Source organism: Nannobrachium achirus (assembly GCF_963921795.1).
Source record: "Nannobrachium achirus genome assembly, chromosome: 12".
Taxonomy (NCBI): domain Eukaryota; kingdom Metazoa; phylum Chordata; class Actinopteri; order Myctophiformes; family Myctophidae; genus Nannobrachium; species Nannobrachium achirus.
Window position 1 is genome coordinate 36,438,400 of NC_137832.1, and position 144,179 is coordinate 36,582,578.

Sequence of the window (144,179 nt, forward strand, 5' to 3'; positions counted from 1 at the left end):
CTGTCTACAACTCTTTGCGTTTGAAGGCAGTGCAGTTCCACATAGGTGGTGATGTATCCAATCAGGATGTTCTTGTGTTGCCTGTAGAAGGCCCATAGGATCTTGGGCTAGATCAGTGGTTCTCAAACTGTGGGTTGGGACCCCCAAGGGCGTCTGCAAATTATTTTGGGGGTCCCCAGATGATCAACTTAATGTGTAACATTGTTTTCTCACTCAACAGTATACACAAACCAACATAACGTTTAAGTGTATGGAGCGTATGCACATTACTAAAGTGACAATATAAGGAATTTGTAATACTTCTAAAATTACAAATTAAACCTTGGCCAAATGATCAAATATTAGAGGCAGACATTGTGAAAATAGACAATCTATATGCATGTAGATCTGCTATTTTCACAATAGAACCATGTTATACAAAATGTAATGCCTCAACTCTTAGTGCTCGTCAGGGTTGGGGGTCCCCAGTTAAAATATGATTATTTTGGGGGTCGCTGCCTGAAAAGGTTGAGAACCACTGTCTGGGCTAGATGATGAACTTCTTCAGTTACATGAGGTGAAAAGGTGTTTCTGTGCCTTTTTCACCACATGATGTTCATGTTGTGCTCATCCCAGCTCGTTGGTGAAGTGAAGTGAACAGTGAACACTATAAGGACCTTGAAGCTGTGGACTCTCTTTACAGCACACTCTCTCTTCCTGTAACCCACAATCAGCTCCTCGGTCTTGTCAATGTTGAGATAGATTTCCTGTTTTGCATATAAATTGCATGTTACCACAGTTCTCTTTCTCTCTTTAATTGTATGGTAGTGTATCTGTCCAATGTTGTTCAAGTCAACTATTTGAATGCATATTTACTGAATTGATAGTGTTATTAGTATATTACTAATACATTATTTTCATAAACAATAAAACCCTCCATGTTACAGTAATATCCGTTTGTACACTCTCCGAGTTAAAATGAGGCTTTGACAGAGTAGCCTATTATTGTGAGTGATTGGTAAGATCTAACTAGGCCATTTATCAGAATGGAATCTGCTTTTTATCTTTCTTCATAAAGAATCTCACCAAGAAAGATGATGCATCTGATCTGTCAAACGGATTCTATCCTGTCATATTTTTATATCAATTCAATACAATTTAAATTTTAATTTAAATTAAAAGGAGCTTTATTGGCGAGAGAAAATATATGTTTACATTGCCAAAGCAAGTGTCAAAACATAATAAAAATCACACCCGTGTGAACTGAGCGGTGGTCCCCCCCCCCCCCCCCCCCCTTCCCCCCCCTTCCCCCCTGTGTGTGTGTGTGTGTGTGTGTGTGTGTGTGTGTGTGTGTGTGTGTGTGTGTGTGTGTGTGTGTGCGTGTGTGTGTGTGGGTGTGCCTGGTCTGGCCTGGCCTGAACAACAGCGCCCCTCCCTTAACATGTGTGGTCAGAAAAGGTTACTGCAGGCTACAGACAGACAGACAGACACGCAGACAGACAGACAGACAGACAGACCCACACACACGGCCACGTATAGGAGCGTTGTGACCACCGCTCAAAAACTGGGGAACATATAGTTGGAGGGGGTACAACATTGTGTAAACAGAGTAGAGCTATGTCACATTTCATTTCATGAAGTATAAGTATTGTCCTGTTTAATGGGGACTATAACATTTAAGATACCTCCACGCCATCTACTGGTGATACAGGAAAACTGCATGTTAATCTAAAATCAGGTAAATTGGGGGGTTTAACTCATTTCTATTCAATTGTGGTAAATCACTCATTTACAATAAACATTAACATTACAGACACTCATTAAACTTCAAAATCTGAAACATTTTGAAACATTTATGTGAATCGAACAAAATGATTTTGTGGCAAATAACAGTAAATAAGGTTTATTAACATTATTTATGAGGAGATCAGGCGTTCAAGTTCAGTGTTACCTTTTAAATCACTTTCCAAAACAAACTTTTATAGAATTGCTTTTATACTTGATTATAGTCTTGCGTAACAAGTATAGCCTTTTGTACTCTTTTATGTTTGTCCTGCAACTTTTACGCTGTCATTACATTTGCAGTGCTCTTGCAGGATGTATTCATTCTGCTTTTTAATGTTATTTTCACATTTGTGTCCTTTCATGCTCTTTAATTATTTTTCCAAAAATATATATATGTTTTTGTTGTAGGCCTATTTAATGTGTGAGTGAAGTGCTGAAGTGATGAAGTTGTGATTATTAGGAATCCTAATATTAATATGGGTATTGTTATGATCATGATGATTTAGCAGTTCTATGTCAGCAGACAGGTGAAAATAAATGTATCATTAAATGAAGTTTTGAATGAAGGAATGGGGGTGTAGTATAGTGAGTGAGAGTAGTAGCTAATTACTTTCATGTAAAAAGTTAATGAAAATTATATTGTTTTTAAAGGAGTATTATTACATTTCCCAATTTAATTTAGCATATAGTTCATGCATGTAGACACAGAAGGCAGACAGTTCTTGTTATTCTCTTCCCTTCATGTTCATCCTCACTTCATTCTAATTCGCTACAAGCTACCTCACACACACCCTCATTTCCCAGTGCAACTTAGGCAGTCTTTTTAAGCAGCCTCACCTCACTGCTCTTTCTACATGCTCAGCTGTCAAAGCATGGTTGTGTGCTGTCAGTGTAAAAATCCTCTAGGTCTCCTCCCTGTGGCATTTAGCTTCAGTTGTAATAGCATGTAATAGGAGGAAATGTAATAGGAAATGTGGATTGTTGATGTAATTGGAAGTTCATGTTTGTTTATCTGTAACTTCTCTGCTCTAGGGGGTTTGTGATATCAGATTCTGTGTTAGGATATGGTTACACAGTACACATCTGCAGGTTACATCACAGGTTTACTGGTGTAAAGCAGTTGGTATCCTTATCTGTGGATATCCCTGCATAGCTGAAACGGAGAAGTGTTCCTCAGTGACAGAAATGGCCAACTTCATGGTTACCTGCAGCACCAGGATGGGTTTGGAGAATTGACTGAATGATGTAGGTAGCACAGACAATGGTTAAGCAAAAAGTATAACACAAAACGCCCCAGAGGGCTTGCTTCCATTGTGGTCCATTGTAATCAATTAATCAGTAACAGCAATACAATACAATACAATACAATACAATACAATACAATACAATACAATACAATACAATACAATACAAGAAGGTTAATGCACAGAATATATAGGTACACAATTAAAGTATAGAGTGATGAAATTAGAGCTTCTAAAACACATGATGTGAGAATAAAATAAACTTAAGGGGCATTCATAACTTTCTCTTTCTCACTGTGTGTGTGTGTGTGTGTGTGTGTGTGTGTGTGTGTGTGTGTGTGTGTGTGTGTGTGTGTGTGTGTGTGTGTGTGTGTGTGTGTGTACGTGCACATGCGTGTGTGCGCGCGTGCATGGTCATTTTCATGCTTGAGAATGGCATTGTTCTAATTTTATCATCACACTCTTCCAGACCATTTCATACCATGAGGATCTATAGATCTCTCATGAAGAAAGAAAATGGGCACTTTTAGGGACTTTGTCTGTACCATATAAAGGGGCACCCCCCCATACATGTACTTCTAATCAGTGTTTCCTGATTGGACAAATTGCTGAAAATGATAAGATATGTTAAAATGAAGTCAAATCTATTTTATTGCAAATTAGTAGCCTACCACGATTATCAAATAAATCAAATAAGGTGTCTAGACCTATGTTTTGGGGGTCAAGGATCGTAAAGTGATTGCATGTACCTGTGACAAGTTGGTGTGCAAATCCAGGGGCATCACAAGGGGGGGGGGGAGGGACTGAGTTACTAGGGCCCAAGGTGGAGGGGCCTCAATTATTTTATACTTTAGCTATTGAAAAATAGCAGATATACAAGCTCGCAGCACGGGCTTGTAGATCTGCTATTTTTGAAAAGTTGTGAAAAATGTGTGAAAATCTTTGAATATAGACCTATGTATTTTTTAAGCGAACATTTGTAACTCATTTTGCTTCTGGGGGGTCCCTGGAATGAAATGGGGTCCGTAGCTAAATACATATTATTTTGGGGGTCCTTCACATGAAAAGGTTTGAGCACCACTGACATAGAAACATAGGTTTTTCAAAAAAAACTTGGAAGGACCGTAGCAAATTTTCACGATTCTTCAAAAATATAGCAGAAGCTTGCAGAGCGGCACTCTGTGCCACGCTGTGAGCTTGTAAATCTGTTATTTTTCAATAGTTAAAGCACAAAATAATGCGTAATAATGCGTTCCCAGTTCCACCTATGAAGAATATTCATGGGGGGCCCACAGTGAATCCTTGTACCCAGGGCCCAGAATTTGGTGTGACACCCATGCATATCAGTGCTGCTCTACTGATAATCCGTTTCCACACCACACCAGTGATGAAGCTACTGCAGGTATCCCTGCATAGTACCATCGGATTGCATCAGGGGGTAAAAAGTCTCAGGGGACTCTTTTTCCCCCTCTTTCTCTTTAGACAGCATCCAGGCTGAGGTCAGGATTATCCAGCCTCTTCCTGTGAGCTAGGCTATATAGAGATTTTGTACATCCAGATGAGTAAACTTCCTACCTTGAAGACACAAACCAAAGTTGCATGCAGGGCTTAGCTGTGAGATACCGGTAGTCATTGCAGTTCATCTTTGGTGCTGGTTGAGAGGAGCTGAAACTTTCCACAAAGGTGTGCTGTTTTACCAGTCCTCTCCTGGTTAATTGGGCAGTTCCTCTAGTGTGCTCTTGTCTGTGCAAAGCAGGTCACTCACCAGGCACTCACTATGAAGAGGGCACATGGGTGGAAGGTGAACTGGTCAATGGCCTCTTTCAGATTTATTTCTGACCCTGATCAAGGCAACAATTAGCCTAGTATTTGAGCAAACGCAGGGACCTGGCATCATTCAATTCTACCACCTGATCAGCCAGCTGAAAAACATTTCCTGCATGCACTCTCCACATCTTCTGTGGCAGAGGCCGGGTCGAGGGAGGTTGACATGGAGCCAGTCACAACATGCATGGGATCTCATCAACTAGGGCTGCAAAAAGAGTAGGCCTATTGCATGTCACACTGTTCTTGTTGGACTCAGAAAAATAGCCTATGAGTGGACAATATTATATGACCAGGGAGTCATTGTTAGTGTGGTTGCCCGACAGGGCAACACACTGTAGTCCTGGGGAAACTTTATTTATTCTAGATAAAACCTTATTCTAGATAAACTTTATTTGTGAATGACAAACTATTGAGTTAAATGGGGGAGTGGTGTTCAATTGGAAATTGGTGGAAAACTAGCTTGAGCTTCTCATGACAGTTAACTAGCTTGCTGCAGAATATAGTCACTTGCAATTTCCAATTTCATCTTTCTAGTTTCTAACTATAGTTAGAATAGCTTAGCTTCAGCACCCCCACAAACCCCTATAGCTCATATTGGCCAATCTTCTCATTTGCATAACAAATATGAAATATGGGATATTTTGACAACTTTTTCTTTTTTTCTTTTTTCAATCAGAAACAACACCATAGGTCTAGGACACCACCCTATTTCCGAGGGGTGCATGATATTGATATATTCCTATTATACCCCTCTTCCCAAGACTAGACTAATGCGGCATGTTGACTACAACACCCAGAATTCAAATTTGAGCGACAAGAAACACGTGTGCAGTTACGCAATTGTTTCAAAGGTTGTGGTTGTGTCAGTGCCTACACTACACGCTTCGGGAACAGAATGTTATTGTGCGCGTATTGACAGGCTGACAGACTTTTTTTTGAAGCGAAAAGACTCGAGAACGCCGGGTAAGTAAAAGTAGGACTATATACACCAGATCGCAGCGATCTGTTTTTTAGAATGGTATTCATCATTGTATTAATCTGAGCGCGTATATCGTCTGGGGTTTGGGGGGTATAGAGTGTTGTCTTCTCCTGTTTTTAAAAGCTGCACTACAGTTGAACTGACTGGCTATTACGGATGATTATTTATAGGCTATCTATTATTAAAACGCATTGTGTCATCATTATGTGGTCGATTCAATCAATAGTCGTCTCGTCACCCCCACACTATCGTCACAATATTTGAATGGTCAACAACACTCAGACTGTTTTGATATCAGCAGCAGCTGTTATGCATAATAAGCCCTAGCTGGATGCATCCTATCAGCTGCATGTTCTGTTCTGTTCTGTTCTCTTCTGTCTCCCTTTCTACTACCTAGTAGTTCCTCACAATGGAAAAGAAGATAATGGAACAGACCACTTTCCAATCCCTCATCAAACTCCCCTGTCATGTTGCTCACTATTAAGCCTATAAACCTGTTTCTGTGTTTGAGCAAAGAAGCAGTCAGGCAAGTTCTTCTCAGCTTGGAAGCCTACATTTCTCATCTCATTTTCAAAAGAGTACTTCAATTTCAACTTCATAGTCACATCACAGGTTAATACGTGTACAAGCTTCCATCATTTGTAGTTTTCAAGAAAGTAGGCTACATGAATACAGGGACAAAGAAAAACGAAAAACAGGTCAGATATTGAAATACTACTGATTCGAGTAGAGTGATATGTAATGTATACATGCAAGCAGGGTCCGATATTCCAAAAATGTCAATGGTATCGGGCAGTTAAAAGAGCTGCATATAGGCTGCTATGGTATGTTAAACCATAGCTTAAAATAGCAACATGTGCAACAAGTTTTGTCATTGTTTACAAACAAGATAGTCAAAATATAGATAGTCATGTTGTCAATATACAGTAACAATATAACACTGAGGTTTTGATTGCAATGATTGAAAACACCCAAGGATTCACTTTTACTGTATATCAATTTCAATTTCGTAAGTATACAAAGTTACACATTACTGTGTGTGGGACTGGGAGACTGAAATTGCAAGAGATTGGATAGGACAGGAATTCATATTTGATATTACTGTTTCTAATGTAATTTGTTGACAGACCATGTCATTACGCTACAGAAAAGAAAAAGACAAGAATTAGCACAAATTAGAAAAACACAAGAAAATTGGAAATGTAAACTATAAACATAGAAAACACTTTCTACACTTCCTGATGTTCCTGTCTGTTGGGCCACATTCTCATCCACATCACAATGAATATCTATACTTGCAATGCAGCACGACATCTTATTGAAATATATGGACATAATGCTGCAGATTATGGCTATTTCTTTTACTTTTTTAGTTCAACCATTCTATTACAAGTTATTCGTAGATTATAGTATATTACAAAGAGAACAGCAGCACTGCACATCATCATTTGCTTGAATGAGCCAAAGCATTTGCAATTTGTTTGAGTTCAAAATAATAAAATTGTGGGTATATAATGTGACTGGATAATGTGGAGGGGGCAAAAGTAGCTCACTTAAGATCTGAAAGAAAGTAGTTCACTTAAGTTCTAATCAGAGAAATGCACCAAAGCAACTGAGAAAACCTGTTTGGTACCATAGAGTTATAGGTTGGTAAAAATTATGCTCACCCTGCCGGCATATTCTTAAATTCATCTTAAATGTCTAGTTATGCTCTTGAACACTGGTTATTTTAGCATGATAAAGTCTTCCTCATATTATCCACAAGTTTCCCAAGGAGCTTACTGGGGAAAGGGGTACAAGCTATTTTCGTTGTGCGGCCTACAACGTGGATTTCTAGACGGAGGACACATTCTTTCAACATAAAATGTTGCATTCAAGTTCAGGAGAGTTCAGAAATGACAATTGCCTCCTGAATGCTGTAGGACATAGAAAGGGGGGAATTTGCATTTCTTTCTCCATAGTAAAAGCATGCATTCCTTTGATATCTATGTGTGCACATACCTGGCAATCAGTCAGAATGAAACAGCCAAGAGGAACAAGAAGTGAGGCCCAACCTTTACGCAAAGGAATCAAGGGACTCTGGAAACTTGTGGATAGTTTGCTCTATTGCTGTGTGTCTTTCTTCTTCCGTCTGTGCCAGTCTGCTGTGATGAGTGTGTGACAGCGTACATGCAGTTGCTCCTGTCATCAGTATGAGTGGTGCTGCGCTGGCCGTGGTGATAGTGGTCGTGTTCTTCTTGGCTCTGCACCTCCTCCATCGCTATGGAGACTTCCACAAGCAGCAGCGCATGGTCCTGTTTGGCACCCTGCTGAGCTGGTACCTGTGCTTCCTCATAGTCTTCATCCTGCCGCTGGATGTCAGCACGGTACGAAGCTGTTCAACCTGATTAACTACTTCACTGTGTATTATACTTCGTTGTACAATGGTGGCACTGGCATATACAAATGGCATGCGAAAATAGATGATCTACAAGCTCAGCTTGGCAATTGTTCACGATTGCATCCAATAATTGTTTTTAAAGCATGCGGCACCTTCAAGCTTGTAGATCTGCTATGTACACTTGTTCATTAATCGTAATCGGTTTGAAATTATCATTCTTTTTTGGAAAAGAGACTCATGTCTCAATGGGATTTTCTGTTAAATAAAGGTTATAATAACTGCAAGTTTTACTACTTTATCTTGAGTCACAACTTGACCACTGTGTGTGTGTGTGTGTGTGTGTGTGTGTGTGTGTGTGTGTGTGTGTGTGTGTGTGTGTGTGTGTGTGTGTGTGTGTGTGTGTGTGTGTGTGTGTGTGTGTGTGTGTGTGTGTGTGTGTGTGTGTGTGTGTGTGTGTGCGTGCGTGTGTGTGCTCCTTTTGTAGACCATCTACAACCAATGTAAGTTTGACAATGCAGTGAAGCCCACTAATCAGACAAACTCCACCTCATCGACTTATCCGGCCCTCAGGTAAAAGCAACAGCTCTATGCATTCTAATAATTTATGCTTCGGTTTCAAGGTCTACAAAGAAATTGTGACTTATGCTCTAAGTTTAACATTGTCATGTTCTAGTCAAATGATACATGCTAGTGTCTACAGTTTTGAGCGGCAACATCTGGCTTTGTCTGTTTCCCCAAAAATGTCCGGCCCCCAAAAAATTTCTGGGCTCTGAAGTGTGACCTACATCTGGCCTAGATTTGGCCTACATCTAGGCACAAACAGCTCAAAGTGTCTTACGCCCAGGGTCCCATTGGCCAAGCTTCGCCGGACACGTTGTGAGCGCTGTGAGTCCCAGCGGGACGCTTAATGAAAGTAACTCATAAATGGCACCGCTCACTTCACACTAGGTGTGATTTTTGGAGCTGTGTGGGTCTGTGTGTCTGTGTGTGTGTGTGTGTGTGTGTGTATGTAGCCTGACTTCGGCGCGTAACTAGTGCCGCACCATTTACGCCACTCGCGCAATATATACATCAAAATGTGCGGCTCGGCCGGGAATGGTGTTCTATTACCTTTCGTTCCGATCCGCCTTACCATGCCGACGTAATCGGCAAAAAACGACGCTTAATTGTCCCCATTGACTTATAATGGGACAATGCAAGAAATCACTTTCAAGTATTTTTCTCTCGTAAACCATAGGAGCTACAGTTTCAAACCTCGGAGAGGAGATTCATAATGATTTTAAGAATGAATCGAAAAATAATTACATCACTCGGCCTCATGGTGGCGCTATAACGGCCCACTTTACGTTTTGCCCCGTAACTCTTGAACCGTGGATCGGAAAATTAAAATTCTTTTTTCCCTGGATTCCTTGGGTCAAGACGCATCTATATAGGCCACGCCCATTTGCGCCAGGATAGATTTTCCGCCATCTTGAATTTTCTCCAAAACACACTTTTTGCTCCTTTTCCTACATATTTTCTTCAAATGTCACAAAAATCGGTACACATGATCTACACACACACACACACACACACACACACACACACACAGCTCCACTTCACACGGGTGTGATTTTTATTCAACAGAGGGCTGATGGATCTGCAGGTGGTTGTTACATTTTTCATGTCAAGGACCCTCGTCCCCCAAATGAAAATATATTTGGCCACAGAACCCCCATTTGAAAATATTTTGTGAAAGATTTCTTTGAAAATAGCAGCTCTACAAGCTCACACCTCTACATTCACAGTATTATAGTTTTTCTTGATAATAGTGTTAAAGGTTTCAAAGTGTTGGAATGTGGAAATGAAACTGGCTACTTTTAGGAAATTGTGTTGAGAGAATTGAATCTTCCAGCTTCTTACAAACTAACCAGCCGTACTTCAATACTTCAACTTACTTCAGTATGTTGTCAAATCTGTCATTATTAACAGTAATAATAAACAGGTGAGCTGTATGATGTATATTATAATATATAATTAATTCCTTCAGTCTATGATAATGTATTTTGTGCCTGTGTAGACTACGCAAAGTGCGTCATTGGTTATTGTGTCCCTTGCAACAGTCAATAAAATTATGTCATCGACCATATGGTGTACGCTTTTAACCCTGTCTTGTTACAGATAATGATAGGCCTGTACAATGCACATATGAGCTGCTGGCTCATATGTGTTATATAAATAATTCGATTTCCATCTCTCCTTTATAACTTTTAAACCATTTATGACATTCATCATTGTGTGTGTGTGTGTGCGCATGCGTCTGTGCATGTGTGACTGTTTTATGTGTATGCTTTTCAGTGCACCGAAGGTATGCGAAGAGCCATGGTTATACATCCCAGATGGCATCCTACCTGTGTTCTGGAGAGTTGTCTACTGGACTTCCCAGTGTCTCACCTGGTGAGGTTACAATAAAGGTTATCACAGAATAGGTTGTAGTTTGAAGTGCAAGGGTTGCGCAAGTGCAAGGGTTAGAGCAAACGTTGGATGTATGGTATCTCTTTGTAAGAGGCATATACTGTAGTCCAGGGGTTCTCAAACCCTTTAGGCCGTGACCCCCAAAATAAATATATTTGAACTGGGGACCCCCACCCTGACAAGCACTTGGAATTGTAGGTATTACACTTAATGTGACTCGGTTCCACAGATAAATATCTATATCTATTGTGAAAATAGCAGATCGGCTATTTTCACAATGTTTGCCTCTTGCTTACTTAATATTTGACAGTTTGGCCAGTTTGGTATTAAAACAAACTTTATTTTTGATGCTCCAATGCGTTTTCAGTTGAAATATACGCCATGTTGGCGGAGTTTGATGCTTGGGTAGTGCATGGATAAAGTTCCCGGCCACCGTCATGGGGTTCGAAGCTTCCAACTTGGCCGAGCGTCCAAACAAGTACGACTGGCTGTGATTGTTGGTGGAAAGCCGGACAATCTGATGTTAGGAGTAGGGTGTGGGTGCTACATCCTCAGAGCAGGGGCTCCTCAATGGCGCATTAGTGACAAGATTATGGGAATTTTTTACTAAAATTTGAGAAAAAAGTGGGAAGGTTATTGTCTACTCTAAATTAAGAGAAACAAATGTTTTTTGTTGTCATTCAATGGCAACACAGTCATTCAATGAAGTGTAAATGTACCTTAATTAACTCTCTTTTAATCTCCCTCTTTGGTATTTGTGTGGTATTGGTGCATGAAAGGCTCCTGCTGCCCTTCATGCAATCCTATGCATGCTCAGGGGCCTTTTCTATCCTTGGAAAGATCAAAACAGCTCTGATAGAGAATGCCATCTACTACGGCACCTACCTCCTCATCTTCATCTCTCTCCTCATCTATGTGGCCAGTCACCCACAGTGGCAACTCACCTGGTAAGTGTACCATACAGCAATATTCCGACTCATGTAGATAGTTCTCTCATGTAGAGAAAATAGATACAGTGCAATAGAAAGCACTATGATCATATAACAGGTGGGACTTTTATGATGGCATAATCTAGTGTTACTGAAGATAAGCCATAGGCATTGGGTGGGGCGCTTCCTTGGTTTGGATATCTCAAATTGCCATCTATAAACGATTTCAAATGTCACCTGCCTGGCTGCCTATCTTACCGTATCTGGCTTGAGCTTTCTTGCTGCTTGTTTCGTGTTCCGGTTATATTTTGTATGTTGAGATGATATGTATTCCACTTTTAACCTATTTTGGGCATGTTATTATAGTCAAAGATGACAAAAATGGCCAACCTTTTTAAAAAATAGCTAAAATAGCAGATGTATAATCTCACAATATGTCATATTGTGACACCGATGTAAGACAAGGTTTTTAGTGCTTCCTAAGCTTCCTAGTTTATCAGGTCTAGTTTATTGTAGGTCAAATAATACATATTATACACTATGGTTCTGTGCCAGTTCGCTTTAACGCTTTTGCTTCAACAAAGAGATTAGAGAGATAAATTGCAACACAGAGGACTACACATGAATGAAACTTGCCGCTCAAAGGTTGATGTTTTTAATTTGTCTAGGACAGAGCTTCAGACCATTGGCATCACGGCCGCCAACACCTGGGGCCTCTTCCTGCTTGTGTTGTTGCTAGGCTATGGCCTGGTGGAGATCCCGCGTTCCTATTGGCTCTCGTCTAGCCATGCTTATCTGATAGCCAAGACGTACTTCAAGGCAGCCAAGATGGCCACTGAGAAGGCAGATGCTGAGGAGAACTTGGCAGATGTTATGGAGGTGAGAGAGAGGACGGCAAGTCTGTAGGACTGTCATGCCATTAACTACGAGATTTGCTTGAAATTGAAGTTTATATCAGTATTTCTTTTTTCCCCACTTTTCACAATGTATTACTAACCTGTGAAGCCAGACCATAGAACTCAAATTAATTCACATACAACATGCAACAAAGTATGTTTTAGCCGTGACAAAAATGTAAAAATGTGGTTTTCTCAGGAAGTGGCAACTGTCCATGAAACCGTTAAATACAACCATCCTCTCAGGAAGTGTGTTGACAGCATTTTGAAAAAGGTGAGGAAATAAAACCTTTAAACACCACTTTGCAAGCTTGCACTATATCCCTATATCACCAGCATACACAGTAAAAGCCAGAATGTTCATTTACGTCAGTTGAATTGTTTATCTTGACACTTGTTTTCAGTGTCCCACTGAGTACCAGGAGCAGATGGGGAGGGACGTAGAGAGCTGTGAAGGCAGCAGTGATGGGGAAAACCAGCGCAACGTTCTTCCATCCAAGTGGAGCCTAGTGAAGCTTCATAAACAAGTATCTATAATTTACATCAAACATATCAGTGTCATTTTAGAAATACAAAACCGATTTTTTTAAAATTATATTTAATTCATGGTAATTATGCAGCCACTGGAATGACAACATTGGCCCTTGTTCTTACTTTAACTCTGAGAGTGGACCCAAGTGGACGTACATTACAAGTCCATTTGCTTACATGATTTATAAATGGATCAATTAAAATGATTTTACTGTGTACAGGTGATCAAGGCAGTGCAAAGGCATGGTCAGACCCAGGTCCAGTGGTCTATCCTGTTGGGCCAGGCCTTCCACCTGGAAGATGTGGCTAAGAGCCAGAGCAGCCCAGCCCACCAGTTCATCCACAGCTTCAGATCACAACAGCACCACAGCTGGCTCCACAGATTCACCTGCACTTCTACTTTAGGTGGGTTCAGTATATCGGTCATAACATCTACAGTATAATCGGTGGTTGGGATCAGCAATGGACCCAATCGTCTCTTACAAAATAATCTGTTCCATCATCCAGCCACAGCAACAAGTAGAACAAGACTGTACAGTACAGTGCATACGAACCTCCGCCTATCAGATGAAAATTTCGAGGTGTGCTATTTCCATCTGATATGACAGATTATGTCATATTGACATCACTTGATTGTGACCTTGACCTTTGACCATTTTGACCCAAAGGTTAATTATGGCTTCTTAGCAAGCTATTCTGAACATGAAAATCCATTTTGACCTTTTTCGGTCAAAACATCAAGTTCCATGAAAAAAAGTAAAATAATAGCAGTCATCCATTCTCAAGTTATTTTGCTAATGGTCACTTGGTCAGACAGGCAGAGACAAACGGATGGAATGGGTTGATAACATAATCCCATTCTCGTGTGTGTGTGTGTGTGTGTGTGTGTGTGTGTGTGTGTGTGTGTGTGTGTGTGTGTGTGTGTGTGTGTGTGTGTGTGTGTGTGTGTGTGTGTGTGTGTGTGTGTGTGTGTGTGTGTGTGTGTGTGTGTGTGTGTGTGTGTGTGTGTGTGTGTGTCCTGCTCAGAGTGGTACTGGGAGTGTGTGCTGAGACAGTGGTTCTACAGGCTTCTGGCATTGTTTCTGTGTCTCCTCTCCGTGGTGGTGGTGTGGTCAGAGTGTACCTTCTTCAGCACACATCCTGTCCTCTCTCTCTTCGCTGTGTTCATCCAAATGGCCGAGAAGCACTACAACTATATTTGTATTGAGGTAAACTCATACACATGGACACAAATACAGGCACCGGACACACACACACACACACACACACACACACACACACACACACACACACACACACACACACACACACACACACACACACACACACACACACACACACTGGGATCCACGACGTGGATGTGTCCATGACGTCAGTCATCTACCGTATGATGTATGACTCCAAAATTGGGAGATTATCTCTGTACACACAGACTGACCTTCTTCTATACATTTTCCTCCTTTAGAGCCATTCTGTACAAATACCGGTATGTACTTTTGCTAAGGGCGATGACAAAACTGACATAGAGATCCTAGTGACGTAACCGTTAATATATAGCTGAAGTCTGAATGGATATCACAGTTGCTCCCTGACATAAAAATGAAACAAGAAGCGACAGCTAATTCATTATGTGACAGGAGCTGAACACAGTGCACAGAATAAACAGATTTCAATGGCTATTGAAGTATGTCAGCAAGACCTGACCTCAGGGCCGATCCCAGCAATTGTGGTTCCTCCTTTGAAGCAAAAAGTCAGTTTCCTGAGGAGGTTGAAGAGATGGCTCTTTGGCAAATCAAAGAGTGGTAATGATGTTATAAACATCATCACTCCGCCTCCTCAAGCCCAGAAATATACTGGGACCCTCACCTCAGAGGATGCTATACAACAATCCATTATATTTTATAAAGAGGAAGACACATTTGACGTGTTGCTGATTTCAGGAGATCACAAACAAGCTGTTGGAGGTAACGGGCAGAACCAGAAAGGTCTGTTCTTGGGTGCTGTCCAAAAGCTGAAATGCATACCTAACTTCATAATGAAACCATTTTCAGCCCTGCGCAGGTTCTACTCTAGTTATACAGATCTTGTTATACTTTCTGTAACAGAGCCAATCTGTTCTGTTGTTTTTGTAGCTCTGGATCCAACCAAACTACTTTCCCCTCATGATCCCATATGGAATAATGAGAAATGGAGGACTACAACAGGCAGGTGTCGTTAGGCCTGGGTGTCTGGCTGCAGACCTGAATGTGCTATGAATAGCCTCAGATCTACAAACTATTTTTGTTTTTAGATATGTTTTTTTTTCTTCTTCCAAAACAAGAATAACTAAGAATCTGCAGGAAAAAAAACATATCTCCGGCAGGCTGGATGAAGCTCCATATTTGGGCAAGGCTAACAAAATAATTTAAAGCACCAGGATGCAAGGGTACAAGGGTGCGCAAGATTTTATTGGTCCAGCATTTCGAGCAATACAAGGCAGGAGCAGGGGTGAAAACAATCTCCCACCTTGCCTTCAGCCTGGTGAATTGCTATGAGAATTAACAATTTCACAATATTATGGGAGGGCCTTTTAATGCTTTACAAACTAGTGATTCAAAAGAATGCACTGATTTATCAGCTCATCAGGCAGGTCGTTCCAGAGCCAAGGAGTCCTGACAGCAAAGGCAGGGCCACTCTTTATATTTCTCTTAATAAAAAGCTAAAGCTAGATTCAAAGCCACCCTTTATCCTTGTCTTAATAACGGGCCATTGCCCATTGCTATATTCAAAGCCATACTCTGCTTTGTTCCATGTGTGCGCATGTTCAACCCTGGCAGCGCACTGCGTCAAGCACCCAGAACTAGAGGCAAGCATACTGACTCTATGGGAGCCAACCCAGGGCAAAGTCAGGAAAGGCAGAGGGCAGCAATCCAGGAGTCCCGAGTTGGTGTTGACTAACTTGTAACCTCTTTGTGGCTGTTGTGTTGTTTCCTCCCCACCAGATGGCGTGCTTCGTCAGCATCTTCTTTCTTTGTGTGTGCGTGTACTCTACTGTCTTCAGAATCAGAGTATTCAACTACTATTACCTGGTGCCACACCATCAGACTGATGCTTACAGCTTGCAGTTCAGTGGGATGTGAGTCCAAGTCATTTTTTAATTTTAACTTTAGGTTGTAGTAGGGCATTATAATTCAGAAATTAGTTCAGAAATGAATTGTTTTTAAGTTTGCCAGTGATACCACAGCAAGCAGTTGGAAACTATTACTGAGACAGTGTTGAGGAGTTAAATTAGTTGGTTCATGTCATAATAGGCGTTAGGCGATGATCTGGGCCACCGCTTTTCCTGGCAGTTAAGGCGCATGCAACATATAGGCTCTAATTCGAACCCGGGTTCGAATCCCTAGCACTACCCTTGCGGCGTGTCACTCTCCGTCTTTCCCTCCCTGTTTCATGCCACTGTCTCTACTGTATACTGTCAATAAAGGCAGAAAGGCCCCAAAAATATCTAAATAATAAGAACAGTCGAACAACCAGTGACAATGGCAGATCTCGAGCTGAGATCCAATTAGTTTTTAAGCAACTACTGCAGAAATCCCACCAATATGTATCATGGCAAGGTGACTAGGCAACTCAAACTTCTTCCAATGTTTAATTGCTTTAAACCTGTTTTCTTTCTTCTACCTCAGGTTGTTTTGCCGTCTGACCCCTCCTTTGTGTCTTAACTTCCTGGGTCTGATCCACATGGACTCGGCTATTTCACACCAAGAAAGAATCCAGACCTCCTATACCTCAGTGGGTGACATACATGCTTGCATGGATAATAACATGCATGCATGCACATGGACACGCACACATACTGTACATACAAGAATATCCCATATTCACAATATTATGCAACAGTAAATCCTTAATGTTGATTAATGTATTTCCATGTTTCCATATTTATTAATTTATTTGAGTTACATGGACACTCAGGATTTGACCAGGAAAATTATTTTCTCTCTCTGTCAGATCATGGGCTCCATGCATCTGCTGTCCTTAATATCTGATGGTTTCTACATCTACTACCCCATGCTCATATTGCTGCTCTGTTTGGCCACATACTACAGGTCAGTCAGTCACATTTTCGAGTCCTTTTTACACGTGTCTGAATACACTTTACAGAAGATGAAGATCATAGTACAGTCCTGTACTGTGATATTGACCTGTCTAGAGCCCATAGTTTAGCTGTTAGATACAGACAATATGTCTTATGTCTTGTGAATAGAGCTTGCCTCTCTGGTCGAGCAAGGTGGTACTGTATGTCTGGAATTCCCACTTCGCAAGGGGAGATATTGGGCTTATTAGCTTTAGGCAGTTGTAACCGACACCGACACCAAAGTTGTCCTTTAAATGTCTCAGTGGAAGAGTAAGGGAAACCACCTTCAACCACTGCAGATATACTATTTATATTGTATAATTTAACATACTTAAACCATACAGATTGGTTAAAATAAAATGTATTCATTACAATAAGCTCCGGATTGCAGCTTTAACACAAGGTGTAACATTGTTTTTTGTGTCTTTGTTGGTAGCCTTGGCTCACGCTGTTTGAACCTCCTGGGCTTCCATCAGTATATCACAGATGATGACTTGACTTCTGATCTAGTTGAGGAGGGCAGGGAACTCATAAGAAGAGGTTTTTCATTCATTGCTTTATTCTGGCTACTTGATTTATTTGCTATACATTTCAGAGGCAATCATTAACATCTAATGATAATTTAATGTGTGCTTTTCTGTGTAGAGAGAAGAAAACAACAGAGGACAGAGGATGGTGAAAATCGTCAATGGGTTAGAACAATCAGTTATCATTTTTACTCCATAAGCAACATTTACCAAAAATCACCTTTCAACTTTGAGATATACCAGCCAATAATGAAGTCTCACTGTACAGTACAATTAGCAATTACATTATTATTTTAACTCAGAAGAGTGTACAAATGATTTCATTTGGTTGCCTTATGGGACGGGGTTTTCAAAACGTGAGTCCGCTCCATTTTGTGATAGGGGGGCCATAGCCAGAGGATATGCTAATTTGGTGGTCCTTCAAAGTTTGTGGACCCCTGCCTTTTGGGTACATTTGGTTCAATGCATACACTCTTTGGAGTTAAATTAACATGATGGATTTTACTGTGTAGATTTACTGGGATATTCAATGCTCTGTGTGTGTGTGTGTGTGTGTGTGTGTTTCAGTGCTGGAGGGAGCGATATGGGCACCAGGGGATTGTAGGCCGTACCAAGAATGGTTACTCCCAGTTAAAGGACGACGACTCTAAGATCAATAAAAATGGTAACGTGTGTGTGTGTGTGTGTGTGTGTGTGTGTGTGTGTGTGTGTGTGTGTGTGTGTGTGTGTGTGTGTGTGTGTGTGTGTGTGTGTGTGTGTGTGTGTGTGTGTGTGTGTGTGTGTGTGTGTGTGTGTGTGTGTGTGTGTGTGTGTGTGTGTGTGTGTGTGCGCGCGCGCGCGCATGCGCGCGCTCTTATCTGGAATAACTGCTGGACCAATCATCACGAAATGTCTTGTACACAAAGAAATAGTTCCACTTTTCTTCATACCTCCATTATTTAGTGTAGCTTCAGTCTCCGTTGCCCATACTCAATTAGCCTCCAGGTGTCCAGCCCCATACAGCTACGTCAATGGGGAGGTAGGCCCTTCTGCCCAGGGGATGCTAAGTCTTACAATATCTCAGATTGGGTTACTTTGTCTCATTCACTGCCTTTTGAATCCATCACCTCAGCTTACAAACTCCTCTTCCATTGCACCAGTCCAGCATAGCAGGTTGAATGCAACCCCAGGTCTCCCACACGGGTAATATACCACTTCACACTTGGAAAAAAAGAGCTCTGTTCTGGCCAGGAGATATTTAGCCTTACAAGGTTTCATCCAGGGCCTCTCTCTACTACAGTAGAAAACAAATGTATTCATAGCAACTGTGTCTTTTATGTACAGCGCAGTGTGCAATCATTGAGGATAATTATGGTGTTTTCTTCCAAGATGTCTGTGCGTGTGTGTGTGTGTGTGTGTGTGTGTGTGTGCGTGCGTGTGTGTTGGATCTGTATTTTTTCGTCAAAGTAACGTTTGAGAGTAAGGCAAAACTCATGTTGCTTGGCACAGAAAGTAAAAGTGTAATATAAGTCTGCTGCAACTATCCATAAATGTCTTAGCGATTATTCTATTGATTACTTTTTTGATGATTCGAAATAATGGAGAAGCTGTGTGCCTGTGTTCAGCAGCCCAGTGTTCTTGGAGGGAGCGAGAAGAGAGGGAGCAGAGTGCAAGTCTGCTGCAGAACACCCAGCCTGTGAACTACAGTGGTGAAGAAAACCTCAGTGGTTCCCCAGCCAAACGGTATGCTCACTCATATACCACTGTCTCCCTAAATTAGATTTTAAAACGGGTGTGAGTGTGAAGCAGGGCGTTCCTGAAAAAGTGAATGTAAGAATTTGTTACTTGGGGGAGATAAGAGTCGGATTTACAGACCCCCCCCCCAAAAAAAATCTAATTGGAAGGGAAAAAAAGCATTACACTGAATGAGCATTGTAATTCTTTTTTTTTTTCTTCTTTTTTTTCTTAATACAAAATGTGGTAATTCTTAAAAATTACCTCTGTATGCATCTCTCTCTCTCAGGTACACAGCAGGACGTTTCCTATCTCTTTCTGCGCCCCAGACTGGCATCTTTGATGATGTTTGAAAGACAAAGAGGAGAAGACATATTCTTGTTTCAAAATGAAAAAGGAAAAAAAGGAAATGGTTGTCAGTGGTGGAAGTCGAGAAGAAGAATGGACGATGTCTCAAAAAACAATAAAAGGGCGGCCATAGCTGGATATGTGCAGAGAGGCCACCTGAGAAACAGAAGGTTCCCGGGTCACCCACCAGCCCTGTGTGTCGAAGTGTCCATGAGCAAGACGCTCAACAACTGCCCGCCCCCCGGGTGCTGCTGCATTACTAGCACTTGCACACTTCTCCTAATAGGATGGGTTAGAAGCAGAGTATGTGCAAATGCAAAATGTACTGTGACAAAGAATACCCCAAAGGAGTGGGGACCATACTGTATTATTATGAGATAATGTAGACAAATGCCAAATGGAAGAGGATATGAAAGACCAAGTGACGATTGATTGAAGCGAACATTTTGACTGTTGAATTTTACCTCTTTTTGTTACATCAATGTTTTTATTCGACCATATAGATGGGTGGGTAGTCTTTTATAGCCACACGGATCGAGATCTCCACCTACCAATACATCTGGTGCTGTCTATATTCAATCTAGGGGCAAGAACAGCTCAGAAAACCGGTAACAAATCTACGCCTGCTGCTTTGAAACCCATTCTTGATTCTGTCCCAATATGAAGGACTGTCTCTAAAGTCATTGGATTGTCATTGGTAGTGCTCTTAAAGGACAACTTTGTTTTTTGACAACAAGGGTTCATATTTTAGATTGTAATTAGAGAAAAGAAAAAGTGAGTGTAAAAATGTTTTCATTTGCTTCATTATATTGTTTTATTGCGTTTACCGTGCTAAAATGTGGGGAATGCATACACATGGGGGCATGCGTACGCATGGGGGCATGCGTACAAGTGGCTAAATATGTCTTTTTAGACACATTAAGCCAGCAGTTTCTTTATTGCTATTTACAGTAACACTTCTAGCCCCCATAAGTCACATCCAACCATGAAAGGTTGCGTTGTATTTTGGGAATGGGCTTATTCTGTGTAAAATGACATATTTAGCCACTTGTACGCATGCCCCCAACCACTGAAATAAGAATCTCTAAAACAATAGAAAGAAGTAAATGAAATCAATTTAACACTGATCTTTTATATTCTTTAATTACAATCTAAAATATGAACCCTTGTTGTAAAAAACTAAAGTTGTCCTTTAACTTTCCAAATAGTTTCCACCCAGTTCCAAGCCCCTACACCGAATTTAGATGTTGGCGTAGATCTCCGATATGCATGGCTACGCGAAACTAGGAGGACAACATTTTGTTTTCATATTTAATGTAGCTGTACTGTATGTATGCTACAGCTGTTTGATCATATTTGATAATCTTGTGGGTGAAGAGAAATGATAATGCACATCCTTCTCTAAAAGAGGATAAGCAAACAATCTTTTGTTATATTAACAAAACAATATGTTGAAGTAATTAATAAAATCCCCATTGTTGATACCAACAATTTTGATAAACTATTAATGATTGTGCCTTCATTTACTGTATGAAGTAGGCTAGTTCTATTAAAAGCGCTCGGGTAGGTTTTAATGGTTGTGACTTAGATTGACCTGTTTAGTCTAATGATGTTTTATGTTATATATCCCAGGGCCACTTTCCTTGTAGCCCCCCTTCTTATATCTGACAAGAGCTGACACCCCCATCTAATTCGCATTTTACACACACACACACACACACACACACACACACACACACACACACACACACACACACACACACACACACACACACACACAGGTTTGTGCAGGTTTCAGTGCTAAGTAATATATAACTCACTCAGCAATCATGTAAGCACATAACATAATAATTAATTTGTCTTGATTGTCATACAAATTTGACTGGGATAATTCAATGTGAAGGTTGCAGATCCGGTCTAGAGCGGATACGGAAACTGTCTATGTGACAGTGCGAGGGAATTGCCGGATCTGAGCACTGAGCAGTAATTAGAAACCAGGCTTTCCACACAATCCACAGTAAGCTAGGGCAGCGCTCTGCTTGGTTCCTGGACATAGATAGATGTACAGGTCCGTGAACTGAGCAAATATTCGCCTTCAAAATAAAATGCTTGTAATTAATTCCATTGAAAAACGTTGAATTTGCAAATTATATGCTAATTAAAAATATAAATTAGGCATTTGAACAAAGCCATATAACAAAAAATATGTTTATGTGTAAAAAAAAAAGTTTTAATAACAAAAAATATATCTAAATAGATAAATGCTGTTCACTGGAGTGCATAGCCTTTACAAATTGGACACTGGACAGTAGACGGCTCGCTGCGTCGGCACTTTGAACACACGCACGCGTTCGGGGAGACCTCCTCTACCACACCACACTCTCCACTAAGCGGGAGAGGTGTAAAATAAAAATTTGATGGCCTTCCAGTGTGGCTAGACATAGAAAAAGTACCATTTTTCAGACATTTTCAAACTCTAGTTGGCGCTGGAGAGCAGACGGCTCGCTGCGTCGGCACTTTGAACACACGCACGCGTTCGGGGAGACCTCCTCTACCACACCACACTCTCCGCTAAGCGGGAGAGGTGTAAAATAAAAATTTGATGGCCTTCCAGTGTGGCTAGACATAGAAAAAGTACCATTTTTCAGACATTTTCAAACTCTAGTTGGCGCTGGAGAGCAGACGGCTCGCTGCGTCGGCACTTTGAACACACGCACGCGTTCGGGGAGACCTCCTCTACCACACCACACTCTCCGCTAAGCGGGAGAGGTGTAAAATAAAAAATTGATGGCCTTCCAGTGTGGCTAGACATAGAAAAGTACCATTTTCAGACTCTAGACAAGTCCCATCTATTTCACTGCAGATTAGATTATCATCCCTAACCCTTAAATTCAACCAATTCTTGGACTAAAATTGAGTTTTACTTGATGGCCTTCCTGCCCTGGCATTTGGCCTTAGTGCCCTCAAACAATGGACAACACCAAAGGCCAAGTGTCCTTGCCCCTAAAATGACGACATTCCAGGCCTGACCCCCACCCACCCATTATCTAATGAGCAATCTAATCATTATCTAATGAGTGGGTGATTCACACATCATGGACACTTTATGCTAACCAGAGTAATGGTAACAGTAATGGGCCAAATGGATGAACGAGCGGGCACATTGGGTGACTATGTCATTAGCTTGGCTGTAAACGCAGTAGACGGCCCTCCACGCTTATTTTTACACCTCTCCAGCTTAGCAGAGAATAAAAGAATACAGACAAGGTTTTGAAAGTTAAAAAGAAATACCCTTTAATTACTCATTGCAAATAAAACTGTACATTTTCACTGGAAAGGAAAACATTACCATTTGTCTTAATGTCTTAATGTGGACTCAAAGGCTACTTTGGTAGTTTAGTAATCACAGTATTGATTGTGAGTGTATGTGCGCTAATAACAACAAATGTTATTCCAAGGTATATCATGCAAAACTGTTCTGGGAAGTGCAATTAAAATCTGCAACATGCAATGCACCAAACATCACTAAAATTTAAAAAGGTACAACATGCTTTGTACCATTTAAAGTGCAAATGTCAAGCAAAAGTAGCACACACAAAACATTATTCAAACATAATCATGCAAAACTGATCTAGGAAGTGCAATTAAAAGGTGCAACATGCAATGCACCAAACATCACTCAAATTTAAAAAGGTACAACATGCTTTGTACCAATTAAAGTGCAAATGTCAAGCAAAAGTAGCACACACAAAACATTATTCAAACATAATCATGCAAAACTGATCTAGGAAGTGCAATTAAAAGGTGCAACATGCAATGCACCAAACATCACTCAAATTTAAAAAGGTACAACATGCTTTGTACCAATTAAAGTGCAAATGTCAAGCAAAAGTAGCACACACAAAACATCCCAGGAAACATAAATATACCTGGCCCCACTGGACGGCCATCAAATTTTGCAATGCCGCCTCTCCCGCTTAGCGGAGAGTGTGGTGTGGTAGAGGAGGTCTCTGTGAACGCGTGCGTGTGTCAAAAGTGCCGACACGAAGAGCCGTCTCCTCTCCAGCGCCAACTAGAGTCGGAAATCGGCGCCATTTGAGGACTTTTTTTGGCACCTGGCCCCACTGGACGGCCATCAAATTTTGCAATGCCGCCTCTCCCGCTTAGCGGAGAGTGTGGTGTGGTAGAGGAGGTCTCTGTGAACGCGTGCGTGTGTCAAAAGTGCCGACACGAAAAGCCGTCTCCTCTCCAGCGCCAACTAGAGTCGGAAATCGGCGCCATTTGAGGACTTTTTTTGGCACCTGGCCCCACTGGACGGCCATCAAATTTTGCAATGCCGCCTCTCCCGCTTAGCGGAGAGTGTGGTGTGGTAGAGGAGGTCTCTGTGAACGCGTGCGTGTGTCAAAAGTGCCGACACGAAAAGCCGTCTCCTCTCCAGCGCCAACTAGAGTCGGAAATCGGCGCCATTTGAGGACTTTTTTTGGCACCTGGCCCCACTGGACGGCCATCAAATTTTGCAATGCCGCCTCTCCCGCTTAGCGGAGAGTGTGGTGTGGTAGAGGAGGTCTCTGTGAACGCGTGCGTGTGTCAAAAGTGCCGACACGAAGAGCCGTCTCCTCTCCAGTGTCCAATTTGTAAAGGCTATGCACTCCATTGAAGAGCAATTATCTAGTTGTATATTATATTTTTTGTCATTAAACGTTATTTTTGCACAGAAACATTATTTTTGTTGTATAGCTTTAATTAAATGGTAAATCTATATTTTTAATGTGTATATCATATACAAATTATTCGTTTTTCAATTACGTTAGGGGTACTCTTATTCTGAAGAGATCGCCACCGGAAGTCTTATATTTGCTGACACTAAATTTGTTCACGGAACATAGCCTAGATGTACCCCTCCCACACACACACGCACGCACGCACGCGCGCGCACACACACACACACACACACACACACACACACACACACACACACGCAGTGCCGTCCCGTCCACCCAACAACGGAGAACGGACTAGCAGCAGATTGCCTGGCTGGCACGGATTCATCAACATGGGTACGAGATAAATGCACATCGTCCCGTCGCTGTTGGAGAGCTTGCAGACAGACTGGCGGCTTTTAACGTCCCATCCTCTGGAGACGACATCAGATCAGGGACAGTTTAGAAGAGCATCGGGTAAGTGACGTTTGCTAGCCTGTGACTGTTAGCATCCAGTAATGTTAACGTTAGCCCAGTGCTAGCTCATTTAACCCAGTAAGCCCCAACACAACAGCATCATCGGTACTATTGAACATTTTCTCACAGACAGCTAATACTTATTCGTCAGATGATTTATTTGTATTCATATATATGTCTGTTTAATGTTATGCCAATGTATCTTGTCAACCCCGGGTAATGCAGCTTCCTGTTAATGTTTGTACACATTGTTAGAATTCACTAGACATTAGACAACCTGGCACTGTCCTCATAGAGTTCTCCTTCTTGAGCTATTAGAGTGTAATAGCTAGACCAACCCCCAAAATGACTTTTTTCTATTGATTGTTCACGCCATGGAGACTCGAGCTCATGGATATTATTTTGTTTTTGTCGAATTCCTAATTTGATTACAATAAATGTACCTCCATTGATTCCGGATGGGGACCCGAATGCATTCACGTCCCCATCCGGAATCAATGGGGGTAAATTTACTATAATCACATTTTTGTCTTAGGAATTCGACAAATACAAAAAGGTATTGTTGAACTCAAGTGAGCAATCAATAGAAAATAAGTAATTTGGGGGTGAACTACTTCTTTAAGCTATTACACTCTAATAGCTGTATAATACATTGGTTCTCAAAGTGGGGTCCGGGGACCCCCATGGCTTTGTAACTCAGAGAGCTTATATAAATAATATAAATAGGGTCTCTGAGATAGAAATGCCATTAAATGGCGGTCCGTAGCCTAATGCATATCTTTTCCAGTGGGGGCCCGCCGGCTAATAAGTGTCAATTTGGGGGTCCTTGACATGACCAAGTTAGAGAACCACTGGTCTAATAATTAGACAACCCAACATTAATTCCAGTCAACAGCCAGCAGGAAGCCTTGGACGCTTTGATACTAGCTTTGCCTCTCTGCAATGGACTGTGATTTGATTCCCTGAATTATAGCTTTGATGGACTTGTCAGTTGACCCACACATGGCAGGTGTGTGTGTGTGTGTGTGTGTGTGTGTGTGTGTGTGTGTGTGTGTGTGTGTGTGTGTGTGTGTGTGTGTGTGTGTGTGTGTGTGCGTGCGTGCTGTGCATCATGCACTAAACAAACACGCACCATAATATGCAACCAAACTACAGCAGATGACTTGCAGAATTGTTTCCCCCTAGACGGAAGAGTTGATTTATGTTGTAAGTAGGAAGTAAGTACACAGTCAAATCCCCATGTGATCCGTAAATGTAATCTCCTTCTCCTCCCACTGCTCCTCCTTGTACTGCTCTTCCTAGAATGATTCCCTGCTTCACTTGGGAAGATATTGTATTGCATATGAGCATCAGGCAGTACTACTATGTCAACCAGACACCGGAGTAGGGAGACCAACTCCAAACACTATCTTTGTGCTTGTTATATTGTAACACACTCTTAATAGATTGGTTAAAATAAATGACTGAATTTAAAATTCATTCCAGATTGCAGCAATGGGCCCTAGATATGGTTTGATTCACACAGAGAGTTTTACTGTGTAGACTAGAGCTTGTAGATTGGAACACAAGCGGTGTGACTGCAGGTTGTGCATCACACCACAGTGCAACCTGACACCATTGTTAAAGTACAGTTAAACCAGGTGCACAACAACAATAGAGACACATATCGTCACTGTCGGGGAGAAACCTCGTATCTCCAAGTTTCAAATTTGTATTTATTTTTTCGAAAAGTAAAGGACTGCTTCATCATATGGCCATCGAACAAGAGTAGTGAAAACAGCTGATCTACAAGCACACAACGCCTCGCGGTGCGAGGCGTTGTGTGCTTGTAGATCGGCTGTTTTCACTAGTTTAAATCATTTTAAAAATACAAAATACAAAACTTGTAATACAAAAATATTTCTAGAATCATTCTACTAAACTCGAGTATAGTTCTACTGTATATATGTGTATGGGTCAATGACACAAAAAACATTTATGTCCCCTGACTCCCCTCTCAGCAACATGCAGTCATTGCAGTTGATTCAGCATTGCTGTCAAGTGGAAGTTTGACAAGTGCTGATTATGATACTGATACATACTGTACACATGTTCACTGCACTCTGATCTGCATAAGCACATACTGATACACTTGATGCCATGACAATCAACTACTTTCTGTTTTTGTCCTTGTCACATGTCTTCTGTCATCCTCGCAACATGCCCTAATAGAAGTTAGGCCAACACATGGTGGAGTGTTTACTCTCCCACTGTTGAACATGGGTTCTCCCTTCTCACAGAGCCACTGATGTGCTGGCTCATTTTGAAAGATAGATAAGCCAGCAGACTTGCAGAAAAATAAACGTTATTGAAAAAGACAACAGTTGTGTGCTCTGTTCTCCGTAGGTACTGCAGGCAGCCATGGGTGGGCTGGGGAATGGCCGTCGCGGTGGCAGGTCTCCTCCCCTGATGATTGGTGCCTTGATCGCCTGTATACTGGTACTGGGCTTTAATTACTGGGTGTCCAGCTCCCGCAACCTGGAACTACAGGTACTGGAACGGAACTCTGTGTGTGTGTGTGTGTGCGTGTGTGTGTGTGTGTGTGTGTGTGCGCGTGTGTGTGTGTGCGCACTGTGTGTGCGCACTGTGTGTGTGTGTGCTTGCGTGTGCGCTCGCGTAATTGAGTGATTGTTTATTTTATTTCCTTTTACAGTGGTCAGTTGTGTGTACCCTTTCCTTCGAAGTGTTATTTTGGTTTGGCATACCACTTGTTTAGATCTAAAGGTAGTCATGTAATGCTTGGGTTTTAAAGTAATCTTTTTTTCTATGCATGTGTGTTCTATGTGCATGGAGGAAGAGGAACTGAGAAAGGGTTTTTCAGACATATACAGTAGAGTAGGTGAAGATAAGGCTAGATTATACACACACACATACACGCACGCGCGCGCGCGCACACACACACACACACACACACACACACACACACACACACAGACACACTTCTTATTCTGTTATTGTAGATTTCTTCGCTTCGCATGCATTGTCAGTAGGTGAATTTCATTTGCAATTAAGATTCAAGGTTTCCGTTTGTTACATCCCATACAGGTATACAAACACGTAATAACGTTGGGTTAGGAGTACAGTGGATATTTTATGTACCTACCGGTATGTATTTATTGCAGTACTTCAGTGTACATGTGTGTGTACGTGCACACGGCAGTGCTCGCTGCTCACATATATGCAACGCGCAATGTGTCCATCCAGACCAAGTTGTACGCGCTGGAGGGCCTGGTGCGGCGCAATGCAGCGGAGCGAGGAGCAGTGGAGATGAAGAAGAATGAGTTCCAGGAGGAGATCCAGAGGCAGAAGGAGCAAATCGTCCGCATAGAGAGCCTCTACAAGAGGCAGCTGGAGGGGGTCCAGAACACCTGCAGCCAAGACAAGGTAGTCGCATGCACTGCGTCATGTGTGTGAGTGGACTGTGTGTGTAGGGTTACGTAGTCTCTATATTTCCAGAACGTACAGTACTGCTTTATGTTTACCCTGTTCTCTAGGGTAGTGGTTCTCAAAGTGGATTCCAGGGACTCTGTGGGTTCCTTTAGGGGGTTCTAAATTGACTCATACCAGTCTGTAACTCTGACAGTCTACAGATACATTTGTACACTGTCAGAGTTAAGGGGATACCTTGAAATTTGAAAGTTTGAGAAACACTGCTCTTGGGTTTCCACTGACTGACGTAATGGTGAACTTGTTATTCATTATAGTTATTGATTATTATTTGTAAAAAAGCTGTATCCCTGATTCACCTCAACCAGCCGAAAAAGCTGTGTCCCTGATTCACCTCAACCAGCCGAACGTGTGTGTGTGTGTGTGTGTGTGTGTGTGTGTGTGTGTGTGTGTGTGTGTGTGTGTGTGTGTGTGTGTGTGTGTGTGTGTGTGTGTGTGTGTGTGTGTGTGTGTGTGTGTGTGTGTGTGTGTGTGTGTGTGTGTGTGTGTGTGTGTGTGTGTGTGTGAGTGAGTGAGTTTGAGTGTGTGTGTGAGAAATCACCAGGCGAGCGATACCATATCGGCATGCATGACAAAGACCATCTGTTAGAGGGCTGTTGTGTCCCACTGCCAGATAGCATAAGCACATTAACAGAAGATTGACAAATAACTGTGGTTTGCTTTCAGGGCAGCTTGCAGCAGAACATTTCCTCCAGTACCAAAACAACACAGGAACTAAAAGGTACGCGTTTGCTCTTATTTTGTAGTTTCATTTATTTATTATTATTTTTTTAAGATTTGTTTTGGGGCTTTTATGCGGGAGAGATGGGGAGTCAAAGGTCGTCCGGATCGGGAATCGAACCGGCGACACCGCCAGGCATCCATGCCTATGTAGCAATGCCTAAGTGGTATGCGCCTGGACCAGTAGGCCAGCGGGCGCCCCATTTATTTTATTTTAAATAAATACAACAAAATGTTGAATTATACACAGTGGTCTCATAACAAAAAAAAGTGCTGATCCACAAAATAATTGCACATTGTATGGTTTTATAGTGTAGTGATGTTTTTGTATGTGTGTGTCTGTGTGTGCAGGTCAGTTGAACCAGCTGAACAATGATGTGGGGAAGCTTCAGAGGGAGCAACAGAGTTGCCAAGCCAACCTCAACACCCTAAACAAGAAATTGACTTATGACATGTAAGAAACACCTTTTTTACTCACAAAAATGTTTTTTATTGACACAGGATTCATGTTAAAATTATATTTAAAACGAATATATACATTTAAAAGAATATTTTGTGGTTGAAAGGTATGACATTGCCATGCTCCTCTTTAAATACTCTACCCCTCTCAAACAAATAGATATATCTGTTCACTGTTTGTACATTACATGAGTATATATATATCGTAACTGTCGGGCAGAAACCTTGTATCTCCAGTTTCAAATTTGTACGTTTTTTCGTAAAGCCCTGTTTCATCATACAAGACTGTCACACAAAACCGGTGAAAATAGCAGATCTAGAAGCACACAACACCTCGTGATTGTGTGCTTGTAGATCAGCTATTTTCAGAGTGAAAGTCATTTTTAAAGTGATAAATACAAAACGAACGGTTTTGGACATACAAGGTTTCCACCCGACAACAACGATACACTTGTCTGTATAGGACACAGTGCAACACCCAGATCCTGTCTCAGAAGGAGCTGTGTGATGAGAAGCTTGCAGCTATTCAGAAGAAGATGGAGAAGGTTATCCTTCCTGCTCCTGCTGTGTCCTCTCAGGTCAGACAACCTTTTCCTGTCACACTGATAGGGCTGTCAGCCTATCACGATATGACATTTTACATGACGATTGTCACTCAAATAATTGCGATTTAATTGTGTCTTTGTCGTTGACAATTACATTTCAGTTTGGCTTGTAGGCTTTGGAGTTGCACAGATATGACACATAACCTAAATATACAAAGAAATTACTGACATATTTGACAACATCATACTTTAAAAATCACACCCGTGTGAAGTGGAGCTGTGTGTGTGTGTGTGTGCGTGTGTGTGTGTGTGTGTGTGTGTGTGTGGATCATGTGTACCGATTTTTGTGACATTTGAAGAAAATATGTAGGAAAAGGAGCAAAAAGTGTGTTTTGGAGAAAATTCAAGATGGCGGAAAATCTATCATGGCGCAAATGGGCGTGGCCTATATGGGGAGATGCGTCATGACCCAAGGAATCCAGGGAAAAAATATTTTTAATTTTCCGACCTACGGTTCAAGAGTTACAGGCCAAAACGTAAAGTGGGGTGTTATGGCGCCACCATGCGGCCAAATGACACAATTATTTTTTATTTAATCCTTGAAATCATTATGAACCTCCTCTCCAAGTCTTGAAACTCTAGCCCCTATGGTTTGCGAGAGACAAATAATTGAATGTGAGTTTTTGCGATTCCCATTATAAGTCAATGGGGAAAATTAATTCACTAATAAATTAATATCAATTAAACTATAGAACCTTTCTCTTAGAAAAGTAATAGCCCACGATTCCCGAGTAAGCCGTTCGATTTGACATATGGCGCGAGTGTGTGGTGGCAAAACTGTGGGACTAGTGGCGTGCCGAAGTTTAGGAAGTTCAGGCTACATACAGACACACAGACAGACAGACACACAGACAGACAGACAGACCCACACGGCCACGTATAGGGAGCCTGTGCTTCACACAGCTCCAAAAAGAACATTCATAGTGGAAATATCCGATCTACAAGCTCACAATGCGTCGCATTGCAACGTGTTGTGAGCTTGTAGATCTGCTATTTCCACTATTTTTGAAAATGTTTCAACGTGTAAATAATTGTGGTGATTGTTACAAAAATAATTGTGATTATGTAAAATAATATTGATTATGTAAAATAATTGCGATTAGACGATTACCTGTATGTAATAATTGTGACAGGCCTACACACTGACCCATTGTAGTCATCATGTCCGATTATAGTGAATGCCTATCAGAACAAATGAACCTAATGTTATGTCGGGGAGGTTAACTGACAAAGTCTCTGAACTGAAATATTTTATTTCTTCAAATAAATGTTGTAACTGTAGACATTTAGAGTTAGACTGTGTGCGGCAGTTGATTTGCTTTGTGAACTTCCAGGTAGAGATGTCCGATAATAGCCCCCCCCCCCCCCCCCCAGATATGAACATATCAGAAAAAAGAAAATATCTGTATTGTTTTTTATTTATTAGTTCAACTGCTGTGTTCACATTTGGAAAGCCTTGTTTTCCAGTGCATCCAGTGGGGTATCACAATAAAATGGCATAAAAAGGCATAATAACGTGTTAGTTCCACGACAGGAGATATATGATGTTGTTACGTGACATTAGTTTTGGATCAAGCCAGCATTGGTTGATATCGGAATCGGTCGAAAAATGGAGAGTTGGACAATATTTGGAAAGTTGTATATCGGCAAAAAAGACAATGTCGGACAACCTTATTTCCAGGCCCTTTTCTTTTCATAAGGTGCAAATCTGTAAGTCAGTAAATCATCATGTTTGTCGTTATTTGGTGCAAGTAGTAGTATCACTGTCTGTCATGATGTCCATTTGCTGATGTAAAGAGATCCTTGAACCAACTGATGTTGTCTCCACAGCAGGTTATCACAGCTCCCACGTTAAAGGAGGAAGGTGAAAACAAAGATGAGGGCCCTGGGAAGGCGGGACTTGACGAAACCAAGACGACCCCTGTTTTGGGCCACATTCCTGAACTATCCCAGCCTAAAGTCAATGACCTACCAGAGCTCCTGACCAATGAGATCACAATGGATAAAGGTAAATGACATGGAGAGGCCTTAAAGCAGGGGTCTTCATCGTTTTCAGGCCAAGGACCCCTTAGTTGAGAGAGAGATGAAGCAGGCACCCCCACAACCTGTTCATAGATTCCATATAGTTTCATTGTTTGACAGCACAATCATCAGTGTATTTTGGATTCATGTCAATTTGTGTTTTCAGATATTTAACCACTTGAGCCATCAATGCATAATAAACTTGACCTTTCACTCTGTACTTAGCCTGCTCTTTTTCCCCTCTACACCAAAGCTTCCCCTCTACACCAAAATAGCAGATCTACAAGCTCACAAGCTTGTAGATCGTCTATTTTTGGCAAAAGTTCTCAGAATATGGACGCTAGGGTTCAAGTGGTTAATATAAAAAAGGAAGGAAAAAAGGACCCCCTGTAGTAACTCTGGGGACCCCCTAGGGGTCCCGGACCCCCTGTTGAAGACCCATGCCTTAAAGGAGTAGTTCACCCCCAAAATGACTTTTTTTCTATTGATCACTCACGCCATGGATTCCGGATGGAATCAATGGGGGTACATTTATTGTAATACATTTTTTGTCTTAGGAATGCAACAAAAAACTAAAACTATTATTGAACTCAAGTCTCCATGGCGTGAGTAATCAATAGAAAAAAAGTCATTTTCATGGTGAACTACTCCTTTAATGTCTCAACCTGTTGACCTGCAGTATATTATACACTTAAAGGGATACAACAACCCTGAGCAAATCATTCTCTACAGGCCCTGGACTGGAGTTGCAAGTGAACTTGTTTGCAATATTCAAATTGTCTGGGGAAAATAACGACACTGGATTTGTGTTTGACTTTTCTATTTCTACTTCTGCTTTCATTGATCACCCATACAATGAAAACCACCATGGCTTTCACGTCATATTATTAAAGGCAGTTAATTAGAATAATACAAGCTTAGAATAAGCCAGTAGTTTAATAATGAAAGCTAAACAAATAATGAGTCAATAATTTAACATGAATAATAAACGTAAGAACATTTCTGAGAGAAACATTCCATGCGCCTCAAACAAATGTAGATATCCATGTTTCTTGGGGCAGTGCTGGTGCTAGCATATGTTGGACTGCTTTTATATATATTTTTGTGTGCTTTGCTTTGCTGTGTGATTAGGACTGGACACCCCAGTCCTGCCCTCCTTAAAGGGTCTGTCCAAGCCAGAGTCTGTTCCCTCGGCCACAGTAGTGAAGGATGACACCCTGCAGCCTCTAGAGGGCACTGTGGGGACAGAGGGCGATGGCACAGCTGACAGCCAAGTTCACAAGAACCTGACAGAGGATAAAGACGTGGAGGTGATGGATACACGTGGAGCTAAGACACAGATAGAAGGTATGGCTTCAACTCTCTAAAGACTAATAGGAGGTCATGTAGTCAGCCATATTAAACCTATTAGTACTTTTTATGCACTTTATCCTAGGCATCCCAGACAGTTTTTATTGTAGGGTGATTAAAAAAGAAGAAGAAGAATTCAGAAAATGCAGCATGTTGTGAGCTTGTAGATCTGCAACTTTCAATACAATATACGTATCCACAACTTTCCAACATCCCATCGTGCATTGCGCAGAATGTGCAGGCAGCCTCCGGCACCGCTGCCGAGAGTGATCTACAAGCTCACAACGGTTGCATCTACGACGCAACGTGAGCTTGTATGTCTGCTGTTAACCGGAAGTGTCCCGCAAGTAATGCTACAGTAAATTCTTGCGGAAACAGGTGGATAGGAGATGCCTTAATGGTCCATGTCTTACTGATAAAAAAACAGTATGCGCACGCAGGTCGGCACCAAATGAACCCCACTGCCCATGATAAGTGGTCTCTGCACTCACGTTTAAAAATGCATTCCATCAAACTTACAGATGCGTTTTTTCTCCTAGTGTGGAGGAAGAATGTTTAGGATTTTTATTGTGATTTCTCACCTTGTTTTCTGTTAATTATAAACAATAATAGCGATTCAAAACCGTTGCCCTTCAAACCCCACCTCCATTCCCCGTCATCAGAACTGAGGGGGCGCTCCTCCTAATCACGGCACCAGAGCTGCCTGCTACTGCTCGCCCAGCTGCAGTCCATGAAGCCTAATTTTTGCTCCGTCCTGCGACGGTGTCACGCGCAGACCTCCAAGCTCAAAACGGTTGCATATTTGGTGACGCGATGTGAGCTGGGTCCTTGAAATGGAAAAGGTTTTGAGAACCACTGATAGGGGATGACAGGGGCACCAGCACTAGGACCACCACTAGAGGGGGCTGTGAGGTTCTATATATTGTTTGCTTACCACTTTTGGACAAACTGCTGTCAGTAAAGGGCCTACCACTTATAAGGGTATGCCCTGCATCACTGGTTCCCAAGCACTGGTTCGGGACCCATTTGCGGGTCGCAAACATTTCTATGGGTCCCTTAATTTTAGATTTCCAATGTATTGTTTTTAATTATTCTTATTTCAAAACATTTTGTTATTTTATGAAGAAATCAAAGAACATCAAAGAAATTCGATTAGAACACAAATGTTTGCGACGCGTTGTGAGCTTGTAGATCTGCTATTTTCACTGTTTGGGTCCCGGGCAAACATCTAATTTCTCTTTTAGGTCTCAAGCTAAAAAAATTGGGAACCACTGCCCTATGTGATATAATAGTTTCACGACCCATCTCAAACAGTGACTTAATGCAAACCATGGTCATTTCTAAACGTACATATTGTACAACATAATTGGTATCTAGTTTTTTCTACTTTATATTCCGTATAGTCCGTATTTATATTTTTATATTTGTATTTGCATAATGTAGGAAGATTGCACACATTTGTTATGAATAGCTGGCAACATTTAGTTACAAACCAGTTATTGATTCTGGCAGTTGTTTGTTAAGGCTGCAACTATCAATTATCTTAGTGATAATTATTTTTATTAATCAGTTGAGAATCTGCGCACACGCGAAAAAATATCGTTTTTTCTCGGATTTTACTCATTTTTCTACGGTTAAAAATGGTTAAAAACTGTTAAAAACGGTTCTGCACGGCGGCGGAACCATTTAGGCTTAATATAATCGGGTTAATTTATAGAATGATGTCTTTCTTACCTATTTGGGAGAAGGTTATGTCACTCTCACAGTGAGACACAGGCTGCCGTGCGTCGCACAGGCTGACGCAGCTTATCCATGTATGTCCAGCGAAAATGAACCGACAGCTGTAATGTACTGTTATTTTATTCATATTAAGCATAAAGCAAGACCTGTCAAAAACCTGTCTGTTTACTGTTACAAGCTGATTATATTCTCGCGCTTGAGAGGTGTCTCCATCTGACACCAGTGGTTGGTCATGTTTAGACGCCCACATCTCCCACAGCGAATTACAATCATGCATTTGCCAGATTGACAGTTCGACGACGAATTAGAACACATCGCGGGTCACAGATCCGGCTTTTTCGACCGGATCCAGCCGGATATGGCAACATTTGCGGGAGCGGCCGGGATTTCCGTGAGGTTTAGTGCCACTCGCGGGTGTCCGGGAGGAGACGCTGATTTCCGGGAGACTCCCGCAACATCCCGGAGACTTGGGATGTCTGAGTTCTCCGTCCTCATCATTTCTTTTGCTTTAAGCCCTGCGATCTACAAGCTCACAAGTTGATGCGACGTGTTATGAACTTCTAGATAGGCTATTTTCCTTACTTTGCAATTTCTCTCCTATTATGACATTCACAAGAAAAGGGTAGAAATTGATTAGTTCTGTTACTGTTGTTGTCCGTAGAGATGGACCCTGGCATGGAGGACATGCTGTTTAGCCGGGGGAAGGCAGATGAGACCCCAGGCGACACCAAGGACGAGGAGCCAGAAGACTATGACGGAGATGAGAGAATAGTGGATGGAGGAGACTCGGAGAAACCACAAAATCAGGAGAATATTGGTGCGTTTGAGGAAGTCTGTGTGTGTGTGTTTGTGTGTTAGGGCTCGATTCAAAACAATTCTCTATTCAATTAATAGGATATCAGGATCTACTCCAGTCTGCTGGCATGAAAGCAGCGTACATTTACGTGGCTTTTATAATTGTAAAGGTTTTATCAACTTATTGCAATAATGTACACACAAAGGTAAATCCAAGACAACATGTCTGATTTATTCATGCTTGCACACATTCTTTTAACTTGTACAAACAAAACATAATATCTTTTTTTTTTTTTTTTATCATAAAAACAAAATCATAAAAGAATTCGATTTTTGGAAAATGAGAATCGATTCTGAATCTTTCCATGTTAGAAACCCAATTCGAATTCAAATCGTTTTTTTCCTGCACCCCTAGTGTGTGTGTGTGTGTGTGTGTGTGTGTGCGTGTGTGCGTGTGTGCGTGTGTGCGTGCGTGCGTGCGTGTTTGATGTTATTGACAGTGTATTTGTATTCATTTATTGATATTAAGGGTGAGTGTGTGTCTGGCTATTTGATAGACAAGGACATGGAGGAGGCGCTTGCTGACTATAATGGAGATGATGAGAATGAAGGAGAATTCGAAGCAGACAAACAAGCAGCGCTTGCTCAGATTTAAGGTACACACACACGCACACACACACACACACACACACACACACACACACACACACACACACACACACACACACATTTAATCATTTATTTATGTTCACATTTTACAAGAAAACATCTTGAACACAAATACTGGTAGATGCACTCATCAAGTTCAGAATCTCTTTGATACTGTATGACTAATCATAGTCTATGGATACAAGAAGCACCGTCTCCTCCATATATGGCGGCTGCCTATTATCACAGATATTGAGCAGAATTTTGCCAATGCTTTGGCTTTTGGCTTGGGAATTCCTGCCGTCTGCAGATTAGTCAATATGTGGACATGGCCAAGGCTTCCAAATATAAACACAAGAAGTTTACAGTTGTACCCGAGTTGTTCAATCTCATTTTTGAGAAGTTGGTACTTTAGAACCTTAGCAAGGAATGCCTCTTCCAGACTACACACACACACTATCTCTCTTGCTTTGCGTGCGTGCGTGTGTGTGTGTGTGTGTGTGTGTGTGTGTGTGTGTGTGTGTGTGTGTGTGTGTGTGTGTGTGTGTGTGTGTGTGTGTGTGTGTGTGTGTGTGTGTGTGTGTGTGAGTGTGTTTTAAGATTATTATTATTTTCTTTTTGCCTTTTCTGCCTTTATTGATAGACAGGAAACAGGGAGACAGAAAGCAAAGGTTTGTCAGGATTGGGAGTCGAACCTGCGACACGCTGTCATGCTGCATCAGGGGTCTAGGTACCTGGACCGCTACATCAGCAGTCCAGGCCAGAACATTTATTTCTGATGGCTTCATGATCAATTCTCTTGAGATAAAAATAAATAAATCGTAGAAATGACTTAGGCTGCAATGCCAGCCATGTCGCAGGTTTGAATCCCGATCCCGACGGCCTTTGCTGCATGTCACTCCCCATGTCCTGTCAATAAAAGGCATAAAAGCCCCAAAAAACTAAAATCTTTAAAAAAAATTACTCATTATTGTCTGAAATTTGTTTTCAGGGCTGTTGAAGACTTGGGGGAAGAAGTCTCGCAATGCACACTATTCATAGACACACTCTGAACCAGGAGGTATTCAGGACTTCTGCACAACCGCATGAGATTGCGATTGAATACAGCCATATGTAATGAACACAAAACACACAAAAACAGAAACAATCTGACCACAAGTAGGGAGAATTTAAAAGTCCAGTTATTTTTCTTCTTTTTCTTTTTTTTACTATTTTTTACACTTGGTGAAAACTTTTTCATACAAACTACAGATTTATCTCATGTTGTTATCAAATACTCTGGACAATTAAAACCATCACATCAGTTTCTCTCTCTCTCTTTCTCTCTCTCTCACACACATGCGCACGCACGCGCGCGCACGCACGCGCACACACACACACACACACACACACACACACAATGTACATGCTTACATGAGTCTATCTACTGTACAGTGACGGGTGTCATAAGCTGGGTTCAAACCTGGGGCTGTTTCTTCTATTCTAGTCGCTTCTATCGCTTCACTTTGGTCGCGCAGGTCCGCGTTGGTGAAAAAAATCATATCCCCTTGGAATCAAGGCGAAACACCCGGAAAAAATAGAGTCCCAACTCCAAACACCAAAAACATATCCGTGTCTCCGCACATCAACGCTGATTGGCTGTCAGGACGCGATGGGTGGAGTGGGGGTGAAGCGAAGGTCGCTTCAGTTGGATTTTTCCAAGTGGGGGCGAAGATATCGAAGCGACCGTTCGCGCCGCCCCTCTCGGATCGTTCGCGCTGCGCCCGTTCTCGCTGCGCTCGGTCGCGCGTCATCTCGTCTTTGCATTCACTTTGTATGTAATCGCGCCGCTTGAACCATTCAGGTTTGGACGCAGCTTGGTCTTCTAGAGGTACAGCAACATCTCACATTTTGCCTTATGTTACTCCTGGGCCTTGTATTCACAAAGTGTGTCATAGGAGGAATTCTGATTGGTGGCTAAGTCTCATTTACATAATGGCTGAATCATGCTTGGCATAGCTGAGCTTGTATATCTGCTATAATAGTTAAAGCATAACATAATGGTTACAGTGGTGATGATTTAACGTAACAAAGAATGCTAATCTGGTTTTAATGGATTAACTTGTGAATACTGGCCCTGGTCTGCTGTAGTGAATGTGCTGGGTTGTTGATGGTGAGATAGGCTGAGAACTGCTGTAACTGACCAGGAAAAGTGATACGGGCTTCTGGGCTTCTGCATAGCAGAACATATGAGCCTAGTCTGTCCACATAAAATACAGACTATTAAATTAAACGTGGGTACGCCCAACCATTAAATATGTCAGACAATAGATCTGTATCCTAACTTTTATGATGAAAAACTAAATAATTTAATTTATTGCTTTGTATTTTGTATTTTTGGGAATTTCTTTTGGTTTCAAGGGCAACACATTTTTACTTGCCAGACTGAATAACTCCAATTTTTTCACTACGCTATGTCATCATCAGATCCAATAACCCATCTTTTTAGCCATGGCATAACATTTTTTGTTTTTGGTAGCTTATCAATACATTTTAATACTGAGACAAATAATCTGTTAACAATTGTTGTATAAAAACATTTCTGATGGTGTCACATTTTTGTTATCTTAACAGACTTGCAAACACAATCTGAAATGGTAAAGAATAAAAATGGATTGAATGGTGATGTTTAGAATCGCTTTATGGAGTTGTCAGCCATGTGCTGTCAAAGTTAGAAGGTCAAGATTAAAACCAGGAGTTTTAACTTATTTAATCAGTAGGTGTTTTGTTTTGTTTTCTGTTTTGTTTTTATCAGGGCCTTTTTGATCAAGTATAAAATCATGTTGGGTTGTGAATGTGCTCAAGTCACAGGATGATCATGAATTGGTATTTACTTCTTTTAGTTTGGATGGTGATTTCTGCAAAAGTACAATACCAATAGTAGGACAGCTGGCCAAGTAGAATGAAATTAGAAGAGAGATAAATTGTAATTTAACCAGGCTGAGATCAATGCTCCATTATGTTGAAAACTGACTTATGTGTCAGCTTTTGTTTATTTAATTTCCTTTCGATGATGAAACCTACACTGTACAATCATGAGTGTTCATTTAACTTTGGTCAGTGTGGGAGTGTACAGAAGGACCAATTTGGTTACATCTGTACACTCTCAGAGTTACAAACATAACATATGAAGGTCCATTGGGTTACATTTTATGTGTAGTTACAAATGTACAAGGGTCCATTTTGTTATTTGTACACTCAGAGTTAAATTAACACTCAGGACTTTACTGTTTCTAGGTCCAGCTGCGCTACTCAAGTTGCTTTTTGAAGTTTAATGTTTTTTTTTGTTTTGTTGTAGATGCAGCAAGTCAGCACTGTGGGTTTGTGTCCATGAAGCAAAGCTTGAATGATTGATTGAATACTTTATATTAGCAGTTTGCAAAAATAAGCACATGCTGTTAAGAGGATTTTAAACCCAAGAAAGCCTATGGCTTGTTTCCATTGGGATCCTTTGTACTCAATTCATAGAACAGAAAGGAGGCTTGCATACTGTATACCCACTGCTCATCATGGAATCAACTTTGTCTATTTTGTGCTTCTGCTGAAAAATCAAAAAAGTTTATGAACGTTTCTTTTTTTGTACGTGAGGTTCTCTTTATTGCTGTTGAACTGATATTTTTTGTGTCTTAGTGAAGAAATTTGTGAAATGTTCAAGTGATCACAGGCAGTTTTCTTTTCACTCTGCCACTCACTTTGGAAGTGAGTGACAGGGTTGATGAATAAAAAGGGTTTTATTACCAATATACTGTATTGTGATATACATTTGTTTTGTGTACATACTGCACATACTGTAAGCCAGGGTTCCCCAATTAGTTTTCCTCAAGGGCCGAATTATGTCTAGGGTACCAAGCCGAGGGCCACAACATTGCAGGGGGCGACGGTGGTGTTCCCACTACTCCAGCAACAGTTTTCGTCGTTGTCAGGTGAAAATCTTGTATGTCCAAAACCGTTCGTTTTGAATTTATCATATTAAAAATGATTTAAACCAGTGAAAACAGCCGATGCGAGGCGTTGTGTGCTTGTAGATCTGCTGTTTTCACTACTTTTGTGCGACGGCCTTGTATGATTTGCAAAAGAACGTACAAATTTGGAGATACGAGATTTCCACCCGACAACGACGATATACTAGTGTTGTTGCTGCTCTTATACCACCATTATTACTGGGGTCCAGACAGTAGCCCTCCGCGGGCCGCAAATGGCCCGCAGGCCGCCTATTGGGGAACCCTGCTGTAAGTGCATGTGAGAGCATTTCTGCTTATACAGCCATGAGTGAAGAGTTATCTTCAAGTCAAGATCAGTGATTCTCAACCTGATCCAAAAAAGGTTGAGAACCACTGTTCAATGTGCCTCAAAATTTTAAGCATCATGTACCACCTGTGATACTCTACAAGTCCTGCTGAAGTACCCCCAGCACCACAGGGGAAGCACATAAATAATAAATGTAGCATACATTAACATACATTGTTACTACATACATACATCTAATCATCTGGGGCAAATATAACGAAAATAGCAAGTAGCTAATTCAAGGTTACAATTATGCTTTTTGCATGGCAGCATTCTCACCAGTGGTGGAAAAAGTACTTCGATTTCTTAAGTAAAAGTATCGATACTGCAATAGAAATACTCTGTTACAAGGAAAAGTACATCCATCAATCCATCTTCAACTGCTTATCCGGAATCGTGTCGCGGGGGTAACAGTTCCAACAGATTTCCAGTGTTCCCTCTCCTGAGCAACATTATCCACTTCCTCCGGGGGAATCCCGAGGCGCTCCTCTGGTCTTTGGTCTGCCACAGGGTCTCCTCCCAGTGGGGCATGCATAGAGGACCTTCCTAGGGAGACCCTCGGGAGTCATCCGTACTGGATGCCACCCAAGCTGACTCCTTTCCAAGCGCAGGAGCAGCGGCTCTACTCCAAGTCTCTCGGGTGAGTGAACTACTCACCCTATTTCTAAGGGAGAAGCCAGCCACCCATTTGAGATAACTCATTTTGGCCGCTCGGTTTTCCGCACCTTATATTTACGGTCATTATACCTACACTTCATGACCATACCGGTAGGTGAGAACAGGATGGAAGATTTCTTGGTAGACAGAGAGCTTTGCCTACTGGCTCAACTCTTTTCGTCACAACAGTGTGATTCAGCGACTGCAATACTCCTCCTGCTGATCTCCTTCTCTGTCTTCCCCTTTCTCTCATTCGTGAACAACACCCCGAGATACAAGTCTCATTCCCTACTTGGAACGCACAATCCATCAGTTTCCTACTGAGAACCATGGCCTCAACTTCGGAATTCAAAGTGTACCTGAGAAAAAGTGCAAAAGTATTGGCATCGAAATGTACTTAAAGTACCAAAAGTAAAAGTACTCATTATGAAGAATGTCCCATTTCACAAGTTTTCAAGAAAATATTTTGAAAATAGCAGATCTACAAGCTCACAACGCATCACATTGTGACACATTGTGAGCTTGTAGATCGACTATTTTCAAATGGCCAAAATGTATATAGGGCTGAAGAGGTTAATGTAGGCTATGTTTTGTGATAATCAAAATATACAAAGAAACTAGTAACTAAAGTTTTCGAATAATTGTAGTAGAGTAACGGTAAGACTCCCTAATCGGGAGATAAGCAACCGCCAGGTCGCATAATGGGGCATGTGATGTGAGAAATCAGGGGCAGAGGTTGTGTCCCATCGACTTCACTATACAGGAAAATAATACAAAAAATAAATCTGCTTTAAGTAGCATCTGAGGGGTCAAACTAGGGTTTCTTCATGATTCTGAGGGCAAAATATCGGCCCCCAAAACTGTGAAAAGTGAAGATTTTTTGATGACTCATCACTTTTTACAATTTGGGGGGCCAAAATTTAGCCCAAGGAATGACTTTCATGCAAAACAAATGCTTGCAATGGATTCAGAAGCATGAAGAACCCCTAGCTTGCCCCCTCACATGCTACTTAAAGCACATTTACTTTCTTTTTTAAATATTTTTCTTTTCCTGTATAGTGAAGTCGATGGGACAGTGAATATACGAATGGCCATAACTTTTTTTCGCGATGTTTCCGGCAGAGCAGGCCTTTCATTCTGTTGACCTTAATGACCAAACTACTAGATAAAATAGAAATAAAAAGTACGGCAAGACATCACAGGTATCACCCCTATTCCTTCAGCTTTTGGGCTTGTGGGTCCTTGACTATAGGGGCAAAAGTGTGAGGTGACGTGACACGACGGACGCAGGGACTGACTGACAGAGGGACTGACAGACAGCCAGTGGAGGTTTTCATAGTAACTTGCGACCTGACGGTCGCAAAAAATTAGAAAGGGTAAATACTCAAGTACAAAAATACCTCTTAAGTAAATGTACTTAGTTACTTTACACCACTGATTCTCACTCAAGATGCCTTCCCATGCGTCTTCAGTCAGTCACCAAATAATTAACATGAAACATGAACTTAAAGCAGTGCTGATCACATTGTCCAGTTAGTATAGATAATATACTATATTATCAACCTTCTCTTAATTCTTGCTAAATGTCATATTCATTGTAGCCTACCAAATCTGCCAAACAATGTCCAAATATTGTTTTTAAAGCCCTACTATTATACTTGGATACCTTAAAACATTGTACTAACATTAAAGCTATGAAAACCAGAATAATCTGTGAGTATATTGCCTAAATAACCTCAAGCTTTAAACATTTTAATTTTAATTTACTTTATCTATTTTTTCTGTAATGTGACTGCTTTTTTATGTACTGTGATATTTTGTCAATAAAAAAAGGGAAAGAAAAAAAAAAGCACATCATAAGTCACCACGCTATTACAACAGCCTATTAGGCCTATATATAGTGAACAAAGCATACAAGTAGCCTACTTGCAGCAAAACAAAACCAAAAAATGTATTTTTTTTCTTAGTGAGGAAGGTGCTACTCCTTACAGCATTACGGGATATGAAGTGGTTGGCTATGACATCCATGTCAAGCTTCAGTGCCTCCTCCGTATGACAGTTCAGCAGAGTAAGATGGTTTAGTCTTGCTTGTCCCATTGTGGATCGCAGATAGGTTTTCAGTCTCCGCAGCCCTGAAAATGACCTCTCTGAGCTGCATGATGTTACAGGGATAGTCAGGACTTGTTTCAGCAGCCGTGTGAGCTCTCCTAAAATTGCCTTTCTCTCCCTTTTCACCTTTCAGAAAGTCAACAACATCATGAAAAGTAGACAGAGGATGTCCAGCTCTCTTTGTTCAGTGTCAGTCTTTGCTGTACATTGCAAAAAGTGAAAGCCATAGCTACTGTCTGCTGGCTTTTATTCTCTACCTGCCAGGTTAAAACAAAAGAACTATAGGCACGTTTGCATACATGCAAATAGGCTATGGGAGCGCTCCGCCTCCCAACGTTAGTTTCAATCTCTCTGACAGCCCCCCCCCCCCCCCACAGGAATGTACCTGCCCGGTTAAAACAAAAGAACTATAGGCAACGTTAGCATACATGCAAATAGGCCACCAGCCCCCCCACAGGAATGTGGGGGGCTGGTGTTTTCCCCTCAAACAAAGCCGTGTTAATTTCGGCTTGATCTCGCGGGGTGCCAGACTTGGCGCCTATGGTCTGTAGACCCAGGAGGGTTTTAAAAAAATATATATTATTACTGAATTTGGGTCACAGGGTCAGGTATGTTGTGTCAGTTTTTTTGAGTTTCAGTGAAATTGAGAACAGGAGCGCTCGTCGTGCGGCGTGGGGCGGAACAAGCGGACACTTTGATCCACAACAACGACGAAGACAACGTAGCGTCGGCAGGAATGATAGCGCCTCACCCCAAAGAGGTTAGGGTTAGGCATAGTTTTACAGAGGTTAGGGTTAGAGTTAGGCATAGTAAGCTTCTTTTTTTTTCTCGAGCTTTCCATAGAACCGCTTTCCTTAGTGCTGCTTGGCATATTATGGTATCAGAATTGAAATTATTTCTGTTTCCCTCAACAGCTACCAACATGAAACCAGGAGCCAAAGGAAGTAGCTTCGTATCCAGTTTCCTTGAACCTAATGGAGCTCACACCACTCAGAACTTATCGCTATATCAAACTGCGACAGGTAATCAAACTGCGACAGGTAATAGACTTGCTAAGAATTATAGGTAGGGTATAAATGGATTTCCACAATGAACATATTCCAACTACTCTGTCATGCAGGAAAACACATGATAATCATCTTTGGAGAAAATTGGTGGCCTTTGGTGGACAGGTCCTACGAGTCGAGAACCAAATTAAATTCGAAGACCTGGGCATGCAAATCATCCACATACGCAGACCCATTAGTGCCCTCAGGAACGCAAGGCAGATGGTGGCACGCAAGTATGGACAATATTTTGTATTGCTCTTGATACATGCAGTCATATAGACAAGGCGCTGGATACAGCGAGTGACTGTACCAGTCATACACAATGGGCACTTGGCTAAAATACGCCAAAGACACAGACGTACAAGTCGTGCATGCCTTGCCTACACAGCTGAAGATTATCCCTACCAAATTGAAGACATGCCGGAGTACATGAAGAGGGTCAAAGAGAATCACAAGTATGGAATTTCAAACTTTTCCAGGTCTTGAAAAGTATGGAAAAATATTTAGGTTCCGAGACTATTACTATCATCCTTGTTTTTTATATTGTGGCATGTTTAATTGATCATATCTTGTAATGGTGTCTCTACCAGGCGAACATGTTTTTGTAGCACAGAGGTAGTAGAGTAGACGGAGAAAGAAATAACAGAATAACAGATCTCCGATCTCAGTGCCTGTGTAATAAGATTAAATCCATGCTTCTGTCCTTTATTAACTACATACAAGTAGCTATTTGCCACTATTAAAAAATAAAGTCCTTTTTGATGTTTTCACCTTTGATACATGATGCATGTGTCGTCGCGGGACCCATAAAATAATTCTGAGCAATTGTTTATTATAGGCGCCTAGGAACTAACATGCCTCTCTGCCTGGACCTGAGAAGATGTCCAGCAATCTTGGTAGGCTTGAATTTATATTGTTTCTTTGCATATATCATTTTTGTTTAACGTTGTTCTCTGCATTTATAATGTATTGCTTTGAAATATGATTGACCACTTCTGCTTAGGAATTAAACCTGTACATTTGTCCCCGCTAGTGGCACTGTGTGGATTTTGGCCAATGGCATGGCTCGACTCGAGGGCAAGGTTGGAGTTTTATTGTAATTTTGCACTTGTACTTTTCTTTGTTGGTATTCTATCACAACCGATTTCACAACAGATCTGAAATGACTCAAGTGTATGCTGTTACATCTGTAATCTTAGTTCTTTGTTGTGGTGCCACGTTCTACGCACCTACTTCCTACTGCGGAAGCAACTTGCACTTGTATGCCTAATGTGTCTTAATTCATTTTCTTGTATATTAAAACAGAATTAAGGTGTTCAGCTTGTGTACCATTGTTCTCTCTTAAGGGCAACACAGCGTTTGTAGGCAGGACAGCCTGGCAGGTCGGGAACAGCCACCTCTACTCAACCACTCAACGGAGCACACTCATGGCCATTCATCCAGTGCACGTAGACCCTTTATTGGTAAACTTGAACTTGGTCCTCTCTTTTTCTCCCCTGTCTATACCAAATCTCTAGATTTGTTCAGCTGCGGGTACCAGCTGGACTAAAGGGTCTCCTTTCTGCAAAAGGGTTTAAATATTGTGGCTAGGTAAAAGGCCCAGAGTGCCCATGAAATGTCAGCTGTGTTGAAATTACCTTTCAGTCTACGCAGCTCCTTGAGGTACTGAGAGGAATCCAAGTAGAAAAACATAACCGAGCCTGCAGGGAGATCAGGACTTAAAGGGATATTCCACTTTCAACAGGGAAACATATTATGGGCTTTTCTCCCCACACACACCCATTGTAACTTCAAACTTCATTTTAACCATGATAGATTCATTAAAAACACCCATTATTTTTTCTGGTGACTCATACTACCCTTCTAATACGTGAGCAGGCCGTGTTTTTTTCGATAACTTTTTTCATTTATTTTAAACAAACTGAAATGTATTTGTATAGCCCTTCATTGATTGATTGAAGAGTTTATTAGCAGTTTGCAACAGAAAAAGTACAGTTTCATGACTACAAATCACTTGTACACGGTCAACTAAAAGGAGATTCTAGTAAGCTTTATGGCTTATTTACATAGGAACCACTTTATGTATCTCATATAACACTGGAAGACAGACTGATAGAACATAGTACTTTACATATACTTTACATGTACATGTACTTTACATATACCTCCAAAACCTGATCAACCCCTACACCCCCACCCGTTCACTTAGGTCAGCCAACACAGGGATGCTTACAGAACCCTCGCTAAAAACCCCAGGGCAAAAATCCACTCGTCCGAGACAGTTTGCCCTCCTGGCCCCAAAGTTGTGGAATAAACTCCCTGTCGCACTTAGAACAACGGACTCACTCGCTAGCTTTCGCTGTGGACTGAAGACTCACCTGTTCAGACTCCACCTAAACCCATAGCACTACTGAAACACTCAATGACCATACATGAAGCTAGTTAGCATTTGTTTTTAGGTTTTTTAGAACTTTTATTTCCTTGACTGATTATATTGTTTCCTAGATAGATATTCATTTGCATTTGTTATATTGCTGTTGATGTACTGACATATTATCTTGTTTATTATTGTGATGTTTTATCTGCTTGTTGTAAATCGCTTTGGATTAAAAGCGTCTGCTAAATACCTAAACTGTAAACTGTAAACATAGGATAACATCAATTACAAAAGCAGAAAAAAGGGGGGCGGGTGGAAAGAAACATGGGAGTTCTATTTACATCAGTTGTAGCAATGGTGTCAGGGCCAAAGCATGATATTGGACAAACAAGTGGATTGTCCTTCACTGAGCTCTAATCTCAATCCCACTGAGAATCTGCAGCACTGTCTACACTGGTCTGCAAAGTGCCCTTCAAGATTGTACTTTATTTGCATACTTCATAAGCAAGATTTAAACTCTTGAATAACCCATCAGATTGACATACAGACAGGCCTACTCTGACTGGGGCAGACTGAAACAGGTGGAGGGCTGGTCCACTATGTTAATGTTAATTTGTTCCTACAAGGATGCCCCTTAACCTGAAGGGGCTGGATGTTATTGATAACAAAATGTTAATTTGTTCCTACAAGGATGCCCCTTAACCTGAAGGGGCTGGATGTTATTGATAACAAAATAATTCAGAAGAGTATAAGCTCACCATCCAGACATTTTACCACTGACCTTTAGAGTGACTTGGGGTTGCCCAAATTCTCACCTCAATTACCACAATGTGTCTTCAATTCATTCAATTTACCACATGAACCCTATTACGTTCCTATTCTGGGATGAGTCATTCAGTGAAATTATATCTACAAGCTCAAGCTTGTAGATCCGATAATTTCAACTAAGAGATTTGGTGTAAAGGTGTCCCCACATCAGACTATAAAGCGGGAGATCAGTAGGTTGAGAGGTGTGAAAAAAGCTTGGATGCACCTCTCTCCGCACCACCAATGAACACGTGCATGCTTAAATCATTTGAGAAATTATAAAGATAACTACTGCACAGTTGGGTGCTTAGTGCATGGGCATCTATTTAGAGCATTTTGGTGTATCATAATCTTTAACATGAAATTAAAACACTACTTGCCTGCAGCAATAGGCAGCTCAATGCGCTCACAGCCATATCATTTTGCTTCAACTAATGATCAATACAATGATTAAAAACAATGCAAGCCAGTAATTTTTTTGGTGCCCTGCACATCCACAAAGTAATCCAATGTTTCATCTTCATTTTCAATACATAAAATGGCCAATACCTCCGCCCCGTATTCATTGCACTTCTGAACTAGAAATAAAAGGAAACTGAAGTGAAGTAATTTTGTCTACTTGTGTGACATTAACTTACAAAAAAAAAAGTTGATGGGGATAGGCTTGTTTCTGCCTGACAGCAACGATATGGTCATACATTATCATCGAACAGGACTACACTTATGCAGAGTCTATTGTCTCCCAACATAATACTATTCTATATGTCTCCCCCCCCCCCCCCTCATATTTTAATGTATATTTGAGCTTTATTCAAGGAATGACAGGTACAGCACTAGGCAACAAATAAAATTGCTAATAGTGGTACATGTTGAGAGGAAGGCTGATGATGCCAAAGTCTTTCCTTTGTTAAGGGCGACAAGGCAATAACAAAACATGTTGACACCACAACAGAGACAAGTTGATTTATTCTGTAAAAGAGGGGCTGTTTTTCAGTCCTTTAATACCAACATCCATAAACTTGGCAACAGAAATGGCCCTTGGTGCATGCACATAATAACTGAGACGGTTGAAAAAGAAATACACTTCTTCTGTACACCATGACAATGTCTTTGTGGACAGAGCTTTCAACAACCCTCTGGTGTACACACCACCCCACCACCACCACCACCACCACCACCACCCAGGCATGTGTTCAGATGCATGTTGATACTGTCCAGTCAGGTTAGTCTGATTCTTGGCTGTGGTTTCATGTGTGTCATTCTCTTCTTCAGTCAAAAAAAAAAAAAAAGCAATCGGCAACTTCAAGTGTTTCTTGTCGGGTAGACACGTCTGTTCAGACAAGGATAGGGTTCAGGAACATCACACATGGGTGATGGTAGGGTTCATCAGGAATGCTGGTTTGCCAGTCAGAGCACTTCTGATTCATATGATCTTGACCACAGGGAAATATTTGTGAGCGGAGAAGTCGAACTCTGGGAGCACCTGATGATGGAAGTAAGATTTTCTAGGTTTGAGCTGTACACAAACGCAACATTATGTCAAGTTAACATTGGCATTTCCATTAACTTGGTTCTACTGAGCAGAAGTGCAGTAGTCCAAAATTGTATCCATCTGGCAAAAGTATATAATGACTAGCTTTTAAGTTATAAGATAGAAGGTGAAAAACAATTACCGGTATCTTTTCTTGGCAACTTTAATTTTATCAAGTTTTTCCAAAGGCAGCCAAATTCAGAATTTAAAGCCATTTGCATTTGTATTGTTCACATTACTCGAAACAGTGTTCTGAGTTCATTGTATAGTGACTACTACCAACTCTGGTAGAACTTTAATTAAAGCTGTGTAAGGTGCATTACCTTGGTCTCTTTTTTGTGTCCTCCAGCCAATAGCTTCATCACAACAATGTTGGGCTTGGCCACCTTTAGTATGCGGTTGACCTGTAAACAACCATCAAGGTTAATATCGTCTTTCCTAGTGTAGTCAGTAGCATTAAAGGGATATTTCACTGAAAAAAAACCCTGGACAGTTTTTAAGTGGCTCAATTCAGTATTTAGATATTTGATATCCTATAGATATTCCTATACAAACCCAACTTCAAACTCCATTTTAACCATGTCGAAACATTGTTGGTTCTGGTGATTGATATCATCTTTCTCATAAGTGAGGAGGCTGTGTTTTTTCAATTACCCTTTTCATATATTTTTTATATATCTTTTGGGCAAAAACTAAAATAAATAAATAATAATAGTACAATAAAAACTTCCTCAATGGCATTTAATGGGGAAACTTTGCATTTTCCCCATATACATTTACATTTTCTATGTTGTCAATTATTGTTTGAAGACATTTGTCAGCCTATTTATGTTCCGTTACCTAATAGTGTACTTCTTATACTTGAAGTTTGGGCAACATATTCTAAAATAATTGTTTTGTAGGAAACAATGGTGTTGCATCTTTTCACAGATTATAGCAGAACAGTAATGTTAACTTGGACACACAAAGAAGCGATGATCCTTAAATTCTAACTTGGATGATGGGTTTCTAATGATGCCTGTAAGCAATCATTTCTCAACTGTACACACTGGTGTGAAATCACACTAATGACATAGTAGAAAAGATCCAGCAGGTGGCAGTATTAACAGGCCTGAACTTCTGACTTGCGCTTAAAAAGGGCATTAATATGGCACAATGAACTATTGTATCGGCTACACGTTATAGAGAGTCTTTTTTGTGAATGCTGTCCCAAAAGAATCAGATAATTTATATTTCCTGGCTTTAGAATATGGGCTCGGAGGCTTTTGGAATTGAGATTGATAATGTACTTTGGTTAACCTGGAAACAAGACGAATCTGCCATTGAAAAAAAAACAACAAAAGAAAAACAACATATTTCCTGACCTCTGGGTCTGGACAGGGCACATTTTCTAGGATGAGCTTGGCCTGCTGAAAATGCTTGCTGGCTGCAAGGTATAGGTCAGCCGAACCTGGCGGAGGATTGTATTTCTTCAGATCGGACATTTCCTGCAAAGAGGACAGAAAAAGAAAAGACAAGATAAACATTTATTAATCACCAGAGGTAAATTCAGGTCTTAGTTCAGAATTCAGGGTAAGAATGAAACACAGCTAGAAGTTGAGGCATTATACACATCCACACAAGCAAAGGTCCCTACCTTGAACTGGACATAATGTACAGGTGGGGGAGTAACCACACTGTTGAAGGGGGCGAAGCGATGCTCATAGCGAACCTGCTCACTGTCCAGCTCAAACTGCGGCTTACGCACCTTCCCATCCATGTCCAACGCTACCATGGTCTGCAGAGAGAGGGACACAGATGGTGTGAAAAGGGACACTAACCTGATGCATTGTGTGCGTGCGTGTGTATCTGTGTGATTCTGGTATACCTTGTACATGCCAGCGCACATGTTCTGGTAAGCTTGGCTCATGGTGATCTCCTTGCTGAGAGGGCGTGCTGTCCATAAAACACAAACATAAGATTAATACTGACAAATACAGTACATGTATAAGAACTAGGAAGCCACTAAAGAGTGGATACTCTCTGAAGAGTTTATGATTTTTCCATTTATGCAGAAAATAAGATCTGTTATTTGTTTAACAAATGTGAACAGCAACCAAACCTTTGTTTGCATAAGAGGTTATTTTCTTAATGTGTCCAAATTAAAAAACATCCAGTGTAATGTGCAGTGGCTGTTTGTTACCTTTCTTCTTCTTCTTGGTCTTCTTGCTGCTGCGTCCTTTCTGCTGCTCCTCCAGTATCCTCTCCTCTGCCATCTGAGAGGAGTCCGCTCTGCTCAGCGTGGACATGAGCCAGGCATAGAGGAACTCTGACAGGTACCTACAGTACAGACACACACAATTAGGGCGACTTATTTATTGGCCTCTAGTCCAGTGGTTCTCAACCTTTTGAGGCCACGACCCCCAAAATAATCATATTTGAACTGGGGACCCCCCCACCCTGAAGAGCACTAAGAGTTGAGGCATTACATTTAGTATAACACGCTTCTATTGTAAAAATAGCAGATCTACATGCTCCGGCCACACAGCGTTGTACTAATGAAACATACTGTAACTCCGGCCACGCACCATTGTACTAAAGAAATATACACTTGGTCAAAGTTCATCCTAACAGGGACAGACAGACAAAGCAAAACATTGGGAGGCGGCTCCACCGCTCCAAAAAAGAAGTTCAGTGTGTACTTGTGTGTGTGTGTGTGCATAGGAGACTGCTCCTCCTTTCTCACCACTGGAGGGAGCACTGCTCGTTGTGCTAGTTCAGTGCAATAGAGATTATCTCATAATTGTGTGCTTGTCTGTGTGTTTATAAAGTGTGAGTGCTCTTACTTACCAGTAGATGTAGTAGTACTCGTGCATGTTGTCTTTCACTGTGCAGTGCGGGTGCTCTTACCAGTAGATGTAGTAGTACTCGTGCATGCTGTACAGCTCCAGTTCAAAGCCGCTCAGCAGGTACTGGATCATGATCCTCAGGTTGTGGTAGAGGATCCAGGTGCCCAGACAAGCTAGGTGTTGTCTCTGAGGCTCCAGCTTCATCAGCAGGCTATGCAGCGCCGCGTCCACCTTCTCTGCCTGTAGGGACACAGACGACAACCTAAGGCAGTGGTTCTCAACCTGTGGGGGGGGTCCCAGATTATTTTGGGGGGTCCCCAGATGATAAATAAACCAAGTGTATGGAGAGTATTTGCACATTTCTACAGTGACAATTTAAGGACTTTTTAATACCTCTAAAATGACAAATTAAACATAGGCCAAATTGTCAAATATTAGAGGCAGAAATTGTGAAAACTGTTCTATTGTGAAAATAGCAGATCTACATGCTCGTTGTGAGGATGTAGATCGTTTATTTTCACAATAGAACCGTGTTATATGTAATGCCTCAACTCTTAATGCTCATCAGGTTGGGGCGGTCCCCAGTTCAAATACGATTAATTTGGGGGTCGCGGCCTGAAAAGGTTGAGAAAAGGAACAATGGAAAGAAGGCAAAAAGGCCTCAGTTTCATGAAAATGTGTTCACTGGTCCACATACACACAGACACTGCACCCTGCATTGCACTGCTGCAGGCAGGAACAAAAGAATGAACGAACAAAGCAGACAAGAGATAATGACAGAGGAAAGTGAGAGGGCGAACCTCATCCTGCAGTGTAGCAAACTCTTCCAGGATGTGTCCTAGTTTGTCTCTCTGCCTGGCTCGGTTGTGACCATGGATCTGTATCAGACTACAGAACGGCTGTAAGGAGAAATGACACACATCCACACACACAATTTAACCATTAACTTTCATGTCCTACTTGAGACTCGAACCCAGGTCCCTCATTTTACCACTGAGCTAATAGATCAAATCTGCTTGTAGCCTGGCTCAGCCCCTGAATCGCTAGCCACTACCATTTAAAACATTTGTTTAGGCGATTCAGGGGTCTAGTGACTCCTGAGTTGAAAATCTGTACGGCAAATCAGCGTCTTTTCGACTCGACGTCGAGGCTTCTGAGCAGCGTGGGTGGGGTTTTCCAAGAACTCCTGTCCAAATAACTCAGCGACGGCAGTTGCCTGCCGTGGTAACATGCGATCGTATCAATCTCACTATGAAACATCAGTAGCAGACATATTTTACTGTGTTTATGATTACTAGATAGTAGTGCTCCTATTCTGCCAGTTTCTTTGATTAGCAAGTAGCAACAGGTTAGCCAGCCACATAAAAACACAAATAAGGGTCGCTTAACAACTACATCGGGTCTGTGGGTCTGTATGTAGCCTGTATGTAGTAACCCTGGGTGACCAGAGAGGTGCTGTTGAGTCACACACACACACACACACACACACACACACACACACACACACACACACACACACACACACACACACACACACACACACACACACACACACACACACACACACACACACACACACACACACACACACACACACACAGCTCCACTTCGAACAGAGGTTCGATTTTAACATTTAGTGTAGCTTCAAGTAAAGTGATGATAGCTTTACCTTTGCTTCAATGGCAAACCCAACATGGTTAAAACTAAAATTAGTCAGGGAAGGACATACCCTGGAGCAGTGTGTGACAAATGAGTCTATGTAGTCCTTGGCTTGGTGGTTGTTGAAAAGACAGCACCTGGATGAGAACACACACACACACACACACACACACACACACACACACACACACACACACACACACACACACACACACACACACACACACACACACACACACACACACACACACACACACACACACACACACACACACACACACACAATCAAGCGCTAGCATGCAGATTCAACCTGTGTCATGCAAGCATAAAACGTCACAAACAAATGTATTTTATAAAACGTAAATGACTGAATTAACTAAACTTACTTTGAGGAGAGGACAGGTGGGCTGACAAAGTATCTGAGAGCATCTTTGATCATATCCTGCATCAGGTGGGTCCCGAACACTTTCTTATTATCTATCAGGAACGTAGTCTGTGGCCACAGAAAAAAGAAAGAAAAGAAAAACATTTTTGACTGTACACACACTCTAATGTTTTTTAATGTCTTATTGTGCTACATCATCACAGAGGTATTCTTTTTCACAATGTTATAAAGTAGTATATGAGAAAGTCCACTGACCCAAATGTTGATTGCTGTTAGCTTACCTGTAGTAGAGATCGGGAGAGGACACAGGGAGACTGCTCACTGAATTCACAGAAGAAGTCCTAGAAATACCCCAAACACAATGTTCACACCAATTAAGTTTTTGAGAAAGGATAAGCGGTGAGGGTTTGTATGTGAAGAATTATATTCTCTTTCCAACTTACTGATGGGTCGCATTTAGTAAGAAAACCTGCAGATCATGTCATATGGCCAAAAGAAATCTCCATATATGGAGCTGGCCAATACCTCTACAGATATGACCTCACGGACTCCAGATATGGATATACTGTAGCTGACCTGTTCTGACATCACAAAGATGACTCGACCGGCCATATTAATAGTTCAAATCTTAACTGTGCCGTATTAAGAAGCTCTGATGTTTCAGCGAGGTCGCTGGTCGCTTCTCGCCCTTAGGGCGTCTTACTGGTGATACTTTTTCTGTGATGTCCCATCATGCTGTGTATACTACTAGAAATTCACAGCCGCTGTGCGGCCGCTCAATTCTAGACTTCACCTTATTGTATAGACTGATTGATTGATTGAAGAGTTTAGCACTGTTTGCAATAGAAGACACAGTTACAATACACAACATTGCCACACACACACACAGTCCCATTCCGCGACCCACCCGTTAACCTTGCCCACCAGGCTTACCCACCCGTGGGTCGAGACCCAGTGCTTGGGAAACAATGCTTAAAACATCATACACACACAGTAGCGGGCGGTCCATGCTGTACTTGGGCTTATGGTCGTCATTGTCACTGGAGAAGAAAAATACGTGTTGATGCTCTTCTTGTTGTAGCCGGGACTGTGTTGTAACGTTCCGTCTGTGCAGTGGAAGTGTAACGTAGCTCACCATGCACTGATCCCATAGCCTTGCACTGATCCCATAGCCTGGGAGTGCGGAAGGTTTATTCTATAGGCTGGCACCATGGCGACGGCTAGCGAATTAGCGGACGGCATAGGGTTCTACCGACATCTGCTCTCCCTACCTATGACTTGAAGTGGATGTGAAGTGGGCGTGAATGGGCTTGGAAGTGGGATGCGGCTCTAAGAGGAATGTAAATATTAGATACAGTACTTCTTCCTTACTCTGTAATCTGTATTTTGTTTATTTATTTTTTAACTGCTCGTCTTCGGCAACTGTATTTCCCTCTCTGGATCAATAAAGGCCTCATCTTATCTTATCTTATATCGGCTATTTTCGGTGAAGACTTTGGTGTAGCGGGGAAAAGGGGGGGGGGGGGGGGGGGGGGGGGTTTAGGTGGTTAATCCCTCACCAGTATGCCATGAAGGTTGGTGGTATTGATAACGTCACAGACCGTCTTGATACGTTCTATGAGCTTGCTGAAGTAGGCCACCATGTCCTCTCTCTTGATGATCTTGGCGTAGCGGGGGAAGGTGGGGGGCAGCAGTCTCTGATTGACCAGAGGTTCAAAGCCCATCATGATAGGGTGATCTGGGAGGAAAAAAAAGAAAAACAATGCGTCACATTGCGATGCGTTGTGACTGTGAGCTTGTATATTTCACCAAATGTCACTTTTGGGTCTTGAGCTAAAACGTTGGGAACGTGTAAGTAGTATCATATTATATACGTATATACAGTATGTTCATATTTTATAAAGCAACATTGTACATATATGTCATTATATATTATATTATCATATCATATAATGGTTACATTTGTACACTCTCAGCGGCAAATAACACTCATTTTACAGTGTATGTGTGTGTGTTACTGTTTACCTCCTTTAGTGGTATCATTCTGTGATTGGATACCATATTGGACACTGGAGTGGATGGATGGCAGGAGATCAGCTGCTTGAGCCATCAGCTTCTGGGCCTCGCCCACTGAGCTGGTCTGATAAGGAGGGTTTGATTGATTGATGTTTTCATTGACCAAAATGCATATGTACATGAACAACAATTGTATTTCAAAGGGATAAAACACAACACAAAAAAGCTTGAGAGCTTATTTCCATTTTGGCCCTTTAATATAATTACACTTTACCTATGTATAAATGTGTGTCTGAACACAAACACACACACAAACTCTGACAGCAGTGATTACATTTGTTTTACTGTTGTCTGCAGCATAGCGCTGTAGCCATGTCAATGCTGTATGATCCTTTATTGTTAACGCATGGGGCTGTGCATTACCTCTTTCTTTGTAAAGGCGATCAGTGCAGTCAATAAAAGGCGTGTGAACTTGATTCTGTTGAAAAGTGCCAAACATTGCTGGTGCTGTGAGAAAAGAAAAACATCTTTATTGAAGGCTGAAGGGTTAAACAAGTTTTAAGTGCTTACATTCAAGTGAAAAATTGGGATGTTGTTTGCTAGTCTTTGTGGTACCATGAGGAACAAAACACAATGGTCTATTTTGTTTACACCATCCAGACACAGATTATTCTGTGTCGAAAATGGCAGGGCATTCCATAATGGAATTTCTCTCTAAAATACCAGGCCATGTCACTGCATAGGATTGGAGTATTTTTAGTATGTTTTGATAAATCTATGTTAGTTACTTTAGTAAACAGGACTTCTGACTGCTTCACTAAAGCATATTATGGGGGTGATCACACAGGTGCAGATGCTACAAAAATGCCTTGGTAAAATAGCGCTTCAGGAAGAATAGTGTGGTGCCCCTGTGGAGCGGGTCAGCATGCATAACTGGGTCATCAATTCATTAATCATGTGGAGAAATCATTAATCATGTGGAGAAAAAAACGAATTCAAGACGGTGGCGAGTCTTGAGTCTAATATTAAACTTGAGTCTGGCAAATGTTCTAATGTCCATTTGCCATTGTCCCGCCATTCTACTTCCTACCACATCTATCAGAATCAAAACAGGAAGGTGCAACTCTGCTCCTTGTGCTGAAAAGTTGAGAATATTTAAACTTTCATGAGAGTCTAAAAACCTAGAAAAAGGTAACATCAGCGTATCGCACATCAGTTATCGCACATCAGGTAAATAAAGTATCCCTATTCTGGTGGGAACATTTGCTGAAATAGCCGATCTAAAATGTCACAACGTTGTCGTGTTGCAACAGGTTCTGAGCTTGTAGATCAGAAAGAACAGTGCCAACAGTAAAACACTGCAGAGGCAGAGTCAGACTTACCTCCAGCTCCACATCCGGGTCTCGCTGCTCACCCTGTCGACTGCGTGTGCTCTGAGGGGGGGTCAAATGTAAAAGTCACTATCAGGGTCCAAGCCGAACTAGTTTCAGCAGGATGTGAGCAAAATGGCAAACGCAGAAAGATGTACAAAGAACCATTTACCTTAACCCGCCTCTGTAACTCATCCTCCACATCTTTCAGCATACCTTATAGGATAGACAGACACACACACAACCACACAATTAGTTTCTATAACTAATTAAGTAATAATGGATATAGTGTATATTCAGTATAATACTGGAACCTCTTCACATTTGGAGCTTACTTGGAACTAATTAAATGTGAAAATGGATAACCAGATTATGATGATTCTTTACCTGTAACCCGCAGGTCTGTAACATTATTTGCCATCTTGAAGCCATAGGTCATGGCCTGGAAATCTTCCTGTAGAAGTGCATACAGTAATTCATCAGGTTGGCCAATGTAAATACTGAAATATTTATGGTCTGTGATGGCTTATGCTTCATTTATACTTCATTGTACATCTGTGTTGCATGCTGAAAATAGCTGATTTACAAGCGTGCAACCATCTAAATCACGCTTTAGATGGACAGTAGTCCTGACTGCGCATTTGCAGACTATATTATTTTGACAACAAAAATGCTCAACAAACCATAATAACATTTTCAGACCCAGGAAAAAGTTATCACACTGAATGTAAGATTTGTACAATCAGCTTACCTCTTCAAACACAGCAGCCTTGTTGACCTTCTCACGAGCTATGTCACAAACTTTGAGGATTCCCAGGGCAAAGGCTTTAAGAGCTGGGTCCTCTATTAAGTCTGGATTGTGGATGTACAGACAGGTGAAGACAGTCTGGGCTAGAGAGTGGCCCTCCAACCACGTGATCTACACATAGCATATACACAGATGCAAAGACACAGACACAACATCACACATATTTTAACTAAGTTAGGTTAGGATTTTGTTTTATTTTCACAGACCATATTTTTGTACATATACAGTATGCACATAACTAATAACTATGAGTTAAGCAAGTGAATCATACCAAGCAGCAGAAACAGGTGTCTATGATCCCTATCAGATCAGGTAAACTCAGGTCCCTCACCCTGATGGCACCATCCTAAACCAGTGACAGAAATGTGTAATTATATGATTAGATATTTATAAGGTTAAAGTGGCCCATTCCCACTGGGCCAGATACAAAAATATCTGTCTCCATTCAAACTGTCTCCAGTGGAAATGGGCCTTAACCCTTAAGACATATGTTATGCATGCATACATCAACATACCAACTTGTATCAACATACAAATGATAACCCAAGGAAAGTAATAAGACTCTGGCGGAGTGTACCGCAATAATATTGCATTTACTGTATGTGTATGAGCATAATACACAACTATTTTGACAACATAGAGTAGACTATCCAAGAGAAGTTCAAAGTATAATTTCCCAAGTCCATAACGCCAGCCACAAACTATAGGCTACAGAATGTACCAAATGCAATTCAATTTCAATGTTTACAATAGCTACAGTAAAATTTGTAACATCTATCTTGTGTTTCCTTATGTTAATTTCCATGGCTTTTGTTTTAGAGAGGAGAAAGGAAAAGTGAGGGCAGAGAGCAGGGATTACTGTACATGCAACACAGATTATGAGGCAGGAATGGAATCAAGGACATTGCCCTTACATGGCTGCATGCTATGTTTTCAGTTACACTCGCATGAACACCTTTCCAAACGGAAAATACCCCATTACTGTAAAATGACACTTGTCAAAAGGGTATTACATTTGACAAAGTATATCGTGTGGTTGAGCCACCAGAGCACTCCAAGTTGACCTTATTTCATGTCAAGTATGTTTTATGACGCTGCAGTCCATGTAATTAAAGAATAGCTTTAAGAATGCATGGCTGTCAATCATGAGATTAAACAGTTTTTATTGATTTACTTACAGTACTTTATAGAAGTGGTTAACATTTTAAATTGAAGGACCCCCAGTTTGATGCAATTTTATTTCTACGACCCAAATCTAGACTGTGAACTACTCAGTGAACGTTAACCCATTTACTGTACATGGCAACAACAAACCCAAAAGGGGCTCCCGGTTTGAAAGGTAAAATCCCCCAAATGGGTCCCGGCCTAAATTGGTTTACACTCTCTGAGATACAGACTAGAGGATGACATTTGACAGGAATTCACGTGGGTCCCGTGGGATTCCCGCAGGACAGGAGTCAAATTTGTATTAATGCCAGGATCGGGACGGGACAGGAATGAAAATCAACAGGAGTGGGCAGGAGCGGGAATCATCCCAGACCAGTTCATCAAATCGCAGAAATAAATGGCACAGGAAAGTGAGGTATTTGAACTGCAAACATTATAAAATTATACATTATATAATAATAAACATGATATCAAATATAATATGGATCAAAATAGAAAAACATCTGCACAATTTACTTTTTTAATTTTTTTTCAGGAGCGGGATGTGAACAGGAGTGATTTTGACCAGGAGCGGGATGGGACCAGGAGTCATTGTACAGGAGTGGGACAGGACGGGATTAATTTTTTTACTCTGGCCCAGGATTGGGATGGGACAGGATTTTTTCTGCGGGAGTGGGACGAGACAGGAGTGAAAATCCACTCCTGTGTCATCCTCTAATACAGACCTGTATTAGAGATCCTCCTCAAGGATCACTGAGGGGTCCCCAGACACCACTTTGAGAACAACTGCATTATATGACATAATAGTAGATAGGTTATAGTGGTATCATACCTTGACAGCCTGTTCAAAGTTCAGAACCTTCCTGTTGACCTGATTGCCGATCATTCCAGCATCCATCTTAGGATCCATCATCTCGATGGCCGACATGGCCTCAAACAGGCCAAACCTACATGTAGCACACCAGAATGGAGACTCAGATGATACGTATATCGTCACTGTTGGGCAGAAACCTTGCATTTTCATATTTGAACATTTTATGTTTTGTTTTTTCTAACTTGTATTGTACCATGCTGTTTGGGTAACATTGCAAGGGAAGCTGACAAAATAATGCTATCTCTGCATCCGCCAATACGTCCCATCAAAGTTTCCCGTAAAATGTGTTATATCATTATACAGTATATATATTGATATACTCACAGTTTGTCATGAAGCAACTCGCCAAGGCTCAGTTCTGCATTCAATTAAAAAAAGAACAGGTCAAACTTGCTTTTCAAAATTTCAATGTTTCTAGACGGTCACCAGCCCTTTCGCCTATGACCAATTCGCCAAATTGCATTTGGTCCTTTCGCATGGCACTTTCGCTGTGGAGGAGGGTCTTTTCACCTACTCTGTATGGCCGATTCACCGCCGTTCATTTAAATATTGACTGTGACAGTCGTGTCAAACAGTGCGGCTATCCTATATGCACTCCATAGAAATAACATCAATACAGTTTAGAGCTATTGGAATCAGGTGCGTCCACATAATGAATTGATACGTGCACTGCGCAAATACTATAAACACCATGGACATGGCAAAAAAAGATTTTACTTATTTTAAAGACATGACATTAATTTTAACATTTGTCAAATAAACTGTTAGATTCATTTGTCTTGACCCCTTGTGTTGTGTTTGGCAATCATATGCATTTCATAATTCATTATGGAAGAAGCCAATAGGAAGAAAGATATGCTATTATTACATTATTAAAGCAAACAAGCACTAGACTACAGGGAGGGAGAGGGACTATTATTCCAATAGCTCTAATCTGTATTAATGTGATTTCTATGGAGTGCATAGGATAGCCGTGTGTAATGGTCACCGTTTGACAGGTGAGGTAACACCACTGTCATGCAAACATGGACAGTCTGAGGGTAGGCGAAATGGCTCTTCAACTGCAGTGAATGAGCCAGACAGGGTAGGTGAAAAGACTCTCCTCCACGGCGAAAGTGCCATGCGAAAGGACCAAACACCAAATGGATTTTGGCGAATCTGTCATAGGCGAATATGTCTGACACCGTCAAGACAATGTGAGAAAGAGTGAGTGAGTGAGTGAGTGAGTGAGTGAGTGAGTGAGTGAGTGAGTAAGAACGAGAACAAGTGACAGCATGCAGAGGAAAAGGACAGAGGGAGAGACTACCTTTACAAGCCCCCTTGAAATCACGTGTGACATCAACCCAGTTGGCATTATTCTTCATCTTCTCAGGGATGCCCAGTCCCCAGCCAGCATCATCATCTTCAACCGATGACTTCATCACCATAGTTACAGCTTAAGAAAATGGCAAACAGGTAGAACTTTTTCAAAATATCAATACATACAATGTCATACATACATACATACATACATACATACTGTAGATCAAGAGAGTGCTTTGATCTTTTACTTCACTAATTAATAGATCTGACTGTAGCTGAGATCTTATTGCCAAAAAGGATCTTCTCTATGATCATTCTGCAGTGGAATAGATGTGGGAGCAGCACTTTGTCCCTAAATAATGAAGAAGAAGAAAACTAGAAGCAGTGCCCTTCCGAGCACAGGTGTCCACCAGGTCAGGTATGTTTCTGTGGCCTCCTGGTGGCGCTATAATAATAGGCCAATGTGAGAAGGGTGCCATGTCCTCTTCGGCCTTTAACGGCAATGTGACACTGCATGCATGATTTGAGACATTTTGTTCCAAAAATTTGTTTGGCAAAAGTCAACCTGCCCTATACAATCTCCACATCCCCAAAAAGTAGACACTTCTCGAAAGGTCTTGGTACAGCAGTGTATACCCAAACATACATGCACAGTTGGGCTTAACCCGTGTATAATGGGGGAAATTTGCCATCTACAAGCTCACAACACGTTGTGAGCTTGTAGATCTGCTATTGTCAGATGGAGACACCGGCATACAACTAAGTATAAATCAGCTGTAAAGTCAACCAGCAAGGGATTACCACTGTGTTCTGTATAACTAATTAGGACTCTTAAATTATAACCTAAAAAGGCGCTAATCACGAACCAGAGTGCACTGGACCCAGACACACTGATAAAGAAGAAAAACCTGTCCTCCAACCACCGTTTGCTTGAGACCATGTCTTGAGTCCAGACACAATTCTGTTTGCATGTACAATAGATCAGATGACAGGTATAAACTAACAATTTGATTGATTAATTGATTGATTGGGCTTGTTTAAATTGGGGTCCCTTTGTACAGTAGACCTAAATGACAGACAAATAAAACACAGTATGCTAAAAACGTCATAAGATAAGACAGTCGGAAAACAAAATGGAAAATAGAGGAAAGTAAGCAGCTTCTTAGCCAATTTGTTTAAGATATAGGCAATTATGAATTGGTATGGAATGAATATATATTTTTAAAATAAGTCAACTCAACACTGATCAAAATGCTATTTATTTTACTGAGGAACAGTTCTTCCTTCCCCAAACTAACAGGTCTAATATCAGGCAATTATTTTTGTACAAAATAAACTTTAAAATAGACTGGAATTTCATGACTAGTACAAAAGATGCTTTCGAGATGAATGAAGACTCATACTCATTATTTGTCAAACACTTTGGCCATTAGTGTAATAACTAATAATCAAAAATATCGTATGCTAACAAGCTAATATTAAGCACATTGGACATTACATGCAAACAAAACCTAAATAACAGCAATCTGACCAATTGTTCAATTCTAGAAATCAACGCTTAATCCAAAACAAAGGTGTGAGTAATAAAATGTTGCATTGTCAATACGAAACAATGGACATACCTTGCTAAATATTTTAAACATTCAGCTAATAAAGACCTCTTGCTTCGAAGGCTAAAGAGTCGGAAGCGCACAAATGTAACGTCATTGTGCGAAATAATCCTGGGACATGTAGTTCTTCAAAAACCTGGCAGTAAACTACATAACAGTCCAGCAGCCCTACTGCTGCCAAATCATTCTATTAGATTATTAGTGTGGATGCCGTGCACGCTGACAGTGAGTACTTTATACAATTATGCTAAAAAATTATAACACCAAAAGCCCTTAATTGTACTTGGCAGGACAGTCTAGCCATGGATAATTCATATGTAGCTATCATATAGATATTAGGGGTGCAACGATACACAAAATTCACGGTTCGATTTGGTTCGATATTTTGTTGTCACGGTTCGATATTTTTTTGATACAAAAAATAAACATGTCCTTGATTTATAAATGTATTTTTATAAATACGTATTTCTTTGTTTTAACTTTGAACAATACGGTACCCAACCTCTAGAGTAGTGGTTCTCTAAGTGGGCTCTGTGGACCCCTAGGGGTCCTTGAGGGGGTTCCAGGGGAATGTGGATGTGGAGTGGTATTGTATTGTATTGTTCGGTACAGGGTCATGCGGTTCGGTACACCCTCATATTGAACAGTTCGATATCGATACAAGTATTGTTGCACCCCTAATAGATATGTATTAATTGATTTTCTTTTCGATTAATCTCTGTCTTTATCTGTCATGAGATATTACTATTGATTAATTCCGAATGAAATTAATAATTTATGATTTGATTCATTCACTTTTTTAACATAAATACATTCGTAAATGATAATAGTCGATCGTTTACATACTACCATGTTTTGTACTGAAATAAAAGTATCAATACCAATGTAGAAATACTCTATTAGCCTACAAGTACAAGTCTGGAATTAAAAATATATTTGAGTTAAATTACGAAAGTATAGACATCAAAATAAATATACTTTAAAGCACCAAAAGTACAAAATGTTTGAAGATCTAGCTCACAACGCATAGCAATGCGACACAATTGCTATCTTGTAGATCTGCTATATTTTCAAATATCTTATGTATAAAGGGCTAAAGTGGTTCATGTATGTTTTATAGTATTATCATGTATTTTATGTAAAGTAACTCGCCTATAACTAAAGTTTACAAATAATTGTAGTGGAGTAAAAGTACAATATTTGCCTCATATAGTGGAGTAGAAGTAAAAGTATTGGAAATTGGAAATAGTACAAAATCTACAAATACCCCAAATTGTACTTAAGTACAGTACTTAAGTAAATGTACTTAATTACTTTACACCACCGGCATTATGACAAGGCGGATCTGTCGGATCTGTCAGTGTTTGTCGGTGGCTGTGTTGTTGTTGTCAGTCACTGAATGAGTCTCTTCGGCTTCTATGCTCGTTGTAGTAAGCTCTCGTCGCCAGGCGAAAAGCCTGGTTTCTATTCACTGCTCTCTGCTCAGATCCGGTCTGAAGCCCGCCTACTTTAGGCTAACTTCCACAAATACTTTCACGTATTGCACCCATTCAAACTGTTTCCGTATCCGCTAAATACCGGATGTGCAACCTGCGAAGTGAATCGACACCAGTCTAGATATATCGTATCATAACATCGGGGCGTTCCAGACAACGTCCCTGTCTGGCCGTTTAGTAGAGAACTGGACTGGTCTTGGTCCGCCTGAAATGGGACTGCAATTCACTGCAATACAGGTTCGTAAATACATCATTGTCTAAGTATCTTACTGACATATTGTCTTAGCCAACATAACCTGACTGTTCTGTAATTTCTTTTTGCATGAACGTTACCGTTAGCGCACAGTGTAGCTAGCTAGCGCAGGCTAACATAAGCAGACAGACTGGCTGAGCAGGTGCAGCTGCAGCAGAGGCTATCACTACATGGTATGTCTTAAATGTCATACATGCATGCTAATGCATATCCTCACTGAAGTAACATTAGACCACTGGGGTCTGACCCAGTGGTCCCTGGTAGTCTGTCGTCTGATACTGTACTGAGATAATAGACAGATAAGGCCCCTTCTCTGCAGACTAGAATCATTCATTCACATTCACAAGATAACTTGGGTGGCAAAGGCTGATCATTTAACTCTGAGAGTGTATTCTCAGAGTTGCAACTTGATTAAATAAGACTGGCGATTTGACTGTGCAATGTGCATAATGGTTCAGACAGAGCTGTACAGTACAGTGTTGGTTCTATAGCTACAAGCTAGCAAGTGTTACAGTCTTTATGACTCATCTGATCTCTGTGTGTGTCCCTGTCTAACCTAAAATGAATGTGACACACACACTGTGCGGTTGGAACCATTTTCCCCACGATAAAATGTCAAGTAATAGCAGTTCCCGTGTCACCCCATTAAATGTTTGATGATGGCATTGTAATAAACACTAATAACTCATTTATGACTCAGGTAGAATTACTCCTTTTAGAAACCACACACACACACACACACACACACACACACACACACACACACACACACACACACACACACACACACACACACACACACACACACACACACAGTACAGAACAAATGTTTGGTAGTAGTTATTTATTTACTTGGGTGCTTAGAAAGCTCTGTCATGCTCTTCCTTGCCTTGACTATGGTATCTTCTTAATTACCTTTCTCGTAGTTCTTGTTTCTAGATTGTGTTCACGACCCATGCAATGTCACGACAGCTGCATGTTTGTCTTTTTACATAATTTATTCAATGGTGATAGACTTACATTTATATTTATGGATAGAATGCGTTAACTTGTCGGAGCCATTGCAGATGTCTAGGGTCAGACTATGTCCATTTATTAAATGTATTGAATTATTATTATTATTACATGTCATGTACTGTACCTATTCTGTGTTTCACCCTAACTGTCTGCTGTGACGCTGCTGCTATGACTCCTGAATTCCCCACGGGGATCAATAAGATCAATAAAGATGTATCATAACCTATCTTATCTTATCTTAAACACACAAAACGGTTACATGTCTATCTTGTAACAATCGATATACGATACGGTATGAGGTATGAATCAATGTATCTTTGTTTTTGTTTTGTTTTTCCCAGGGCGGTTGTGTTTACTTACTAGGAAAGGGGTCGGTTCTGGCATCTTGTAACTTTTCTCTTCTCCTCTTGCAGAGGATATGAAAAGTAGATGTGGTCAAAATGAATAAGCCCAAAATGACTACAGAGAAAGGGTGAGTGAGTAGCTTTGTTTTCTAAATAAGAGACACACACACACACACACACACACACACACACACACACACACACACACACACACACACACACACACAGTCATGTGTGGCAGAGGGTTTGCGTGTGAAAGAGAGAAGGGTCAACCCAGTATAGCAGCACAGCACTGATAAGTGTCATTCTAGGTACATTCTGCCTTGGCAAAAACTGTAGCTGTGAGTTGTGCAAGATAATCAGTTCACTGACTCTGTATGACATGTCCTCTCCCAATGGACAGAGGTAATTGCAAATGTAACGCCTGGGTTGTTAACCTGGGTCTCCTGCATGGGACACCAAACATCTACCGCTCATTGGAGAGGGAATCCCTTTATGGCCAGCGGTGTATGAGCTTCAGGCAGGGCTACATGTCAACCTGTGTTCTCCTGCTACCCAACAACAGGCTGTATATTTCTCAGTGTAAGAGTAGGGAGACCACCGGCTCCAACCACTGCAGATGTGCTAGTTATTATTGTAAGAACATACTCTGTTGTACAGATTGATTAAAGTCACGTTTAATCCATACATCTGATTTAATCTAACTTAAAGTGAAATGAAAATGACATGATGATGTCAGATTAAACCCTTTTCTCGTCCGGCTGTGAACTCACAAACGGCGTTAAGGCATGCTGTGATAGCCATTTTATTTGCTATGATGATTTACTTTGACAAGTCATACAGTATACTCATATTACAGTAGGCTACCATAAGCCAAATGAGCTCAGTTCACTTTCAATGTGCTTGCAAAATGTTTCACCATATATGTCCTTACTAAGAATGAGTGCATTTGTGTGTGTGTGGTTTTTTTTTTTGCATGCATGCATGCATGTGAATACTAAGACTTTTGTTCTTGATTTAGCTGCACGTCTCACCCATGACATCTCTCTCTCTTTTACTGGGTGATATTTATCTCAGGGGTTTTGCTTTATTTTCTGTCTATAACGTCTGTCTTTATATGGACTTAGAGACTCAGCCTGGCAGAATTTTAGTTTTGATTTGGTCTCCCTTGGCAATTGTTGCTATGGCAACAACTGACCTCTAACCTTGCTCCTTCAGATGAGCTTTTTATAGCTATGGAGTGGAAACCATGACAATTTCATGTTTCGACATAATGTTGTTCACATGTTTTGGCATGCAGACATTTACTGTTGCAGAATCAAGTAACTCATATCAGTCATCCACCAGGACTTAAACAAATCAGTTTAGATTTATTTTTAAATGCCTGAGGCTCTTTTGTGTTTTAGATAATTATTTTAAATTGAGACACACACACACACACACACACACACACACACACACACACACACACACACACACACACACACACACACACACACACACACACACACACACACACACACACACACACAAAGGGTTACCGCAGGGTTCCCAGTTCGATCCCGGGCTCCCCCAGAGTTAAGCCCTTTGCACACAGGACAGTTGCGTTTTTTTTCGTTTGCGGCATGAATAAAACGCATTGGATTTGGTGTGCAAGGCTGTGCGGAATCGGCGCTGCGGATCCAAAAAGGAGTCATAAAAGGAGTGATGAGTTTTTTACCGCATGCGACAAGACGCACGAATCGAACTGGGTTCGATCGAGAAAAAAACGCACGGCGGCAGCCACTCGTCGCACGGCTAATTCGGAGCCGGTGTGCATGAGGTCGTAGAGATTCATTGTTTTCTTTTCAAAAAATTATATTGTCCGTTTTATCCGTGCGGTTAAACGCGCCTGTGTGCAAAGGGCTTTAGTGTCAAAGAGTCCTTGAGCAAGACTCTGAACCCCTAGTTGCTCCTGGTGAGAAGGTTGGTGCCTTGCATGGTTTTCTCTGCCATCGGTGTATGAATGTGTGTGTGAAAGGGTGAATGACTGTAATGCAAAATCTATGTAAAGCGCCTTGGATAAAGGCACAATGTAAATGCACTATTTACCATTTACACACAATCTGTTAACAATGTTGTTCACTGTGATTCCAGTGTTCCCAGTAACTCCAGGGTACTGATGTTACTGGGTCAGTTGGAGAGGATGAGCGGTGAGGCCATGATGACAGATGCTGAGATCGCTCGACAGCTCACTGCGAAGATCCTACACCTCATACAGACACAGGGTGAGAAATGTGCACACTCATCCACAACAACACACACACACACACACACACACACAGTAATGCACGCACGCACGCACGCACGCACGCACACACACACACACACACACACACACACACACACACACACGCGTCAAATGCCTATCTTTATTAGATTGCTGTCACCGTCATTTGATGTCATACTGTTGACACTGCTACTTGGTTTATAAAGTGGCGCAGTATAACTCTAGCATAATCACCCGAGGAAAAAAAAAGTGAAACGGGCAGCTCTGGTCTCGACTAATGACTAATTTACGAGGATCTGAGTGCTCTGGGTGGATGATTTGGCTGGTTGTCCCAGGATAGCACCATGCCTAGGCTAGTACTGGAAGTACTGGAAACATTTCAGCTGCAGAGGAGAGGTCAGTGTAACCTAATTCCACACACACACACACACACACACACACACACACACACACACACACACACACACACACACACACACACACACACACACACACACACACACAGGGGGGTGTATGATATTGGACCTGCAACCCACTGACCCCATCACCCATATACAAACATATAACCCCACCCCCATTCTCAGGCTTGTACCCTCCCACCCATTTGCTCCTCTCATCATCTCCCCTCCTTCACAGACAGGCCTTCTCATCATAGGGAATCTGAGAGTTGATTAAGTTGTTTCACAAGGCTATAAGTACCCTGTACACATTCTGTGAACACGCAAGCGATTTACAGACCTTTTGCCCCCAAGTGCACCACCTTTTGAAGTTGGGTTCAATTAGGAATCGGTGGGCATTCCCATTAACATCATGCATGTGAATGGTTGATTCCTACATTCCAAAGCTCTTTTCAAACCACAGACAGACACGACTTGAACCAAAGCACCATGTTTACTATGAGTTCATATTGTACTTGACATGCCTTACCCATTGAGCTCCCTAAGGGGGTCCTCAGTGCTACTACAGGGGGTCCTCTAAATCTTTGAGTGATAGAAAGTTTTTTCTTTTTTATATTAACTACTTGTACATGAGAACTTAAGCCAAAAATAGCAGATCTACAAGGCAAGCTCACAAGAGCTTGTAGATCGGCTATTTTCAGCAAAGAGGTTTGGTGTAGAGGGGGGAAAAGAGCAGACTAAGTACAGAGTGAAAGGTCAAGATTGTTTGACGGTTCAAGTGGTTAAATATCTGAAAACACAAATTGACATGACTCCAAAATACACTTGTTTGTGCTGTCAAACGATGAAACTATATGGAATCTACGAAAAGGTTGTGGCGGTCCCTGCTTCATCTCCTTGGCCTGAAAAAAGACCACTGCTGTAATAGGCATACGGCCACATCATTTGCAGTGTCATTTCAATTTAGAGCTCCACAGAGTATCAGATTTGACCTCCATTATTAACAATGCTGCTCTGTCATTCTGACACACACCTGTGCAGCAACCCCCCCCCCAGCCATCATTAAAGTTAGCAATCTGGTCACAGTTCATTACTCCCCAGCCATGTGATATAGAGTCCTCTACAGAGAAAACAAACATAAAGTAGTTGTCCTCCACTGTCAGCATGCGTTCAAGGCTAGAAATGAATTATTTCCATGGCATAGTAGCAAGATTTTCTTTTTTTTACACTGACATTTGTACATGTGTAATAGACATGTACAGTGTGGGTCTTGTTTGTACTTATTTAATTTATCTTATCGTTATTTTTCTTGTACTTTTGGAGCGGTGTGTGAAACACAGCAGCTCCGCTATAGGCAGAAATATGTGTCCAGTCTCACAAGTGAGAACTGTCCCGTTGAGTTTGAACAGGATCTGTGCATGTGCGCACAGCAGTTACACAACATTTCGGTACCTATAGATAGGCAGAAATGTGTGTCCAGTCTCACAAGTGAGAAGTGTCCCGTTGAGTTTGAACAGGATCTGCGCATGTGCGCACAGCAGTTACACAACATTTCGGTACCTATCGAATTGAGTTCCCCTCCGCCCTGATGCATGGAGAATGATGGGATTTTTTTGTTTCGTTCAGTTCGAACAGGATCTACGCATGCGCACGCACGCACGCACGCACGCACGCACACACACACACACACACACACACACACACCACGTCGCGATAAAAACAAAGGTTAACGGCAGCGAGAGGGAGACGGGGGGAGAGGAGGGAGAGAGAGAGAGAGAGAGAATCGTATTTCAGAGAGAGAGAGAGAGAGAGAGAGAGAGAGCTGCAAGCTCACAACGCCTCGCGCAAGACGCACATCGAGGTGTTGTCTGCGTGAAGATCAGCTGTTGTGTGTGTGTGTGTAGTCCGTTAATAACAACTAACAAGCATGGTATGTTGGCGTATCTCGAGTCGACCCCCTCTGCTGTCTGCGTCTGCCCGTGATAGCCGTTAGAGTGGAGGCTCACGAAGCATGCAGCCACCGTAGCGAGCCACGGGCAATCAAGAATTGACACATGTCAATATATAAAATAGGTGAAAAAAGTCAGGGACTTTGAACAGTCTATCCAAAATATCTCTGTTCCATCTATTCAGCATGCAGCCACCGTAGCAAGCCACGGGCAATCAAGAATTGACACATGTCAATATATAAATAGGTGAATATATTTATATATTTTATATATTTACCTGGAACTGCTCAAATTCACCGCTCCACTTCGAACCGAGGTTTGATTTTTTATTTCAGTGTTATCTTGTGACTATTGTTTTGCGGTTGCTAGCACAATCTTGTGGAACATGCCACTAGTATGCTTGTATGAGTGATAAAACCCCCTTCATTCTTGATTCTTGATTATGCCTCTTAAGGATGCAAACACTGTGGTCACAAAAGAACAATGCTCATGGCATTGCATGTAACAATACACACAGCAAGTGATTGTCTACAGCAACGTATCACTTCATTATTTCAAGGATAGAAGTTTTAGCGTTTTCTCCAAATATGGCAACTACTATTACTGGCAAAAATCATGCTAACCGTTTAGACTTATTTTTGTACAACCCTACCAGGTGCCATCTACTTACTACCAGCCTGTACATTTGACCTACAGTACCAAGGCCAAATAGAAAGACTTGTACTGTAGCCTACATTGATACCAAGCTGCTTAATTAAAGGACGACTTCACACAATTATTCATCCTGTCTTCATATACAGGTCCTCACTAATGCAACTGATAAAATGGAAAAAAAAATCCTACTTGGTCTGTGTCTTGTAGGAGGGCTGTGGACACCCACCTACCAGTGAGATCATCATTAGGCTTTTTTTTTTCTTCAAACAAGATATTCAAAATGTCTTTATTAACAATGGCTTCCATTATACAGTAGCATGCTAACTTTCTAGTAATAGAAAGCCTGACATTTCTATTAGCTTGATTCCTCATCGATGATGCTCAGCTCAGTGGCCTTGTGGCAAGAGTATCCGCCCTGAAACTGGGAGGTCTGAGTTCGATCCCCGGCCCGGGTCAAACCAAAGACTCTGAAGAATGGGATCCAGTGCCTCCCTGCTTGGCACCCTGCATAAAGGGTTGGATTGTATGTATGTCCCTGTGACATACTGTACTAGCGTCATGTTCAGGGAGTGTACATCAATCAGCTTCATGGCACGCTACAGAAACAGGAGATAGGTTACTTCCCTATGGCTCGGCAAGGCTTACTTACAGTATAGCGTGCTAACTTTCTAGGAATAGAAAGCCTGTGGATTCTATTAGCTTGAATTCCTCACTGGTAGGTGGTTTATGAACTGTCCACAGCCCTCCACTGAGACACAGAGCGAGTAGACAAAAATGGTGCCCTACTATAATGAGCATTAGTGAGGACCAATTATATGAAGATGGGCTGAAAATGTGTTAAGTCGTCTTTTAAAAAGGTCTCTTCTAGATGGTTAATCCACAACAAGCTTTCCTCATCTATAACAATGTGTAAACAGTGTGTAAAGTGAAATGTTTGCATATCTGTACATTTTCAAAGACGAGGGTAGATGATGGGATTTGTCCCTAGGTTAACAGATCAACAATGATGTCAAGGTGTGCTCCTATGTGCATACTTTTGTAAACACAACACAGCCATGATAAGAATGGGAAACATAGTGAAAGGCAGGGGGATGTCACAATTGCCTTAAAGGAATAGTTCTCCCACAAAAAAAAAGAATATTCTTCTTCTTTTTTTCTATCGATTACTCACCCCATGGAGACATGAATTCATGGATATTGTTTTGTTTTTGTTGCATTCCTAAGCCAATAATTTTAGGAGACTCTTTGTGTCTCCATAAGTAATCACTACTGGTCATCAAATTATTGGCTAAAAGCATCTACAGACTAAGAGATTTCGATATTATACGATATTATAATTTTTTCCTCGGATCGTATGAGCACACACACTACACCATCCTCAGTCTTGACGATTATTGGGTCGTGTGTCCCGCTGTGCGAGATACGCGCGACAGGCCCGCACACACAACAAGACCTCTCCTCCGACTCCCCTGTGGTGAAATCTGGTGCGAGATGTGATGAGACAAAAAAATAAAAAATAAATCACGCCTCCCTCAAAGCGCAGCGCTGAAGAGCAGCAGCTGTCAGCGACAAGCTTGATTTGCCCCGCTGCGCACCGCTGTGTTGGCCTTGAATCTCCCAAACCGTAAATAAAACAAAGCCATAAAAGATATGTTTCTGGATAAACAAACGTGTCTATAACCACTCAAACTGCATGGCGCACTGTGCGCAAAGACGCTGATCATTGATTTATTCCTGCAAAACCGAACTGTTTTAAAGTGACTTTCAAAACTCAACAATCTGCTATAATACAAAGCGCCTCGGCGCTGCTGCTGGGCTGTGCTGCGAAGCGATACGAAATTAAACCAGTGACATTAAAAGTAAGATCATGATACAAACTTTAAATGGTAGAAGGTTCTAATCATATGATGATGTTTATGAAAATAATATTAATAACTAGTGACGGGAGTGAGTGAGGACGGAGGAAGAGAGAGAGGGAGAGTCGAGAGGGAAGGAAAAAGGAGAGATTTGCTCGGATATATCGTCACTACCCGTTTCCACACCGAATCACTGCTGGATCTCTACCCCGCTGTGCGGTGATTTTCAAGCAAGTTTGATATTTTCTGCTGTCGGGTGGGTTGTAAAAAAGGTCGTAAAAAAGCTAATTAACATATTGGCGGGCGCTTCCACACGACGAGGAGAAAAACTGTGCCTCGTGAGCGAATTTGGGCTGTTCCTCGTCACAGTCATAAATTCCTCAAATGCCACAACATTGCGTACGAATTCTGTTTGTCTGGGGGGGGGCCTTAGGAATGCAAAAAAGTTTTTTCAGTGAACTATCCCTTTAAGAGTTAAATCACTCCAGTGTTGTTCACACAATTTTGAATTATTTCTGTTTACATTTGGCAGGGCAAACATATAGTATGTCACAGCCCGTTTGAAAGTCTTGGCGTCACTTGGCGTCTTCATTGACATTGGACACTGAAGAAAGAGGGTGATATGCGAACATATCAATCTTAGTGTTGATTTTAATGCAGCTTGGTGATCGGCTAGACCAGACATTCTCAACCTGTGGGCCGGGATATTGAGGATATTGCAAGTGGGCCCCCAAAATAATTGCAAAAACACTAATATTTTAATGATAATATAACATTGTAAATAATGTAACATTTAAAATCTTAAAATCAGTTTTCATTGTGATACCGATAAATAGGAAAGAACTTAAACTTCATCTCAGTCGTGGTGGAAACCTCATATGTCCAAAATGGTTACTTTTCAGGATTCAAATGGAAATAATAGCGAGAATAGTATATCTTCACGCCGCGTTTCGAGCCTGTGGATCTGCTACTTTTGATACTTTCTGCCCGAGAGCAAAGACTGCTGCAACACGAATGATTGATTTATTGATTGATTTATTGATTGATAATTAAAATAAGCATGGTCTGTTAAGCCAGATGGGTGGGCTGCGAACGGAAATCTCAGGATTTTCAAGTGGGTCCAGATCCAGGAAAGGTTGGGAACCACTGGGTTAAACCTACAGTAGATGGATGGATTAGTGATGGATGGATTAGTGAACTCAATCTTTGGCTCATGTTGCCATAACTTGATATTTTATTTCAAGCCTCTCTGACGTATCATTCCATTTTTAGCCAACAGGGGACAGTGGATTGCCCAAGGCCATCATTCTCACTTTCTCACTCTTTGGCGTGGCTAAGCAAAAGAAGATAGAGGGAGGAGCAGTGCAGTAGTTTTGTGTCGGGGGTGTGTGTGTGTGTGTGTGTGTGTGCGTGCGTGCGTGCGTGCGTGCGTGTCTTTCTCTCTGTGTCCAATACAAACACACACACACACGCACGCACACACACACACTGTGTGTGTGTGCAGTGCATCGTGATGGGTGTGTGTCTGTCACTCACTGAATGATGATGTGGCTGTTTCACTGGTCTCTCCTGCTTGGCTGGCTGTCCCTGCAGCTCTGGGCTGTGACCTGGTTCATAGTAATCACACGCTGTGCAGTGCCCGTCTTAGTCTCGTGTTCAGACACTGGGCGTTGGAGAACAGAGTATTATAGAAGAATAGAGGCCAGTGGACTCAGTGGAATCAGCGCTGGCTGATGCAGACGATGCCTGCTGTGGCGTGACGTTGGTGCCTGTGTGAGTTATTGTTAGTTAATCTTTCAATGAGTGTCTTCTCAAGAGAATGCAGTCAGCCATCCGCCCTCCACTCTCTCTACTACTGATTATCAGGAAAGGAGGAGGAAGATGTAGGAAAAAGGATTGTAGGAGGAGTCAGTTGGTAACTTAAACAGTTGGCTGGTTTCTTTAGGAGTGGCCGAGTGGTCAAATTGCCATAGCATTTGGAAGGTGTTGATGGCACCGTTCAGAGCCCTCTCAGTTCAAAGCGTTTGTTCAGTGCGTTACTTGTGGACCAGTTGAGGGGCTTGGTGTGTGCATCTCCCCAGCTTCCAGAGGTGCCATACACACTATTCTTGAAGGTTCTGCTGTTGGCTTCATTGTAGAGCATCAAGCTCTTGGAGGCAGTGAACCTGGGAACTCAGAAGATTTAGACATTTTCTGCTTGTCCCTGGAGAGGTTTGCTCCCTTTTTGTTGTTGTGAGATGGAGTACAGCTACACAAAGAGACGGAGTAAATCTGTGGTCTGCCCCGAGTCACCAGGTAAAGTCCAATTCCTACTTCTTCGTACAACCTTGTCACTCGCCAAAAATATATATTATTACCCATAAGGGAATGAAAACATGCATCATTTATACACCGGTAAGAGGACTTAAATTATTTGATTTTCTGGAGTTGTGCTTGATTTAACTTGCCAGACTATGTCACCACATGAACTCTAGAATGAATGCGTTGCGACCAAGTAGATGTGCTATTTTCGATATTGACATGCAACAAAGTATATAGGGTTTAAGTGATTAACAGCCTCCAAAAACTTGACGGGGTGAAATATGTAATGATACTAAATCAGGTGAGCAAGTTGCAACATTTTAAAATATAGAAATACCTTTCTTTTGTCTGTGCTGTATTTCACATCTATGCTGACTGCATTCATTAGCTCTGTTTGGAATGATCTAACTGTTTCCGCTTAGGAAATGGGGTCACCAGTTGACACCTGCCCGATACCTCATTTACTAATTGTTTTGGACTTCTGAATATTGATACCTGTTGCAGCAGTGTGTATATTTCCATTCAGTAATTTGCTGTTTGTTTGCCTTGTGGGTCTTCTTTGCCAGACTACAATTTGTAGTTCATGGAAGGTAACTTATTCTACTGTTTAAACATTAACCTTTCTTGCAAATGTAATACGTTTTCTTGCAAATGTAATAAGTGGCAGACGGTACTGCTCTCATTGCAATGCTTGTCTGATCAATAGCGTCTCTAGTGATCTTGTTTTGGGCTGTGAGGATTAGTGTTGAAATGTCATTTTGTTTTCAAGAGCTTTAAAAAGTCTGGTATGACGAAAATGTCTTCAGAGGTCACAACTCTCCCAGCCACTCAGTGATGAGTCCGTGTGTACGCACATGCGTGCCTGTCTTTGTGTGCGCGTGTGTGCGTATACCGTGTGCACACGTAGTTGTACACACAAATACACCCGCATGTGTTGAATGTGTGTTACTGACTGTCAGCATGTGTGCACTGTGCGCACACATCTGTCGTGTTTCCATACTGATCTATGTTTGACCCACCACATGCTCATTGGAAGCGTTTGTGGTCAAACGGCATGGTGCAGCCCAGCTTAATTTATTGCATCATAAATCAATGAAGCTTGCAAGCTTGGCTCCCTCCATGTCCATACGCCATTTGCACCCCTGTGTTCAGTTTAGGTCTCCATCCATCACACTGGCACGCTCTCCACACTACAGCCACCTGTGAGATCTGCATCAGGCAAAACAAATCAGGCTGGGCCATGATATGCTGAGGTGTGACATGCCTGCACCTACGCCTACAGAGGCCTGTATATTGGCTTTCCACAGGATTCTACTGATATTGGCAACCCCATGACCTTTCCTGTAGCACCACCCTCAGGCCAAAATGTAAACTGCACAAAAGGTATGGCATAATGATAATCCTATTGGCAGGTTCTTGGACCTTCCTGGTTTTGACCAAGGCCTTCCCTTTAATGCCAGCCGTTAGCCCACATTACCATTTGGGTATAATGAGCACAGGACAGCTTTTAGATGTTTAGTCTTGTTTGAAAGTAGAAGCTTCTTTGTAACTTTATTGGTTTGGAAGCTCATTTGGAAAGGTTGGGAGGAAATGACTCACTGGGCGCGTTTGTTTGTGTGGTTTGGGTTTTGTCTAGCCTGTCATGACCTGTCAGAATGCCCATCTCCTTTGCACATTGAGTCCGACAACAGGAATCTGTCACCTCCTGAAACACTGAGCAAGCACATGGTGGAGATGTGTGTGTGCTTGCGAGGCATGCGCAGGGGTGTCGCACCAAATTCTGGGCCCTGGGTACTTTAACTTTTGAAAAAGCTCACAGCGAACTTGTAGATCTGCTATTTTTTAAAAATCTTGAACATTTGTGGAAGTTCTTTTTGAAAAACCTATGTTTCTACAGTATGTCAGTGGTGCTCAAACTTTTTCATGTGAAGGACCCCCAAAATTATATGTATTTGGCCACGGATCCCCATCTCAAAATATTTAGTTCCAGGGACCCCCCAGAAGCAAAATTTGAGTTACAGATGTTCGCTTCAAAAATACATATATTCAAAGATTCCAGGCCCCTCCACCTTGGGTCCTAGTAACTCAGTCCCCCCCCCCCCGTGACGCCCTTGTGTGTGCGTGCGTGCGTGCGTGCGTGCGTGCGTGCGTGCGTGCGTGTGTGTGTGTGTGTGTGTGTGTGTGTGTGTGTGTGTTGGAGAGCGGCAGAGGCAGATGATGAGGAGACTCAAAGCAAATGGAAATGACCTCTTGCAGTGTTAACCTTTGTATGAAGATGGATGTCGCAGTTTGTGTAAGCAGAGAATAGCTGCTGACTGACATTCAGTATGTGCCAACTGCACTGCCCTGGAAAGAAAAGTGTCTGGTTTCCAAACATTTTAGGATGCTGTGCTCCCTGTGACATGATGACATAACATCACTTGACATTTATGTGACAACGTCCTCCCCTTGAATGTCTATATTTTGTTTTAGAAACCTCTAACTTTCTTTAACAAGAAGTTTGTCGTTTTAATATTTCTAAAAGTTTGTTTTCTGTGTGTGTGTGTGTGTGTGTGTGTGTGTGTGTGTGTGTGTGTGTGTGTGTGTGTGTGTGTGTGTGTGTGTGTGTGTGTGTGTGTGTGTGTGTGTGTGTGTGTGTGTGTGTGTGTGTGTGTGTGTGTGTGTGTGTGTGTGTGTGTGTGTGTTCTAGAGAAGACCCGGAAGGAGGTGATGTCCAAAGGTTCCAGTGGCATGGAGGTCATCCTTTCTTCACTGGAGGTCAGTCACTCATCGGCACAACTTGATACGATGGCATCTCATTAAACAAACCTGTCGTGTTCAGAGTTCTCTAGCTTATTTACTTTTTCCTCAACCAGCAAAGCAATGGACTGGTCTACCCTTTCAGTTCTGGTGTGAACAATGAGGTTCACTCACTCCACAAATGGATTTGTAATCACCGTTATCACCCTTTCCTTGGTTGCCACTTATTGTTTTTAACTGGATAACATTGTCTGTATGTGTTTATGAGTGAATTTGAAGAGAGAGAGAGAGAGATGTCCTCATGGGATTGTAATGTAGATAAGCGGCACAGTAGTTAAGATACAGGGTAGGAGAAGTAAAAGAAAACATTGTATTGTCGGTACACTAACCCTGTGTGTTTCAACCGGGGTGCCTCAGCACTTGTAGTGTATGAGATGAAAAAAGGTTGAGGAAACACTGCACTAACCTAAACGAATAGAAAACACAGATTTTACATTACAGCAACGATACTGTGTGTCTGTCTGTCTGTCTGTCTGTCTGTCTGTCTGTCTGTCTGTCTGTCTGTCTGTCTGTCTGTCTGTCTGTCTGTCTGTGACGATACTTTGTCTGTCTGTCTGTCTGTCTGTCTGTCTGTCTGTCTGTCTGTCTGTCTGTCTGACCATCTATCCACACATTCTTTCTGACCTGTGAGGGTTCTAATTTCCATTGTGATGCCCGGCTATGGTCAGCGGTATCCATGACAGCGGTGCCGATTGCAAAAAACTGCTGGCCAATGTTGTTGTTTTCAAAAGGATTCGGCTTTTAATAATAGCTAGCTAGCCACCCAGGCCACTGATAGGCTATAACCTGTATACAGATGGTATGAGCCCACAGTTACCCTGTGTATCACAGACTGCATAAAATGCACACATCGTTTCAGGGTGTGTAATTTACTGACTGCACTGTAGACATGGTTCAGCAGTTGTAATTAATAGGTTGCACCCTGGATCAAGATGAAGTGATCGTTTATTACGTAGTTAAAGATGCATGATGTGCTGTGAGCTGAAGAAGCCTATTCACATCATTGATTGAGCTACTGTATCAAAACTCAAGGACGGGTGACAAATTAAAGGAAACAGTGTCTTAGTAAGGTGTTGGCCACCAGAACAGCATGAGTGTACCTTGGCATAGATTGTAAATGTCTCAGGAACTCTACTGGATTTCTAACAAAAGCTATTCCCTCATTAAAGGACAACTTTGTTTTTTTACAACAAGGGTTCATATTTTAGATTGTATTTAGAGAAAAGAAAACGTGAGTGTTAAAATGTTTTAATTTGCTTCGTTCTATTGTTTTATCGCGTTTACTGTGCTAAAATGTGGGGCATGCGTACGCATGGGGGCATGGGTACAATTGGCTAAATATGTCTTTTTAGACACAATAAGCCAGCAGTTTCTTTATTGCTATTTACAGTAACACTTCTAGCCCCCATAAGTCACATCCAACCATGAAAGGTTGCGTTGTATCTTGGGAATGGGCTTATTCTGTGTAAAATGACATATTTAGCCACTTGTACGCATGCCCCCAAACACTGAAATAAGAATCTCTAAAACAATAGAAAGAAGTAAATTAAATCATTTTAACACTCATCTTTTATATTCTTTAATTACAATCTAATGAACCCTTGTTGTAAAAAAAACTAAAGTTGTCCTTTAAGATGATGGTAGTGGCATGCTAACACGTCAGTCCAAAATCTCCCATAGGTGTTCAAGGGGGTTGAGATCTGGTGACTTTGAAAGTCATATCAATGATAGCATACGAGTCACATCATTTTCATAATCATCAAACCACATTCAGTGACCCCTAATACACCACAACGCAGGTCACTTATTACACCTGCGCTGGCAGCATTACATTGGTTACCCATTGACTGCAGACTTGATTAAAAAAAATCTATTCTTACTTACCTAACAGAACTATCGTGCCCTAAGGACAATGTGGGATTGCTTGGTCTCCTGACAATGACCTTCTCATTGTCAACGTAAAGGTGACTGAGCTTTTGAGACACTCTGGAATGGCATTCCCTTAGCATTAAGAAAAGCTGAGTCAGTTGATTACTTTAAAATTGGTCAAAACCTTACCTTACGCTTGAGCCCTGTGGATGCGTGAATTTTCATTCTGGGAGGCACCACCCCTATCACCATAGAAATGTTTCATCATAGGATAAAGCTGATCACTCAAAATGCCATAGAAATGCTTCCCCCATAGCACAACAGAGTCCCCTCAGTATAAGGGTAAAGTATTCAGGCCTGTACCTTTCTCTTGGTGTGTACTTTACACCATACAGGCATTCACCCACTTGTGGAGAAATGGTGAAGATTACTCATCTGGCCATATCACAGTTTTCCACTTATCTGTAGACCAGAGCTTTATATAGTGTTTATCTGCACCACTGAACCTCAAAAGTGAATTGTCTCTGTAATGAGGGGTTTAAGTAGTGCTATTGTTACATTCCTCTAATGTTGTTGTTGTCGATGGACTGTTCTTGCTGACACAGTCTGATCACATCTTAGCTGCAATGACATTCTAAGTCCTGACATTGCACACATGAGCATCATCGAATATTTTCTTTCTAGTTTTCTTATTGAAACACTATCCAGTTGAGTAGTCTTTGTGACTAAGTTCCTGTCATATGTGCCCCAATAATGAACTATGTTCATAGTCACTTCTTTTCGGTTCATCCTGCAATGATGATGATCCATATTCAAGGACAGCTGGGCCTGCACAGCATTGTTAGACCTACCACGGAGCACGATAGGGTGTTAATTGATTAATTGTAGATGGTTGTAGATGTAGACAGTATAGAAACATCTGCTTTCATTATATTTCTAAACTCAGTTATTCAGCTCTTTCCTTTCATTTGTCAACTGTCTTTATGCACTAAAGTATATTTTATTATATTATAAAGTGCATGTCTAGTTTCACCGTGCCTTGTTTAAAGCCTAGTCTGCATGACTTCGACAGAACTCTCGGGATCTCCAGACCACCCTGAACATTCTGTACATCCTCAGCGAGCTACTTACCGTGGGTGAGTAGATGTTCTTCTTTTATCAAGTGGTTGATGAGTGATTCCATAGATACAGGAGTCCATAGACTAAATTAGTTAAATCATTCAGCAGGTCATTTAACTGCCCTCGAGCAAGGTACCAAACTGCACTGTGGCAGTTCACTGTTCCTAAAGCTGGCCGCACACTAGCCGATAATCGGGCTATTTAATTACCCTCCCGACAATCGGGCTGCCACCGACTGAAACGGGCCCGACAATCGGGCATGAACGTCGTCTAGCGTGAGGTCTCACAGATCCACTCGGAGCCCAGCCGAGTGGCTCGGAGGACGATCGGGGTAGCCCGACTCTTTTCAAACATGTTTGATATTTTCCTGGATCTGTACTGGTCTGGAAGACTGGAAGGGCAGCAGGGGACTGAGAGAAAATAGGTACAGCAGCCGCTGATAGATGCAAGTCTCTGAGCATACATCTGACTGAGTGACAGATCCATCTCTTTTTTTTTCTCTCCACCTCTCCCTCTGCCTCTCACTCACTCACACACACACACACACACACGCGCGCGCGCCCGCACACAGACACACTTTTCATAGCGTCCGTCCGTCCATCAGGTTGTATCATGAATGATTGGGATTTAAATTAAAACTCAACGGCAGCGCATATCAAACAAACAGAAGAAAGACCGCGACCAGCACACATCCCTTGCAAGTAGGTGGGACGTTCGCGAACGAATCGAGTATTTTGAACGGCTCTTTGAAATGAACGATGGGATCCGGTTCGCAGTAGGGAGCCGTTCCTTTCTAATGAACAGTGGTGGGAAAATAGCCTACTGCAATCAATGTGGAAATACTCTGCCACAAGTAGAGGTTTTTGGAATGTTAATATACTTGAGTAAAAGTACAAACGTATTGGTATCATTCAACATTTAATTAATGTAGCCTACAGAGTACCAATAGTAGAAAGTAGGCAGAATGTCCTGTTTCACAGATTTTCCAATGAATAAAATGTAGAAAAATCTTTTGAAAATAGCCGATCTACAAGCTCACAATGCAACAAATGGCAGGTATGTAGGCCTACCTATATATGGCAGAAATAAATGTATATAGGGTTTAAGTTATTTGTAATTATATCAAAATCTACAAAGTAACTAATGAGCCAGTCTTTTGAACGGCTCTTTGAAAGGAACGGATCCCAGAGATCCGGTTCACTTCAAAGAACCATAAATCCCATCTCTAGGAGTCAAAGAAGTACACGCCCATCCTGATCTACAAGCTTACAATGTGGCGCGGGACAGACACAGTTTGGTCTTGGAGATCTTGTTCTGGGTGCGCTACACAGTCATACGACTAATCATAAATCAGGCACCATGAGAAGGACGGAGCGGCACTTTAGCGCAGGAGAGGGGATGTCAGAGCTGGATGTACATGAAACGTGTCAAAGTGAACTCATATCGTCAAAATAGGACACAACTTCCATATTGAAGCTTTTTTTTTTCGTTGCGTGAGGCGGTGTTGTGTGTTGAGTCAGTGGATAACGTCATGTGTTTGTATGTGCGTGTGCGTGCGTGCGTGTTGCAAAGCACAGCTCTCAGAACAGCCCCGTGGCATCTTGTATTCATTATATTATGTATTATTGCTGTGTTCGAGCCCGACTCAATCGGGATAGAATCCTGTAGCGTGCGGAGCGCCCGACTGTTCAAAACGGCTAGTCTGAGCCTGTTTAGATTATCTGGTAAAATAATCTGAAAAAATTATCCTGTAGTGTTTAATTCTACCCGATTCAGTCGGGCCCGATTATCGGCTAGTGTATGGCCAGCTTAAGTAGTTAGGATGGGTCAAATACAGAGGACAAATTTCCCCAAGACAAGTGCATAATAAACTATACAGTACCTTAACCTTAACACCTTGACGTCCGAAATAGAATGGTGGTTGGTAGATTAGCCGTGACATTTCTATTATTGTATTGTGATCTGAGACATAATATTATGTTTATAAACATGACCCCGCAGCCCCTCCATCTTGAACAGCGCCGCTGTTTTTTCTTTTTTTTTTTCCCCCAGGCCAGTAACTCACCATGATTTTCTCGATTTCCGTTGGGATAGAATGGGGGTTTTGGCCGATCGTCGATGTCCCCGTGCGTTTCGCGTGCGCGATCCTTTCACGTAAATGTCCCCGCAAATAGTCCATGTGTGACTGAAGAACAGAACTGAAAAGTTTCGCTAGCATAGCCCCAAGCATGGCTGCTGTAGGAGCTCGAGTGTGCAGACAGCAAACGGATGGCTGGGAGTAGCCTTGGAGAAGGAGAGGCGCTGACGTCACCTCTGCTTCATGCACGGTCTGCATGAGCTATCAGTGCACGAGTGGTGACTAGGGAAGGTTAGACGATCGCCGATTTTCGGATCAAAAGCTTTTATTCCGGTTTTAAAGACAAAGTCCGGGAATGTACGGCGTGGCTGAGAGTCCCTGGGGGGATGTGCGATATAGTACGGTTTTAACATTAAGGGGCTCCCCGTGGCTTAGAAGGTGTTAACATGTTTATTACTGAGATACTACTGTTAGTTAGACTGGCTGACTGATTGATTGATTGATTGATTGATTGACTGACTGACTGACTGACTGACTGACTGACTGACTGACTGACTGACTGACTGACTGACTGACTGACTGACTGACAATCTATCTGTCTCTCCCAGGTGGAGGTCGCAGGGTTGGTGTATTTGTGTCTAAAGGAGGAACGGGCATCTTGCTTCAGTTGCTTCTCACTGCCAGTAAAGATGCTCTTCCCAGTGAAGAACTGATGTTACAGCTTCACTCCCTACTGGCCAAGGTTGGACCAAAAGGTTGGCATACACACGCATTGTACACACATGCATTGTACACACACACACACACACACACATACACACACACACACACACACACACACACACACACACGCATACGCACACGCACACACAGACAGACACGTGCGCACGCACACCAGCTTTACGACATCTGTCTCCCCAGACAGGAAGTTTGGAGTGAAATCCCGTCTGAATGGTGTTCTGAACGTCACGGTCAACCTTGTGAAACAGAACCTGCAGAACACCAAGCTGTTGCTGCCCTGCCTGCAGGTCCTCAGGGTTTACTCTACCAACTGTAAGTTCAATCAAGTGTGTGCGTGTGTCTAGGCTGCACAACAGTGGCCTTCTCAATCTGTTCCTGATTTTATAGTTTAAAAATCCGGCCACGCACCGTTGTACGAATGAAACATAACTCCGGCCACGCACCGTTGTACTAATGAAACATAACTCCGGCCACGCACCGTTGTACTAATGAAACGTAACTCCGGCCACGCACCGTTGTACTAATGAAACGTAACTCCGGCCACGCACCGTTGTACTAATGAAACGTAACTCCGGCCACGCACCGTTGTACTAATGAAACATAACTCCGGCCACGCACCGTTGTACTAATGAAACATAACTCCGGCCACGCACCGTTGTACTAATGAAACATAACTCCGGCCAAAGTGCCCTTCTGGTCACTCAGCGGTATTACGTCAGTTCATGCTCACGGAGACAGGGTTGAACACAAAGCTGTTCACAAAAAAAAAACTAAAAAAACAGGAAAGAAATTGTATCTCCCTAAGCCAGCATGTTATTGCTATCTAGTATGTTCTGATCATTGTATGTTATTTATTCAAATAGCCAATCTACAAGCACACAAACAGCCCCATCTACAATACACGTATGTAAGATTAAAATAGCTGCTGTGTGAATATGGTTAGAGCCCCATACCCAGTGACTTTTTTTTAGGGCTTATTATAATCTATGATCCGCGGCTATTCGTGTGGCCAGGGCATACGCCAGTGCATAATGCCTATCAGATACACTACTTTGAAAGGTTCATGAGGGCATATGCTTTTTCAAAAAAATGTCTTCACAGCATACTCCATATACCCGTGTGACAGGTAGAACACAGCACTGCCCATACCTCTACCGCAAATACCTCTACCGTAAAACAGTATATATTTTTTGTTTTGTTAAAAGTTGAAGCTCTACTGTATATTCTAGCCATTGCTTAAGTGTTTTTTCAGTAACAGGGGTCTCCCTGTCTCTTTAGCTCCTTAATAAACCAAAAATAAATGTTCAGGTGTGTTGCCAATTTCAGAGAGAGAGAGTACCATTTATTAGCTTCAGTTTAATAGTGTTCCAATTATGTCTGGGTAAAATTGCTATCCTAACATATCAGTTTCTCTGGAGAGACGGGGAGATCCATGTTACTGAACAAACACTCTATAGCAATTATTTCAATCAGAATTTAGACCTATTTAAAAAAAAAGAAAAGCGTTGCTGAATGTCTCCCTTCATCTTCCTCTCTATCTTCACAGCGGTAAATGCCATTTCTTTGGGGAAGAATGGAGTGGTGGAACTCATGTTCAAAATTGTGGGACCCTACACCAAGAAGAACACCAGTGTGCTCAAGTAAGAGCATCCGTGCTTATGGGTTAGCATTTTGTATAACACTTTGTGTGTGTGCGTGTTCATATATGAGTAATGTGGATTACAGCAAACTATTTTAAAAGCGTCTCACACAACATACGTTCTTGCTCCATGCAAAACTATATTTCACAAGTCTTTTTTGCTTTTCTTTCTTATTTTTACAAATTGTTTTATTTACAGTTTGAAACCAATTATTATCACACAATGTTGCATCAACAAGCTGAATCTGTCTTTGACTTTTGTCAAAATTATATGTCATGGATGATTGGTCAGTGGACACAGTGGAACTCATCCATCTTGTTTCTGAATCAACAGAGTTGCTTTGGACACGCTGGGAGCTCTGCTCAAATCCAGTGAGTATTTGTACTCTTCTCTTAACGTTTAACAGTATTGTCACCCATTCTATTGTAGAATGTCTTTATCTTCTGGTTAGTTACTCCATTCTCTGCATGGGTTATTTCACTCTTGTGTTGTGTTGTTTTGTCTTTGCCTTCACACCAAAGACACTGAGCTTCAATTTCATTAAAAAAAAAATCTCTGCCTCAAGACTTTGCTATATGTAGCTTGTTTGTCACAACGGTACAATGAACCCATGCTGTCTTCGTTGTCCCTCCAACCGTTTTGTTCAGAAACCAATGCCCGCCGTGCGGTGGACCGTAGCCACGTCCCAGTCCTGTTGTCAGTGTACATGGACTGGCACCGCAACGACACGCGGCAGCGCCACATCCTGATCCGCAAAGGCCTGCTGGCCTGCCTCAAGAACATCACCAACATCAAGCTGGGCAGGAGGGCTTTCATCGATGCCGACGGGATGAGGATACTTTACAACACCTCTACTGTGAGTGACAATGTCTCTCACTGTGTGGGGCTGCTGCTTGAAAACAACTTTACTCGTTGATGACAATATAATTGCGACCGAAGGTCGCAGTATACCATGAGACATGTCGCAGCGTGTCAGTCAGTCAGTCAGTCAGTCAGTCAGTCACTAAGTACACATTTTAACAGTCTATTTAGGTTGGTTCCCTTGTCACTGTGACATCACATATCTTCATATATGGGCATAAAAGGGATTTGGTTCCCCTGGCATCACAGGGATCTCCATATATGGGCAAAAAAGGGTTTCGGTTTTCCTGACATCACAGTGATGTCAAAGCGTGAGAGTCAATCAACAAAAAATATAAGCGTTACCCTTACAGACATGGACAAGATTTGACGGTTCTGATACTAAACTGCGACCTACGGTCGCAATTAGCCAAGTCATCAGGTTTCTTCATAAGTGACCAAACTGTGAATGTGTGTTCTTTTTGTTCTGTCTGTTCTGTCTCCCAAGAAGGAACATTTGGATCTATTTATTGTGACTTTTTCTGAAATCACGTGCAGCATACTGCTCGTGCTTGTATACACGTGATGTACAGTATACAAGAATATACTGTAACATTGCTGTACATGACAAATTTATCTCTTGCAGGATCACTAATCTTGAGATGTGGGAATCCCCATGCATGCACCCATGAGGCTCATGGACACACACACACACACATTGACCCTGTCTCCTTTTTAGGAGTGTCTCACTATTCGGACCCTGGACCCTCTGGTCAACACCTCCAGTCTCATCATGCGGAAGTGTTTCCCTAAGAATCGACTGCCTCTGCCCACCATCAAGTCTGCATTCCTCTACCGGCTGCCCCACATACCAGCTGGAGGGCCCGTGGCACAGATGTACAATCAGCCACCTGGGGGTGATTACGCACACACGCATATAGAGTAGAAGTGCAACAGTTCACCCGATGTATTCATTTAATCGTCTATAAAAATAATCAGCAATTTAATAAAATAAATACCGGTAAGTAATAATCGAGCAATACTTTTTGGCATTTCATTAAATTCTTCAAATATAGTGAAAATAGACGTTCTACATTGCGTGTAGAACAACACGTGAGCTTGTAGATTTGCTATTTTCAATTATTTAATCATTCGATTAATCAAAAACATAATCATTAGAATATAATATATATTACAGATGCAGCCCTAAGACACACTCATGCACACAGCTCAGAATGTACCCAAGCTTAAAATCCGTCACAGGATTCAGTGGATTAATACAGTGGTTCTCAACTTTTTCAGGCCGCGACCCCCCAAATAATCATGTTTTAACTGGGGAACCCCCACCCTGCACAAGCACTTGAAATTGTAGGAGTTGGCATTACATTTAGTTAAACTTGATTTATTTCCGAGGCGTTGTGAGCATGTAGATCTACTATTTTCACAATTGCTGCTGCTAATATTTGACAATTTTACCAATGTTTGACCAGAGGTACTAAAAAGGTCTTTAAAGTCCTTAAATTGTCACTTAAGAAATGTACAGATACCCTGTATACACTTATACTGTATGTTGGTCTGTTTACTGTTGAGTGAGAAAACAATATTAATATTTAGCTAAAGATCTGGGGAACCCCCAAAATAATTTGGGGACCCCTCTGGTGGTCCCAACCCACAGTGAGAACCATTGGATTAATACATAATAAAAACACACAGGTAGGAGTATGGTGTACCCTACTCTTAACCCCTTTCAACATTGCATCCATATTTGTTGGCATTTAAAGGCAAAGGTTTTCATACATAAACAAAAAAGAAAATGATGGAAATAGCAGATCCACAAGTTTGACTAATTTAGTTAACTCACTTTCTAAAGTAGGGGTTCCCAAACGTTTTTGTCTCAGGGCACCCCATAAATATTTGTTTTAATCCAAGGCACCCCTACATTATAATGTTCACTCCCAGCACCTTATATTTACAGCATATCATCGTAGTGGGGTGGAAACCTTGTATGTCCAAAACCGTTCGTTTTGTATTTATCATCTATAAAATGTACTAAACTAGTGAAAACAGCAGATCTACAAGCATACAACGCCTCGCGAGGCGTTGTGTGCTTGTAGATCCGCTTTCACTAGTTTTGTGCGACAGAAGTTTCTGCCTGACAGTAATGATATTTTAGTGATTATGTTGCAAGGAAAACGTTGAGATAATAGCCATTTTGGTTAGAACTGACTGAAAATAACGTTGTGCTTCAAGTTTGAAATGATACTAAATATTTTTTCAAGTGTCCACATAAATTCCAAATATTATCAAATGATCTCGCGGCACCCCTGGACTGCCTTCGCTGCACCCCAGGGTGCGCGGTCACCCACTTTGAAAACCCCTGTTCTAAAGGATTATTGGCCATACCCCACTGACACTGCTGCACACAATGTGCCTTACAGGAGGATCAAGTCACCCGCTCTGCAACAAGCCCTTAAAGAAGGGTAAGACGTACGTAAGATGTGGCTCCGTATCGCTCACAATACGTATCCTCCCATCTTTACTGCTACTTTCCCACTCACCTCACTCTCATAATGTAGTTTCACTACTAGACTAACAGATTAGTCACCAGCACTCACGCTACTAACCCAGATAATACAGATGACAATGAGCTCATTAGCAAACTCTGGCACGTTTACATTGATGTAGTCTCTTGTGTTGCCAGACAGTGTTGATTTCGTCGACAAAAACTATGACGAAAAATGTTTGTCGACTGCGTTTTTTTCACTGACGAAAACGAAATTAAAACTAAGCTGTGATGACTAAAACTAAGACTAAATATATTGACAATTTCGTCAACAAAATAAAAACTAGACTAAAACGTTAGGGAGGGACTAGTGGAGAAGAGAGTCATTTTATGTTTGGTTGCTCTTCAGGTGTTGGCGTGCTGAAAATGGCAGATCTACAAGCTCACAACGCGTTGCGCTGCGGCGCGTTGTGAGCTTGTAGATCTGCTAATTTCAGCACACAACCAAGTGTAAAAGTCAGTCATTATGATGCCATCAAGGCCTGCCAAAATGCATTTTAGTTGACTAAATCAACTGTAGATTTAGTCGCTAAAAAACTAAATGACATTTTATTCAAAAGACTATGACTAAAACTAAATCAAAATTTGCTGTCAAAAACAACACTGTTGCCAGACAATCTGAGCTCTCCGACCTACAAAGACGTCAACTAGTTGCTAGAACAGCAGTGAGAATGGCCACTAACAAACCTACGCCCGTTTATGACGACCCCTACTGGTTTGAAAACCAAACATGTCTTTGCCTCAGTATGAAGAACTGCCTAATTTATCGATCAGCTGTGTCAACCTCTAACTCACATACAATCATGCATACTTGCTTTAGATTGCACACAGCTTAATTCACATGCTTTTACACATTGATTCAGCTCATCAAAATATCTGGGCTCAACTCCTCACGGTCAGTGGTGTTGAAAAGCATCTCTTTTATATGAAAACACTATACTTGATTGATTAAGTATGTTTGGTGGTGGTGTGGGTGTGCGGCCGGGCACCTACCTCTGTGATCACCAGGATCAGTTAAATCAGGCACACCACCTAAGTAAAAACATGGCGATTAGAAGTCTTTGAACATGTGAGATGTACCATAACAAACATGGGCTCCACAGGAAAATTCTCCACATTGCTACGTAATGTGTAGTTTTGTTTTACCCTAGGAATAATCACAACATACTGTAATGTTGCTTTCACAAATTCACAGGAATATCTTGTCAGGAAATATTTACCTAAAAAGAAACCTCTCCCACTCACTTTGTCACTTCTTCTGTGCGACTATCAATCTACAGTCCTACGATGTGTATCGCCAGTCAAACAGCTGAAAATAATATGGTGTCTTCATTGTTTTGACCTGGCTGTGGTCTCAGGTAAAGATTATATGAAGCAGTTGATTGAGCTCAGGTCTCCCTCTAGTTCCTGATTAATCCCTGTCATCGCTGCTCACATCTCATCCTCTCTGTTCTCCTGAAAGTAATGAAACTATTCTACAGTGTCAGATGATCGGATAGACTATTGTCAAATATAAATAGTGGAGGAAAAATGTCTGGGGCAGGACTGAGTGAAGCCTAATTTATACTTTTTATGCTCACCGAAAATAACACATTTTCAATAAATCAGTTATTTTCAGCAAGCGACACATTCATACAACGAAGTATAAATTAGGCTTGAAACCGTATGTCAGTACTGTTGAGACTCACAGCTGTATGTGTGTGTGTGTGTGTGTGTCTGTGTCTACACATGTGTGTAGTGGATGATGTGGTAGATAACGAAAGTGACGATAACGAAGAGATAGAGGCAGACACAGAGAATGACACAGAGAACGAGGAAGATGAGAAGGATCTACATGCTGTGGTACAGTACCTCTCTGCACACACACACACACACACACACACACACACACACACACACACACACACACACACTGTACTGTCAACATGTTTCAGGATATTCCCTTTTTCTTTGTGTTACAGTAATGCTGTAGAGCATTGGTTCTCACAGTGGGGTCCTTGAGGGGGTCCCCAGGAAAATTATTTCATATAGCATCATCAGTTTAACCACTTTAACCTATTTTATGCTTTGGCCAACCCGTCGCATCGAGACGCGTTATGAGGTTGTAGTGTCGAGTGGCTATTGTTGCCATAACTGAATAAGCTATATCACCCCAAAACACAGTCGGAGCAGTACCAGCCGCATCTTGAAAGATAAATAATTCTGGTCTGTCCCTTCTTCTGTCCCTCTGCACTCTTGTATCTGCTAAAGCTATAGTGACAGATCAGCTGGACATGCTGCAGTCTGAAGCCAGCAGGACTAGCAGATTAAAGATTCTTGTCTGCACCCCCTTTGCTGCCCTTCTCCTCTCATGTGGCGCAGCTAGACTAGATGTAGCACAACTAGGGCCATGAAACACTGTCAGTCCCAATGTTTTAGATCTCTCATTTGAGATGTCTTTTGTCCTTCTCTCTCTGTCTACGTGTTGTGTCTCAGAACGATGACATAGAGACAGACCTGAACAAACTGCGTCCTAAAGAGGGAAGCGACCGTCCATTTGAGGAGCTGAGGGTCTATGAGAGGTTCTTCCTGGAGCTGTCTGAAGACTTCCAGGTCACATTCTAATTGACATTTGTGTTGAATAGTCATACAGTCAAACAAACTTCACTGGATGATTTTCATTGACAATATATTTTTTTGTAATGGTATTTGATTCGACATTGAATTGCAAAACATACATTCTCTGTCAGAATTACATTGTCTGCAAGTCCTGAAAGTCACAAAGTCTTATCTTCTAAATCCCATCCCACGAAAGTATAATTGAAATGTAAAGTAGAAGTGAATTAAGACATGCATTTAACAGTACATGTCTCTTGTTCCTACAGGGTTATAACTTTGACTGTCCAAAGAGTGTCTCCACTACATCGTCGTCATTATCGGTCAACAAGGCCCCTCGACCAATCATAGTGCCTACAGCTCAGGCCCTGCCCCCTAAACACGCCCCTGTACCCACCCCCTCGGAGGAATGCCACCTCACCAAAGTACAAGACTCCTGCCCTCCCCCTCCAACGATTTCTCCTCCCTCTATCACGCCACCTGTCGTGACTCCTGCGACCGTCGCTCCTCCTGCCTCCCTGCCGCCTCTAGACCTGGACTCCATCCACCTGGCCGAGGATGGCGACAAAAAGGACGACGGCCACACACCCTCCTCCAAGCCCAGGCCGCCGCCCTCCCAGGGGGCCGTGGGGCTTGAACAGGCGCTGGTGCACGCCTTGGAGCGCGTCACTCTGGACGGGGAGGGGCCTCTGAATGGAGGGGACGGCGGGAGAAGGGCGGTGGAAGGCGGAGGCTCTCCGGTCTACGTCACGAGGCACATTCAGTCCCCTCTGCTGGTGGGAGGCATCGCCACACGCCGAGTGGGCGGAGGAGGAGGAAGCGCAGGGGGTTCGGACTGCGGCTCGGAGGGCCCGGACGAGGAGGGGGGAGAGGGAGCCGTGTTGGAAGTCCCGGACACGGCCCTGCTCCTCCCACTGCACGACCCCGACCTGTACGTGGAGATGGTGAAGGGAACGCGCTCGGTGCCCCAGTACTCGGAGGTGGCCTACCCAGACTATTTTGGACACGTGGCCCCTACCTTTAGGGAACCCATTCTAGAGAGAGTCTACGGTGTACAGAGGTGAGGTGTTTTTATATGAAATTCAACTTGAAATTCAGTTGAATTTAATTGATTTTATTAGACTTAGCAATATATGGAAATTGGCTATGCCAGAGGTCTTCAGCAGGGGGCCCGGGACCCCTAGGGGGTCCTCAGAGTTACTTCAGGGGGTCCTCCAAATCTTTGAGTGATAGAAACCTTTTTTCCCCTTTTTTACATTAATCACTTGAACCCCCCAAAAATAACAGATCTACAAGCTCACAACGCCTCGCAGCGCGAGGCGGTGTGAGCTTGTAGATCGGCAAAGAGCTTTGGTTTAGAGGGGAAAAGGTGCAGACCAAGTACAGAGTGAAAGGTCAAGTTTATTAAGTATTGATGGTTCCAGTGGTTAAATATCTGAAAATACAAATTGACATGAATCCAAAATACACTGATGATTGTGCTGTCAAACAATGAAACTATATGGAATCTATGATAAGGTTGTGGGGGTCCCTGCTTCATCTGTCTCTCAACTAAGGGGTCCTTGGCCTGAAAACATTGAAGACCACTGGGCTAAGCTAACATTTTTTTTTTTATAAAACAGTGTTTTGTTTTTTCATGTGTTGACTGCTACTGTATCTTGTTCTGCTCAATTCCCGAAGGTCCAAGATATTCCAGGACATCGAGAGGCTTATTCATCCCAATGAAATCCTGGATAAAGTGGTTTATGATCTAGACATTCCCAGGTGAATTTATTCTACAGAACACCCTAACCTAAATCATTACTTGCAGCAAACACTTCACTGAGTTGTTACTGTATTAGATTTGGGTGCAACCAGAAAATATATTATTATTATTATTTGTAAAATGTTGTTTGTTGCTGCGTAGCAGTTTGGATATACACACACACCGAGTGAGACTCTGCTTACAACCCTCTGCATAAGAAAGTGACATTGATGAGCAGTGCTCCTCTCTCAAAAGTTAAACTACAGTATTTTCAGTTTGAGGCACCCAGAACACCTCAAGCAGAAGAGGAGCGCTCCAGCCATCTTTACCATAGAAATGCATGGCAGAAAAGCATTGGCAGACCAAAAGAACACTTTCTGTTGACATTATTATAGTATCCTTTTAGACTTTAGAATATGATGAGACAGGAGAGATATGGGAAGGGACATGTGAGACATTGCAAGAGCTGTTCTTTAACTCTGGTCCTCATGACTCTTAACTGTCTTACACAAAGATAAGCACAGTTAATCAAATACACTAGGCGGCATTTTAATGCATACCAATGTGTTCTCAAAGCATCAATGGCCATGTTGTTGTGTTTACTTGTGTTACAGTTGCCCAGTGATCCATGATGAGGGCGAGTCACTGAAGTTCAACTCTCAGTTTGAATCTGGCAACCTAAGGAAGGCTATTCAAGTCAGGAAGTAAGGATCCTTGGTTATCGGTTAGAACAGAGCCAAATATTGAATCGGATAAGTAAAAGTGAAGCATGTAGTCATATCATTGCATATCATTGTGCATGAATTTAGGAAATAATCAGGTAAAAAAAGATGTATTACATTGTGTGTGTGTGTGTGTGTGTGTGTGTGTGTGTGTGTGTGTGTGTGTGTGTGTGTGTGTGTGTGTGTGTGTGTGTGTGTGTGTGTGTGTGTGTGTGTGTGTGTGTGTGTGTGTGTGTGTGTGTGTGTGTGTGTGTGTGCGCGTGCGTGCAGATACGAGTATGATCTAGTGCTGAACTCGGACATCAACAGTAACCACTACCACCAGTGGTTCTACTTTGAGGTGAGCGGCATGCGTGTTGGAATCACCTATCGCTTCAACATCATCAACTGTGAGAAGTCCAACAGCCAGTTCAACTACGGTGAGGCCTATGAAAATATTGGTACAATTATGTTCAGGTTTCTAATGTTGTCTAATGTTTAACAGTTTTGTCTATTTGCAAGTCAATCTCTGTATGAGACCTATGTCAGTATGACTGAAAAGTGTTTTTGATGCTTGAACGAGATTTGACTCGGGCACTTTCTGATCTTATTTTCATGATAGAGTGCATAAAACTAGCCCAGAACATTAAAGAGGTGATCATTTCTTTAAACGTGAAATTGAAATAAATGTTAGAGCTATATTATTATGGATTAAACATTGCTGTCCTTACATGACATCGTATTAATACAAACTCTTATTGTCCTCTGTTTGGACATGTTATTATTTTGGTGTGTGTGCGTGCTTGTGTGTGTGCGTGCGTGCGTGTGTGTATACTGTAGGTATGCAGGTGCTGATGTACTCTGTGCAGGAGGCAATCAATTGCAGACCTCGTTGGGTCAGAACTGGTACAGACATCTGTTACTACAAGTAGGTGTTCTTCTCAAAATAAACCCGTGGTGGAAAAAGTATACAAATGTTTTACTTAATTGAAAGTCTGGAATTGAGTAAAAGTACAAAAGTATTGGTATCAACATGTACTTAAAGGTGTCATGTCACGCCCCCAAGATTTACATTATAACTCTCTCCCAGCCATTTACAATATGCTTGTGCGCCTATACTGCCAGGATTATTATTATTTTTTCAGTCATACAATACAACAATCAATGAGGCAGAATATAATGGTAAACTGCAGTCTATTTGTATACCACAAGAGTGCGCCAACGACTAAGTGATCAGGCTGACTCATTAGACTGGATGAGAATGACCTGCAGCCTTTGTTTATAATGGAACGGCCGGCCGGCCGGCCGGAGCGCCCAAACAAACAGCATCGTGCACGCCCTCACGGGCGCAATCAGTTTATTTCAAACAATCGACCATGATGCTGGGTGACCACTCTGTCAGCCTCTCATTTTTTTCCGAATGAAAATCCGTCTACATATGGTAAAGTTTGATAAGAAAAACGTTGGCTTTCAATGCTAAAAAAGGCCTATGCTATGCTATATGCAAATGACTTCCGGGTTACGTCATCGATGACATAATTTCCATCGCAATATCATTGCTGAAGCTTAAATGAAGCTAGAATGGTCATTTATGGCTCTAAAAATGTCAAAAAAATACCAAAAAAATCAGAAAATCATCAGGCAGGCGACGTTTGGCGATCTGGCTGGCTGGGCCTCCTCAAAATGGCGACGTTTGGCGATTTGGCTGTGAACTAGATAATAGTAGTTCACGTGTTTTTTGTAGAAACGGTTTGAAAACGGGCGGAGCCAGGACCATATCACAGATTGATTGACGTTTCTTATGGCAGCGCAACAGACCACAAAAACGAGGAAGTCACCTCAACGTCCTTTATTAATAAATCTGTGTATATAAAAATCATAAAACCTCTCAGATTACCTCTCTTTAGTTTTAGCAACATTGTCCATGTCAAGTAGTTAGTTTATGCTTATTTGTTGAAATTATGAAAAGCTTGAAGCTTGGATTCAACCCAGGGAGGAGAGGTTATCTGCGGCAATGCCGCACTTAGCCTCCCGCTACCGAAAAGAGCAGGACTATTAGCTCAAGATGTGCAACTTTACGTATGAGCGCCGCAGGGGCTGAACAGCTCAGGTGCTTTTAGTGGAAGAGATGGCAGGACAAGGCCATTAAAAGTGTTCCAGAGCTCGGGAGGAGAAGGTTGGACCCTCGATACTAATCTCTGACAGCTTGTTTGTAGAAGACTTGTAATCTTTTAGCATTAAATATGCCATAAGTTTCAGAATCTTTATAATGTTTACACCTACAACTGCTAGTTTTAAGTTTGGTTTTTGAAAGTCGCATTTTCACCATGGACAGCTTTTCTGTGGCTAGTTTAAAGTAGAAAATACTCATTATGCAGAATGTCGCATTTCACTTAACTTTACTTTACACCGCTGAATACATCAAAATCAATTAAAGAAAATCTGGGTCAGTTTGTTTTCAACAAATTGTTATAGCCTACTGCTTTCTATCCACGAGTTTCCAACGCCCCATAGTGCATTGCGCAGACGCTGTACCGAGCTTCCGGCGCCGCAGCCGAGTGTGATTTACAAGCTCAAAACAGGCTGCATCTGCGACGCGACGTGAGCTTGTATGTCTGCTGTTAAACCGGAAGTGTGGTGCAAACAGGTCCACATAATCTCCAGTAAACTCCCGCGGAAACAGGTGGATAGATATTCTCTGCAATTTAATGCTTGCATATTTGCTAGTTTTGAAGCATGTGTGTCAACATATCACTCATTCTGCAAACGTTCTGCAGGGTTAGACATTGTAACTCTCCATCTATCTTACATTTTTCACAGTAGAGTAGAAGAAGTGACTCATCAAGCATGTAAAAAGTAGCATTTCTATTACATGCCTATATCAATATTTCCCATGTACTGTAAGTACCCAAAATGTAATAACTTTCCAAACTGTATTGCAAACCCAGAAATGACAATTTTGTTTGTTAATACATTTTAACTACCACTAGTTTTTACATTTGGGCCGATTATTATATGTTTTTCAGTTATTATACTATATTTATCACTGGCAGAGATATTGCATTCAGCCCTGTATGTCTCTCTGTTTGTTTGTTTGTTTGTCTGTCTGTCTGTTTGTGTGTCTGTCTGCAGCTAATCTTGCAACCTATTAGGCAGAGCAGCGTCATATTTCTTGTACACACTGCCAGTAGTTGGTCCATCCGACTATATTAGAATATCATAACTCTCCTGTCCCTCTGGCTCTTGTACCAGTCAAATGACCAGCACAAGCCAAGCCTCCAGACTGAAATGCCAACTCATTAAAGTTATATTGCACTTAATGTCTGCATGTAAATAATATATCAGCGAATCCCTTAGTCACACCAACATTGTTCGTGTGAAGAGGTTTTGTTCTTATTGGTGACGATTAGAATCCGAATCCGTGACAAGCCTACTGTTAACTGCTCCACTGACTTGGGAAGGAGTCAGCCAGCAAATATGGAGCAGTGAGAACCTGACACTTTGTAGCCTTTGATTGAAACGTAATTGACTGAAGGAATTAACAATCGTACATTGCAGATTACACAGAATATTGAATGACACAATCAGAATGACGTGCAGGATCTACCGTCATTGGAGATTTGCGGGTTACCGGGTGCGGTCTGTGTACGCTACAGTTGGACTATGAATTAGCCTTTAGGCCAGGAGTCTTCAATGTTTTCAGGCCAGGGACCCCTTAGCTGAGACAGAGATGAAGCAGGGACCCCCACTACATATTATATACAATTCTATTGCAGATTAAAAATGTTCATAGATTTCTTAGACAGCTTAGACTTGTTTGACAGCACTGTCGTCATGTTGGAGTAATGTGTATTTTCAGACATTTAACCACTTGAACCCATCAAATACTTCTTTTCCCTCTACAAACCTCTTTGCCAAAAATAGCCGATCTACAAGCTTACAACGCCTCGCAGCACGAGGCGTTGTAAGCTTGTAGATCTGTTATTTTTGGCTGTTCCATTCAGAATAGGGACGCTAGGGTTCAAATGGATAATGTAAAAAACATGATCATATTACACAATGATTTGGCGGCCCCCCTGTAGTAACTCTGAGGACCCCCAAGGGGTCCCGGACCCCCTGTTGAAGACCCCTGCTTTAGGCTGTAACATTGTAACAACATGCCACACTACTTTTCGATGGATATATCCCTTCCCCTGATTGCCCCATGCCTCTTTTATACACGCCACACACCCCCAAAACAATGAAAGATGGAGGAAGGTAGGGCATTCCTCTGAGCAGAGATCTGCGCTCTACTGAGCACAAGTTTCCGGTGCTTAGCAAATTGTTCTCCTTCTCCTCTAGGAACCATTTCTCAAGGAGCTCCATTGCAGCAGGAGGTCAGAAAGGGAAATCGTATTTTACAATGACCTTCAGCACAAACTTCAGTCATAAGGATGACGTTTGCTACTTTGCCTATCACTACCCTTATACATACTCCAGTCTAAAGGTAGTATGACTGTATACCACTATTCATAATAGTATAGTAATATATCTGTCAGTCTGTATCTGTCTGTCTATTCGTCATAAACACCCAGAAAATACTTTGATTTTCCCTTTGCAAAATCTAAATCTTCATCATACTGGAGTTGTTTTACCACTCTCTTTTATCATGTCCTACTGCAAAAAAAATAAAACACATACATGTACAGTATGTGAGTGTGACTGTGTGTAAATCACTACACATCGTATGCCCATCACCCCTACTCTGTCTCATATTATATTATGATACTGTTCTTCTAACACTTACTGTATGTAGTCTGGTTTTATACCGTGGCAGCTTGATGTGCTTAAAACTATGGTACTATACACTGTCATTGATGCACAACCTTATCTACTATAGCACTTATGAATTGTTCAATAATGATGAACATGAATCCTGTATATCCTTTGTTTTTAATAGAAAATACAAGTAATAAGAATTAAGGTAATATTAACGACTCATAGTGTTATCTGTCCTTACTTCCTTGTCTTCCCAGATGCATTTGTCCAAGCTGGAGGCGTTGAGGACGCCTCAGATCTACCTGAGACAAGATGTCCTCTGTGAGACCCTTGGGGGCAATAGCTGTCCCCTGCTCACCATCACTGCTATGCCTGAGTCCACCTCCAATGACCACATCTGTCAGTTCCGTAAGTGAATCTGCACAGTGCATACGTGCGTGAAAATCTCCCAAGGTGTTTTATAGAGCAGTGGTTCTCAACCTTTTCAGGCCGCGACCCCCAAAATAAGCATATTTGAACTGGGGACCCCCACACCCTGACGAGCACTAAGAGTTGAGGCATTACATTTTGTATAACACAGTTCTATTGTGAAAATAGCAGATCTACATGCTTGCGAGGCGTTGTGAGCATGTAGATCTGCAATTTTCACAATTTCTGTCTCTAATATTTGATAATTTGGCCAATGTTTAATTTGTCATTTTAGAGACTGTTTGCAGCATAAATAAAATATCAAACAAATGACCATGCTATGTGTGCTGTTGTGAAGTCGGCATAAGACCTGTTAACTCGTCTGAAACAAAATAATGTTTTAAATCTTTTAAAATGAATGAATTAAGATAAATCCTGTGTTGATTTAATTTTAATTTAAAAAGTTTAAATTAACAGGACATGCCACTGCTAATTCCTATTAGATACACAGGATTGGTTGTAGTTTGTGGGTTGTTCTATCTTGCTTGAACTAAGCCCATTTGTGCCGCCATATTCTCCCCTGCCAGGAAACCGTCCGTTGATCTTCCTGTCTGCCAGAGTGCACCCAGGAGAAACCAACGCCAGCTGGGTGATGAAAGGCACATTGGAGTTCCTGATGGGCACCAGTCCGTTGGCACACAGTCTGAGAGAAGCTTACATCTTTAAGATTGTGCCCATGCTCAACCCCGATGGAGTCATCAATGGAAAGTGAGCAGAAAGCATAGCGGCTTTAATACTTTAAAGCACACACAGGCGCTCACACACTCGCGCACACACACAGATGCACACACACACACACACACACACACACACACACACACACACACACACACACACACACCAGAGTCGAGGGGCTTACATAAAAAAATCTGGCACTTGTGGTTCAGTGGTAATTTCAATTATTTTAACTTCTTAAACCCTACAGTATATGCTAATTTGACCAGGCTCCCTTCGGAACCAACAGTTCCTCAGCCATGTGGCCCAAAGGTCAGGAGCCTATCTTCTGTTTCCGTTGCGAGGCAGCTTGATGTACAATACAAGTACACAAGGTCTCCAGATTTCATGTGCAATGTATGCACAAACAGCCCCGCCTGACGTGAGTCACTTGTCACTGCGCTCACTCAAACCCGTGGCTCAAACCCGCTCTGCTCCAATTACGGTGAAACTTGGTGAAACTAAAAGTCATTAATTTACCATCCTTGTGTTTATTCTGTTAATCTGCAGTGTAGGGTTATATGGGGGCAGGGGGCGTTGAGGGTAGGCCATGTCCTGATACCCCAGAACATCTCCCTCTTTTTCACAGCCTTAATGTTGGCAGCTATCATATAGGCATTACATGCAGTACATGGACGTATAGCAGAGTAGACCTATCTGAACAACACCAGAAGCCTAATATCTCCCGCATAACCTCAACTACTTTTCCATCCCCATGCCTTTACCCTTCTTCTTTCTCTCTACTCTCCTCTCCTATTCTCCCCGTCCAGTCATCGCTGTTCTTTGAGCGGAGAGGACTTGAATCGCCAGTGGCAGTACCCCAGTCCGGAAATCCACCCCACCATCTACCACACCAAGAGCCTGCTGCAGTACCTCGCACACATACAGAGGGCGCCACTGGTACTGATACGATCCACAACGAGCCATAACCACTTAAGCCCCTATTTTATGCCTTGTATACCTTATTGAATTACTGTGACGTAATAACTGTTCACATCCTTGTGTGTGTGTGTGTGTGTGTGTGTGTGTGTGTGTGTGTGTGTGTGTGTGTGTGTGCGTGTGTGCGCGTGCGTGTGCGTGCGTGCGTGCGTGTGCGTGTGTGTGTGTGTAGGTGTTCTGCGACTACCATGGCCACTCGCGCAAGAAGAATGTGTTTATGTATGGCTGCAGTGTGAAGGAGACTGTGTGGCAGTCCAATATCAGTGCGACGTCCTGCGACCTGCATGAAGACCTTGGATACAGGGTGACCAAACAAATGCACAAACTAATCGTCACTGTAGGGCAGAAACCTTGTGTCTCCATATTTCTTCTTGCTCTCAAAAGTAGCGAGAATATCCAGTCTGCAAGATCACAAGCTTACAAGGTCATAGCAAGTTTCAAAACATGCCCAACATAGAGACGCCTGGGTGAAAGTCTGTCTCTGGATTTTTAGAGATATTTAACTAATGTTAAAGGTATTGACAAGAGCTTTTGATTAAACGATCACTACATTGGATCCATTGGAACAATTACTGAAACGTAATTGGTCATACAAGTTTTCTGCTCGACAGCAACAAAATACACATCCATCCACTTTGAGCACTCACTCAATCTGCCCTTTTGTTTGGGATCACTGCGCTCACACCAATGAATATTAATGGCATTTAACTTAATGAAACCTGCTTTATTGAATTCTGCTCGTATTGTATTGCATCAGAACAGATCGCTACTGTATCACTGCAGCCAATGGAAATATTATCAGACAGAGTGATTGTCCTCCTCATACTTGAAGTTAAAATTAGGTTGACCAAGTCCGTGAATATCGATGGGAGTTGTTACTACCTGATTATGTATTGTATGGTATTGTATTTTATCGTATGAAATTGTGTTAGTAGGGAGATCATTCTCGGTAGGCCTTTGGGAGATGTTATTCTGCTTCATAAATTATCTCATTCTGGTCACATACTCTGTTTGCCGTCTTTCATACAGAGAACATAAGGGATTGAGTACTTAATTATATCATTACATTATGTAGATAATTGCATTGCTTTAACATAATTGCATTATTTCGATAACGTTTGAGAACATTCAGGTTCAGGCTATGCATATTCTAAATGGCTTTAAATGCATGACTACAATGTTGATCTCAGACGTCATTATGTGGCTGACCAGTCTGTGATGTCAGTCATCTATGACTCCAAATCATAACTCTCATAATCTGGACAAGGTTCCAGCGCGATCCGAGCCCCATGGACCTACATTATAAAAGTAAAGATGGATATATTAAAAAATATGTTTATATATTCAGCTGAGCAGACAGTCATGCACACAGACATGATCCTTCCAGCGGTTTGCATGATTAGCTCCTGACATACTGTACACACAGCTGGGCACACTCTGACAGGTGCATGTGTACATACAAATGGGACATTGTGTCTCCTTCTCAGACCCTGCCTAAGATCCTGTCCCAGACAGCTCCAGCCTTCAGCATGTCCAGCTGTAGTTTTGTGGTGGAGCGCTCCAAGGAGTCCACAGCTCGGGTGGTTGTATGGAGGGAGATCGGAGTACAACGCAGCTATACCATGGAGAGCACGCTTTGTGGCTGTGACCAGGGCAGGTATAAGGTAAGGGGGTGTGTGTGTGTGTGTGTGTGTGTGTGTGTGTGTGTGTGTGTGTGTGTGTGTGTGTGTGTGTGTGTGTGTGTGTGTGTGTGTGTGTGTGTGTGTGTGTGTGTGTGTGTGTGTGTGTGTGTGTGTGTGTGTGTGTGCCCGTGAATGTGTGTGTATATACAGCATGGGTCTTCAACAGGGGGTCTTGGACCCCTAGGGGGTCCTCGGAGTTACCACAGGGGGTCCGGTCCTCCAAATCTTTGAGTGATAGATTTTTTTCTCCTTTTTTATATTAACCACTTGAACCCTAGTGTCCATATTCTGAGAACTTTTGCAGAAAATAGCAGATCTACAAGCTCACAACGCCTCGCAGCGCGGCTATTTTTGGCAAAGACGTTTGGTGTAGAAAAAAGAGCAGACTAAGTACAGAGTGAAAGGTCAAGTTAGTTAAGTATTGACGGTTCAAGAAATCTGAAAACACAAATTGACATGAATCCAAAATACACTGATTATGCCGTTTAAATGATATGGTATCTATGGGTTGTGGGGGTCCCTGCTTCATCTCTCTCTCTCGGCTAAGGGGTCCTTGGCCTGAAAACGTTGAAGACCCCTTGTATACAGTATACAGTGTGCATTATATGTGCATGGCTGTGGTTATGGAAAGCACTGCTGTACTGTATGTTTCTGACAATGTCCACCAGGTGGCGTCACACTCTTTCTTCACCCAGTGTTCTTTCTTTGACTCTGTTTTTCCTCACATGAAAACACCCTCTATCATCCATTCCCCTCTTCTCTCCCTCTCTTCTGGCTCTTTCTCTTTTCTTCCCTTGTTTTCTATTGTCCCCTACCTCTCCTTCTCCGTCCCTTCCTCTCACCCTCTCATCCACCTATCCTTTCTGTATTTCTCCATTGTTCTCGTCCAGGCACGTGCACACATAGAAATCAAAGGGGGCTTGAGCCCCTGCCCCTTTATCCATCTGTAAAAAGTGCCCTCTCCAGACCATGAATGCAGTTTTTCACTATGGTGAAAGCAATTCAAATGCCCTCTTTCCATGCCATACCTAAAGGCAGCGTTCAAGAGAATATCCTTGTCCACACTCTCCTGAACTTGAAAGCAGCATCTTATGTTGAAAGAATGGCTCTCTCTGTGTAGAAATCCATGCTGTTACGCCACATCTCTAGTATTGACTTGATTATGCTTAGTTCAGTGTCAAGCAGACAAGCACTGAAAATAGCTTTTGTTCTCACTTACATTCCTCACTACTGACCCTCCTATCCCCACCACTGGGGGTGGCCAATGTCAACATCTGCAGAGCCCACGGGCAGTCTTGAGTTGCCAGTTTGGCACCGATTATCCCCCCTATTGATTTGCACAGTTTGAGTATTTGTCCAGATGTGCAGGAACTAATGCCCAGTAGTGGCCTGGCTGTTTCCCTTCAGCCAGGCCAAGTTTGAATGTTCCCTCTTAGCCTCACTCTGAGAGGAAAGGAAAACGTGAAAGGTTTGTGGGGTTAGAGGAAGTCTAAGATGTGTGATCGAAGAGTAGAGTGTGGAGAGGCTAAGGGATGTGTGAGTGTGTACGCGCGTGTGTGTCCTGGGATGAGCTTTACCATAATGTTTCCACATCAAATACCTAGCACAGCGAGTCGAGTCCCAGTGTTGGGAATTGGGATGTTTGAAGATGGACATAAGAATCCTGCTCCTGTCATTCACTCCAGTGCATCTGTAGAAACCTTTACATCTTCTTGTTGAGGGTATCAGTTAACCCGAAGAAATGTAATATACTCAACTACATGTTTTCCTTTTACAATCATCTTTCGCTTTTCTCCCAATGTAGTCATTATGCAAAAATCACACCTAGTGTGAAGTGAGTGTTGCTATTTATGAGTTAATTTCATCAAGTGTCCCGCAAGCCAATCACAGCGCGTCCTGCGAAGCTTGGCCAATGGTACCCAGGGCATACAACAAACCTTTGAGCTGTTTGTGCCAAGATGTAGGCCATATCTAGGCCAGATGTAGGCCATGCTTCAGTATACTTAAGCACAGGCAGTTGGCAAAGCTGGAGAGAAGGAACGTCTCCCCTGTGGCACCCAGACACCCTACTCAACTGCATTTATATCATAACTTTACCCTAATATGTGACAATGTGTGGTTTAATATGTGAATGTGTACCAAAATATCTGTATCTCCTTAGTGTGCCTATATGTGTGTGTGAACTATGAATTGTATTTACTGTAACCTCCAGGGTCTCCAGATTGGCACCAGGGAGCTAGAGGAGATGGGAGCCCAGTTTTGTGTAGCCTTGCTCAGGCTGAAAAGGTTGACCTCTCCCGTGGGAATCCGCAGCCACCAACACCTTCTGGATGTGGAGAGTGACCTTATAGAGTCACGCTGTAAAGTAGTCAGGTTAGACGCACGCACGCACACACACACACACACACACACACACACACACACACACACACACACACACACACACACACACACACACACACACACACACACACAACTATGTGTGGTATATATTCAGTTTGGAAAATCACAATCAAAAGTTGGTTTGTTGACTCAACAAGGCAACAAGGATCTAGATTCAGTCAGTATTTCCAGAGGCACAGGGATAACAATGGCAACAACATTTTTTTTTCTTTTTCTTTTTCAAACTTCCAACATAAATACATGTTGATTAAAGGTTTTGTTTAGTTGGTAACATTGTGCTTTACCGTCATCTTTACCACTTCAGTGATGTTTATGGAACTGGGTGCAAGCACCTCATTACCGACCACATGACTGTGGGACCAATAATAAGGGCAAAGCATTTGTTGTCTAATTTATTGAATTTCTTAGTGAAATCCCTTCAAATTTAATCATTTTCTTTTTCAGTCATGAAAGTAATAATAATTAAAAACTAAATGTAGGAAACAAAAAACAAACAAAAAAAGACTCACTGTTTGGGTAACCAGTGCTGTACACTACACGCAGAATGTGGACAGCAGTCCTCACATTGGGTTGTGTGCGTTTCATACTGTAGCTAGGGTGCTGGCACCACATAAATAAACCCCCAAACGCAGCTATTGGATGTAGAGAAATTGATCTCAGAGAGACTGGATGCAGAGAACTAATTCAATAGCAGAAGTGTCATTGGCTCATCACTGGGCACTGACCTTTTAAAAAACCAATGTTTCCAGCATAGCAAGTACAGTGTTCATATATCCTCATGGGACTTGTATTGTTATGTTCACTCAATATTTGGATCTTTAACCACCCTACGAATTATAGATACCCTCCTTTTTATACAAATAACAACGTCGCATTGTAACGCTTTGTGAGCTTGTAGATCGGATATTTTCTGTGAATGTTCACCCCAAGATGGGGTTAAAAGAAAAAGCTTTTAGTATTGACTATTTTGTTCGTATCACCAGACATCTGGACGTCTGGTGCTGATACACAGATGTGTGAATGTGTCTCTCTCTCTCTCTCTCTCTCTCTCTCTCTCTCTCTCTCTAAAACATCATTTGAGAAGCTTGCATGTAACCATTTACAGTACGACAACGAGCTCCTTCAAAACGTCTATCGATGATATGTGATGAAGATGGTGGAAACTGTGAAATGAGGCAGGAAATGGGGATGATTAATTGTAGGCATGGAGTATGGAGATGTTTCTGATAAACCTTCTACAGTTACACATTTGGTGGTAATGTACTGGAGACGTAACTGATTTGAATATTCAGGCAGACAAACCAGTAAATTGTATTCATACAGTTAAGTCCCAGAGGCAGTTACCTTTAATTGCGACCGTATGTCAGAACCGCCACAGCTTGTCCGTAGACGTCCGTCCGTCCCGACGGACGTGTACACTTTTTTACGGTCTATGGGTTTGCCGCTCTGACATCATGCTCTGACGTCACTGTGATGTCAGGGGAACCACTCTAACAGAATGGATTTGCCGCTCTGACATCACGTTCTGGCCTCACTGTGATGTCAGGGGAACCACGCTAACAGAATCCCTTTTATGCCCATACATGGAGATCCCTGATGTCATCAATATTAACCCTTTTAGTGCCTATCCCGAACTAGTTCGGGATATTCGGGATCAAAAACAATTTTTTATTTGCTATTTTACTTACCCCGAGCTGCTTGGAGCAACGTGGGTGGTCCCGGCTCGCCCAGCGCTCACCAACGAGAGACGCTAGATGCTCCGACGATTTATTCCATTGAAAATGGTTTAAAATAAAGTTTAGACCCCCCCCCAATGTTCACCAAATGTTCATTGTAGGCGGCGCGACGTATTCCAGGGTGCCTATCCCGAACATGTCCGGGATATTTAATAAAATGAATTATTTTATCGGAGGCCTCAACGAAGCCCCGGTCTAGACGTCCATCCTTGGCCGGGACTTAGACTCGGCCATCCACAGGCTGTATTCGCGCTAACGGCCGAATCACGCCGCCCACTCCAATAATAAATCACATCTTTAGACAGGATTTTCTCCGGATTGTGTCCCCAGACCCAAAGAGAAAGTTTTTTGCGGCTGAAATAGCTTTAGATCGGGCTTCTAAATGGGTTAGCATTTTGGCTACGTGTCAGCTAGCTTCCTCCTCTGGACACCCATAGGATTGACCGGAGTGAAAACACAAGCCAGTTGGGAGAGGGTCGACGAAAGCTATAAAGAAGGTCAATGGAGACATTTCTGGCACTCTAACACCCCTTGTGGCCGGATGGCACTGTATGAGTTAAGCCCATATCTAACAGGACTTCATATTTGAATGCCCATATATGGAGGCCACATAACCCACTAACAGAATCCATATGTGGCCAAGACAGCCCATATCTGTGTGGCTGGTTCTACAGACAGGGATCTCCATGTATGGGCATAAAAGTGATTGTATGTATGATGTCAGATGTCATAGACGTCATAGGACTTTAACATAACGAATAACTGAGTATTGTGAGTAAGCATGTTTGGGCTCTCACAGCATATCTCCATATACAGTACATGGATCTCCATATATGGGTATCAGGGGTCTCCATATATAGGTAACTGGTCCAATATGCATCACAAGACATGGCCCTTTAGGGCGAGGTTGCATGTGGCCCTGAGGCGTCTTACTAATAGTGATTTATACAATGTTAATGTAATAATAATAGCAATAATAATAACCAGTAAGACTCCCTAATCGGGAGATAAGCTACCGTTGGTCGCTTATCTCCACAAATAGGCCAAAAGTTTGTTTTACCAATTATCAAGACATACGGGCAGTTGACAGTTTGCCATGGTTACTCATTGAAGTTGAATCTCCATATATGGAGATAACCTACGCATCACACTAAGTCTGACCTCACCAGCCCATATTTGGGCATGAGCAACTTATGTCTCCATATATGGAGATATGATGACATCACACAGTCCTCAGCCGATGATGTGGCGTGATGTCACAAACGAGCCCTACAGTATAAAGGGGCAATTCTTGCCAGGAAAGAAGCATTTCTTCGACTCAGACCTTATCGCCAGGGTTGGCTTATAGCAGCTGTCGGTAGGACCATATATGGATTCTGTTAGTGTGGATCTCCTAACAGGGCATCATCTGGGATACAATCCCTTTTATGCCCATATATGGAGATCCCTAACAGAATCCCTTTCATGCCCATATATGGAGATCCCTAACAGAATCCCTTTTATGCCCATATATGGAGATCCCTAACAGCATCCCTTTTATGCCCATATATGGAGATCACTAACAGCTAACAGAATCCCTTTTATGCCCATATATGGAGATCCCTAACAGAATCCCTTTTATGCCCATATATGGAGATCCCTAACAGAATCCCTTTTATGCCCATATATGGAGATCCCTAACAGAATCCCTTTTATGCCCATATATGGAGATCCCTAACAGAATCCCTTTTATGCCCATATATGGAGATCCCTAACAGAATCCCTTTTAAGCCCATATATGGAGATCCCTAACAGAATCCCTTGTATGCCCATATATGGAGATCCCTAACAGAATCCCTTTTATGCCCATATATGGAGATCCCTAACAGAATCCCTTTTATGCCCATATATTATGGAGAAATCCCTGCTCTGAGTATCTGACATCAGTGTGATGTCACCTGTTTATGCCCATATATGGAGATCCCTGCTCTGCGTATCTGGTTGCTATGGTAAACAGTTGGTTGCTAGGGTAAACAGTTGGTTGCTAGGGTAAAACCATGGTTGCTAAGGTGGTTGCTAACGTACACTAACAGACCAGCAACAACAGACTGTTGCCACAGCAACGTACACAAAGGTTTGTGTACACATGTGGTGTGATGTCATACTGGGCAAAGGTGTGACGTGTGACGTGTGACGGACGGACGGCCGGTGGAGGTTTTCATAGTAAACTGGTCGCAGTTTAGTATGAAAACCTCCACCGGCCGTCCGTCGGTCACACGTGCGGTCGACCGCACGTCACACGTGCGGTCGACGTGTGATGAGGTCACGATGAGTCATCTATGCCCAAATATAGATTTCTAGGTCAGATGGCCCATAGAGTTTGTGATGTCAAACCTAGCAACCCAATATAAACAAACCTGATGTCAGACCTGAAGTATCCTTTTATACCCATATATGGAGATACAGAGATCTCCATATATGGGCATATTAGAAAGCCCATATATGGGCATATACGGATGACATCAGGGATATCCATATATGGGCATAAAAGGGACAAGGGCTTACAGTTAAGAGATCTCCATATATGGGCATATCAGAAAGCCCATATATGTTCATATACTGATGACATCAGGAATATCCATATATGGGCATAAAAGGGACAAGGACTTACAGTTAAGAGATCTCCATATATGGGCATAAAGGGACAAGGACTGTTACAGTAGATATAGAGATGTCCATATATGGGCATAAATGAACAAGGACTGACAAACACTGAGATCTCCATATAACCTATGGGAATATAAGGGACGAGGACTGTCAGCTTGTAGACCTATTTTCGAAATATTGTTGTACATTAAAAACTTGAAATGGGTCGTTCTGCATAGTACTTGGGATTTGTTGATGTAAATGTTCACATAGAGTGTAATAATTGGTAAAACAAACTTTTGGCCTATTTGTGGAGATAAGCGACCAACGGTCGCTTATCTCCCGATTAGGGAGTCTTACTGGTATACTATGTTAAAAAATATTGTGTCACTTTCAACCTTTCGTCTCTATTTTGGAAATATCATTATTGTCAAAATGATATTACATTATTGTTAATAATAATTGGCTATTTCCACAATTGCAGCCAGAGGTTATGGCTGTTGGGGTGTCCTTCCTTGGCATGGGAGAGTTTGAGAACCCCAGCTTGAACTAGGAGTTCAGGGTGTGTAGACCTTGTATGGACACCGAGGTCAAGTTGTGGCCAGCCAGAGCCATCAATTTCATTCTGATGTCTGTTTATCTTGGGGAAGTGAGCAAGGGGAGATTTAATGAGCATTCCTGATGGGTTGTTTTGACCTTCAGAGCAGAGGGGGAAGCGCGCACATCTCCAAACATTTACAGGTGCTGGACCAAAAATACGCACCATAGAAAGAAGAGGAAGTCTGCACACTGTTCCAATGCTCCAGCGACAAATTTATTAATGGAGATACAACGTTTGTTGTTTTGACCTTGACACAGTTTTTGAGGTATTTTTACTTCACTGGAGAGTTTTCAATTTCCAATACTTTTACTTCGACTCCACTACATCTCAGATCCAAATATTGTTCTTTTACTCCACTGCAATTATTTGAAAACTTTAGTTACTAGTTACTTTTGCAGATATAAATGATTATACCAATAAGACTCCCTAATCGGGAGATAAGTCGCTTATCTCCGTCTGCAAAAAGCAACCTCATGGTGGCGCTAGAAGAGGGGCATGTGAGAAATCAGGGGCGGAGGTTGTGGTTTGCCAGCCAAGGAGTGTGTGTGCAAAATTTGGCATGGATAGGGGCAATGGTGCCAAAGATAAGAGTGTGACGTGACAGACAGACGGAGGGACTGACAGACAGCCAGTGGAGGTTTTGATAGTAACTGCGACCTGACGGTCGTAATTATAGAACATACATTAATCCAGTTTAGCCCTATTTTATACCTAGGGTATTAGAAAATAGCCGATCTACAAGCTCACAACGCGTCGCAGTTGTAAGCTTGTAGATCTGCGATTTTCACACATTTTGTACTTGTACTTTTGGTACTTTAATCACATTTTGATGCCAGTACGTTTACTCAAGTACATTTTGAATTCTGGACTTTTACTTGTGACAGAGTATTTCTACATTGCAGTATTCTTACTGTTACCTAGATAAAACATTAGAGTACTTGTTTCCACCACTGACTGGAACAGTTCTGTTACAGGCAGACAGAATGTACCAGCATTTTTGCTAATAGCTTGAGTTAACGTTGTACCTTATTCGACACAAGGTATCCTGCACTCTACATCCTGTGTTTATGGCCTGGACAGTCAAGGGGTGGTGGCATTAAGTCGGCCTTGCAATATCTATTTAGCAGGTGCACGGAACCAAAGAGTTCATTAAAAGCAGAAGCAATGCCAGCACACACAAAATGACCTTCAGATATTTTTTATTTAGGCACGTCGGGCACACAACAAACTAACGCCTTTTTAGTAGTATGCTTTCCTCTGTGTGACATCGCTAATAAAGGCAACCTAGTTGACACAATCTTTTATAAGTACTTATTAAAGTGTTTATTCATTGTTGGCTTGCATACAAGCTAGATTGTGTCATTTTATGTGCTTTGCCAAGGTCCCCTTTTATACGTTTTATGTGCTTGTGGAGCACATACTTGTGCAATTTAAATACACTTCAGTCCAACGCCACAAAGCAACCTCGCCAAACCCAGGTCTCTAACCACATAGGTTATCTACACTTCTGTCTCAAATCCTCTGTGATCTCCCCTCCAAGAAAGATTTCACGAGAGTGGCTGATGTGGGAAGCCTTTAGTACACTCAACCACTTAATGCTCAATTCTCCGGCTCTCCCAACCTCCTCTCTCCTCTCATATTGAGTTATTCATTTATCATTTATGCATCCACTCATTGGGGGACCCACAAAGTGTTTTGGGGTTGCGATTGTGCTGCTGCGAGTGTTTATTTGCATGTGTGTCCCCAGGGATCGTCTGCTCTCTCTCTCATCCCAGGTTTATGGGTTTTTTATGCTCAGGGTTTGATGCCGTACCACTTATCATTTAATAGGTCATCATAGCAATGATATCATGACCACAGTGGCAGCAGCTGCAGATGAGTGCGTATTGGAGTGGGAGGAAAGGGTAGAGACGGCGTGTGTGTGTGCGTGCACACACTATTTTACCTGGTTATCTGTTTACACAATGTGTGTGTGCACTGTGCATTGGCCTTGCTGGATGCACAATTGTATCTGTTTAAGAGGGGAGGTGGTGATTGCATGTCTGAATAAGTGCATGCGTGCTCAGTGGCGTAGCTAGGGGTAGGAAAGTTAGACTGAGGTAAGGGGGCCCAAGGTGCCAGAGGCCCTCGAAAAGTCTGGATTAAAACTCTTTTTCCCCCAATAATAATAATTATTATTATGATGTTTATCATTTGTGTCTAAAAACTTAAAATGACTGCTGGAATAAAACCAATGAGCGATACAATTTAAATAATTGAGGGTCCATATATTATATACTCACCCCTTACAAAGCTAAAATGGTTTCTCCTGCTTTCACGTTGTTTTGAGACCTGTAGTAGCTTTGCGGTTTGTGCGTCCGCTTGCATCATGTTATGGTTGTGAAACTTAGGTGTGCTCTACAGGATAATTATGATCATCTGAAGTAAATGGAAAAGTCTTTTCATTGGCCCTGCAAACATAAGATCAACTCTCACGTTCTGTTCGCCCCACCCTCCCCCGGTCCTGACTGTAAAGCAGCTTCTTCAGCACACAACAGCATGCATTGAACAGAGACAGGGAGAGGGAGAAAAAAAAAAAAAAAGACTGCAAACATAAGATCAACTTTCAGGTTCTGTTCGCTCCACCCTCCCCCGGCTTCTTCCACACACAACACGCATTGAACAGAGACAGGGAGAGAGAGAAAAAAAGACGTAATGTGACATAGAGCAGCATGTTTCATTACTGTAAACTGAGAGGAGAGCTTGACTGTTTACACTCAAGGAAGCAGCTGATGTCTGTGGGTAAGCATGCAACAGAAAATCTTCTCCCCTCTTCCTTCTTCCTTCTTTATCCAACACCATTAAGCAATAAGCATGGATAACGTTTTAAGCACAAACGCAAGTGTTTCGAACGAAACACCTGTTTGCTAAGTTCTGGAAGGAAGCACTCCCAAACTAGTGACATGATCAGTTGATCACAATCGCATCATGTTATGAATGTATGTAGGTTCCCAAATCAAAGTGAAAAATGGTTTGGTTTGTTGCAACAATGACTAGTTATCTAAAGTATGGTAATAGTGTCAAGTAGTGTGAGGATTAATGTCAGAGTGTTTGTGTTTGAGCGCCTCAGTGCGGCCGCTGCAGAGCTCATGTGCAACCTCTTCCAGAGAGATAGATGGAGACACTAGAAACTCTGCTGGAGAAACAAGACAAACTGCTGGATGTCCCTAGTAATAACAATAATTGTATAATATCCCATCATCTATCTAGTAGTCATATGATTATGTCATACAAAAATAACAATCTAGGCATCACAATATTTTTGTTTCAGTCAGTCACAGTAGGCTATTATTGTTTTGTGAACTCCCAAAATGTTCACAGGATCTTGCTGTAGATTAAACACACTGACTGACTTGATGTAAATGTTAAAACAATGTATGTGCATACACACAGACACAGTACACACAAGAATGTCCTGTTATGCCATTCTCATATAGCCTTATATGATCTAGCCTGTTCAGATGTATTCTCAGATCATTATATCCAACCCTTGTTTTCCATAGTTTAGCTAACTAGCCAAAGTTCTGATTGCATGCAGACTCATTTTTGCATGTAGGCTAATCATGTTCATACTTCACCCAATCTGAATAGTCCTATACTGCTTATTTTTTCTCCTATTCTACTTCCTATGTATAGCCTATATGCTTCACTCCTCATGTGCATTTGCTTGAGCACTGCTGCTATTGATTAGTGATTGTATATTCTGCACAACACCTGCACATATTTAAGCTGCTACTAAAAATACAATGTAGTGTTTTATTGTTATACAGTTTTATATTGGCTTGCATGGGAGGCTGGGCTCAAGTCAGAGTTCTGGTGTCTCATTCACTTGCTGGTGATGATGGTGGTCTGCACTTTTTATTTCATGGGACTGTTGTGGATTATACTGTATTAATAATACAGTAGCTGTATCTGAGTGTGCATGTAATGGATGATTATGTGTAGTGATCATGGTTAGATCAAGTTAAAATTCCTGGACTTTGTTTCAAGAGCTAGCATTGTCAAATTGTTACACCAGACACTACATGTTTGTTTATATCCTGCTTAGGCTACAAGAGTAAAACTAAAAGTAGACAAAAATGGTAAATGGTGTTACAATTTGACAAATAAGGTGAACATGATTGCTGAGGCGATCACGGCTACCGTATCATTGTGAGACATGTCATTCAAACAGTAACAAAGTGTTCCCGGTTGGCCGGTTCTCCGCTTGCATGGGGGGGCCCATACAGATTTCTGGCCTAGGGGCCCAGAATTGCTAGTGACGCCCCTGTGCGTGCTAGTGTACGTGTGTGTACACGCACGCCACACATGTATGCGTGCATTTCACCTTGTCTTAGCTGACAAAATCGGGAACAGACGGATGACACACACTTACATGCGAGCATAATGTAGTATGGTATGTTTTGTACTGTATGTTGTGTGCCATGCATGTACTGTAGATACACACAACGCTGTTCCGAGAGAACAACATGGTGAGATCCCTGTGTAGAGTAACAAAGCCTCAACCATTACAGGCCATTATTGGACTTGTGCGCGTGTGCGTGTGCGTTCGCGTGCACTGCATCACATCTACTGTACACATATACTTACTGTACTTCAGTGGTGGAAAAAGTACTCACATTTTATACTTAAGTAAAAGTATCAATACTGCAATATAGAAATACTCTGTTACAAGTAAAAGTCTGGAATCCAAGATTTACTTGAGTAAAAGTATAAAAGTATTGGTTTAAAAATGTAGTCAAAGTACCAAAAGTAAAATACAAAATGTTTGAAAATCGCTGATCTACAAGCTCACAACGCGTCGCATACCTTGGCTATTTTCAAATAGCCAAGGTATAAAATAGGGCTAAAGTGGTATATGTGTGATTTATAATATTATAATTTATATCTACAAAGTAACTAGTACGTTTTCAAATAAATGTGGAGTAAAAGTACAATATTTAGATCTGAGATGTAGTGGAGTAGAAGTAAAAGTATTGGAAATTGGAAATACTCAAGTAAAGTATAAATACCTAAAAACTACAATACTTAAGTAAATGTAGGTAGTTACTTTACACCACTGGGGTGGGTGGGTGGGTGGGTGGGTGTGTGTGTGTGTGTGTGTGTGTGTGTGTGTGTGTGTGTGTGTGTGTGTGTGTGTGTGTGTGTGTGTGTGTGTGTGTGTGTGTGTGTGTGTGTGTGTGTGTGTGTGTGTGTGTGTGCGCTTACGCTGCATCACATCATCTGTACATGTATACTTACTGTACTCCATCACAATATTTCTCTAGACACACACACACACGCACACGCACACGCACCACTCCATGATAATCCACTTAGGTATATTGTGTGTGTGTGTGTGTGTGTGTGAGAGAGAGAGAGGGTCCATGGAGGAGGGGGGAGGGGTGGGAGGTCAACGTCTGAGCCCCTCTGATCGACTGTCTCTCAGGGATCACATTTCAGACCATTAACACCATTAAAAACCCACTAAAGCCACTAAAACCTCAAAGAACACAGTAACCATTTAACCATTAAGACGCACTGGGAAGGAAACCAAGTGCGTCAGTGGCAGCGCACGGGCGTCGTTTGTTAGCAATATTAAAGTGTTGTTCGGTTAAAATCTGGGGGCCTTTATCATCTGGGATTGTCTTATATTTCTGTGCTGATTGTTGAAATGTGTTGTGCATATTTATTTTCAAGAGCCGACCCGACAACCCGATTGATTGGAATATGTCTTAATGAGCTCAATTAAACAAAAACTGACAAAGACAAAAATACTAAATCTGCTTGCTCGTATAGCACATAATCAAAGTATAAACGGTGTGCTTCAAGTGCTTTAAAATGTTTTTCCCTACACAATTAGCTACACAGTCCCTATTCTTAGAAAATTCTTAAACTCTTTGAATATTTCAAATCCTTCTAAGGTTTTTGAAAAACCTATGTTTACATGTTAGTGGTGCTGAAACCTTTTCATGTGAAGGACCCCCGAAATTATATGTATTTGGCCAAGGACCCCCATCTCAAAATATTTAGCTCCAGGGACCCCCCCCCAGAAGCCAAATTTGAGTTACAAATGTTCGCTTAAAAAATACATATATTCAAAGATTTGCATACGTTTTCACGACTTTTCAAAAATAGCCAAGGTATAAAATAATTAAGGCCCCCTCCACATTGGGCCCTAGTAACTCAGTCCCACTTTTCCCCCCCTTGTGACGCCCCTGGGTGTCACACTGTGGTGTAGCTTCTGCTGACGTTGTCATGTCTCGTCCCGCAGCAGCAGCAGCCCCACCACCTACGTGATGGACGAGGACGAGCCCTTCCTGGAGGAGGTGGACTACAGCGCCGAGAGCAACGATGAGGAGGGCGACCCCGAAAACGACCCCAGCAATGACCTCCTCCAGGACACCCCCGTTCACCGCGGACATCTGTCCGACCCCGAGACCAACCACAGGGACTGACACAAACACCTCTACCCCATGGAGCGAGGTGGGAGACAGACACCGGTCAAATAATGGATGGCGTTTTGGAATAAAACAAAGGGTGTTTTTTTAGATGACGTTGGTCAAATGGCTGGTGAATCTTGGGAGCCAAGCTGTCGTAGTGGCCGGTGGATAAAATGGTTAGAATGCTCACCCTGCCCTTTGCCGCAGGCCCTACATGCTTTCAGTATCGTAGCTATACTAAGCACTAGTTTGACCTGGGTTTTATCACTTTAGTGGTCCCTAATTTTAATGGGTTCAGCGGGGGGGTCTTCTCTGGTATTGGTTGATCTCAGCTAGCACAGTGGAGCCAACCAGACTGCTCTTGGAAGTACAAACCAAATCACTCAAAGAGATGTATGTTACAGTATGTTCTATACGTAAAGGATTTTAATGAATTATTCGCCCAGATTCAACCATGACCTTTAACCGCTGACAACTAACCCCGGTCTTCTTAGACACCATTACTGTAAAGCGTCTGAGCCACACTTAACTTACCAATGCCAAGGTCTCCAGTTGGTCACCCTTAACTTGAACCCCTTGCTGACCTTCTAGACTGGAGTAGCTACAGTACATTACCTACTAGCTTTAAGTATTTTATTCAACCTACCTTTCATTTCAGGTGCATGGGTCGATGTATCCAATAAATTGGGATCTGTTTGAAGGTTCCTCAGTTTCAGCTCCTGCTTATTTGTTCTAATGTAGTCTTTAGAAAAAGAAAAGCAATGTTGATTGCAGGGAACTGGAACACCAACCCGCCTTCTTATTTATTTTACTTCATTCCATCCTTTTGATGGGTTTTAATGTGCCCTCCTTGTTTCCTTCTTTCCCTTACTTTCATTCCCCTTTAGTTCTTTCTCTTCTCCTTCTCTCCCTCCTCGTCTGTTACATGTCAAGGCAATGGTGTTGGACTCTGTGGCAGAGATTATAATCCAGGAAGTCGAGGCATTACCTGTTGAGCCGCAACACAAAGCTATTGTTATGAGATTGTCCGTTTGTGTGCTTGTCTGTCTGTATGCCATGCTGTCCACAAATATATCCACAGAGGGTGCTGAAGAGGCTTAATTATGTACCTCTTGGTTTATTTAGAGCTAGGTACAATAGGTGTTGTGTCAAGTTCATTTTAAAGATGGGAGGGGAGTTATTTTAGCTACAGCTTGATTTTAGTGTGATCCCAGCTGTCTCAATTAGACCCGGTCCTAGATAAAGTATGCTAGACTCTACACCTTACTTCCGGTACCCCTTTGTCCGTCCCCCCGTCCCCCCTGAACCTGTAGTCCATAGCCTATTTGCCTTGCTTATCTAACAGTGAGACATATTTAACTACTATAGAATGATCACGTCTCTAACAGGACAAAATGTCATATGGTACAACACATGAAGTGCACATACTGTACAGTAAGTTATAGTGTACCCACACTCACACAACACAACACAAGTTCACACAGACAGGTTTTGTTGTGTCTTGAACCGTGTCTGCTTAAATTGACATTGGTAACCTTGGTGATGAGGGTTGAATGTACGATATTTGCACACACTGGTCACTTTTTCCTCCGAACGATAGACTATAATTATTGCAAAGTAAGACCAAGCAATTATAGCCGTAATGTACAAATAGCATGAGCTGCAAAAGCAGGGAAGGCTTTTGCACTGTGAATGTGCTGTACACATAAAACAAAGAAGCGGAACAAGGGAGATATATATATATATTAAAAAAAACATCACTTGAAGTGAATAAGTCACTTTTTGCAAAGGCTTCACCTTACATCACCTCACAAGGTTCCAAAGCTCAGCCAAAAGCTGATCTTTATACGTTAAATCGTACTGGAACTCTTTTCTTGTCCAGTCTGTGTGTAGGCTTTGTGGATTTGCACGTGAGAGACACCAATGTATAACAGTACATTATGATTGAAAGAATGGTGCTTTTTTGAGAGTCAAATGTAGCTGAATTGTTGTATAATTTGTTTCATAGTTAATATGGTTAGTAAAACAAAACAAACAAGTAAATACCATATTTTTTACAATTAGCGCATGGCTGTTTTAAGTTGTATTTATTTTCTAATTTATGATGTTTTTTTTGTCAGATGCAGCCTGAGGTGTGGGTGTGTGTGCGCGTGCGTTAAGCGTGTGTGTGTGTGTGTTAAATGTGTGTCCCTTAACCATTTAAACCCTATATAGTACGTTGACCGGAGTCCCCCAGGGGTCTGTAGTAGGTCCTCTCCTTCTTTCCCTCTACACCAAATGTCTCCAAAAATAGTGCATCTACAACACATGGCGTTGTGACACATTTTGAGTCTGTAGATCTGCTATTATTAGTTGAATGTTTGCCCCAGAACAAGGATGCTAGGGTTCATTTGGTTAATCCTCTTTGTATGTGTCTGATATCTATGTGTTACCATTTATATCGTTGCCGTCGGGCAGAAACCTTGTATCTCCATGTTTTTTTTAGTTTTTTTCTTGTTTTAGTTTTTTCAATAAATGAATGCCCTACTTCGTCCTAGTGTCACACAAAAGTTGAAAGCATAGCCGATCTGCAAGCTCACAGCGAGTCACGCGCATGCGTAGTGAGCCTGTAGATCTGCTGTTTTTGCTATTTTAGATTGTGTTTTTTAAGTGATTGTGGTTAAAGTATGTGTGTCTTTACTCTTTTTATGTATATACTATATATAAATATTGAACCAATGAAAAGTATTACAAGAGCTAGTGACTCAACAGGGGGTCCGGGACCCCTAGGGGGTCCTCCCTGTTACTACAGGGGGTCCTTCAAATCATTGTTTGATAGAAACCTTTTTTTCTCCTTTTTTATATTAACCACTTGAACCCTAACATCCATATTCTGAGAACTTTAGCCAAAGAAATAGCAGATCTACAAGCTCACAATGCCTCACGCTGCGAGGCGTTGCGAGCTTGTAGATCGGCTATTTTTGGCAAAGAGGTTTGGTGTAGAGGGGAAAAAAGTACAGAGTGACAGGTCAAGTTTTAAATTCGGTTCAAGTAGTTAAATATCTGAAAACACAAATTGACATAAATCCAAAATACACTGATGATTGTGCTGTCAAACGATGAAACCATATGTAATCTGGGGGTCCCTGCTTCATCTCTCTCTCAGCAAAGGGGTCCTTGGCCTGAAAACGTTGAAGACCCCTGCTTTAGACGTACAAGGTTTCCACCTGACAGCAACCATATGAGAGACTGTTACAGTGTGTTGTGATGGGAAGTGTGAACCATGCGCCTGTTTGTCTCTTAGAAAGAGTTTTATGTCTGCCATAATGCTGGGCAGCTAAAACAGTGATTTTCTTTCTTTTTTATTGACTTTTTAGTTTTGTTTTGTTTGTGGGGAGGCAAGCTAAAATCGCAAAAAAAACATTTAAGTTGATTGTGACACATAATTTGAAGCTTAATGTTAAAACTTAGGGAATAAAATGGCTACTTGAAAACCTAAAACCCGTCTTCCTTCATTCTTTCTTTTCTTGCTGCCCTGTATATTTATTTAGATACATGCTAGGAATGCTATTTGGATAGATGTGTAGATATTTTATTTAGATTGATGCGGTTATTTAGATGCTAGTGTAGGTATATTATTCAAATAGCTATATGATAAGCATGTTGCTTACTCTTCTAGTTACTTTTAGTAAGGGAAAGTTAGCCTCATCTGGGCGTTATGGTGTAAAATCTGTTAAAAAATTCTACAAAAAACTGGGCGTCAGAAAAGACAGTTTTAAACTTGCCACAGTGACAACTGATGAAGTGTTTAAAAAACTGAGCGCCCTACCTCAACACAAGGCCACTGGCCTTGATAAAATTCCAGCTAGATTTCTCAGAGATTCAGCCGCCACCATTGCTCCAATCATTACCCACATAATTAACCTATCCATCGAACAGGGTCATGTCCCCCAGGACTTCAAACTAGCAAAAGTAACCCCCCTGCATAAAAAAGGTAGCAAACTAGACCCTGGAAACTACCGCCCCGTTTCCATTCTTAGCTCCATATCCAAAGTCATGGAGAAAATAGTCTACGAACAGATCGCAAAATATCTCGATGATAATAATCTGATTTACGAGTTCCAATCTGGATTCAGAAAATCTCATTCCACTGACACATGCCTTCTCTATTTGACTGACCAAATCAAACGCGAAGCGGATGACGGCAAATATAGCGGCATGGTCATGATGGACCTCCAGAAGGCATTTGACACCGTAAATCATTCTATTCTGATTGAGAAACTAAAAGCCATCGGTCTTGACAGCGCAGCAGTGAGTTGGATGCAATCTTACCTGGTGGGGAGGGAACAGGTGGTGGAGATTAACGGTACCCTGCCCCCCCCCCTCCCAGTAAGCTGTGGTGTTCCTCAAGGTAGCATACTGGGGCCTCTGTTGTTCCTAATATACGTGAACGACATGGCATCTGCTTGCGACTGCAACCTGTTCCTGTTCGCGGATGACTCGGCTCTCCTAGTCTCGGGCAAGGACCACTTGCAGGTTGAAAAGACACTTAACTCTGAACTAAGCAAGATCTGCACATGGCTTAACGACAACAAATTATCAATTCACTTGGGGAAAACTGAGTCCATCCTCTTTGGATCAAATCATAACCTCAAAAAAGTCGATAACTTCACAATCAAAGTGGGTGACAAGGTCATAACACGAAAAAACGAAATCTCTTACTTAGGATGCATCCTTGAAGCTAATCTTTCCAGCAAAAAGATGACTTCTAAAGTAATAAATAAAATCAACCAACAAACTCGTTTCCTACAGAGGATCGCCCCAATGGTCAATTTCAACACACTGAAGACCATAGCTGGTGCAATAATCCAGCCCCTCTTTGACTACGGAGTTCAAGTATGGTATCGTGACGCCCCACAAGCCCTTAAAACTAAACTCCAAACAGCCCAAAATAAACTAATTAGGGTCCTGCTTAACCTTCCCTATCAGACTCACCTCACCGCTACTCACCAGTTAAGAGTGGGGTGGCTCAGAGTAGATGACAGAGTACAGCAACTTGCAATGGGCCTGGTGTACAAGATACACTACACCACTATGATACCCAAGTACCTGTCAAAATACTTTATAAACATTAAGGATGTCCATAATTACAACACTAGAGGCAGCGCTACAGATCCCTTCCAACCCAGAGTCAAAACCAACAAAGGGTCAAACTCGTTTTTCTGCTATACCACCAAAATGTGGAAAGCCTTACCGAAGGCCATAAAGGAGTGTGGATCACTAGCATCCTTTAAAATTGCCCTGAAAAACCACTTACAGGCAGCAGCCGTTCGCAACTGGTAAAAAGAACTAACCTAGCCCAACCCTACCCTCCCCTGCCCCTTCTTTGTATATACTTACTGTTTGTTTAGACTTACCTTTTTCTTTTTTTGTTCTATCATTTTTTTTTCTTTACATATCTACTGCATAGTACTGTGTTCTATTCGTCTGTCATTCAATGTTATATGAGATACTTAAATGGTTTCCTGTGGAAATAAGCTTAGTCTTTTCATGGATCTCCTTTTATTAGACCTTGTACCAGTGAACTGTACCGTCATGAAACTGTACCTTTTCCTATGCAAACTTCTAATAAAGTCTTCAATCAATCAATGCTGGACCAATCTGGGAACTAAATAATTTCCAAAATCTTTCTTTACAAATGTGTTCATAAAGGTGTCTACTATCACCTCTGAACTTTCTCAATCGCAACTCCCTCTGGAAACGTTGTGGGAGCCAATCAAAGTTGGGGGTATTGGGATACCCTGAGCCTGGGATTAAAGGGAAAGAAAATAAAAAATGGCCAATATGAGCGTATGAGGTGTGTAATTAATTCAAACCCTACTCCAACCATTTCTTTATTGCAAATATTATATGTCTCATGGACATACAAAAGTAAGCGTGGCCTATCTTTTGGCCAAGGAGTCATTTTTACTGATAACTAATGGTTGGAATGGATTCACAGCCCCAAAATACCCTAATTACACACCTCATATGCTCATATTGACAATATTTAAAATCTTCCCCCTTTAATCCCAGGCCCAACTTTGATTGGCTCCCAAAAGGTTTCCAGAGGGAGTTGTGATTGAGAAAGTTCAGAGGTGATAGTAGACACCTTCACATTTGTGAAGAAAGATATTGGAAATTATTTAGTTCCCAGATTGGTCCAGCATGAGGCTAACTTTCCCTTACTATGTACTGTGTAGCATGTAGTTCCTTGACCACTTCCCCTCTTGTTTTACAAATGTTCATGGCACTTCCTCCGACCTTGTGCCTTGTTAGTCGCTCTGGATAAGCGTTTGCTAAATGCCTGAATTATACACGTGCGTGCGTGCGTGCGCGGGGCTGTGCATTTGCTCTTTAACAGAGGTAAAATGTTCACTTAAAAATAATTGTTCTGTAAAAGTCAGGTCAGGCTTAACCCAGTTTTGTCTCACTGCAAATCTTTGGTCTGTACTAGGCTTTCATGTTATAACAACTTTGTGCACGATTTCACTTTTGTTTCTTTTTTTTTTAAGAAGTGACATTCCTGTACCTCAAAATAAATGCAGCCTGATGGCAGATTACATAGCTTGTGTGCATAGATAGATAGTGGCCTAATTTGATCATGGATAAGATTTTGTTGCCATATCACTGCTGAAGGACGCTGCCAACTGGCTTAAAACATATCACAGTTTACTTTTAAAAGATCACCAGTCAGACCAGACAGGTGTGAAATGGTACTGGAGCCATTGCTACTGTAACTGCAACCATAGACGTGTAACCATTTATCTGAGAGCGCAAGTGCCGATCTGTTGTCATCCACTGACATTATGCCAAATGGCTGTTTTGTGGGGGGAAGGAGCCAGAACGTGAGTAATAATATTGAACATCCAATATTGCAGTCATAGACCCTGGGATGGATTAACACAGGCTAATTGTGTATACTTTATTCCTCTTTTATTTCCTCCTTTGTGGAAAGAGGCAGTTTGAAGGGAGTGTTTCCCCATTAGACGGCTGTCACGGTACAGATGAGTGCAACTCATAAAACAAAATGTAATTTTCCTCAAGCGTAAATCCAGCTCGGTTTTAATTGAGAAGCGGAGGTGCTTAGAAAATAAGACACGGTTTTGCTCTGTCCTCAATCAACCCCTTTAAAGCACTGCTTACTGTAGTGGCTCTCTGTTTTATCTCAGGGACTGGGAAATGATTGTATTTTTTTTTGTCACCCCATCAAGTAATGGCAACGGTCCCTTAAGGCTCTGCTGTTCTACCAAAACTAAAACAATATTTAATCCTGTCCGGGGACGACATGTAGGAGCGTCATAAGGGGGAGGGGGGAAGTGGGACTGAGTTACGAGGGCCTAAGGTGCCCTTAATTATTTTATGCTTTAACTATTGAAAAATAGCAGATATACAAGCTTGTAGATCTGTTATTTTTGAAAAGTTGTGAAAATGTGTCTAAGTCTTTGAATATGTATTTTTTTAAGCGAACATTTGTAACTCAAATTTTGCTTCTCTGGGGTCCCTGGAACTAAATATTTTGTGATGGGGGTCCGTGGCCAAATACATATCATTTTGGGGATCCTTCACATGAAAAAGTTTTAGCACCACTGACATAGAAACATAGGTTTTTCAAAAAACCTAAGGATTTGAAATATTCAAACTAAGACTTGCAAAAACTTTCAGCGCGCCGCGCTGTGAGCTTGTATATCTGCTATTTTTCAATAGGTAAAGCACAAAATAATGTGTTCCCAGTCTAAATGAGTTAAACGCCCTCCCCGATGAAGAACATTCATGTGGGGCCCGCAGTGAATGCTTGTACCCAGGGCCCAGAATTTTGTGCGACACCCCTGACGACATGGCAGTAGCTCGGTTAATGCCGTGGCTTCCTGGATTTTGATGCTGAGTTTCTATAAAGTGCTGCCACGTACTTTTATGGCCTCAAAAGCATACAGACCTGGGGATAACGCGTGGAATTATTAACACAGGCTCTACAGCGAAACTGTAGAGCCAGTGTTGTCGTACTTGTCATTCAGTGGGGCTTATTTCCTGTATATTTCAGAGAGCTAAACTATTAAATCATTTGTCTTGTGATTTACATCATGTATATTTGCCTAGCACTTCAACAATATATGAAAGTAAAATGTACATCATGAGCTTTCATTTAAAAATGGCTCCATTGCTATATTCTCAGAAGAGGGCACTTTTTACAGACAGATAAAAGGGCAGGGGCTCAAGCCCCCTTTTATGTCTGTGTGTGCGTGCCTGGAATTGAGTACTAAAGGACCCCAAACTACTGTCCTATGCAGCTGTGAGAACTTCTAATAAATTACTGAATCAAGCAATCAAGCAATCAATCACTCTTTCAAAGGATAACGAGTGCACAAGACAAGTGTTGTAGGAATCAAAAATTTAATAGGAAGGAGGAATACGGAAGTAGGGGTGCAAAAGATAATCAAACTTTTTTTTTTTTTTTTCTCTACATTTTTATCCCACAATTTTGTAACCCATTTTTTCTCCCAATGCCAATTGCCTATGTAATCCTGGCTCTCCCTCTGCCACGCCTGGGGAGACAACAGACTAACCTCATGCTTCCTTCTATGCATGAGGAGTCCAAGTTGCTTCTTTTCACGTGACAGTGGAGATTTCCCTGGTTTGGACGTAGCGCGTGGAAGGAACACGTTATTCCAACCAGTTCCTTCCCCTCCATCAGGCGCCCCGGCTGGCCAGGGGGAGGCATTATTGAGACAAGGAATACATGCATGTTTTTGTGAGGGTATCAACCCTAGGAGACACAGGGAGAACATGCAAACTCCACACAGAAAGGCCCTATGGCCAACCCCACCTAGGGTGTGGGCGCTGATGACGCGGAGGGAGGAACACGCCGCCAGCGCCCACAGCGTCCCCCGGCGGGAATCGAACCCAGGACCTTCTAGCTGTGAGGCGAAGCGCTAACCACTGCGCCACCGTGCCTCCTAATCAAACTAATCGATTTTATTTGATATAAAACACAATCTATTACTTAATAAAATACTTGATTAACATCTGCCCTTATTTTGAGCATATATTTTGAGCATAATTATTACAGCTGGAGGAAAAAAAATGTGCCTCTCTATTATTCAATTAATTGAACAAGTAATCACTAGACTAGTCGTGTCGTTAAGAAAATAATGGACAGTTGCAGCTGTAGATGAAAGTGAGGAAACCAAAAGAGGGGAGAGAATGTAGGCTGAGCCTGAAAGGAGAGGGTGAGGAGAGGAGAGGAGAGGTGGAGGAGAATGCTAATCTGAGCGAGGCAGCATGTAAACAGAAAAAGCTCTTTTAGTTTCCCTAAGCCTCATGCCCTCACTTCCTGTCCGTCCTGTCAATCAAAGCAAGCTGAAGGACAGCGGACAAAAGACCACCACCACAACCACCCCACCGCCACCCACCACCCACCAATTACTGCCCTGGCAGAGAGAGTGTGTGTGTGTGTGTGTGTGTGTGTGTGTGTGTGTGCGCTTGTGCGCGCGCGTGCGTGTGTGGGCGTGCGTGCGTGCGTGCGTTGCAGGGTGGATGAAGGGTATTCAGTCATTACTGTAGGGTGCCCAAGTTGATTAGGGATCCCTAATTAGAACCCCCCCATCTCTCTCTCTCTCTCTCACACTCTCTCTCTCTCTCTCTCTCTCTCTCTCTCTCATTCACAGTCATGCAGGCACCATGGCCAGTCTCCAGTCTCACACTGACTAAAGTCTCCTAGTTCAGTAGTCTAAGAGAGCAACCCAGTGCTCTGTGGGCCACTTTAATAGTGTGGCAAATGATGCCAGAGTCCCACTTGGCTACTTGTCCAACTCACTGGTGGTCCCACTGAGAGAGAGAAAGGCTCCCCTGAAAAGGTACAAGGCCACAAAGAAGGGCCTGACAAAGAGCTGTGTGTATAGGCTGCATGTCACAGCAGCACAAGGATGAAGTGTGTGTGTGTGTGTGTGTGTGTGTGTGTGTGTGTGTGTGTGTGTGTGTGTGTGTGTGTGTGTGTGTGTGTGTGTGTGCGTGTGTGCGTGTGTGCGTGCGTGCGTGCGTGCTGCTATTTTAGTGAGAAACAAAGGATAGAAGGATGAGAAAATGATGTTAATGAGAGCATTTTGCTGGTCCTCACTTTTCAACAGGCAGTTTTAGCTGTTTTGGACTTACAGTAGGTTAAGTAGGCCTACAGTATGTAGTGCTGTAGTCAGGGTGTGGTACCCCGTTACCTTCACCTCTGCACCCCATATAGGGCAGTGGTTCTCAACCTGGGGGTCGGGTGCCCCAAATTATTTTTGGGGGTCCCCAGATGTTTAGCTAAATGTTAACGTTGTTTTTTTCACTCAACACCAACATACAGTATAGAGGGTATCTGCACATTTCTAAAGTGACAATTTAAGGAATTTAAATACCTTTTTAGCACCTCTGGTCAAACATTGGTCAAATTGTCAAATATCAGAGGAAGAAATTGTGAAAATAGCCGATCTAAATGCGGAATAGATAGTCAGATAGTCAAACTAAATGTAATAATGACAAACCCTACAATTCCAAGTGCTTGTGCAGGGTGAGAATATGATTATTTTGGGGGTCACGGCCTGAAAAGGTTGAGAACCACTGATATAGCTGGGTATAGCAGTCAGTGGGTGTGGTTTACTGGTGCCACTAAAACAATCACAGAATCAAAGGTTTTATGGTCACGGTTCAGAAATATAAAAGAAGACATATCACAGGTTTTTGTCCAATCACTTGCTTTTCGATGTGCACAGTACATCATTTTATTGAGGATCTAAACAGGCCCAGATATCCTTTCTGTCTGGGGGATATCACGAGATGTGTTTGCCAGACAGGAAACGGTGGACAGTTTTGCGATACTTTGCGCCTTCAGGAACACACTTTGTGCTCTTTAGATAACTCTATGAAATTAGACAGTGTGCACATCAAAAAGCAACACAGCAGAAAACAATGTGTGATAGCTATGGTATCTCTTTAATATACCTTGGTCTTGTCCCCTCTTCAGAGGCAAAGTTGTCAGCAGTGTTGCCAGATATTGTGAGAGAAATAAGCAACCAGGTCTAGGGTAACTAGCCCAAAAGAAGTGACTATAGGCCACATGAGCACTTTAAACCTGTACTGTATACATCGGCTAATTGAAAATAGATCTGATATACAGTATATGTTTTTAAATATTTTAAATAAAATGTGGAATATTTTTGTGATTAGGGTGTTTAGGGACAAATACATATGAATTTGAGGTGTCCAAGACATGAAAATATTTGACAACAAAAATTGGAAGCAAGCCCAAATATGCAACCACACTTAAGAAACAAGACCCAAAATTCAATGGAACCCGTAACCACCAGTATTTACAAGCAACTTTACGGTAAACCGAGACCAAATTCGCTTATATAGTCGTAATAGGTGGAAATGGCAACACTGGTTGTCAGACGTTAATAAATGGAGATTATAATCGTATCAACGGTTATGAGACTCCTCTCCAAGATTCTCAATGTGAGAATTGAAAAGGCTGATTAATCCCATACAGCAGGGATTTATACTATTTCATACGGAAAATACAACCATTCTCAACAGCCTTATGAAAATGTGTCGAAGAGTAGACCTCTAGGAATGGCGTTCATTGATTTTGCCAAAGCCTTTGATTGTGTGTCCCACGAACATCTGTGTGTGCTCACGACAGAACGGGACCTGCTTTCTCACCTCTCGTTGAAAATGAATTACCAGAGGCCTTAGTGCAGACCTTAGTGCAGTGAGCAGCTTAGCAGAGCATTTCATATGAAAAGCTTTACCGTTTACCTCAGTTCCTCATGTCAGATTCTATCTATCAGTACTGACCTTCCTACTGAATGATCAGAGAGAGAGAGAGAGAGATGCTTGCTAGGCAATCTTCATAAGAAACAAAAGTCGGCCTGCTCAGGAGCGTCACAAAGGGGTAGGAAAGTGGGACTGAGTTACTAAGGCCCAAGGTGGTGGAGGGGCCTTAATTATTTTATACCTTAGCTATTGAAAAATAGCAGATATACAAGCTCACAGCGCGGCACCGAGTGCCGCGCTGCGAGCTTGTAGATCTGCTATTTTTGAAAAGTCGTGAAAACTGTGTGCAAATCTTTGAATATAATGTATTTTTTAAGCGAACATTTGTAACTCAAATTTTGCTTCTGGGGGGTCCCTGGAACTAAATATTTTGAGATGCGGGTCCGTGGCCAAATACATACCATTTTGGGGGTCCTTCACATGAAAAGGTTTGAGCTCCACTGACATCGAAACATAGATTTTTCAAAAAACCTTAAAAGGATTTGAAATATTCAAGGATTTCCATGATTTTTCAAAAATAGCAGATCTGCAAGCTCGCAGCGCGGCACTCGGTGCAGCGCGGCACTCGGTGCCGCGCTGTGAGCTTGTATATCTGCTATTTTTCAATAGTTAAAGCACAGGGGCCCCACAGTGAATCCTTGTACCCGGGGCCCAGAATTTGGTGCGACACCCCTGGGCCTGCTCACTCCTCATGCACTGAAGGAAGCATGAGCTCAGTTCAGGGCTCTCCCCATGTTGGCAGAGGGAGTGCAGTGCCCAGGATTACAGCTTGACACTGGGTGAAAAATGGGTTACAAAATCGTGGGATAAAAAAAAAAGAAACAAACAAAAGTCATGAAGTGAAACATTTGAGACTGAGACACATGAACGCGGGTTGCAAGGTTGCCACTTTTTCAATATTACTGAGATCACTTATAGGTCAGTAGGGCATAGCAGTAGTTTACTGGTGCCACAAAAGAAAAAAGGCCATTCCCATAGCATAGAGATTTACTAAATCTATTATTTTAAGCCTAGACTAAAGCCCTCCAGGATCCTGATGAATCATACAACCATGCTAAAACCTTTGATTATGTGTGGGGAAAAACAATGTATATTTTTTAGGATATACTACATTTAATAAATACCCTTTGTTTAGCGGTTTAAAAAAAACGTTTCACAGAATAAAAGGTTTTATGGTCATGATTCACCAGGATCCTGGATGTCTTGATTCTAGGCAATTTATTGTAAATCTCCATGGGAAAAAAATGAATGGCCGTTTTTTTTTGTGGCATCAGTAAACCACGCCCACTGCTATATGTCCCTCTGTCAAATTGCCCACACATTGTGTTAGGGTTAAGTCTTGTTTTTAAACAGTAACAACAATAACGACAGCACGGTCCATTTGTGCTTACATACAATACTGTACAGTGTCAGCGATTTTAGGGGCTGTTGTTTGTACAACTGCAGTTTGTGATCAGTGATACATGTACAGTTATACACTGACAGCCACACACATGTTACCACATCCAAGGAAAATTCTCTGCAAATAGCTCACAACACATGGAGGATCACATGTCCCCAATTTCTCTTTAGTCTATGAATAGGCCTATATACGGTACATGTGAGCACACACACACGCATAAACACACACACACACACACGCACACGCACACGCACACACACACACACACACACACACACACACACACACACACACACACACACACACACATCGGCATAATTGGTTATGTAGGGAGCAGATCCAACTTGCACCTCTCGTTGCTATGGTTACCAGAGAGAGTGATTTTTCCAGAAGCACTTACATCCCGTCTGTTATTCTCTCATTTTCTCCGTCATTCTTGCTTTTAGCGTCAGCCTTTCTTCATGAGACACTCTCTCTTTGCCCCACTCTTTTCTCTCTCCCTCAATTCCCACCTCTCCACCAATGAGATGGCCTCTTTGCATGCATATGCAAACGAGGCAGAGTTCTTGAGACCAATTAAACGAGCTGAATAGAGAATGGTGCTGTGTCCTCAGCTGTGGGAGACAGAGAGATGTGGGGATCACAACCCAACCAAACCCAGGGACAAAATAATGAGATATCACATCGACCCAAAGCATTCTGTCCAGAAATAATGTCTTTATAATTGACTCTTGCCGGTGAAGCAAAGAAGCTGGAGATGACTTCCAGAAATCCACATGAAGAACTTTCGTGTCCTAAGAACATTTTATTGTCTTTGTGACTGGCCTTGTCAAAACACACTTCCCGTGTTCCAGTCTCTCTCTCTCTCTCTCTCTCTCTTTCTCTCTCTCTCTCTCTCTCTCTCTCTCTCTCTCTCTCTCTCTCTCTCTCTCTCTCTTTATTTATTTTCTTTAAAAACAAATTTCAAATTGTGAAAATAGCATCAGTCTTTTACAGTCTTTACTGAGACTGGACTTCATACAGTACATACCTGAATGATCCTCATCATTTCTATGTATTTTCTTTTTACCAGCGACTGCACATTAATCAACGTGTTAGTTTTTACATCCACATAAATGAGCCAGAGTTAGCCAGAAGCAAATCGTCACTGTCGGGCAGAAACCTCGTATCTCCAAGTTTCAAATTTGTAATTTTTATTCATAAAGTAAACCCTGCTTCATCATACAAGGCCATCGCACAAAAGTAGTGAAAACAGCCGATCTACAAGTACACAACGCCTCACGGTGCGAGGCGCTGTGTGCTTGTAGATCGTCTGTTTTCACTAGTTTAAATCATTTTAAAATGATAAATACAAAACAAACGGTTTTGGACATACAAGGTTTCCGCCCGACAACGACGACATTTCCATCTGTAGTCCCTGATAGGTCTGACAATGATGTCATAATCGTCTAATCACTATTGTTTGAGGTAATCGCAATTATTTTGCATAATCGTCATAATCGTTTCCATGTTGAGAAATGTTAATATAGTTACAAACACTTTAAAAAAGGTTGTGGAAATAGCAGATCTACAAGCTCATAACGCGTTGCGATACTTGTGAGCTTGTAGATCGGCTATTTCCACTATCAATGTTCTTTTTTAAAGCTATACTGTGTAAGTTGCTCAACTAGTGGTCAGTAGCAAACCGTGGTCGCGTCTGCTTTTTTCGGCCGTTTTTCGCCGCGGACCGGGCCTTCAGACCCCCGCGTCCGCCTCGCCCGCCTCGCCAAGTCACCACGCATCCGTAGTGTCCCTCTGCGGACCGGCGTTGGGGAGGTTTACAGGCTAGACTTCTAGACCAGTGTAAACAAAGCTGTTGAAGCAAGCTATTTCCTGAAGAGACCTCAAGATGCACAGTCATTGGCCGGTAGTGTATCATGTGTGTATGATCTGCAATGTGATTGGCCAACGTATACACAACGTATACGGATGATGCAGATGACGTCATTTTGCCGCGAAATCCCGCCCCTGTCACGGCTAAGTAGAAAACATATAAAGAAAAGGCTTTTGGGGCTGAAATTAACGGAGTGGGGTTCTAAAACTTTAGCGATTTAATAGTTAGGACAATTTTAAGATATGTTTTATAAAAAAAGTTACATAGTATGACTTTAAGTATAAAGTTGTCAAATACAGTATGTCAATCATTTCTCTGTATATTTAAGATATGTGTCACTGCCATGTGCAACTTCAAAGCCTAAAAGCCAAACAGAAATGTACAGTAATTGTCAACGACAAATACACAATTGAATCGTTAATAGCAATTATTTGAGTGACAATTAATCATCACATAAAATCTCATAATCGTGACAGCCCTTGTCGCTGAGCAGGCAGTTAAAGAGTGATGATAACTATCTATACAGAAAGAGGCATAAATATAATACAAAACAAGTAGTCAGGAGAAAGAACAATTACAATAACGTATGAGAAATGACACCAACGATAAATACAGCTGATAATTACCCATGATTCCAAATTTGGTTTGCTTTAAGCCTCTTAAATTAATGTTCTTTCTAGAACAACTCTATATTTTATGAGGCATTGTCAGCTGAAGATAAGTTCTTGTCGGCAAGAGACGTGCATCTAGTATAAATGAGTTTTGAGTCAGAAGACGAAGCTGTATTCCACTGTCCTTTTAGCATAAGTATGGTGTTTTTGTTTTCTCTGTCTATCACTGCTGTCTCTCTCACCAGCTCCTTTACCGCACGCACGCACACACACACACACACACGCACGCACGCACACACACACACACGCACACACACACACACACACACCCTCACCCTCGCGCGTACACGCACGCACGCACACAGACAGACAGACAGACCTCATCTCATTCTCCAGAGTGTATCAGGTTATCATTGGCCAACAAAGCAGGAAACAGGAAGTACGTTTATTTCCCCTACAGTCAGTCCTCTGGAGATGGATGGAGACATGCTGATGCACACATTCAATAACTCTCTACCATCAATCAAGTAGCAACTATCTGCTGGTCTATCACTGCAGTGCTACAGATAGCCTCAGGATTCATGATATACATTGCAACGTATTTCCGTAATAAGAAACCTTATTATTATTATTTCTTTTTAACTTTGTTTATTGAAGTTTTGCACAAAACATTCATAAAACAGTGGTTCTTCGAACTAATTTCAATGACCCCCATAACTCAACAACACGAGGTTGTACAAATGGAACCGAAAATACCCTTAACTGAGAATTCCGGTCTAAATGGCTTTCTTACCTTATTTTGTCGTTAATTTGTCTCCAAAAAACAGGTCAAGGTGTCCACTAAGGGTCCACTTGGTTCCATTTTACACTATTGGAGTTACAGACCTCTAAGGGTCCATTTGGAACCCCTTCAAGGAACCACAAGGGTAATACTAGTACTGTGTCAGCGTCCAAGTAGACTCAGGGACGTCGTCAATGGCTGAGTTGGACGCCAGCAAGTTAGGAGCCATAACCTTCAGGTTAAGACAAGGCTGCTAGACACACACACACATACACACACACACACACACACACACACACACACACACACACACACACACACACACACACACACACACACAAACCAATATGTTAAAGTGCAAGACGCCAGTGTAGAGACAGAATGCTACCAGCACTTTACAGTTCGCATAGTAAAAGAGAGAGTTAAAGTACGGTAGCAATGAGAGATGAAATGGTAGGCTATATAATGCACAGACGCAGACAGACATGCACACACACACACACACACACACACACACACACACACACACACACACACACACACACACACACACACACACACACACACACACACACACAGTCTCAGGAGTACAGTAAACATGCAAGTTAAAGCATGTCTGCTATAGAAATTAGAACAGGCTCTCTGCCCATCACTGCCTCTCTAGTTGTCTTTCTCACATTGTACATTTTCCATTGACCTAATTATGCTTCATGTTGTTGACACAAAACGTTGCTTTTCTATTTTGTATTATTGGAATTTTGACAAACTTTGTGTCACTTCATAAAAATGTTACATCCCCCCTAACCCCTCATGTCTCTTACAGCGCATAACGGAGTGGTTCTCAACCTGTGGGTCGGGACCCCTCTAAAATGCCTCTAAAATGACAAATTAAACATTGGCCAAATTGTCAAATATTAGACGCAGAAATTGTGAAAATAGCAGATCTACATGCTCACAACGCCTCGCAATGCGAGGCGTTGTGAGCATGTAGATCTGCTATTTTCACAATACAACCTTGTTATACAAAATGCAATGCCTCAACTCTTAGTGCTCGTCAGGGTGGGGTCCCCGCTGATTATTTTGGGGGTCGCGGCCTGAAAAGGTCCACTCTCTAAACCACTCTCTTACAGCTCGTCAGTAAGGGACAGTGACAGACTAGATTGTTGAAGGAGACGCCGACTGACAAATGTTGAGTGAAGGGAGTGTGTAGGGAGGGCCGGTGAGGGACAACAGTGGACTGTTGGGAGTAGAGATGTGTGACAGGTGACAGGCACAGGTTTACTCAAGGTCTTAACATCCATGACCCGACCAATCAATCAAAAGAGACATTTTGAAACAAATTTATGGTCTGGCAAATAGAGTGGCACTAAAAAAAAAAGGTTTACAAGAGGTTGGGGAGTGTTTGCAGTTAGCGCTAACCAGTAAAGTCGCCGGAAAGAAACTAGCAGAGATTTTTGTTTATTTGTTTTACCTAGAATACGGTTAAACATAACTTTAGGATTACGCATTATCTTTCTGAGGTTAGGATTAGGAATAGGGTTAGGTTTTGGCACCTTTTTACTGAGGTTAAAGTTAGGAATAAGGTTATAGGTTTAACCGTTTAGGCATCGTTTACAGAGGTTTATAAAGATATTAAGGATCTCAAAGGAAAATAACAAATAAGCCTTGCCTTATCCGAGTTTCCTTTTAGTTGACATTGTATCAGTGAACTGTACTGTCATGAAACTGTACCTTTTCCTATCCAAAACTTCTAATAAATACCCCAATCAATCAATCAAAAGGCATAAACCATCAGCCCGAGTGAGTTTCTTTCCGGCGACTCTTCTGGTATTCGCAATTAGCCTACTGGAATTGCAACATGCATGTATCTTGTAATAACCTACAGTTAAGTTACCATATTAGTGACCAAGTGACCATATTAAGATCATTTACTAAAACAGACTATTAATTAATTAATTAATTAATTGACACAGCTTAACGTACCTATTTACAGTTAATTTGGTTAGATTTAATGGGGCATGTAGGTGCGGTAAAGTCGTGATTCCCAATGTTTCCTTGAGGGTGTTCCAGGGGGTCCCCAGCTAAATAATTGATTGTTAGGATCCAAATGGACCCAAGTAAATGTGTCGGTGTACAGATAAAGAAAATGCATGGGTCTCGGAATTAAATTAACACTGAAGTGTCTCACCGTGTTTTATCTCTCAGAGATTAATAATACAAATACAAATAAATCATATCAAAAGCGGGTCTGTGGCCTAATGCATATCAAACTGGGGGTCTGTGATATAAAAAATATTGAGAATCACTGCTGTAAAGCATAGTCCCCCCCCTCCCCCACACACACACACACGTTTGCCTAAGGAGAGAGATTCATGTCATGCTTTGTATTAATGTTTTGTCATACCCTCTCATCATTCACAAATCACCTTCTGCCTGTCTATCTAAACATCTCTTATCCACTTAAGTCTTAACTATGTGAACTCTAGCGTGACCTCTGAGTTGAACTGAGTGATTGCTCAGCAGGGATGGGACGATATGAAAATTTCATATCACAATTATTGTGACAAAATAAATCGCGATTTATTATCCTGGGGCGGAACATGATTTGCCAAAAAAATAGCAGATCTACAAGCTCACAACGCATTGCAACGCAACGGGTTGTGAGCTTGTAGATATTCTTTGGCTAAAACATTTGATAGAGAGTGAGAAAAAGACTGTAGAGAAGGTTTAAAAAAAGCAAATAAAAGTTGAATTGATCCCAGTGCACGATGGAAGACGATATCATGATAAATAAAATCTCCACGATACGATTACCGTGGGTATTTTTTATCACGATAATATCGCTTATCGTCCCATCCCTATTGCTCAGCCACATGTCAAGGTAATAGGTGGCTTCCAATCCCATCAGCAATGGAAAGCGTCTGTCTGGCCCTCCTACGAGATTTAGGAGGTAATTTAAGGATTGAGACAGGCAGCCGGTATTGGGCCGCTGCTATTGACAGGAGGGCCGCTATTGATGCAGAGTGGAGAGATGGATGAGGGGGTGTATTCCTCGCTCAAAGGGACTGCACTCTTTACAGTTTAGCCAGGGAATGTAAAAAAGAGTAGGCTACTTCAAAATGTTCCAAATGTAATCCTTGCGGAATCTGGAATAGCTCAGGAGGTACACAGTGAGCACCTTAAGTATGTAAAAATGTGGAAAGTGAACCCGATGCCAGGATACCACACGTATGATCAACTTTTCATCTACTTCACATTAAAAATGTCTTATTACATACCGGTATATAAGAAATAACTACAGTACACTGTTACCAGGTAATAACTTAACTTTAACTTTCATAAATCATAACTTTATTACAGTTGAAATAGTGTCTGAGTGCGGCAGGAGGTAAAGCAGGGATCACAGGATTCCAGCCTCAAACCTGGCATCAGCTCAAAGTATGCTTTAGCAAGGCTCTGAACCCTTAGTGCTCCCTGTTCAGTGTTGCTCGATGTACTCTACCAGCTAGGCAAGGGGTCTTCAACATTTTCAGGCCAAGGACCCCTTAGTTGCGAGAGAGAGAGATGAAGCAGGGACCCCCACAACCTCAGTGTATTTTGGATTCATGTCAATTCGTGTTTTCAGATATTTAACCGTTTGAACGGTCAATACTAAACTTGACCTTTCACTCTGTACTTTCAGTTTCAGTCTGCTCTTTTTCCCCTCTACACCAAAGCTCTTTGCCGAAAAATAGACGATCTACAAGCTCACAACGCCTCGCAACTTTGTGAGCTTGTAGATCTGCTATTTTTTACTTAAGTTCTCTGAATATGGATGCTAGGGTTCAAGTACTTAATATAAAAAAGGAGAAAAAAAAGTTTCTATCACTCAAAGATTTGGAGGACCCTGTAGAAACTCTGGCCCCTTATTGAAGACCCCTGGGCTAGGCTATACAGTAGGTGCAGATATGTATACAGACATGGTAAATTTTGTGCAGGTGAGGAGAAGGTTTTCTGTACATATTCAAATCAGCAAGCTCTTGCTTTTCAAATGGCAGCAGCCTAGCAGGCAATCATGTGTTCACGTATCCTTTGGCACCTGTGTCACTCTAATCACAGCCAGGGCTGACATTTCTAGACGCTCTAATTTAAAGTTAAGAGGTTAATTAGTTGTTCATTATCTTAATCAGAGCCAGTCTACGTCAGTAATTATCACCTCAGTCTAAGAAAGACACTGGTACTTTTTTAACGTGAATGCACCTGTGACCCTCCAAAGCCACGCATACATACTCCAAACGCACGCACGCTCGCACACGCACGCACACACACACACACACACACACACACACACACACACACACACACACACACACACACACACACACACACACACACACACACACACACGCATGCATACGCAAACACACAAGAGGGCAGAGGTCTCTGGTGGATTAGTCAATTATTAAGCGGTCTAACCCTCTAAGAAAGAGTGTTATTGATTGATTATCACTGCAGGATTAATAATTTAGTTGTTTTAATAGCAGAGATGTGGGAAGGGAAGGTGAGGAGGGAGGAAAGGAACAGAGAGAGGGACCGGCCAGATGAAGAGGACGGGGGGAGGAACATGGGAGAGGAAGACAAGAAGAAAGGAGAAAATGAGGAGATATGAAACAGGAATGAGGTTTTGAGAGTTTTTAGAAGAATATTTCACCCCCAGAAATCTATCACTCACGACATGAAGAGTTTTTCGTAATAATAATTCAATATGTGCTGACGCTGTTGTGGCAGGAGGAAGGAGACCAATGCAAAACTATATAAATGAATAATATAAACTCTTGCTGTATTTCACTGAGAGGCCTACAGAAGATCCAGGTTCAAAGACAAGCAATGGTGTAAAGTAAAGTAGGCCTACAATCTCCAGTGCTCGGATCCAAATGTTGTACTTTTACTCCATTACATTTATTTGAAAACTTTAGGTACTAGTTACTTTGCAGACATACTTAAGTAAAACATTTGAGTACTTTTTCCACCACTGAAGAGAAGATTGGTCGGATTCTTGGCTCAGGAATACGACAAAAAACAAATCTCCATGTATTTAAGGCTTCATATAATATTATTTGATAGACAACCTTTGGGTCAGGTATTCCTTTAAAAAGGGGCAAAATAGAACAAAACTAGAAACAGGTCTCCGCCAGGTCAGGTAGGTTATTGAAGGCCAGCAATGTTTGGAATTGGGCAATCAGGATGAAATATGAAATGTTTCATTTATCCAATGGAGAATTTAAGCCTAGAATGTAATGCATTTTATTATTATTTTTTTCCACAGAATAAAAAGTTAGATCATGATTCACCAGGATCCTGGATGGCTTGATTCTAGGCTTAAAATAATTGATAACAATATAATTAATCTTTATGGGAAAAATTCGTGACCCATTTTCATATTCATCTTCACAATTCTTTTTTATTTTTAGGCATTAAAAGGGTCACTTCACCATCATCTGGGGTCTGGGACCTCCCAATTTTTGTTAGGCAGATGATAGCTTCATGGTTTACCTGGTACCACACTGCTCCCTCCCACATATAGTATCTGATTATTACATTCAAACTACACATTAAAATCCTCAGTGCTAATGCTGAGGATTTTACAATGTACTGTACCACTGAGATCCCTTTCGCTGATGGAAATTGCTTCAGTGGAGCTCCTCAGTGCCTAGCGGTGCAGCCCCAGTGTTGTGAGTGAGTTTACATGAGTAACCTGTCCTGCCCTGTAGCCTCCAACAGTATTTATCATCTGAGGAGCTGCAGGAGAGGATTTATCACAGTTCTACATTACTTGTATCAACAACAGCAATGTCAGATGTAGAGGGAGGGAGGTGATATCAGACCATCGAAAGAGGGGGAGGAAGGGAGAGAGGGGGGGGGGGGGGGGAGTTGTATTTCACACATGCAATAACCCGGGCCAATTCTGCATATCGAAAATGTAACACACTGATCGGCAAAGTGACGTATTGTCAGGACCAGTTACTCATACAGTATATGGAGACCCCTGGTACCCATATATGGAGACCCATGTACTGTATATGGAGATATGCTGTAAGACCCCAAACATGCTTACTCAGTTATTCGTTATGTGAAAGTCCTATGACGTCTACTGACATCATACATACAATCCCTTTTATGCCCATATTATATATGGAGATCCCTGCCACACAGATATGGGCTGTCTTGGCCATGTGTCTTGGCCATACATGGATTCTGTTAGTGGTGGCCGATGTGGCCTCCATATATGGGCATACCCATATGAATCCTGTTAGATATGGGCTTAATATTGATGACATCACGGATCTCCAAATTCTGTTAGTGTGGTTCCCCTGATATCGGAGTGATGTCAAAACGTGATGTCAGAACGTCAAACCCATAGACTGTGAAAAACCTTACACGGACAGAGACAAGATATGCCGTTTCTCATACTAAACTAAAATTAAACTTTTCCCAAATATGGTGATGACTGACATCATAGACCACATGAGGATGACACATGTCCATATATGGGTTTTCCAAGATATGGGCTTAATATTGATGACATCAGGGATCTCCATATAATGGGCATAAAAGGGACACGGACGGAATGGTTAGCACCGCTCAAATAGAGACAAGGACTCACAGATACAGAGATATTTGCAAGTGTGACTCGCATCACGGGAACCACACTTGCAATTTCCAATTTGCACTTTATAGTCTTACTTTTATTTTATTTCTATGGAATGGCTTTTCTGACAATTTCTCTTCCTTGCTCGTACAGTAGCTTGAAGGTGTTATTTGGAGTTGCTTCCCACACTACTGTATATTGACCTTTAACTCCCTCCCTGGGTCTGCCAACCAGTTTGGAAAACACAGATTTAAACTGTCAAAGCAGCGAGGACATGTTTTATTTTTCCAACAAATACCAGGTCAGCCCCCCCATTGTACCGCCGCCTTAAGTCCGTGGCATTTTGTCCAGTCTGGTTGTCCCTATTAAAAATGTATGAGTCCACAGGAGACAAGGCCCTCCAGCCGGTGAAGCACCTCTCCCCTGAAAAATTCATGACTTGATGTCACACCGTTTCAGAGGAATAGGAGGCGTGATGTCAACATGACCCCGTTTAGTCGCCGTACCAACAAAAGCTGACCCTGAAGTAGTGGTGGAAAAATACTCCCATGTTTTACTTAAAACTAGTCCTTACCCGTTCAAAGATATGAGCTCTGAAATGATGTGCAGTGTGTGGGTTATGGGATGTGCACTGTGCACACGGTATATGAGGGATGGAAAGTAACTTTAACTGGTACTTGCATGATAATATGTAGGAGCATCAATGTAAGAAATACCCGTTTCGTTTAATGGCTATGTGTGTGTGTGTGTGTGTGTGTGTGTGTGTGTGTGTGTGTGTGTGTGTGTGTGTGTGTGTGTGTGTGTGCAGCGGTTTGGACCGTGAGACCATCCGCAGAGTGGTCTGTGTTTCTTTTTGAGAGGGTCGGTCCGCCTGAAAAACGCGTTTTGGAACAAAACGGTTACGTTTTGCGCGTTTGTGACGCCCTCTACGGGTCGAATTGGAAATGCTTCTGGGGATTCGTTGAGTAAGCCACCCGCAACCTGTGGCAGAAATTCAGTGTTGACTCGACGTTTTGTTTGTGATTTATGGCTATTGTTTGCAAAACGGGCCCCTCCCGCTAACTTTGGAGGCCCGTTACGAACGAACGGTATGGACTATCAAAATATCCCTTGACTATGTTCATTGCATGGGTTCAGAGATCATGTGTACCCATTTTCGTGACATTTGAAGAAAATATGTAGGAAAAGGAGCAAAAAGTGTGTTTTGGAGAAAATTCAAAATGGCGGAAAATCTATCCTGACGCAAATGGGCGGGGCCTATATCGGGAGATGCGTATTGACCCAAGGAATCCAGGGAAAAAAGAATTTTAATGTTCCGACCTACGGTTCAAGAGTTACAGGCCGAAACGTAAAGTGGACTGTTATAGCGCCACCATGAGGCCAACTGACAAAGTTATTTTTTATTTAATCCTTGATATCATTATAAATCTCCTCTCAGAGTTTTGTAACTGTAGCCCCTATGGTTTGCGAGAAAAAAAATATTGAATGTGAGTTTTTGCGATTCCCATTATAAGTCGAAAAATGTATTCACTAATAAATTAATATCAATTAAACGATTTGTGAAAGTGAAAAAAGGGCTTCACAGTTATGTCAGGTGTGTTCATATGCTATTGGTGATGCGATTTCAGATCAATTGCTCCAGCCACTGAGGAGAAACGCTGTTTCAGACACTCACTCAGACACTCACTCAGACATTTGGTGAATTATATGTTAGATTGGAGGGACACGCCCAAAACAGCTAAATAAGGCTTTCAAACACACACACAAATACACACACACACACACACACACACAAACAACACACAATAGCTCTCGAAAATAGCCGTGCGGTGCTACAAGCTAACAACAACGCATCGCGTTGTGCGCGGCACTGTACGACGACTGACGAAGTATACATTCACTATAACTGATACGGTCCCGCCCCCCTTATTCAGACTGTTTGGAGAAAGACCACGTGACCTACTGTATCATTATGTTAAACTTTGTTGCGTGTCCCCCATCTTTAAATAAAAGTATCAATAGTTACTGCAATGTAGATGTACTCCGTTACAAGTAAAAGTCCGGAACTCAAAATATACTTGAGAAAAAGTACAAAAGTATTGGCATCAAAATGTACTTAAAGTAGGCCTACCAAAAGTAAAAGTACTCGCTATGCAGAATGTCCAATTTCAAATGAATAAAAGTTTTTTGAAAATAGCAGATCTACAATGCGACACAATGTGAGCTTGTAGATCGGCTATTTTCAAATGGCCGAAATGATTACCAAGCTGAAGTGGTTAATGTAGCCTATGTTTTGTAATTATAATCAAAATCTATATATTTGGATCCGAGATGTAGTGGAGTAGAAGTATAAAAGTAGACGCACACACACACGCACACGCGCGCACAGACAGACACACACACACACACACACACACACACACACACACACACACACACACTCACACACACTCAAACTGAAACTGTAGTAGTAGGCCTACACATAATGTACTGTGCAAAGAAATGTTTTACTGATTGGTTGGCGATTAGCTCCAGGTAGCAACATGTATCGATCTTTAAAACTGTTTGCATCACACTTATATTATATGACAGCTTATAACACTGCTCAAATGCTCAATTATTGAAAACTGTAAAAGTCTGCATAACAGCATTGCTCCTAAAGGTGTGTGTGTGTGTGTGTTTTTAATACTTAACACACACGTGGTACAGCATTTTGGACAAGCATGATGGCCTCACCATAATTAACCATCATTATTATCCACAACTTTCCAACATCCCATTGCGCAGAAGGCGAGCGGCATTTCCGGCGTTGCAGCCGAGTGTGATCTACAAGCTCAACGGTTGCATCTGCGACGCGACGTGAGCTTGTATGTCTGCTGTTAACCGGAAGTGTCCCGCAGATAGTGCTACAGTAAACAGGAAACAGGTGGATACATTATTGACATATAAATGAGTCCTTTGACCATTTGAAGTACACAAATTCCTTACTCAAGTAAAAGTAAAATTGCTCATTTTAAAGTACATGAAACTATCTGGAAAAAATCTATAAAAAAAACATCTGATGATTTCCCAAGAACAACTGTTATATCCATGGAAACTTTAGCGCGAGTAGCGAGTCTGTTTTGAAATTGTAGTCAATAGAAAACATAGATTTTTCTGATACGCAAGCGTACAGAACCATTGTTAATTCAAACTATTTTTAGGTTTAGAGTTTGCAGTGAGTCATGTATTCCAGTGTTGGTGGTTTACTGAGGTGTGAACTACAGTAACAACTAACTGTCCCACAGCGGCCTTAGAGGTTCAAACCCCAAAACACACACACATCGCTGCCCCGCTCTCAGCCCTCGACCACAACTCCCAGCTGCTCTGACACCCCCCCCCCCCCCCCCCACACACACACACACACCCACACACACACACACACACACACACACACACACACACACACCCACACACACACTCAGTGGCGTCACAAGGGGGGGGATCGAAAGTGGGACTGAGTTACGAGGGCCCAAGGTGGAGGGGCCCTAGTAACTTTAGCTATTGAAAAATAGCAGATATACAAGCTCACAGCGCGGCACCGAGTGCCGCGCTGCAAGCTTGTATATATCTGCTATTTTTGAAAAGTCGTGAAAATGTGTGCGAATCTTTGAATATATGTATTCTTAAAGCGAACATTTGTAACTAAAATTTTGCTTCTGGGGGGGGGGTCCCTGGAATGAAATATTTTGAGATGGGGGGTCCGTGGCCAAATACATATCATTTTGGGGGTCCTTCACATGAAAAAGTTTGAGCATCACTGACATGGAAACAGTTCTTGCACACATTTTCATAATTTTTCAAAAATAGCAGATCTACAA

The 144,179-nt window shown here is 41.9% G+C and overlaps 4 protein-coding genes across 8 annotated transcripts; 3 read left to right on the plus strand and 1 right to left on the minus strand.

Annotated features, from left to right (window-relative positions):
- The first annotated feature begins 5,691 nt into the window (after positions 1-5,691).
- On the plus strand, positions 5,692-21,100 carry LOC308296153 (G-protein coupled receptor-associated protein LMBRD2B-like). Its single transcript, XM_080739306.1, has 18 exons — positions 5,692-5,798; positions 7,955-8,180; positions 8,679-8,764; positions 10,532-10,630; positions 11,428-11,595; positions 12,246-12,456; positions 12,673-12,747; positions 12,878-13,000; positions 13,226-13,409; positions 14,031-14,212; positions 15,986-16,119; positions 16,670-16,775; positions 16,995-17,092; positions 17,558-17,661; positions 17,767-17,813; positions 18,216-18,312; positions 19,253-19,370; positions 19,651-21,100. The coding sequence occupies exons 2-18, from the start codon at positions 8,007-8,009 to the stop codon at positions 19,712-19,714; spliced, it is 2,070 nt and encodes a 689-aa protein (XP_080595432.1). The 5' UTR covers positions 5,692-5,798; positions 7,955-8,006; the 3' UTR covers positions 19,715-21,100.
- Positions 21,101-24,666: 3,566 nt separating this feature from the next.
- On the plus strand, positions 24,667-40,429 carry golm1 (golgi membrane protein 1). Of its 3 annotated transcripts, none has more exons than XM_080738947.1 (11): positions 24,667-24,886; positions 27,272-27,415; positions 28,130-28,309; positions 29,039-29,093; positions 29,444-29,546; positions 30,015-30,129; positions 31,987-32,164; positions 33,310-33,525; positions 35,930-36,085; positions 36,621-36,719; positions 37,703-40,429. In XM_080738947.1, exons 2-10 carry the CDS (start codon positions 27,287-27,289, stop codon positions 36,716-36,718), a joined length of 1,230 nt encoding a protein of 409 aa, XP_080595073.1. In that variant the 5' UTR covers positions 24,667-24,886; positions 27,272-27,286; the 3' UTR covers position 36,719; positions 37,703-40,429. The 3 variants fall into 3 exon arrangements, with proteins under 3 accessions (XP_080595073.1, XP_080595075.1, XP_080595074.1); XM_080738949.1 differs by having other exon boundaries at positions 31,990-32,164; XM_080738948.1 differs by having other exon boundaries at positions 27,281-27,415.
- Positions 40,430-48,984: 8,555 nt separating this feature from the next.
- naa35 (N-alpha-acetyltransferase 35, NatC auxiliary subunit) lies at positions 48,985-63,655 on the minus strand. 2 transcript variants are annotated; one of them, XM_080739146.1, is made up of 23 exons: positions 63,599-63,655; positions 61,981-62,109; positions 60,999-61,032; positions 60,633-60,747; positions 58,905-58,979; positions 58,577-58,744; positions 58,213-58,279; positions 57,998-58,041; positions 57,838-57,888; positions 56,879-56,962; positions 56,465-56,579; positions 55,999-56,177; positions 54,721-54,780; positions 54,441-54,547; positions 54,125-54,191; positions 53,196-53,294; positions 52,457-52,635; positions 51,750-51,886; positions 51,435-51,502; positions 51,204-51,344; positions 50,932-51,054; positions 49,891-49,971; positions 48,985-49,468 (listed from the first exon to the last, which is right to left on the minus strand). In XM_080739146.1, exons 2-23 carry the CDS (start codon positions 62,099-62,101, stop codon positions 49,460-49,462), a joined length of 2,124 nt encoding a protein of 707 aa, XP_080595272.1. In that variant the 5' UTR covers positions 62,102-62,109; positions 63,599-63,655; the 3' UTR covers positions 48,985-49,459. The 2 variants fall into 2 exon arrangements, with proteins under 2 accessions (XP_080595272.1, XP_080595271.1); XM_080739145.1 differs by having other exon boundaries at positions 48,985-49,519.
- Positions 63,656-65,251: 1,596 nt separating this feature from the next.
- On the plus strand, positions 65,252-120,046 carry agtpbp1 (ATP/GTP binding carboxypeptidase 1). 2 transcript variants are annotated; one of them, XM_080739133.1, is made up of 26 exons: positions 65,252-65,319; positions 66,766-66,824; positions 68,833-68,963; positions 78,813-78,880; positions 81,864-81,927; positions 84,596-84,742; positions 84,909-85,040; positions 86,275-86,368; positions 86,702-86,739; positions 87,016-87,224; positions 87,948-88,125; positions 91,510-91,613; positions 92,247-92,363; positions 92,636-93,426; positions 94,047-94,130; positions 94,725-94,814; positions 95,103-95,251; positions 95,652-95,739; positions 99,153-99,297; positions 99,827-99,977; positions 100,565-100,745; positions 101,522-101,651; positions 101,863-101,994; positions 103,178-103,354; positions 105,585-105,745; positions 117,030-120,046. In XM_080739133.1, exons 2-26 carry the CDS (start codon positions 66,793-66,795, stop codon positions 117,211-117,213), a joined length of 3,777 nt encoding a protein of 1,258 aa, XP_080595259.1. In that variant the 5' UTR covers positions 65,252-65,319; positions 66,766-66,792; the 3' UTR covers positions 117,214-120,046. The 2 variants fall into 2 exon arrangements, with proteins under 2 accessions (XP_080595259.1, XP_080595260.1); XM_080739134.1 differs by having other exon boundaries at positions 65,279-65,319; positions 66,694-66,824.
- Positions 120,047-144,179: the final 24,133 nt, after the last annotated feature.

Excerpts from the sequence above, each read along its gene's own strand:
- LOC308296153 (XM_080739306.1), top strand. The coding sequence starts at position 8,007 with ATGAGTGGTGCTGCGCTGGCCGTGGTGATAGTGGTCGTGTTCTTCTTG. Across the intron at positions 10,631-11,427 it reads ACTTCCCAGTGTCTCACCTG|GCTCCTGCTGCCCTTCATGC; the intron begins GTGAGGTTACAA and ends GGTGCATGAAAG. Across the intron at positions 18,313-19,252 it reads CTCTAAGATCAATAAAAATG|CAGCCCAGTGTTCTTGGAGG; the intron begins GTAACGTGTGTG and ends GCCTGTGTTCAG.
- golm1 (XM_080738947.1), top strand. The coding sequence starts at position 27,287 with ATGGGTGGGCTGGGGAATGGCCGTCGCGGTGGCAGGTCTCCTCCCCTG. Across the intron at positions 29,094-29,443 it reads AACAACACAGGAACTAAAAG|GTCAGTTGAACCAGCTGAAC; the intron begins GTACGCGTTTGC and ends CTGTGTGTGCAG. Across the intron at positions 36,086-36,620 it reads ACAAAATCAGGAGAATATTG|ACAAGGACATGGAGGAGGCG; the intron begins GTGCGTTTGAGG and ends GCTATTTGATAG.
- naa35 (XM_080739145.1), bottom strand. The coding sequence starts at position 62,101 with ATGGTGATGAAGTCATCGGTTGAAGATGATGATGCTGGCTGGGGACTG. Across the intron at positions 58,745-58,904 it reads ACACCTGTTTCTGCTGCTTG|ATCACGTGGTTGGAGGGCCA; the intron begins GTATGATTCACT and ends TGCTATGTGTAG. Across the intron at positions 49,520-49,890 it reads GACACAAAAAAGAGACCAAG|GTGCTCCCAGAGTTCGACTT; the intron begins GTAATGCACCTT and ends TTCCATCATCAG.
- agtpbp1 (XM_080739133.1), top strand. The coding sequence starts at position 66,793 with ATGAATAAGCCCAAAATGACTACAGAGAAAGG. Across the intron at positions 86,740-87,015 it reads GGGAGCTCTGCTCAAATCCA|AAACCAATGCCCGCCGTGCG; the intron begins GTGAGTATTTGT and ends CGTTTTGTTCAG. Across the intron at positions 92,364-92,635 it reads AGCTGTCTGAAGACTTCCAG|GGTTATAACTTTGACTGTCC; the intron begins GTCACATTCTAA and ends TTGTTCCTACAG.